This window comes from Sprattus sprattus (assembly GCF_963457725.1).
Source record: "Sprattus sprattus genome assembly, chromosome: 15".
In the NCBI taxonomy this organism is placed as follows: Eukaryota; Metazoa; Chordata; class Actinopteri; order Clupeiformes; family Clupeidae; genus Sprattus; species Sprattus sprattus.
The window spans coordinates 19499714-19643550 of NC_137913.1; the positions used below are offsets into that span (position 1 = coordinate 19499714).

A 143837-nucleotide genomic window follows, 5' to 3' on the forward strand; every position below is an offset into this window, starting at 1 on the left:
TGTCTCTGTATCTTTGCTGGAGGTTGTACTGCAGGTGAAACATGGAGATGTAGAGTGGAGTGCAGTTGGTAAAGCTTCAGGGCAATTCATAACCATTGGCACAACAGGATGCCATGAAAGGCTGGACTGGTGGTCAAAAAAGCCTGCAAGCCTGCCTGTTTCAATCTCATGCATGAGCATTATTTATGTGACTGCCGAGTGCTGTAGAGAGAGAGGCAAAGAGTCTTTGCATTTAAATTCTGAGCTGCACAGATCCATCAGACTCAAGCAGTAATAGTAAATCAATTTGGATTGGTCAGGACGAGCCCATCACGACATGACGACAAGCCTAATTAGATTAGGTAGCGCTCACAGCCATCATGTCAAACTCGCTCTCACGCAAAGCTTGTCCTTAGGCCTTTTTTAGGTCGGTTACAACTTTAAGTCATGATCACACTTCACATCAGGATAATGGTCGGTGTGGACACGCACATGTTGCACTGCATGTGCACAGAGCATCAGTAAGAGTGTAGTTTAAACCTACACATGCCAGTGTGTTCAGCCCAGATGTGTTTAAACAATACATGAACAGATGGCCACATGCCATCCAGCCGAATGCAGCTTGTGAAGGAACATGCTCATCCATGGCGCCATACCTAACCAACCTTTCCCTCTCTTGTCTGCCCCCCAGCTCCTGGGCCTGTGCGTGTTGTGTGTGGGGCTGTATGCTGAGGTGGAGCGCCAGAGGAACCGCACCCTGGAGGGCGTGTTCCTGGCCCCCGCCGTGGTGCTCATCCTGCTGGGCCTGGTGATGTTCACCGTGTCGCTGGTGGGCATGGTGGGCTCGCTCAGGGACAACAAGACTCTGTTACACATGGTGAGTAATGGCTGTTACTATCCACGGGATGGCTCTCTGCAGCAGGCAAATCATCATTAACATGCTGCACAGCCAGCGGGGGGTGGTGGTGGTGAGGGGGGGGGGGCTGTTGATAGACGTGGTCAGATGTGATCTTGATGTGGTCAGTCAGACTGAGACATTGGCTATATGAAGTGGTGGACTCAATGGTAAAATCTGAAGATTTGCAAAACCTCCAAACAATTCAAGTGCATTGAGTTTGGTTTAGAACCATGCTTGAGTGGCATGGATGCTGCATTCCCCTTGATGTTGTGAACAATAAATTGAATGGCCTCATTGATGCCAACCTTTTATTTTGAAGTGATTAACAATTGAGTTATCCTTCCATAATAGTGTAATAGTGGTTCTAAATAGATAAATACTAGATAGATAGATGGATACTTTATTGATCCCGAGGGAAATTAAGGTCATCCAGTAGCTTATACACTTAACTTAACTCACAAACATACATACATGAATCACAATAAAAACAATAAAAAATATAGCTGCAAGCAGTGATGGCGGTTTCCTCCTCCAAACATTGCAAACCAGGGAAAAATGTAGTTTTGTGACAATTTGTCACCGTAAAGAAAAATTCATGCTGCATACTTACCAATGGGATATTAAATTTCAAATGCAATACTGTGCTAGAAAGCTGTGAAATTTGGCACACTCATTAAGGACAGTCCCTTCTTTATTCACAGCAAGTTTCATGCCTCTCATTAGACCACTCTAGCGCCACCAACGGGTCACAGTTGGACTTGTGTTTACACATGCAACTTTTGAACCGTATGACTGATTTTCAAAAATGAGGTACCATTAGATTCCCTGGATCAAGACGAATTAAACACACTCTATAACGTCAATATCACTCAAATATTTGCTGACATATCACTTCACTTCCTGTTTGGCCGCTGTTCTGCTGAATTTGAGTGGCTGTACCGGACAAACGGTTATGAGGATCAAAATTCTAAATAGTAACTTTTGTGAGGCTATGTCTGAAGATCATCTCTGGTGATTTTGAAGAAGATTTGCCAAAAATTGTAGGAGGAGTAGGCTTTCAAAGGTTTTTGATAAAACCGGAAATAACGGAAAATCTATATAACCGGAAATTGACGCTATGGGGTGGGTAAAATTCGTCTTGATCCAGGGAATCCAAGGGTACCTCATTTTTGAAAATCGGTCATACGGTTCAAAAGTTGTGTGTGTTACAAAAGTCCAACTTTGACCTGTTGGTGGCGCTAGAGTGGTGTCATGAGAGCCATGAAACTTGGTGTGAATGAAGAAGGGACTGTCCTTAATGAGTGTGCCAAATTTCACAAAAAGTTACCATATGGTTCTAGGGGCTGCCATTGACTCCCATGGTACTAACATAAGAAAGCCTACAATAACAATAGGTTACCTCCTACCGGAGGAAACCTAATAAGAAAGCCTACAATAACAATAGGTTACCTCCTACCGGAGGAAACCTAACAATACACATAGGGAGAACATGTACGCTGGGGGTGGGGTGTTTACAGGTACAGATAAATATGATTAAATATGGCCCTATATATGTGCATTAATTGTGACAGTGTTGAAAGTAGTGGAGAGTAGTGCAAGGAGTGCAAAGAGTGTTCATGTGCATGTGTGGATAGGTGCATGGGGACATGTGCATAGGGGTTCAGGCTCTGGGCTCTGTTAAGCGCCTAGAGGCAATTGTATTGTTATGGCGCTATATAAATAAAATTGAATTGAATTGAATGGATAGTGCAAATAAAGTACTGTGCTTGTGTGTGTGAGGATAGTGCAAAGTGATATAAATAGTAAATTAAAAGTAAAGTCTGTCCAAGGGGCTATTATAGCCAGTAACAGGATGGGCAGTGGCATGGGATAAAGTGAGGTGAGAAGAGGAGGGCAGACAGACTCCCTAAATATCTTGATTCAAGGCAATATATGCTTGTTTTTTGTCAAGATGCCTCTTCTTACTAGGCATTTTTTATGCATTTTTATGAAACATTTCACTTGCTTCAAGCGTTTTAGTCTTAAATTATCTTAATAAGGTATAACACCTTGTTACTGAGATTTTATTACTGGTTTTGAGCAAGCTCAAACTAGCTTTATCACCACTGACAAGTACAAAACTGCTTTGTCAAAGTCAGTATTAAGACTGTACTTGTTTTTAGTCTGGCCACAGTAGTTTTAAGATATATTTGGGTTTTATATTTTTTTAAATCTTGGTAAGTCAAATTTTCCTGGTCTTTTGGCATATAATTTTGCTTATTTTTAAGTAATACATCCCCGATTTTATTACTTTTTTTCATGTTTTTGAAAGCTACATTTTTGCAGTGTAGTGCTCATTTGTCTCTCTTTTTTTTCTCTCTCTCTCTCTCTCCCCCCCCCCCCCGCAGTTCCTCTGTGTGCTCTGTGCTCTTCTGGCCCTGCAGGCCCTGGGTCTCATCATAGCTCTCATTTTCGAGACGAAGGTGACTGAATTCACACATCACCACATTCTCAGACATTTTAAGAGCATGGTTATAGCCTATGTAATGAGCCCATATACTTCAAGTGAAATCTCATCCCTCTTTCATTGCACTCTCCTGCACAGACGTCTGCCTTGTTCCACAAGACCATTCGAGAGGGCATAAAGCACTACTACGACGATCTGGACTTCAAGAACATCTTGGACTATGTGCAGCAAAAGGTAGGGGGTTGATAAGTGGTTGAATTCATTAAGTAGGAAAGGGTGACAGAATTTAAGACAGAGCCATTTACCCTGGACCATGAACCACTACGGTGTTCCCATCATTACGTGTAAACAACAGACTCTGCCAAGGCCATAACCGTCACTCACAGTGAAAGACAGAGAAATGGGCCTTTTTCTATGGCATTCAGCCATGCGTAGATTAGGTTTGCCATTGCAGAGTGTAAATGGGAGCTTTTAATTAAGTGTTCAATTTTAACATGGTTCCATCGTCCCACTCCAAGGCAATCTTCTCCTCAAATATCTGTTCCCTGGCAGAAATAGCAGCGAGATTAAAGTCAATATGCTGTCTCAGGTTGGAAAAAGAGGCAGGCTCACCTCTTTCACTATCGTTCCCCTGGATTTGAAGATGTGGATATGGTTATAAAGAGTGGCAGATAATATAACCTACCCAGAAATATGCTAATTTCTTTTGAATGGCACTTGGCCATTAAAGTTCATTTTAAAAGGGTCCAAACGGGAGGCACTGTTTGTTTTCACTAAAGATGGAAAGAGATGACCTAGTTGAAGTCTCTCCCTGTCACTCTTTCTTCCTTTCTCTCTCTCTGTAAATATATGCACTCCCATATATATTATTTTTTTCCCACATTGATTGATTCTCATTCTCTTCCACTCCCTAGTTCTCCTGCTGTGGCGGCGATGAGTATAAGGACTGGGCGGTCAACCAGTATCACTTCTGCAATGGAACAGGCCCCCTGGCATGTGGGGTTCCATACACGTGCTGTGTCCGTCACAAGGTTAGCAGTCCTGCCTCGGTCGCTTACCCTCAAGACCTTTCATCAGCATGGGGCAGACGCAAGAGCAACTGCAGCATTGATGGCACTTTCCATTGCCATGTGCAGCCATTGAAATGCATGTCTGGGGCGCGCCCCAGCTCCACAGTAAGAAGGAAGTGCTCCATGAACACAGCAAATGGATTGAATTAACCGGCTCTCCTCATCCAGAGAGAGACCCTATGCGGGGCTCTGAGTGGCTCCCACCATAGGATCATATGGGGCTAATGATTTTAGCTCTTGGTAATGGATCAGTAATGCATTGGGAGGCCAGTTCCATGCTCAGAGAGTATGAGTAAACTGTAGGTTATTGGTTTATGGAGCTCATATCAGAAGACACATGGGTGATGGTTATGGCAATATCCCCAAAGTGTACTATTGTATGAATTATACATGCAGTCCATTTACGTTCAGATGTCACTGACTCATTGTGGAGGTTTTGTCCCTTGCCAATAGATGACTGGCATCCTGATAAATTACATTAGCACCCTGATTGTTTGGCTGCTTGAAATAAGTCCCAGGCTGGAATTTAATCAGGCCATTTTGTTGTCAAATTCTATTAAGTCTCAATGGCATTTCATTAAAGAGCCAAATTGAAGTTTCTATTTAGGTTTCAGTCAACGCTGAAATCAATTACATTTTTCTCTTGGTTCAGATTTTTTTTTTTTTTTTAAATACCCTGTTATTTAAGTAGTTTTCTATGTGGTTAAGTGCAGCCGAACAGAATTGCCCCACTGAATTAATGCAGTGAATTGATGAGGGCATGGCTGAGAGGCATGGATTAGCCTGGGGTCCTTGGTGCCAGCTGCTTTACCCAGTGATATGTGGCACAGATAAAGGCAGAATCACTCGACAGGGGCTCCTAGATCTAATCGCTTCTAATACTTGGCTGTTGAAGTTTGACATCAGTGGGCAACGGTGCAGCCAAGCAGGGACTTCAAAATAATTCCAGTGGAATGAATAACCTGCCGTGATAGCCATCATCGCCGGTAGCGATTTGAGCCGAAGGCCCTCCTGCTTCTTGCCAATGCTCGGCCCATGGGAGACGCAGAAAGCCAGACTGAGTGATTGCTCTTTGATCGAAGGACTTACAAAGCCAATTGGTGTGTCATCACACCTAGGTGTGTTCATTTTGTAGTGTTTATTAAAGACCACAGGGGTACGTCCCACTCAGTACGTTTACATGATGGCATAAACCCGATTTTGACTAAAGCCCGGCTTCTCTATCCATGGGGGGTTAACTGCTTTATCTCACGGTACATGGCAGTGACAAATCCAGATCTTGGCCGCGTCAGTTCAAATCAAATGTGGAATGTTTACAAGCGGGCATCTGCTACCGTTGATTATATAGTAAATAAGTTGTGAAATGAAACAAAAACACATCACAGTTAAAGTTGTATTAGTATTGATTGATTCACATCGATATGAATGGATTACATGACTAACAAGTGGTGGAAAAGTAATATGAAAATATTTGTTCAGTGAATTAGCGCGTTCTGTCCAAAACAGTCGCAGTCAACGTTTTTCTAATGTCAACACATTGGAATAGCCAGCTTTCATCTGAAATATCACGGTATGTTGCAACAAACCTTTGATTTAAACAGGATATTCAGTAGGGAATGGGAATAGATCAGAGATAGATAGGAGCCGTCAGAATAATTTGCTTTTCTGTTGGCCATTTCTGATATGCAGCACTTGAGGGCAAAGAAAATGGTGCATGGTCTTGATCATTTACATTTCGTTTCAGTATTTCAAAGTGAATGAGATGTGGGAAGACGTCATCTCCAGTTGTTATCTAGTTTCAAAAGTTACAAGCGTGCGTTCTCCGATATACAACCAAATCCGATCGAGTTATCTGGGGGTGTAAATCCGACTTCAGTCAGACACAGCAAATCTAGATTTGTGGAGTTACATGAAATGGATCTTCGATTTAAACCCGACAACGCCAGAAATCTGGACACATGTACACAGGGACTCATGGAATAAATGAAGTTACTGTAGCACTTCCTGACAAACACTGCCTCCTGAAGGGAGCCTTTCAGGGTGCTGGTTTTTGTTATGTCTGGCCCATCATGTAATTGCTGTGCCCTCCTTTAATGCACACATGGTCTGAATGATGTCCTCCCTCTCTTTGTGCAAATCAGGTGGGAGAGGTTGTCAATACACTCTGTGGCTACAAGACTTTGAAAGACCAGGTGAGTGTTTCCGGGTTTTGAAGGGCTACTGCTGCGCACAGGGCGTCAAACTAAAAACTGCACCATGTGAACCTTACATTTGTAGTTTATGGCATAATCTCCACATCGTGGTTATCAAATGGAGCATGCTTTGGGGCTGTTTGTTTTGCCATGGAGAGTCCGAAGTGGTTCAAGTGATGGCGATAGGAGTGTCAGTGAGATCATTTATTGCACAGGAGCACAGACCGTATCCCATCTGCTGCTGGCACTTCCTGCTGTCGCTGCAGTCCTTTTGGCTCTCTGCTTTTTTTTTAACTGGCGTACAGGGAAAAAACTGACAAACAACAACCATTAACTATTAATAGTGGCATCAAGTCTGTTATCTTTGTATTTATTTAACCCTGTTATATCTTTTGCTGTGGCAAAAGTATTGCCTCATCTGAAACAACTCTTTTATCTCTTTTCTTGCATTTCATCTCTCTATCTCGGCCTTGTCATTCCTTTCATTGTTGTTCCCTTGTTTTTCCGTACAAGCGGGAGGTCCTGGACGGGGTGATTCACGTTCGTGGCTGCATCCACGCCGTCAACCTCTGGATGGGAGACAACATTGGTGCTACTATTGGGCTGTCATGTGCAGTGGGCCTGCCACAGGTAGATTTCACGCTTGTGTACACACACACACACACACACACACACACACACACACACACACACACACACACACACACACACACGTATACTGGGAGTTGGCATATTGAAATGCTATAGCAACAAGGGTGCAAAAAGGGATTTTGATAAAAGCCTATTACCCATCTTTCTCCCTCTCTCTCACACACACACACATACGCACAGAGAGGTAGATTTATTCATATTGAAATACCACAGCAAGTCGCAATTTTGACTGGCGGGCCAGAGGCATGCCGACAGGTCTATGCTGGCGTGATGGTAAAAATGGAAATGTGATTATGAAAGCCCATTATCTACCCTTCTCTACCTCTGCTATACAGGCACAGACTTCCCTCACTCCCTCACTCACTTTTTCTCTCTGTATCGCTCGCTCCCTCTTTCTCTCTCTCTCTTTTCTCTCTCTCTTTCTTTCTCTTTCTCTCTCTCTCTCTCTGTCTCTCTTTCTCTCTCTCTCTCTCACAGAAGCTTTTCAAACCCCCTAGCTGCATTTCCATTTTGATTGCTTTCCATCCGCCTTGTTTGTGTATCACTTCATTAAGACCCCCACGTCAGTAATGAGCAAGGGAAATGGGCGTTGGCGCTGGGGCACGGTGACAGAGAGCCTCCTACTGATGTGGAAGTGTTAGCCACAGATCTGACGCTGACACCTTAACTGTCAACCCAGCCCTCTCTCTCCCTCCCTCCCTCTCTCTCTCTCTCCCCCCGCACCATCATCCTCGTCATCTACAGTATGTTGTCTTCATCGTTTCATATCTGATTTCACTTTCTGTCATTAGATGCCTTATCCATAACATTACGTCTCCAGTCCAACTGCACCCCTTCCTCATTACCTTCACTTCTTATCTCTCTCTCTCTTCACACCATCCCCCATCTCTCTGCCTTTCTCTCTTCCTCATTTTTCCTGTCTGTGTCTCTGTCTACCGACACCTAGAGTACGCGGAGTGATAGATAATGACCCCCCCTCCCCTCTCTCTCACACGCACACACACGCACATACACAAAGAGAGAGAGAGAGAAGAGCACAGCCTGCTCTCGCTGTCTCTGAGACTGACTGGCGGGGTGCCCTTCCGGTGAGGAGAGAGGGCAGCAGTGTCATACACAGGTTTTGCGCAGCTCAAGACCTTCCATTTGATAATAAGAGCAATTATGGGAAGGGGAAAGGGGAGGCGGAGGGGGAGGGCTGCTCTGGAAACTTGTCATCCCTCAGACCTGAACTCCCATGCTGGGGAAGGGCAGAGCGTTAGAGGGGGTGACTGTGCCTGACTCAGTAAATCACAGTGGCAGTCCTGGCACAGCAGAGATAGGAATACCGTTGGCAGTTCACTTTTAATATATTATCGGGGTCATGCTATGGAAACATTTGGTTCATTACAGCTTCCGTCCATGAAGTTTTATTACTGCTGTTATACTGGGCAACTTGTCCCTGCCAAGCTATCTTGATTTGACTACACCTGGTTCTAGCCTTAGGATATCTGATTGTACTAACCCTGTTTTCACTAGTATAACTCTATTCTCAAAGTCACCATTTCATTCCATTGCAAAAAAATGTCAGTTTGTAGCGTTGTAGCGCCTTAGTATGGCAGTGACCGTTCTAGGTACATACGGATGGCTTGGGGAATTTATAATCTACAGTGCAGTTATGGTGTTTTAAGAGTGTTCTATGGAGCAGATTGGCAAATATGCAAATACTTTATATGAATGTTTACAAAGGTTTTTAACCTCACTTGTTTTGCCCCCAGAAAATTAAGTTAGCTTAGAAGAGGTATTGGACTAGTTCAATTCATGGTTCATGGTTAGTAAAAAAAAAAATCACTTCTTAAGTCTGGTAACTGTTGCCTTTCAGCTGCTGGGCATTCTCCTCAGCGTCGTCTTCTGGAACCTTCTGGTGGAGATGAGCGAGTCTGAGGACATGGTAGACTTCAAGTTCCTGAAGCGGGCCGGGTACAAGTACAGCGAGTTGGACCTGTCCGATGCAGGCTGTTGCATGTGCCTGCCCCGTGACGGTGGCTACCTGCCCGTGCCTGACTCCGAGCCGGACACCTGGGCTTCTGATCCCACTCCCCTACACCTAGAAGTAGACCGAGTCCTAGTTCAGGACCCTCTATCATACTCCATACCTGGACCACATCAATCAGGACCACTGATTGGTATGGATGAAGTGGACAATCGTGCATGAAGGGAAATTTAAATGAAGGGTAATATTGTAGATAGATAGGGTTGTGAATCTGTAATTTTTATTTATTTTTATTTTTTTTTGTCCTGACTTTTTAGGAGGTTGTCATGTTGCACTGTGTGGTGATGGAATTAGCAAGCGTTTGTTGCGTGTTGCTAATATCTGTACACTGCTATTTTAGATTGTTCATTTTGTATGTGCACTTTTACTGTATTGTTTTATTTGGGGGATACATTATCAGTATATCAAATTGTCAATCAAAACTGTTTAATGGTTTATTAGTATTTTCCTCAATTTTGTAATGTTTGCGATTTCTTCAGTTTTATGGGTATTCCAGATTTTTTACAGTTTACTTTTACAGAATATTCTTTGCAGTGACATGAATTAATCTAGTTGCAGTGTCTATCTTCTTCTGTTTAGGAGAAATTAGGCTTTTTTGTATCTCTCTTTTGCCTTTGTACTTCGGGGTTTTCAGTGTAGATCATTAGAAGGAAATCTCTACCAATATTATGGACCATGAGGTGGCATGTGTGCATTGACAATGGCATGGTGTATTCTGCAGAAAGCTTTCATATAGGGTCTCATACAAGCTGCTGATGTCTTGCAGCCTTAAAATATTGATACGCATTTCAGATATTGCAATTGGTTATTTTTGAACAAAAGAGTGTCAATGTTTAATTTAAGTTTTAATTGTTTAATTTAGATACCTCAGGGCTGTGTAGTAGCCCAGTCTCTAGGTTATCATTGCAGAGATCCATAGAAGATCATCATAATCTTTCAGGTTTACTACCAATCACGCCTTGTTTGTGAATTGTTTTCTTTCCGGTTTCATGGTTAATACCTATCATTACTAGTGTTGTATGCTTTGTTTCTGAATATGGTTTGACTGGGACTACTTGCTCATTTTTATCATAATGAGGATTCTTTTGCCTCCAGTTTTAAAAGATGCTCCTTTTTCTATTGTAGTTAATAATATCTGTAAACACGTTCGCAATGAATAAAGGATGAACTGCTACAAGAGCAGAGCTGTCCATCGTTTGCATCTTAAGATCCATCTCCACTTCACAGCGTCAGCCTAGCCGTGACATTACTGCCATCCTCAATAATACACATTCCAAATGATCCCCTTTCAATGTCCTTCGCTTGGAAATTACAAACTTAACTAGAGTTGTATGTTTTTTTTCTGAATATGGCTTGACTTGGACTACTCGCTCATTTGTATCATAATGAGGATTAATCAATGACACCCTTTTCGTGCGCATTATGTCACACTTATCGGCATGCTCTGGATTAATTGAAGGATTGTTGACTGCGGCTGGCTCTGGAGGCTCCCTGCTTGGAGGATGGCCAGAGATAAGTCTCGTCACTCCAGTCCAAGGACTTCACATGAGCAGCCTGTTGCAGTTGCCAAGGCTCTGTTCTGCCAGAGGCCACACTTTGCTTGTTCTCCAATGGTTCAAATGTTAATATTAGGCCTATTCCTATACAAGTCTTCTAAATTTGCAACCATCAGCTGGGCCATAATCCAAATCCATTCCACCGGTGATTATTGCGTGTCGTAGTATGATGAGACCCCAAATATATTTTGTGAATAGTGAAAACTGGGAGCAATAGGCTGGCGGAATAAGTCTAGTTCTTGCGCACCAGAACATTAATTAATAGATTCAAAGGGAGCACGCTGTCTGTGTGTCAGGTGATCATCTTCGTTGCCTTCTCTCTAATCACCTTTCTTTCCCTGTAAAAGCAATCAAGAGTCAGTGGCTGGAATAATTACAAGGGGAAGAATGAGCCGAGGATGCGGAATAACACTGTGAGTGGCACAAAGAGGCCGCATCCAAACAGTCTCGATTATGGTAATGATAACATCGGTGCCATCCAGAGTAATCACAAACTGCAGGCTTGCAGCCATTCAAGGACAATTCTCCTGCCTCTCCCTCTCTCCCACTCATCTGGTTGCATAGATGCGTTGGCACGCTGGAGAAAGTCAGGCATTAGAATTTGCATTTGATAGCCGGCAGATGGGTACACAGGTGCGGAAAAGATAGGTTCCATTGCACTAGTATAGATTTGGGGGCCAATAAAAAGGAAATGTCTGTAAAAGGGAGAAAGTGCTTTGTGCTTTGTATTCGACTGCTTTGAAGATAATAAACAGTCAACACGTATCCTCACACACTTTTCTCGATGAAAGGATTTATGAAAAACAAAATCTAAAGGTCATCATATATGCCATATCTTCTCCCTCCCTAAAGCCGTGGCATTTAAACATTGTTCAAACCTGACTCACAACCATAACTGGTTTCAGTCACTCTATGACAAGAGATCAGCCACAACTCACATAGAATTACGGCTGAAATTACGATGTGTCTTATAGACCTTGGCCGTTTTAAATTTAATTACCTGTCCACCTCTGTTTTTTTAGCTACTCTTGACCAAATCCATATCCTTCTAAAACGTTCACACTGGGTACCCTTTCCCCACGAAAGGCAGAAGCTTCAGTTAGCCTCTGATCTATCGGAAGCGGTGCAGGGACACAGGAGCTGGTTAACTTGACATCATTTAAGGCACACAGGTTGACTCTCTGAAAGTAGTAGGCACTTAAGTGCCTGTCATCAGTTGCCAGAGTTCTTGTCTGACGGATTCCAGATTTGACTCCTTTGGCACTAGCTGCTCTTACTACTCTCCTGTTAAATATTCCTCTGCATGTAAATTGATACCTGTATTGTAAAAGGCGATGGAGAAAGATGACAAAGGGGTTCAGTAGTGTCAGTGAAGAGTGAATTGAATTCAGATTTACACTATAGCAGAAGAGTATGCTTCAAACGTATCCTCAGAGATTTTTTTTTGTATTTGTGGCATGAATATGTCTTGAAAGCAATTTTCAGAATGTCAGACTGCAAGTCAGGATTTATCGCTCGTCATCTTTTGACACTGAAAATTAAAATAGAATTCCAATTTAAAAAGATGAAACAGGACTTTCCATCCAGAAACTGTTGCATATGCTGAATGTCATTTGGTAATGAACACCAGAGAGTTTTTTAGATTACCAACACTGAAAGTAAACTACTTTGCTAAGTAATTTAGGTACTTGTAAAGAGAATTCTGTGGTAGACTTCCAGGCCTTGAAGAGAGTACAGATGTGTAGCTAATGAATGGTATTGTTCCTTCACAATGGTCAATAAGGACCTCGTGTGGACGGGGGTAGAGTGACAATGCACTGCTCTGAATAATCATCACACTGATTATTCAGTGCTTCACTATCAGAGATACCAGACAGATTCAAAATTCAAGTCAAAGCCTTTGGTACTCACAGTTCAACCTATTTAAAGTTATTTATGGAGGTCTGGAACCATGGCTCAGAGTAGATGAGAGATCAAACATATGCGCTGAAAGTTTATATTGCAGTATTTATGTAGCATTTTTGTTGAGTTAAAACACCTGGGATGGCTTTTAGGCATCATATTGTAACAACCTTAGAGCGGTTTATTGCAAAGTAATTTATAAAAAGCAGATGAGATGGAAATCCCATTGCTTCCACTCTATCAAGCTTCCAAAACATGCCATGACCTTCACTCTTATGTCATTCTGTGAATTATACGTCTCAGAGTCTTCATTGAGTTGCAGATACACTTTTTATGATACTCTCTTGCCCACCCGCCAGTCTCACAATGTGCAGTATTTTTTTTATGTTTTCACCTGATGCATTTTCTGTACAAATAGCAACAGTGACCAGGCATCTTAATGTGCCATCTCCAACATTCTCTACCATTGGATTGATCTGCGTTATTTACGAATTTGTGTCTTCTGTGATGTATTGCTCTAATCACAACACAGAATCCTCTACGAAGAAGCCTCAAAATCAATGTCTCAGTTATTAAAGGCTTTTTCAAAACTTTTCCCACCTCAAATATCTTACCACTGTGATTGAAATTAACATTCAGCCAAAGCAATCCTGCTTACTGAAGGGATGCCATGGTGGGATGAAGAACGGCTTCAAGATGAGAGAAGTATTTCATTTATGAAGTACTTTTGTGTCACTTCTGTGCCCTTTTGTCATTTTTATGAGTGCCCATCAGTGACCATGTACAGTACTTCAATATCAAAGAGATGCCGATGCTCAATGCACTGGTGCCCCACAAACCCCCCACCCCCAGCGGCCTACTTACAGGAATCATTGCTATGCCGGAATCGATCCGGTCACCATACCACTGCCACAGAGATGGAAAGAGAGAGAGATAGAGAAAAAGAGGGAAAGAGGAAGAGGAGGGGGAGTCTGTCAGTGAGAGAGGTGAACAAAGCTGCCCAGTTAGCTGCCCAGTTTGCTTTTTTTTTGCTGAGCAGTTGTGAAGTGTGACCCAACTTTTCCAGAATTCCAGAAGTGGTTGTCGTTAAGGAGTTTGCCTTAATGAATCCATTCGATTAGTGGACGGTGTCTCTTCTGTCTCTTCTGACTTCAACTGAAATCAGGTAAGGCATCACCATAAGGATTTATACAGTCAGAGGTAACAGACCATTGTGGCATCAATATGATTTAGTCAGCAGCAGTAACAGACCAATTTTTTCACTGCTGATCAGTCTTGAGGGTAATGGAAGCCTGTATTTGTCAGATAAGTGCACAAAGTGTACTGTGGTAAAACTCAAGTCACTGATGTCAGAGAAAATTAGGTTCTTCTTGTGTGAAAACGGGCTTTGTTGGTTTTTAAGCTGTTTTAAATGCACGGTGAACAGATAAAACCCCTAATGCTTTTGATCAGTTGCTTGAGGAGACCAGCACAAATTATAGAACAAGGCATTATTAGTTTTGTTCCTGTTCAAAAATACCATGAATGGCAGTGAAAGGGTAGGACAATTTTTCACTCATTTATTAATTCTTCTGTCAGCACTTGCAGTTGCAGTTTTTATTCACCCATTCATTTGTGTGCTGTTGAAATCCTGGTGTCAGGCAATTGGGGATGTATATTCTTTAAATGGCATTTTGACCCTGAGGAAGGAAATAGTGGTAGAATTTACATTTTTGGTGTACAAGTCTACTGTCTAAAACCTAAAAACCTGCATCTGAATGTTGTTTCCTTTCTGCTGAATTGTTTAACAGTGACTGAAATGATTGACTTAAAGCAGTAAAGCAATCTTAACCACATTAGGCCAAGGTCACTATTGCCATGGCAACTCATCAAACAGGTTTTCCCTTTTGGGATCTGATTGGCTCTGCTGTTATGGGTGTTTATTTATGTGGATTTAGGGAGCTTTTTATGACTCTGGTCTGACATTTGTAACTCCCATGTTTTCTGTATTTCAGTATTTTTTTCTTGGAGAGGCAATCCATTTATTTGTAATAATGATGATAACACGTTTGTGCTACTTCCCATAATTGGAGTAGCTGTGATTGGCAGCTACTGACACCATATCATCACCCACTGCACGTGAGCTGTTCTATGCTCAGTTGAGTCACGTGCCCCCAAGGAGAAAAGCACAGGAAAAGACACTAAAGTGCAGTGTCTCATTCTCAGCCAGAATATTCATGTGAAATGGAGATTGTCATTATGTTTAGCTCTAATGCTTTGGGTCAAGAACATTAGTAAAAAAAATATTCAAAACAGATTTCACTTAAACTTAAATTATACATCAAACAGTATGAAATAAAATCTTCTTAATTAAATGCTTTGTTTACATTATCTGCTCTCTGCCTTCTTCTCCAGTGGCTATTCAGGCAAATTTGAAGTTTAACGACTCTATGTTGATTGAAAGTTTAATCTTAATTGCATTGAAGGGGAAAGGAATAAAAAAAAAAACGTACCGCTCTGCTGGCATTATATTACTGTCAGCAGAGGAGAATATAGAGACCAGTGAAAAGGAGCTGTCACGGAGCAGTTTGGCATTATTTCCCGAGTTGTTCATGATGTTACTTTGGGACTTGATATGATTTGCCCATTTTCTAATGGTGAATTAGTTTGGTTATGAAGTGTGTGTTGTGTGTGTGTGTGTGTGTGTGTGTGTGTGTGTGTGTGTGTGTGTGTGTGTGTGTGTGTGTGTGTGTGTGTGTGTGTGTTCGTGCATGTATGTGTGAGAGACAGTGGGGAGACAGAGAGAGATAGATAGAGAAGAAAGATGACAGATAAAAAGTGAAATGGAAGTGGAAGAGAAAATGAAAGAGAGAGCGGTAGGGAGGGAGGGAGGGAGGGAGTGGGTGAGAGAGGGATAGAGTGTTGTGTAGGTGGTGTAAACGTGAGAGGGGCTGTGTAGCAGCACCAGCCTGACTGTTTGCCGAGGCCCTGCGAGTTAAAGTGCCTTCGCTGGGCTATTGATCAGAGCTGTCAGCGCTGATGGCCTGCAGGCATGTGCCTGTCCACTGGGTGTGAAGGACACTGATGTGACAGCGCTAATTACACTGCCAGGCCGCCCATCCTGACTGGAGCCCCACACACCTCAGACTGGCCTTAATACCCTACCTACTCCCCCATGCCTTGGCTTTGCCTGCGGAGCAGAAAAATAAACTTCATGGAGGTCATTTTATCATTCAGATGTGGCCTTGCATTTTTATGAAGTTGCTTTGTATGGTTTGTAGATGGTACTCAATCAGTCAATGTAGGCCTAATGTCATGGTGTATTTATTCCTAAAGGGGATGTCCTGAAATAACTGTTCTGTGGTAACAAATAGCTTAGTAGCATGCATACAAGATCAAACAAGCATCATATCCAAATATTGAATTTAATGAAATGTCAATGAACACTCATGTTCATATGCTTGATGTGGTCAGTAGAGAGTTGGTCCCACGCCCACCCCTGCCTCCCACCCTCCACTGCATACTGGTGCCTCATTAGTGCTGTGGGCACTGCTCATGATCCCAGTTGGCTTTGCCCTACAGTGGGATATGTATCTGTATCATGTGGCACTGGTCCTCCGCTCCTCGCCTGATTGTGCATCTTTCCATTGAGCTTCTCTCAGTTTAATTATTTCACCATTGATTGGCAGCCGGCAGCAGGGCTCCTGTGCAGGTCAATGAACTCCATGTGCTTAGCTGGGCCTGTCATGAATGCAGCCTCTCCACTCTATAGGTTCATACTGTAGGGCTATTGGTGGCATAGTTCCCTAAATTTGTTACACGTTTCGTTGGGCCATGCCCTCTCTTACAGACATACATTCAGTGAGTTTTGTTGTAATGTGCTTAATATCGCATGCAATTATTCAAGATGTATTGAAGGTTAAGGCTGAGGAGGCGATATAGGTCCTTTAATTGTTATATCTGTCATACTTGTTTTTAATGCAAACATGAACACGTGAGCTCACACTGGTTGGCATTACTTTTTTGGTGTTTTGTTTTAGTTCAAGATCTTGCACTTAATTTACAAAGTTTCTTTTCTTCTACTTCTAACCCCCCCGCCCCCAAAGGATGGACGTTGAGCGGGGCATGATGGGAAGCCGCCATCGGGGACCTGAGGGATATGAGGAAGAGGAGGGTAAGAATCAAACACAGCCTTAAAAGATGATGATGACAAGGAAGAAGATGATGATGATGATGATGATGATTATGATAATGCTGATTAAATGAACATATTTTCTTTGTAATCAAGATAACTAATGGATTTTCAAGAAGTCCTTGTGGTAATTTGTTCTAATTTTGCTGTCTGTCATCTTGGACGGGTGTTTTAGTTAAAAAAAAAGATCAATTTAGATTAAGATACCCAATTCTGATAGTATTAACAGTTAAGTAGTTGTAATTGGCTGGAATGGGGATTAAGATTGATTTGTGTAATTAGGGGAAAAGAATGTTTTCAAATGGTTCTATTTTTTGCAGTTCAGTGTGCCTGTGTGTGTGTCTGTGTGTGGGTGTGTGTGTGTGAGAGAGAGAGAGAGAGAGAGACATAGTCTGTTGCTCTGTTACTATGTGCGTGCTTAGTATTGAATGTGACTTTGCAGGGGGGATGGGGAAAGGAAGTGGAGTTCAGGACATTACAGTCTTATATGCTGCCAGCTGTCCACCCCTGTACTGGATTGATAATCAGCGGCATCAGTGTGGTGTCAATGCGCCAACCGGAAACAGTGTCAAGTTCAGACCATATCTGATTGTATTGGGAGGATATAATTAGGACATTTCCTCTTGTTATATGAACTGGCTGTCAGGGCGCCACTCAGTTGCTGTGGTGTGTGAGTTCTGACATGTCTTAGAGGGGCAGGCATATGCCTGTTACCCATCATTAGTGTCTTTAGTCATTCTCCTCCTGATATCTTGATTGGTCCCCTTCAAATGTGCACCAAAAACACCAAGAGATGCACTCAGGAGCGAAGGACACAAATGGCAAAATGCTCCTTCAATTTAATAGGAGCCAGTGGTGAAAACAGTCCTATGTTGTTGCAGACTACATTTAGATCAAAATTGACCTGGTGGTAGGTAGGCTCATTGACAGTTTGCATTTGATCATATATGTTCACAGTCTGAAGTCTTTTCTCAGACCAATAGTCTAATTCTACAAATTAGATTTACATGTTTATTTTTTATTTACATTTATGTTAACATGTAACAAAGGGAATCTACAGGTCATATGCAGAGTAGAAATCCTGTTGAATTCGGGCAGTTTGGATGTGAGCTAGTTTTTAAGTGCTCTACTGCAGTCTTTTACAGTTTTTCCTGATTGCTTAAGCACGATTTTAAAAACAGGGCCCGGTTTTTCAAAACATTGCACAAAATCATGACAAACCACACACCCAATTAGCAAAACACCTCTGCAAAATAAAACACTCTTGTAAAAACTATACACTCAGTGGCGTGCACACAAAGGGCTCAGATACACATACGCGTTTTTGTAAAAACGCGACGCTAGGAAATGCATTGATTCCTATGGTACGGGGCGCTTTGCGTGAAAGCGCGCCGTACCATAGGAATCAATGTATTTCCTAGCGTCGCGTTTATGGGCTCAGATACACATATGCGTTTTTGTAAAAACGGGACGCGAGCAAATGCATTGATTCCTATGGTACAGCGCGTTTAAAGCGTGCGCCCCTTCTCCACCACGCGTTGAGTCTTTGAAGCATTTTTTAGGTGCGCTTAAAAGTTGAACTATTCTCAACTTTCCAGCGCAAGGCAGGGAAGCGCACCGCTTCTGTTTTGGCCGCCGCACTTTGCCAAGGCGTTACTGAAGCGTTTCTGCCTGAAAAAAGACGCGTATGTGTATCTGAGCCCATAGACACTAAGTGGTGCTAACGCACCAGGACTTTTGCCCTCTATCAACGAAAATGCCCTTTTGAAACTTTTTTTTATTTATTTTTTTTTTTATATTATTAACATTTTACTGAGGCCGGTTTTGAAATTATCTTTTAAAAACCTAAGCGATTAAAAACGACTGAAACAATGCCCAAAAATGAGCCACGTCCCCCTTGCACAGACCAGACTCATTTCGCGCTGGCACGCGCAGGGCACCACATGCGCTTCAGTAAACAGAAGCGTCTCCAGCATAGTAGGCACGGTCGCAGAAAGGCATCTTCTCCCGTGTTCCCACCAGCCAGGTAACATACAGATCAAGTAAAATCGTATAGTTTGCCCTCTAAGCCTAAAGTGTAGCCTAATCATTTTGTTTCGTGAATATTGGCCCCCTTCCTCCTTTCAAGTTCATTTGATAAATGTGGTCCTCTTTTTCTTTGAGCACTCCCACGACCTCACCCTTCAACTTCTGATTCCTTCCATTTTGGTTGAAGACAGGTGAACTCACCTGCTGTATTTATATAGTGCTTAAACCTGTTTGGTGTGTCTACAATTAAGCAATCATGTGTTTGCGCACTTGATGGCTGTGTTTAACCATTGGCTCAAAAGTGTGGTGATTTGACAGTCAGTGTTTTGGAATTGCAATAAAGTCACAGCTTGATATACTTCTGTGCCTAATAAATAAAAGTGTGTTTAGTGTTTTGCAAAAATTATACTAATTATAGTGGTGCAAATCTGGGCTGTCAACATTTATCACCAAGAGAAAAATAAAGCAACTTTTTCTGTTTAATCAGCCACATAAATCACACCTTCCCAATTTACATCCATTAATTAAAGATGAGTAAAGTGTCTTGCACAGTATTCCATTGAGTTAAAACTAATGTTGTAATTAAATCACAATTAGTCTCTACTTTTGCCTGCATTTCCACACCAAATTATTCTCATCTTGGTCTTCATCTTTCCAAACCTGCTCTGTTTACAAAATCTAAATAGTCACATGTCATATAGACGATCTACAGATGCACAGATTATAAACAAACTATCTGTTGAAACTACTACGTACACTGCAACTTATTGTTAAGGTTAGGGAATGGGTTTGGTTAAAGTGATGTTCAGTGAACAATAAGAAAGACTGAACTTGAATTTCAACAAACCACCTGTAAAGTCTCTGTAGATGGACCCTCCAAATAAATTGTTATCCTTAAGTCACTCACTCTTCCTCATTCTCCTCCTCTCTGTCTCCTCAGACCACCAGTCCATTTACATCGGGGTGCCCATCCCTCGGGGTTACAGACGCAAACGACGGCGAAGACGCTCCATGTCCAGCCGCGACTCCGGGGACATGGAGAGGGACAGGCAGTACGAGCACCGCCACAGACACCACGACCTGGACGACCGGGACAGGTACGACATGGAGGCCGGAAGCCTGGACCCGCCCGAGCACAGCAATCCCTCCGACATCAACAGGACCAGTGAGTGTTTCGTGCTGTTCAAGTCTGATCCCTATTTCTGTAATTTATGTCTAGTGCAGGGCAGCATTTTGTGGAACAGGGTGTAACCACAGCAAAGATAGTATAGCCATGACCCAACGCCTGGAGATGATGCATGAGGGGCTAGCTTGTGACAGCCTATTTAGCTAAGGGTAAGGGGGCTCAATATGTCCTCTGTGTTGTAGACGATAAAAACAGGGAGCCCTTAAGGGCATAATAATGTGTGTGTGGGAAAGACAGAGAATATGTGAGAGAGAAATGTATGAGAGAGAGTGTATGTTTATACTGTATGGGCCCTATCTTGCACCCAGCGCAATTGACATTGTCACCGACGCATGTATCATTCTATCTTGCACCCGGCGCACAGCGCGATTTTCCCTCCAGAGGCGCGCTTCGAAATGAACTTGCGTCGACATGGGCGGGGGCGGAACAGAGAAGGCGTTTCTCTGGCGCAAGTGGTATTTTGCAGTTTCGAAACAACGCCGTGCGCCGTGCGCCATTGACCACAAAAAAAGCTGGTCTATAAGAAAGTCTGAAGCTTGAAGTTCTTTTCAAACCTTTGCTTGGGTAGCACTGTTAAACTGAGCAGACATGCAGACTACATTTGAGTAATCTCATCACGTAACATTCGTTTTCTAAAAACAATCACATAGTATTGCATGTTTTACTGTGGTAGAAAATACGTTAGCTTAAGGCTAACGTATATGGGGAATCCTATAGAGACCGCGCTAGGTATTAGCATCAATTAATTCACGTTAATGTTTTTGTATGAGCCTGACATTTGCTCTGCAGATAGATAACAGGTTCCCTAACAGAAAGTCTGAAGCTTGAAGTTCTTTTCAAACCTTTACTTGGGAAGCACTGTAAAACTGAGTAGACATGCAGAATATTTTAGTAACCTAATCTCGTAACATTCGTTGATAGAATGCAGGCTGCGAGGCTCGCGTAAGACCTTACGTAAAAACTGACGCAAGTCTAGAAAAAGGGGCCGACGCACGCAAGACGTGAAAAGTCGCGCAAGGGTCGCGCATGGGGCTTTCGCGGCCTCTTGCGCTTGCGCTTACGCTTACGTCTCCGAGCATAAATCAGCCTTGATAACGCCTTGGCAAAGTGCGGCGGCCAAAACAGAAACGGTGCGCTTCCCTGCCTTGCGCTGGAAAGTTGAGAATAGTTCAACTTTTAAGCGCACCTAAAAACACGCTTCAAAGACGCAACGCGTGGTGAAGAAGGGGTGAACGCTTTAAACGCGCCGTACCATAGGAATCAATGCATTTGCTCGCGTCCCGTTTTTACAAAAACGCGTATGGGCTCAGATACACATACGCGTTTTTGTAAAAACGCGACGCTAGGAAATACATTGACCTATGGTACGGCGCGCTTTCACGCAAAGCGCCCCGTACCATAGGAATCAATGCATTTCCTAGCGTCGCGTTTTTACAAAAACGCGTATGTGTATCTGAGCCCTATGTGTGTTTGTGGAATGTGTTTGCATGCATGTTGGTGTGTGTCCTCAATATATATATACAGTATATGTAGCTTATAGTCTATATGCGCTCCCCTCACCTATAGCATGTGTATTGTGTGAGTGTTTGTGTCTGATAGAGAGATAGAGAGTGAAAGAGAGAGAACATAAAATAAAGAGATACTCTCTTTGTGTGTGTGTATGAGTGTGTGCATGTGTGAAATTGTGTAGTGTAATTTAATAAGGGCACTGCCATAATTCAGATAAAGCAGTGTTTGCATTAAAGAATGTATGAAGAACTGTGCTGAACAAACTGGAAAGTAATACATTTATAATTTGAGGATGAGTTGAAGGAAAGATTAAGATGAAAGCTGCGGAAGTAATTCAAACTCAAACTAGAGGATCAAGACTAATAGAAGTCATGAAAGGCTTCCCCCACTGGTGTCCTCTTTAACCTTAAGTAGATGGTGAAGAGAGAGCCGGTGACTATGAAGCACTACATTTAATTCAAAAGTATGTCATTATTTGATTGGATAAGCCTTGTGTGTGTGTGTGTGTGTGTGTGTTTGTAGGAGGTGATGGAAGTGGTCTCAAAGGTCTTACACAACATTCTGGGTCTAGTTTTAACCATATCGTATCTGCCTGACCACCCTGATGAGTTGTCAGCAAGCTCTTTGTTGTCAGTATGTGCATACAGCCGATAAAACATGTGGCATCCATTTCCTAGGTCCCAATCAATAGAGAAAATCAATGCCATTACTCCTTCATATCCAAAATATCTGTTTCAACCCATGCTGTGATCTATAGCCTCATTGCTATTAGATTAGTGGGGAAACCAATCAAATATGTTACACAGATGTATGGAGAGATATGGTCTTAAATAAGAATGTTCTTGGAGTAAGAAACACATATCATCGTATTACTATCATCTAATATTTCAGTAGTGACCCTGGGCCCAGGATGCAATTCTGTTATAGACTGCTCAGAGCGTTTCCTCGTTTGAAAATTTGGATTAACGGTTTGGTTTCTCTTTATTCCAGGCTCTTATTTTGTTTTATGTGATTGTGTGTTGTAGAGTTGGTGATGCATTATTGAAAGGTCACAGCATTCAGCATCGAATTATCCGCTAAAAACCTGGGCCCCCGAGTGCTCCTACTTGGCTGGCCTTGAAATATTGTGCTGCTCATGGCCTGTGGCTGTGTTCAGACCGATCAGTTGAACTCACACCACTCATTCGGAGGTCCTGTAAGCAGATCACAGGAGGGTGTAGAGGATTACTCGAAACAGAGATGAGGTCGAAAATGTACAACAGTCTGTTGAAAGATTCACATCCTAGTTTAAATGAAAAAAGAACCCCCCCCCCCCCCCAAAAAAAAGCGCATGCAGCGAATGCTAAACGAGTGGATAGAAAAGGATAAACAAGATCTGTTGTATTGCCTGTGCACAATCCAGATCAATTTGTTCTTTTTCCATTAACTACTTCTGAGACTAATTTTGTCTCACACAAATAATGCTGCAAATAAATTAGAGGAGGGCATTATCCCCTTCGCTACTCCGAGGTGTCTGTCTGCGTGTCGATCCTAATTCCCCGCATCCTCTCTGCTTATCCCAGTGCAGAGGAAAGTGCACTAAGGGGACAGTACCTGGGGATGGGTGATGCTCTAGTCTCTGAGTGGCATTCTGAACACGCCTGTGATCATGATGTTGAAACTCTCGAGTGTTCCTGAACCCGCAGCAGAGCCTTGAAGAGTGCTACAGCATTTCCCGCTTGGGTTTATGGGAAGGAAGAGGCAGGATGAATCGAATGAATAATAAACCACTCTCCTCTCATTTGCAATCAAAGTGCTCTAATCTAGGGCCCACAACAGACCCAGACATAATGGGTAGGTTCACGTTTAGAATGCAACAAACAGCTTGAGGCTTACCTTGTGTAAAGGTCAGACTGATGAATGTGCTGGTTGTTGCTTTTCTAGTGATGTGTGAAGTTTGGTGGTAAATCAGAAGGTATGCATAACAATGGCTTCGCCTAAGTAATCATTTCAAAATGTATTTATGGTCATTGCATTTCATTACGGGACAGCAGTTGAGAATGCCTACTATGTGCTTGTGTTCGTGTGAGCATCAGCACTGGTCAAAAAGACTTGGGACCATATATCTGTGTGCTCCTACAGTGTCTCCTGCAGCCGAACGTCTTCGGTACATTCTGGGTGATGACGATGACATGCCCAACCCGACGCTGTTCACGGAGATGGACACGCTGCAGCATGATGGAAATGAGATGGAGTGGAAGGAGTCGGCCAGGTAGTGTCTCCAACATCTACGTCATCCACTTCTTGTTCCTATGCTGCCCCGTCAAGCAGGGATTCTGAAACTCACGCACACATGGTCACCCAACTCCATAGCTGACCACCCATGCACACAGGCACACATTTACTTTTAGTTTGACTTTATTTTACTTTACAACGTTTATCAAAAAGCAGATAGCACATGTGCACACGTACATACATGCAGTGAATGCATATACAAAAACACAAGATGCATAAGGCAGTCATGCACCCATAGAAGCTTATTATGCCTATCACTGTTAGAATGCTTTACATGTACACAATCTTAGTTGTGCTTTGACCTTCTCTCTCCTTTGTACCTGGCTTCCAGGTGGGTGAAATTTGAGGAGAAGGTGGAGGATGGAGGAGAGAGGTGGAGCAAGCCCCATGTCTCCACGCTGTCACTGCACAGCCTCTTTGAGCTGCGCACCTGTCTACAAACTGGCACCGTGCTGCTTGACCTGGAAGGGTACTCCCTACCGCAGATAGTGGGTGAGTGATAGAACCAACGATGCACGTATACAACCTTCAACCCTCAGTTAGAAATAATCCCTTAATTTGCAAAACATTCAAGCATTTTCCTCAGTTTATATAATCTAGCTGTGCACATACAATTGTAGCCTATACAGAGACATGGTACTATACTTTAAATTAAAAGTTGTATTACATTTATTACAAGTATGAAAAGTTGTGTTGATTAAATCATTTTCATGAAGAATAATTTCTCCAAAGATTGCTTCCACACTTGGTTGAAGCGGAAAGCATAAGTATTTATCATTTTGTCTACTGTAATGGGTGGGTGAAGTAAAAATTATCCATTTGTTTCTCTAATGTTCACCAAATTTGTATTTATTGCTCTGTTGGATTGGAAAGGATTAGAAGTCTTTCAAATAATGTTAAGGAATAGTTACGGTAATAGGATGCATGCTTCTCTTCCAGATGACATTATTGAGAGACACATTGAGGAGGGGATGATTGGTCCAGAGCTGCGAGATAAGATTAGTTTCGTCCTGCTGAGGAAGCACAGACACCAGACCAAGAAGCCCTTCCACCGCTCCTTTGGTGCAGACGTCGGCAAATCAGGCGGCGGTAACACCGGTAGTGAGTGTTCACAACCTTTCCACCCTCTCCCGAAACACCTTGCGTCTTAAGATACCACCCGCCTGCACAGGCCATTTGGCCCATTTTCATTGTCCATTTCCTAGTGTCGTTTTGCATGGTACGGTTGAATGGAAGAATGGCGGTGCTGAGAGTGAATGTCTCTTCTCAAGCGTGACCCTCTTTGAGTTGTCTCTGTTCACTGTAGCATCGCCGTGCACATGGTTAGCCATTCACTCTCTCCACCTCAACCCCTTTCCAGACCGCAGTCCAAACCGTGCCCCGCCCGTGGGAGCAAACTTTAACCGCTCCACAGAAGACCTGCGCTCCAAACAGGCAGGCAACTATGGGCGTCTGCGTGAGTCTCCATCCTTCCCTGTTCTCTTGCTCTCTCTGCCATTGACTCAACCACCCACTCAATCCCTGGCCTTCATGAAACTCTAATAGATTTCCTTGTCCTCTTTGTCCCAAGTTATCTTTTGTGTTCGGACAATTCAGCAGTGTAATTAATAGCTGTTCGGACAATTCTTATACCAGTGTGATTGTATTGCAAGAATCTGCAATACTGAGCTAAAGGCTGCAAAACTCTGACATTGTTCATTCACCCAGTGTCTTTAGCACAATCATGCTCACTAACTTGTACTTCCACTGGTGATATTTCATTATGTTTTTGAATTGTATACATTTGTTTTATTTAGCATTTTTAACCTACTTGTTTTGTTTATAGGAGTTTGAGGTATGCCTTCATTTTGTATTACAGGTCATGCCCACAGTCGCAGTATGACTGATATTGCTGACACACCCAGCTCAGACCAGGTAAGCACTACTGGGGCAACATTATTGTCTTCATTTAATCATATTCTAGGAAAGCACTGCACCATGCAGTTGTGTAGGAAGCTGAATTTTGCCATGCCTTTTGGGGGTTTATACCATATCCTATGATATTTACACTGACAATTATTTGTATAGCTCCAGGCTTGTTTTTCTTTTTTCGATCTACAGTTGCTCTGGCAACCAGTATTGGTTTTTGGTTTAGTAAATGGTTTGTTGACAGAACATCAGCGCTTGGTTTGTTACTGGCATGCCAGTTTCCAGGGGGATTTTGTTGGCCTTTTGGGACAATATTTCGCTATATTATGGGTCTAAGGGGAAAAAAAAGATAAGGGTTTGTTTGGTGGCATTATTAATGGAGGTTATTACATTAGGCCAATGTTTTCAGTGAACAAGGGTTGTGCATCTGTGTTTTGTAGTGCTGACAGGATTTTTAAATAGTACTGCATATTTGAACACATGACTGCATATAGACAGCTATTAGTTTAAACAGTTGTATAAGCAATAGCATGATTAACAGAAAGCCTGACAACAGAATACTGATACTGCTAATGCACAAACACTTGTCACATACCCACATACATACATACACCTAAAGCTTAACATGGTATAACATCCCAGTTAAGCTACACTGTTGAAAGGAACTTGACCTCAGGTTACAAAGAGTTTATTGATGTATAGAGCTTTGCTGGTTTGCATGTTATGTATGGCCTGTATTGAGTTTGTGTGTGTACGTGTGTGTGTGTGTGTTTGTGTGTGTGTGTCTGTGTGTGTGTGTGTGTGTGCACGTGTGCCAAGGGTGAACGTGTGTGTGTGTGTGTGTGTGTGTGTGTGCTAGCTGGTGATCTGATTGGCAGGGGTCATTATTGAGCTGCCATTAGGGAAACACATCCTCGTGCCTCACTCTCACATGCAGACTCCCAGAGGACACTTGCCAGTGCATCATTAAATAGGGCCGACACCCACCCACTCGTGCACTCATGCAGTCAGTCCGTGACCAGTCTTGGGCACATATGGAAACAGGGTCGTGTTACAGTTTCAGCATTCAGATTGACTGAGATGATTTTAATAGTTTATCCCCGCTATCTTTGCCTTAATGCAATATTGTTAAATTCTCCATGTGGTCATACATCAGCTAGAGCTTTCTGCAAGGCCTTCATTATCATCAATACCGTGATTATAAGACCAGTAATGGGTATATATATTAATGTTTGATCACTGACTAATTTACCATATCATGTGAGCTGGTCATTTAAACAGGTTGCTGTTAAATGTTGGGAATGGCAAGACTACACTTTTCAACCATCAGGAGAACACACTATCACTGGCATCCGTGATGTTTTAGCATGAAACATTTTCTAAACTTGATCCCTCAGTCTCATCATACAATTAACTACTTGTTGTAGACCTCTGTGAATAAAGAGGAAAGTACACTCTGTTGTGATACTAGCAGTATGTGAAAAGACTAAACACTCCAGGCAGAATTGTATATGGGTCAGGTTAGCCATCCAATATGGTATTCACTGTGTGAATAACACAATGTAAATAATATATATATCTTTGAGATATTGCTTCCTAGAAGGAGATTTTAGAAAAGAGGATACTTAGGGCCTGATTTACTAACAGGATTGCGCCCATTTCTGGCGTAAAATAGTGGTCGTAAACATAAAACGGTATTTACTAAGGGGGCGCATTTGAGTAGAGTCGCATATTAACGCTTTGAGGGTGTGTACCTGCAAACAGGTGGGATGGTTCGGAAACGTGGGTGGTAACTTAGGCGTGAAGCGCTATTTAGTGGGAGGAGTGCGCCTAATGATGAACTGCGTGGTATTTACTAAACTGCCCGGCGAGCGCACATCTCTGATTTGCAGGCTAATTCTCCGCCTCATAAAAGCACGTCTTAACCAGGAAGCGCATTTCCACTGAGTCTGAAAACGTTGATATGGCAGCAGCAAGGCAAAGACATAGACAGAGACAGCGAACAGAAATATTTTTTTCAACTCGTATAAATATTCATTTATATGAAATTAAACGTTCCGAACGTAATTGGAGAAATTGATCGCACCCACATGCAAACAGTCCCACCTTCAATCCACAAACACGTTTACCGAAACAGAAAGCACACATATTCAATGAATGTCCAGGTCATGATGCCAACGTAGAACGTATTAATCTTGCCATGTACACATCTATATTGTTATAATAGACAGTTTATGCATTAATGCCACCAATAGCATATTATTTATAATCGTGTTCTTTTAAACATCTCGCTGTAGGTGATGGCGGGCAAAACAACAATATAACCCATTGAATCAGGTTCAGTGATTGAGCGAAGGCGAACCAATATATCTATCTCGCTATCTATTCGCTGAACCTTAGTTTTTTCTTCCTCGAATCTCCATGGTGGCAGTAACTTGCTGGCAAGTTCTCCAGTCTTTTAACGGTGCGCTAAATAATGATTGCCCAGCGCGTATCTGGCTTGATAAATATCACGAAAAATGCGGGGAATCACTGTGCGTTAATGTGCGCCTGGCAAAGGCGCAGATTAAGATGCGTTCGCAAATCAATCTTAGTAAATCAGGCTCTTTAAAGGGTGGAGTAAGCACAGTTTGTCCAGCGCAGATCTAGCTTGATAAATACCACGGAAAATGCGCAAAAACACTGTGCGTTAATATGCGAACGCAGATTAAGCAGCGCTCGCATATTAGTAAATCAGGCCCTTAGTATCTCCAGTTAGACTTTTCTATATATGGAAATAAATATATACCTTTGTCCCTTTCCTTATGCAGATGAACAACAAATTCATAAAAAAGATCCCCAGGGATGCGGAGGCATCAAATGTCCTGGTTGGAGAAGTTGACTTTTTGGACAAACCCTTTGTGGCCTTTGTGCGCTTGGCTCAGGCAACAACCCTCGGAGGACTGACTGAGGTCCCTGTCCCAACCAGGTAATGGCCCGTCTCACCATGATCTCTTCCTCATTCATGGAATAATCAGCCATATGGCATATAAACTGTGCAAAGTTGAAGTACAGACAATACATGGGTTTGGGAAAGGCCTTTTTCATGTTTCTATCATATTTCTATTCTCAACAAAGGTTCTTATTTATTCTTCTGGGACCGCAAGGAAAAGCAAAGTCCTATAATGAGATAGGAAGGGCCATCGCCACACTGATGGTGGATGATGTGAGTAGTCAGGACCAGTCCTCGTAACAGGGCATGAATGGAAAGATGGAAATTCATTAGTATACACCTTGTTTACAGTTTTTTATGTTTGCTCTTGGGTGGTTTTGAAATTTAAAAAAAAGCTTCAGTTTTGTCTGATAAGAGACTACACATAAATCACATGAGCGTATTCTTGTGCATGTAGATCTCAAGCTGTCTGCATCCGCTTTTCCATTTCTCTACAGCTCTTCAGTGATGTTGCATACAAAGCCAGGGATCGGGAAGATCTCATCGCCGGCATTGACGAGTTCTTGGATGAGGTCATTGTCTTGCCACCTGGGGAGTGGGACCCCAAGATCCGCATTGAGCCCCCCAAGAAGGTGCCCTCAGCTGACAAACGGTACAGTATGCGTGAGTCTGATTGGCAATCAGTCAGCCTGTGTAGATTGTTTTGAAGTTTCATGCCACAAGATATTTGTATGCCATGTAAACTCAGTCATCTGCGTCAGGGGTGCAACTGCCCAATGTCAGGGGGGTATGCAGCAACAATTTTGGCGCCCCCCCCCCCCCCCCCCCCCCCCCCCCCCTCACACACACACACGTTTTTTTTCTTTTCTTAAACAAATAAATAAATAAGTGTGCCAGACATCATCATGTATGGGCTTTAAATAATAAAGGTTTATTTTAAAGTATATCAGCCACTGCATGCCTACCATAATGGTGCCCTATGGTGCATACAGTATACTGTACACACACACACAAATATATATATATATATTAGTAACAATGTTAACAAATAATAAACAGTTGCAAACATTAACATTAAAATGATAACCATTGCAAAATAATGCCTTAAAACGCAAAAGTAAGTCTACAAATAAAGATCTTTTAAGGTGATGATGTGTAACAATGCTGCTACCAAAATATTCTAGAGTGCTCTTTAGTTGCTACTAAATAATAACACGCCGTGCCTTTTCCCTTGCCCATTTATCTTGTATTGCACCATGCCAACAGAGAGCCTGTATGTTTGACAGCACAGCTAACATGAACAGCTAATGGTAACCATGGTATCCAGAGTTACGTTTCCAGTTGTTATTTTGCCTTAATAAAATTGAGATGTGTCATACATGGGATTGGTACAGTAGGGTTTAACCAAAATCTAAATGTAGCTATCATCAGCCTAATTGATGAGGCTTAAACTAGCCATTTGGCTGCTACATTCCTATGTTAGCTATCGTTTGCAAGCCTCCAAGCACAAACGTAAAGTCACCTTAAAACCTACCTGTTGCCTTTCACCATCCACTTATTTAATAGCTGTTGCATCCCCTGACATGTCTTCTCTTTTTCCCTCTTTCTTTTTCTGTTTTCAGCTCCTGACAGCTTTTTTGCTTTATCCATCTTCCATCCAACCAACTCACTACTCGTAGCCTAGTTCTAACTGCTTGTATGTTGAGCGGTCAGGTGCTCACTCTCCCTCTTCTATGTCAAAATTCTATTATGGAATCTTAAGAGATGAGGCGCCTACTCTGTTTAGTCCTCTAAAATGTTATATAACATTAAGGAAATGCAGAAATGATTTAGAAACGCACAACAGCAGCTACATATAGAAAATTCCCCAAACATTTTTATTTATTTATTTTTTTACCATCGCTTTGGCGCTCCCATGGTGCGGCGCCCCTATGCGCCGCATACAGTGCATACCCACTTTTTGCGCCACTGATCTGCGTGTATGTATGTGTATGTCTGTGTGAATGTATGTGTGCTTGACTTCCTCTGTGGACAGGAAGTCGGTGTTCTCCCTGAATGAGCTTGGCCAGATGAACGGAGCAGCCGGTGGGGGAGGTGGCAAGGCCGATGACGAAGAGATGCCAATGCCACATGAACTTGGAGAGGAGCTGGCATTCACTGGCAGGTAAGGCAGAGCAGTGGAGATGTTTGTTGAGAAATTATACTGTTTGATGAGACTGGTCAAATGGCACAGTTAAACCTGGACACAAAACTAATGAAGAAACAAAGAAGAATTGTTCTGTAGTATTTTTGTCATCATCATTACATCATACCCTTTGCATATTCGTTATATTGCAATCAAAAGTACAAAATGCACCTTCAATTTTTGAGCTGGTGGACCTACAGTGGACAGAGTGTGATCTTGAGGGTGATCTTAAGGTGTTTTCACCTCCTTTTTGGAGTTTGAATGACACAACATGGCTTGGGGTTAAGCTTCTGCAGTACTAAGAACTCCAAACGGACATGATTACACCAGCTGTCTGTTTTTTCCACTTCCTCTCTGAATTTAATTTGCAGGTGCAAGAGTAGGGGGTGACTTTTCCTTGCTCATGATGCAAATCCCCAGCTTTGAGGCACTGTCACCTCAAAGCTAAGCAGTGGTTAGCCCAAATCCTGAATCACTTCCAAGCTGAACAGTAGCAACCACCAATGCTACTGATGCTAATTGCGTTTTCCTAACTAGCTCATCTCTGCCCCCTTGAACCTTACTTCCAGTTATGCACTATATTATGACTTCAGAGAGGATTTGTCTACTGATGTTGGGAGTCTACAGGTCTGCTAAACAGATAACTGACTGCCCAAGAGAACAGTGACCTGCTCATTTTGCTTCTGAGGTTTCTTTACATTTTAATAATGGCTCTGCCTGACTGGGCATCTCTACTCTTAAAGCTGTGTGCCCATTTTGTGGCAGTGCACCAGTTGCTGGGGGGGAAATGTAGCCCGTAAATGACTTCAACCTAAGATCTCTGTAGCCAGTTTAACATTCGACATAGCTTATTAGTGTTTAGCTTCACCACCTTTGAGAAGTATCCTATCATTTAGCATTGTGCTGACTGAGTGAATTCTGCTCCACAGATTCTGTGGTGGTCTGTTCCTGGACATCAAGCGTAAGGCCCCTTGGATACTCAGTGACTTCATCGATGGCTTTCACATCCAGTCCATTTCAGCTGTGCTCTTCATCTATCTGGGCTGCATCACCAACGCAATCACTTTCGGTGGGCTCCTGGGAGATGCGACTGACAACTACCAGGTACACGTTTTGGTGCCAAGGCATACTTGATGAATGACTTATCTGTATTAGGTAAGGGAAGATGCAGTTGAGACACATGGTGAGTCCTCTTCTTTTCTGTGGTTTTAATTGGTTTGTATTCTTCATTTATATAGAGTTTGTATGATTTGATGAGATTTCTGATATACTTTATGAGTTTCTAGCCTCCCCAATTGAATTGCTTTGACAAGACCCTCTGTCCGTTAGGGGGTGATGGAGAGTTTCCTGGGCACAGCCCTGGCGGGGACCGTTTTTTGCGTTTTCAGTGGCCAACCCCTCATCATCCTCAGCTCCACTGGGCCCATTCTCATCTTTGAGAAACTGCTCTTTGAATTCAGCAAGTGAGCGTCCTTCCGTCACCTCTCATGACTACAAAGAAGCACCCCCCCCCCCCCCAGCACAAACACACACAAACTCCAAAAAGATCATCATACAGAACAGATTCAAAACAGCAAACCTTCTAATTCCAAATAAAACCTTTTGGCGGATCTAAAGCATTGTCATTTTGATGTTCAAAACTCACTGAGTACTTTGTTTCACCTTTTGTCCCCCTACCAGGAGCAATGGCATAGACTACATGGAGCTGCGTCTGTGGATCGGCATTCACTCATGCTTCCAGTGCTTTCTCCTGGTGGCCACGGACGCCAGCTACATCATCAAGTACATGACCCGCTTCACCGAGGAGGGCTTCTCAAGCCTCATCTCCTTTATCTTCATCTCGGATGCCATCAAGAAGGCGGCGGGAGCCTTCAAGTACTACCCCATCAATACGGACTTCAAGCCCGACTACGTGACCCAGTACAAGTGCGAGTGCATCGCCCCAGACCCGAGTGAGTCCATTGTTGGCGCAAAGTGTAGAATTACATGTAAGGGGAGGGGGACATGGTCAATTATCGGGAGTAACATTTTCTGATTTAGAATTTTGCACAGGACTCAAACTCGCAACCTTAGGCATGTGACATGCTAGCAAGGGACATGCTAGCAAGGAGGCCAAAACCCTTGGGTGCTAGCACGTCTCTTAAGGTGTCTGGGAATGACAGAGGATGCTTAATTTGACTGTTTTAACTGATATGTTTCATGTTTGTTTCCATTGCACTGACCCAATCTGGCTGCTGTCTGATGTGAGTGAGTATTCTACACCCACTAAAGTCACTACATGTACAGTTCAAGTACTTTGAATTAAACCACACTAGTCAAACCACCAAGCTGATCCCTGACCCTTTCCTCCCCTTTGACTGTCTCTGCAGTGGCTTCACTGATGTTATCTGCTGTAGTGCCAGTGCCAGACAACACTTCTGCTCTGTTTGGGGTAAGTGGCTTATTCCTCCAGAGATGTTGCTATCCTTGAGGGACTACTATGATGAATGCCATCTGAAAGGGTTGCCTCTTTTAAACTAAATTGTACATTTTTTGTTACATGTCACTGTGTTAAGCATGTATAGTTCAGTAGGGGTCAGAGTGTACTGCGAGGTTGGATTTTTGTTTTGAAAAAGAGGGTGGTGTTGGGAGATACATACATTTTGAAAAGGATGCTCCAGTCATATCCCCTATATGTCCATGGTTGTTGTTTCTTTTCCTTTCACTTTTTATCTTTCTCTCTTTTTTTCTCTCTGTCGTCTGTCAACTATGACCTCCCTTCACCTCCCACCCCACCCCTCCGCCTCCGCCTCCGCCTCCTGTACCCTTCTCTTTCTCATCTCCTAGGTAAATATTTCAGCTCTGGACTGGACTCAGCTCAGCAAGAAGGAGTGTGTGAAATATGGAGGCGCTCTGGTGGGCAATACCTGCAAGTTTGTGCCCGACCTGGCTGTGATGTCGTTCATCCTCTTTTTTGGGACCTACTCCATGGTTGTCTCGTTGAAGAAGTTCAAGACCAGCCCTTACTTCCCAACTTGGGTGAGGGACTAATAATAAAATTATGTCCACTGTCCTCTACTTTACATTTTAATGTTTTGTATTGATATAGATTTTATTATTGTATATTTAAATATAAAATTCAAGTGAATATCTAATACTAACTAATATTTCCATAAATCCTTTTTTTGTGGCTGGCATTATATCTTTGAATGTCCAGGTTCGAAAGCTCATCAGTGACTTCTCCATCTTCATGTCAATCATGACATTTGTGGGGCTTGATATGTTGGTGGGCCTTAAGACTCCTAAACTAATTGTGCCAACGGAATTAAGGGTAAGTGTATTGGTAATCTATTTTGTTTCTTTATGATTGTGAGTGTGTGTGTGTGTGTTCTTACTGCAAAATGTCTCTATAAAGCCCACCCGTCCAGGTCGAGGTTGGATAATATTACCTTTTGGAAAGAACCCTTGGTGGGTGTATGTGGCCAGCTTTGTGCCAGCACTTCTTGTCTCCATCCTGATCTTCATGGATCAGCAAATCAGTGCTGTAATTGTCAATCGAAAGGAGAACAAACTGAAGGTACAATGACCGTTATCATTAAGACATTGTTTTTCAGTTTTTCTAAAGATGTTACATCTAGTGATTTCAGGAAAAAGATAATGTTGTAGCACCTATCTAATGCTGCATTTCCTTTATTTGATTTCCTTCCTCTGCATCTTGTAGAAAGGGTGCGGGTATCACCTGGACTTGTTTTGGGTTGGCATTCTTATGGCGGTCTGTTCCTTCCTGGGACTACCCTGGTACGTAGCTGCCACTGTCATCTCCATCGCCCACATAGACTCCCTTAAGATGGAGAGTGAGTCCAGCGCACCTGGAGAATCACCTCAGTTCCTCGGGGTGAGGTGAGTGAACCAAGAGACAGAGACAGAGACAGAGACAGAGACAGAGACAGAGACAGAGACAGAGACAGAGACAGAGACAGTGAATTTATGATGTGAAGAGGCAAACCCTAAGTTGGTTTTGTTTTCAAAATGAGTGCTTGATATAACTCTGTCTTGTTTTTCTTGAAATGCAGAGAGCAGCGAGTGACTGGGATTCTTGTGTTTGTGCTCACTGGATTGTCCATCTTCCTGGCTCCTATTCTTCAGGTGAGAGATGAATCATGCATCAGGATTTTAGGGGTCCTAGGCTTCATTCCTTTGCCTAGTCTTTAACATGGATCTTGTTCAAGGGAATCAGAATATGACGTGTCAGAATATAAGAATACTGCATATTTTATACATTTTTAATTAAATTACACATGGCACATCATTGTAAGTTGTTGAGTTTTGGTTTATTTATTTCTTTCAATACAGTTCATACCCATGCCAGTACTTTATGGAGTTTTCCTCTACATGGGTGTGGCCTCTCTCAGTGGAATCCAGGTAATGGGACATGCTCCATCCATGCAAGTGTATTTAAGTTCATGTGGTTTTTGAACACTGAAGCATGTAAATATATTCTAGGTGACCCCAAAAATAAATTGATGACCATTGAAATTTTGCATTAAAGGGGCTGTTTAATAACATGAGACGGATAGCAGTAACCTGTATTTCAAAGAATTTGTGAGGACTTCTATTTTTTCCTTTTTTTCTGTAGTGATCAAATAATTGCTTCTAATGCTTCACTGTGAAATCCGCTAATGATTCTAAAAGTCTTAAATGATTCTGCCATTCAGTACTGCAAATGAGGATATGATAACAAGCCTGTTTAGTTTTTGCCGGTGTTGACATTCCTCGGTGTTGACATTCCTCGGGGGTTTATTTCAGCGAGAATCATGATCAAATAATCAACTTTCTTCTTGTAAGTGCGGTCCGAGGGGAAGAGCAGGTGATTTGTATGCTACTGGCATCCCCGGCCTGCAATTTCAAAATGAATTCTTGTACTCCTGTCAGGCGCGGTGAGAACGAGCGCTGCTCAGTTTGGCAGTACCGCCAGGTGTTTTCTGCACCACACTCCAGCAATCACATTAAATGTCAGTGGCAAAACAATGTGATGCCAGTTTCGAGGAAAGTTCTTTTAATTAGAGATTACTCAAAAATGATGAATACGAAATGAGTCCCCCTCTAGCTACAATGAGGTTTTAAACATGGTGTCTGGATCACTGAGGGTTTGAATGCTAACTCCATTGTCGTCAGGACAGAAGCCAATAAACATGTATATATATATTTTGTCGTTCTGCAGTTCTGGGACCGGATGAAATTATACATGATGCCCTCCAAGCACCAGCCTGACTTCACCTACCTGCGCCACGTGCCTCTGAGACGGGTTCACCTCTTCACATTAGTCCAGATCATGTGCCTGGTGGTTCTCTGGGTGCTCAAGTCCACTTTTCTGGCCATCATTTTCCCTATCATGGTAAACTTAGGCAGTTTACTTCACACAATCAGGACTCTTTGATGTGTGCATGTGTGATAGGCTATTTGTTATGCGACACTCTTGCTGGTAGGTTTTGTGAAGGTGATATGTCTTGCCCAAGGATGCCAGCTGCCCTCCTTTCTTGCTGATTCAGATGCCAAATCACGGTAGCCTTGTGTGTTCACCTGTGGTCATTTAAATGCTCATCAGATATTTCTCTGAGGAAAAAAAGAAGGCCCTTTCTGCCTTGCAGGAGTTTGCTGACCTTGTATAAAGGATACAAAGGAAGGGTCTCATTTCACTAAAGAACTTCTAAAAAACTCTACCATTACTGCTGAGTGGTTTCAGCATGTAATACATTGTGCTTACGTCTGATCTAATGACAAGAACTAACGGGATGGGTGCCTTTTCTTTTTTCTTAGATTTTAGGGCTGTTGCTGGTGCGTAAGATGCTTGACATGGTGTTCTCGCAGCATGACTTAGCTTGGATGGATGATATCTTGCCTGAGAAGGAAAAGAAGAAGAAAGAGGATGAGAAGAAGCCAACGAAAGACAAGAAGAAGTCAAGAGCAGATGACAGTGAGGATGAGGTAAAGGTTTATAAGAGAGGTTTGCAGAGCCTCTGTTATCGCTCAAGCTGCACCCCAAAGCACGACAGCGCTGTTTTATTTACAACCTCTAGGGCACAGCACCAACTCCCCTCACCATCTCACTTCATATATGCACAGGCATTCACACAAACACACACGCACACACACACACACACACACACACACACACACACACACACACACACACACACACACACACTCACTCACTCACTCACTCACTCACACACACACAGAGGCATAGAGAGCTTTACACATAATGTACTACTACTGCCACCTACTGGACATTAAATTAACGTTTCATGCTTTTTGTCTCTTCAGGAGAGGTACCACCCGTACTCTAACTGCTCCCCCCCAGACTCTGACCTGGACCGCAGGTACTGTGTGCTCAAACTCCATGTTCCCTATCGTGACCTCTTGCAGGGTCCGGATGGCGGCTCAGAGTGGGCAGCACATTGCCAGCCTGGCAATTATTACAATTGAAACATTTCCCTTTTTGTGTGCTCAACTGCCAATTGAGCTCTTAATGACACTCCAGTAATAATCTGTCCTTGTAATACCACTACATTAACATCGTGGCTCTCTATCAACTTTTTGTCCTTGATTTTCTGTAACACATGAACTTACTACTTACAGTATTAGACATACATACTTACAGTATTAGACATATTTACATACATATTTACAATAGTATATTGCTTTTATAGAAACACAACACAATTGTAATTTTATTATACACAGCCCATGTGGACATTGTTTTCACGTTTACATCTAGCACTCTGTTGCCAGTTGTCTTTCCCAGTCCTTAATGTTCCCGCCATCCACTTAAAAGCAATGCAGATAGAACTTTTAAGCATCAGTAAGTTTGTCTGCAGACGTGTTACAAAAAAAAAATCATTTTAAATGTTGTTTGTCATTGTTTCTTGAAACATTTTCACACAAAAAAAGCCCAAATCTACAGGTTTCTGATTGAAAGCAGTCTATATGGTACATTTGTTAAAGATGCTCACTAAATCTCTGAATCTACCACTGATAGAGCCTGAGAAAAAATTACTCATAGATCTCACAAGACACAGCATAGAGGTCAATACACTGACCTCCTTTTCAACACGGTGGCTCATGTGATCTCACGTGGCTAGAGGGGCTCAGCCAGCCCTTAACATCTGTAGAAAACTCATGTCATGCTGCAAAAAAAATGAAATAAACAACTGTCCAAGAATTTTTTTTTATTAAGAAAGGTAATTTTGAAACCATGACTCAGGTCTGTGGGACATGCATATGCAGAAGGCACCATTGGGATTTTTGGTTGTTTCTCTTTCCTCTCTGCGGGAATTAAATCACCCTGAAAGTTTTTATCGCTGCTTTCTCATGTCTTTCCCTTCGTACAGAATATAATGTTGCGTGGCATGTTTTGTTGTGTTCATTTTGTCGTCTTCACCATCTGTTTGTGAGTGCAAAGCCCATCCTTCATTCTCTCCCTTGGTTCACTGTACCGAAACACCTCAATTCATACCGTGTAAATGTTGTCAGTTTATGTGGATGTTGCTTTCATTCTGGTAGTTAAGGACATGGCTGATGGTGTTCAGGTCTGCATTGCTTTTTAGTGGGTTTCGTTCAAAAGAAAGTATTAACTGTGGAGCTAAGAGGTTTCTCTTATGCAATCTCCTTTTAAAGATTAATTCTGTTGGGCTACTTTTACTGAGCCGACACGCATGCTGAACTGTACCTTCCTCACCCGTAAAACACAATGTATGCCAATCAGTATCAACTCCAAAGTGTCCATATGAGTAGATTGATTTATTCTCTTGTATTTTTTTTAAACATGACATCCTCTCCTTCTCCTTTAACCTCTTCTCTGGACTGCTTTGTGGTGATCGCTGTCTTCCCTGTTCTGCTCTACTGCTCTCCTCCCCTTACTTGCCCATTTCTCTCCCTCTGCCCCCCCCACCCCACCACCATGTCACTGGCTGGACCCATTGTGTTGTGTTCATATCCGGACATTGCTGCTCCTCAGCATCACGCTGCACTTGAAGATCTCCTGCCCCTCGTCGCCGGCAGGGCCCATGAGTCGCGGCATGTCCTGCCCTGTGCCCCAGGTCAAGATCGAGATGGAGTCCGACTACGAGGACACGGACACGGAGCCGCGGCACCGGGACATGAGCAGTGAGACGACGTTGTAGTGGTTCCCGCACTCTCGCCTCCAGACAGAGTTATTCAAAGTGAACAGCAAAGCCCCACCTGTGGGCACACTGTGAGATGAAACAATCTCCTCTGCTCCCACCATAGTGGTGCAGACAGGAAAATGCAAGGGGAATGGTCAAACACACTTGTCATGGACTCCCAGTTATTGTGATACTGCAGATCTCAGATGGATGTTGTGTATGGGAAATGTGTCCAAAGTCAAAACTTTGGTCCGTATTTACCATTACCAAACTTTTGTCTTCAGCAGGCAAATGCACCAGGTTTTTTTTTTTTGTCCAGTCATATACCACATAATGGCAGATTCTTGAGACATCGTTTTTAAGCAGAGGGAGCTTTAACTGTAAATGAGAGTATATTTTGTGCAAATCTATCTATATCTTTATCTCTATATGTATTTATATAATAAGCAGTATGTGAAGAACATACTTATTTTGCACTTTCCATTCAAAGAAGTTTTCCACAAAATGATAGATAGAAAAAGACCTGAGGGATTCCATACATCGGAAAATGATTGGTTTTCCCTCGAGAGTGAAACAAGTGGTGCTGTTTAAGTCTATGGATCATGTAGTTAATGTTCTTTCAAGCAAGAAATGTTCTTTTATTTCCTTTTTGGTTTCTTGCCTCTGTGTTGGTTGGAAAAGGCTGGGGGAAAAGAAACAACCAAAACAGCTTCATAACCCAAATTCAAATTCTGCTATGTTACATTATAAAATAAGTTATTGTTCCGCCATACAATAACTTATAATCTTTACTTCAGCAGACTACAATTGGTATGTAACATTACCAATATTTTTGTGTGAATGTGGGTCAATATACGATGTAATTAGCAACTGGTTATGGGTTATTAGAGAGTGAGACACTCCAAGATTGTAGGTGGAATACCTATGTCTACAACTTGAAATGTATGTGTTTCTACTATTTGATGTGACCAGAGGATATATGTTGTAGCATCTGTCACCTGTTAACAGAAATTAATAAGTTATTCCCATTGTCTTTTCAGTCAGCCCAGCCATTTTTGTATGTACATGCAATTTGTGACGTGACGCTGAAAATCTATTTTGTATACCTAGGTTGTTCATCTTATAGATCATGAAATATTATTGTTTTCTATAAGAGTACTATTGTAGCAAAGATGATAATGGAAGTTATATTTGTCTATATTATTTAAATCAAATATCTATCTTTATTACTGACAACATGGATTCTAATATTTTACACCCTGTGAATGTGCAATTAATGTACCTTAATGTACATGACACTTATTTCACGATTCTAACAACATGAAAAACCAATCACAAAATTGCTAAAGCAATAATTGTACCACCATGAGCTTTGGTGTTCCAATTCCTTAAAAATTGCTACTATGTCTTTCTGAAGACCCGTTTGGTAACAAACAAACACTCACCATAGGCGAAAGATTGTTGATAGAAAAATACTTTTACTCACAAGAGGCAAAACAAGGCGACACGACAAATCAACAAACTAACAGCATAGAATCTCCTCAGTGCAATACACACAGAGCTCTCTGGGCAGGCACGTCTGTTCTGGTGAATCCGTCGGCAAAGCCATCGCCCTCAACCAACGTGGGCCTCTTGTTGCACATGGGGCACAGTCTGTTGCGCTCCTGCGAGCTCCTCATCCAGATGATGAGGTTCCAGCGGAGGCCGGATGAGATAGGTAGTGCACCGTGCATCTGCTGCCCTCTATGGAGGAGTCCCTCGGCCACATGGTGCTCAACCTCTGCACACTCTGTCTCACTCAGCGGCACCTGGAGTATCGGCAGCGGGGTGCAACGTGGTAGAAGACACACTTAGATTGGGCCGCCTACAGCTGTTTTTTATTTTGGTTTGTTGTACAAAACAGTCTGTCACGGTGTTTCCAACACATTTACTGTATGACTGTAAATAAAAGCAATACTTTTAAATAATTTTTGGAGATTGTTGGTTTGTTATTACAAATCTGTATTATTATAAATCTGTCAAATTATATAACTGTGCTGAATATCAGTGGATTCATTACCGATGCCAATTCAAACTTCTAAACAATACACGCACCTGTCTCATGTCCCCAAAATATAAATTTCCTTCAGTGAACTTTTTTCCCAGGGATACATTGAGGGTGACCTCTGCATTGTCATAGTGGTAACTCAGGTCCAGGTCCTCATTCATTGCATATTTCACCACAAAGGCCTTGTGGCTGTCCAGGCACCTGCCTCCGCAGTCAGGATACAGCAGTGACGTCACAGGCCTCAGGTAGAGCTCTCGGAGAGGAGTGATGAAAGCCTCATCAAAGCCAAGTTCATTTAGGAGGATCTGAAATATATTTCAGAGGAGATTTCTGATTTTCATATCTGCTCGGATCAGGATAACTGGGAAATGGAAAACTGGAGCTTTACCCCATAATTGTTCATGGTGTTGGGTCTCCCTTTGGGTGCATCTGACAGTTCAAAATGCTCCAGTTCTTCTATAAGTTTGTGGCAGAAGTCTTTGGTGAATACTGGAAACCTGTAGACTCTTGGTGCTATTAATAGAAGCAACCATATATTGTGCATTGAAATGTCTTGTCACAAAACACATTACACAGATAAGATCTGAAATCATCACTTATCTAGTCTGAAGTTCAACATTTTCACTGAAATTCCAAGCAATGTACGCTCACCAGTGTCGGAGTGGATCAATTTTAATAGTCCCTCCTCGGTAGCATCGTTGCTCAAGGAGTACTGCATCATGTGAATAAATTCTGGGTCCAGATAAGCTTCCTGGAAAAGGTTTCCAATATAAAAATTCTACTGCGCTTTGCAAAACATCTCAATTAAAGCCTTTTAATACGTATTGTTTACCTGTAAGTGGTAGACGTGCGGATGGAGAGGTGTGTAGTGTTTCTTTATATGAGCTGCCCTCTCTGCTGATTTCACACTTAAGCTTTTCCGCCTTTCAATCTCGGAATGGATCTGAGGACAGACGTTTTATGAGTAACCGCAGTGTACGTATTATGTATAAACCGAACTGATGAACCGGCACCAACCTTTTCGAGGACTATATCGAACTGGGAGACTGTTGTGCAACCAAGGGTTTTCAAAATCTGGAACATAAGAAGGAATCTCAACCTTTATATTCATTATAACGCGTTTTATTTAGTGGTATCTATTCGTTTAACTTACGTGTTGGTAATCCCATTTAAACTGTTCCTCGGACACGAATTGGACGTGAAGTTTGTATTCGTCTAGGAAAATATTGTCAGTGCAAAAGCAGCTGCAAGTGTAGAATGTATCCACAGGGCACTCGCTCTTAAGCATGACTACTTGATGGTATAACGTTAATGTTAACCTCAATTAAACGTTATTCAGTGACAGTTCATGGGACAAGCGACTCCTTCAAACACAACAGCAGAAAACAAACATCATGACACCTCCTCATTTTTTGGACCGTCCGTCTCCCGGATGTGACGCACTTTGTATACGTCCTTTACATATATTCGTCCGAGAAGGAAGACTCGTGCATGAGCGTGCATGTTAGCCTTTAAATAAATACGAAAAAACGATACCCATATCCAACATTGTGGTTAGAAGGTATTTTAGTTTTATCAAACACAACATATAATATGAGCGAGATATCAGAAACAGGATAGATTTTTCAAAACATGACCTCGTCCATCAGCAAAAACTGACCGTCCTCACATTCCTGGAACTATTCTTCTACATGACTATCTTCGTGTGCTTTGACTCCTGTCACATTAGACACAATAAACATACATGCGTCCGAAATAACCTATAGTTTTACATTATGTTAAGTGTAGATTCCATACAAGTAGCTGAGGAGGAGGTGGTTGAATCAAGCTCCAACCGACTCGAGGATATTTATACATTTGTAGCGCAGGGATGTTACCCACAGTCCATGAACCCAATAAGAAAGAAAAATCTTAAACGCTACGCTCAGAAGTTCATCATTGACGGTAACCTGTTACACATTTACTTGTTTTATATCACACTGAATTCGATAATACTCATTAAGCTAGTTTTTATTCCATGGCTGTAAATGTGGAGTGTGCAAACACTTCCAGAGTAACGACTACTAAAGAAAAAGTAGTGTGTAGCGTGGGTTGGATTTGTCAACTGCCATTTAACAAGTAAGTAGATGCAGCTTTATCGACATGGTGTTACTCTTACTTTCACAGATGGACGGTTATATTATGTTGGACCCAAAAAGGAGGAGAAGCGAGAGGTGGTAATTGAATCAGAACGAAAGCGTCAGATATTTCTAGAATGTCATTTTAACGATATTGGCCACCACCTCGGGCAGAAGAAGACCGTCCATAGGATTCAGTGCAAATATTACTGGCTAGGCATAGTCAAGGACGTGGTGGATTGGGTAAATGTTCGCTGTTACTGTGACTTTAGGATGCTCTTTGTGTTAGATGCATAATTCATCTGCAATGTTCATGGTTTAAAGTTGAAGTGTTTGCCTTTCAGATAAAAGTGTGTGAAACCTGCCAGCACACAGAGAGGAATAAAAACATGACCAGAATAATTCGGCCAATTAAGGTGGATGGTCCTTGGGAAGTTATTGCAGTTGAAATATTAGGTAAATTATTAAACAAATAGTATACAAAGAAATGTGCTACAGGGTAATAGAGGTGTGAGTTGATGGATATTCTGTTCATTATTCTCTTGATATAATCAGGTCCATTTCCTGGGACCGTGCCAGCTGGGAACATGCATGTGGTTGTAATCACTGATTACTTTAGCAAGTGGGTGGAGGGTTTTCCAGTCCAAAGGACAGATTCCCTTTCTGTAGCACGATGCATCTCTACATCTATTTACAGGTATTGGTTACTCATGGAAACTGACATACATAGATCTATGCATAGCATACAAAAGTACCGTTTCTTGAAAAGAGTTAATCTTTCAGGTTTGGGTCACTGAAAACGATTTGCATCTGCCAAACAGCAGACTTTTGTGAAGAGGTATGGTGAGAGTATATATGATCATTCTTATTCAGATTTTAACACTTAACCTTTGTGTATAGCTGTGCTTACTTGTATTTTGTCTCAGTGTTTGTGCTCTGTTGTTTCAGGTCTCAAAGCACCTTTGTGAGAGGTGGAACATAGTTCAGAGGGTGTCCTCTGTAGACCAGCCCCAGAGAAATGCCCTATATGACCAGAGCAGTAGTCTCTTGAAGGATGCCATCAAGGACGTTGTGGCAGAAAAGCAGCTAGACTGGGATGATTTCATTGATCCAGTGCTGTCCTTGTTTCGAACATCAACAAACCCTACCACCAAGTTCACGCCGTACTGCTTAATGTTTAATAGGAAAGCCATTATGCCCAATGAGGTATGTTTTCGTTGCCTAACATCTTACAGTAACCAGTCCCTTATGGGTATTGTGATAATTAAGAACAAAACGTTATCTTCTTTTCCGCATTTTTTATCTAGGCAATATATAAAGGTAGTTATGGGAAATCCCCACCCAACACATTTCAAATGGCATGGCTGTTTTATTTTTTATTTCCTCTGAGCAAATAGTAACACCATTGTAGTAACTGCATGTATCTATCCATGTTTATGTCCTGTCTCCTCTTCATAGATAAACCAGATGAAACTGGAGCTGCTTGCTCATGACAGTGGGGAGACATATGGCTTAAATGAACAGGGAGTCATGAGTTTAATGAGCACCATGCAGGAGCAACATAATGCTGTCAGACAGCTGGTAAGTCTGAAGACAGTATTTAGGACCTCAGTTTTTTGTCAAATATTCAGTTGTTCCTTTCGTTCTTAGAGACTGATGACTGAAACTTGAATGAATGGGAACGCTAACACTAATTGATGGTAACTCTCTTTAGGTTTTAACCAACATGAACGCCGCTTACAAACAGGAAAAGAAGAATGCCAAGAGAAGAACAAGGAGTGTCACTTATGAGGTCACAGAGCCTCTATTTGGTAATGAGGAGTCACCTCCATGTAAGAAGCTGAAAGACAGTCTGTTCCTTTCTTTCCCAGTGGAAACAGTTTTGACTACAGAACAAAATGGCACTCATGGCAAGAAAAGAGACTTGGAATATCCGTTGCCAGGTTCTGATGTGCACTGAAGAGGACTTGAATACTTGAATACTTGAATGGGAGTTAACGATGATAACGAGTAAATGAACACATATTTGGATGGAGCAGTGATCTGCAGTGCTTCTCAATATGGAAAGGCCTTTAAGCAGTATTCCTTGGGCAGCCTGAAGAGAATACAGTGAAAAGGCTGTTCTGCCATATTGCATCTCTATAGCTAGGACATTCTTGTTATTTCAGGACCAAAGAACATTTGGTCTACTTGAAGTGTAACCTGCACTGGATAGGTAGAAGTTAGTGCAGGCTATTAGTTGGGGTGATGTCCAGGTGATGCACTAATAGTGGTGACAGAAGAACTGCTTGGTGGGTGTTGAAGTACATTGATATAGGATTGACTCCAGTCCTTATTTTTTCTGAAATGTTTTTACTGAGTAATAACGGTAAGTTTGCAATATGTCTTTAAGGATGGCTTGATGAATTCCTCAAAAAGGTTTTCGATTTTAAATTCCAATGGCTGGTACCATTTAATTCCCAATGAGTTTACACAACCGCAACAAAACCATTTGCATTAAGGTACTTTACAGTATGTTCTAGATACTGTTTTGTAATACGTAGTAAGAACTGTACTTTGTACACTGTTAAGTTATCGATGACACATTGTGCATGGCATTTGTAATCGGCTTAAAGGGTTAGTGTGTAAATCGATTCATTTATAAAATATTATGGACCTCACCTCTGTATCATCCTGTCAATATGGCGCATAGGCTTTCATGATGCCATTAATATTAGATGGTATGTAATCAGCAAGCAAACTTCTCATATTTTTCTTTTTTGAATTTCATTAAAAAAAAGGCCAAATCATTTCAGTGATCAACTCACAATGTAACATATAACTTGACAGGGAGGGGATAAATTCAAACAATTGTCAGAGAAAAGTGAGACTAGTAGTGAAGTGAACTTGACCATCCACATACAGATGGACATCTGATGAACCTTGCTACTGATTACTACTAAATACCCAAGAGCTAACTCTTGACACTGGATATTATAGTGTTTCAAAAGTTGAAAAGGAGTGATGACGATGACTGTACCAGAGTGTGTCCATTCCAGCTCATCTTCTGTCTGGTGCCTGCAGAGGAGGAGTTTGTGTGCCCAGTCATAGGCAGCCTTCTCTGAGGGTAATGAGTTGTGCATTACTTAGGGATTTTGTACAAGTCTACAGTTGACAATGAAAGAGGATATGTCTTGTGTATTGGTAGTGGTGCTAATGAACATGCAGAGTGATCTTTTCTTTGTGACTCATTTGAAATATTCTGAAGTTGAATATACAATGCCTTAGCAGTTTATGATTTGGTTGTTTTTATTGGGAAAGGGGTGCAGTAAAAGCTGTGTTAATTTCTTTCTCTTTTTGTTGGCTAGATCTGTTCTTACCTTACCTAAAAAAAAAAAATTACGATCAGGACCAGATGTAGACATACAACTAGATCAATGCAAAGTAAAAGTGACAAACTACAGCAAACTGTTAAGACATGCTTTTCATGTGAAAGGCGATGCATGGGCTGTCCTGTGCATGTGATTTTCTGGAAAGATGCCAGGATGTCTGGGCCCACAAATATTTCTTTGTCAATTTGAATGACATGCCCACACCATGCCTGTTTGAGAATTTACAAAGAGAGTGCTGTATTACCTTTAACTTCCTTTTTGATCTGTTTTTGTCTCATACAATTTTTTCAGGAACTGAAGTAATCACATTAAATGCTCATGTTTGTGCACTCTCTCTCTTTTAAGTGAGTGAGAACAGTTACATTACTGTAGACTTACATGTTAACGCTAATCCATCTGTATCTAAACTTTTTTACATCATATTACATCATATTGTTTTATTTGTTTGTTAGTTTGTTTTGTTCAGTGCAAGCATATGGTCAATGCCACTGGGATATGTACTAGATCTTTTCATCCCCTCATACACACTTTTCTTGAGCAAGTCTGGAACCACGGTTGCTGTAGTGGTTGAAACCACTGACCTTCATGAAAGTGCAATAGCTTGAGAAATACTCATTTATTGATGTAGTCTTTTTAACATAACGAATACAGCCCTAAATTAGCTTCATGAGTATTCTTTCAACCTCTAGTGCTTCACATGGCATGTTGCACAAAAGAAAGAAAGAAAAGAAAACACCAATTACCTGAGGTATTTTTTTATGTGTAGAACTTGTGACCTCTGCCGCATTTTAAACATAGGGATAGTGTTCATTACCAGAATGCTTATAACAATATGCAAATTAAAAATACTGTAAGTCCTGTATTATAGCCTTAGTTACTCTTAGTCGTTGAGGAAAGGAGAAGTGGGTCGTTGTAAATTACATCATGGACGTTTGCCCTTTCCTATGTTGCACAGTATTACAGCATGCATCGGTTAAAAAGAGACTGATGCAATAAGAATTTGGGCTCAGCTTTTCAACCAACAAAAGTGTAATATAAAAGGACCGTTCAAATGTGGTCTCTGAAAATATTATTTAGGTAGATGTGGAAGACATTTACGTTATACAATATGGCAAAAGCTTTTACTTCTGTGTCGAAGGCGCAAGTGCAGAAGGGAAAATCGGCTGTGATGCGGCAATCCCGAATTTATGGGCGGAGCTTAAATGTGTTCGACATGTTTCCGGGTTTTCCGATGCTCTGGCTTGTGGCGCTGTAGGTTCAGAAGTCTCCCGGCTTGTGATGGCATTGAGACCCTCTCCACGGAACTGTGAAGTTGAAGGACGCATGCACTCCTGGAAAACTCCGTTTTGAAAAGCTCCCTCTGTCACAGCTTTGTAATTATCACTCTGACTCTATTCGGTTATTTATTTATTTAGTTGGTAACCTGTCTTTAACCCCTCTAGGTTGCACGTAGCTTACCTACTGTACAGTCATGCTCAACCGGTATAATCGTAGTTGCTGTGATGTGTGATTAGTCATAATGCCATTGGAGACATGTCCTCAACTTTATGTATTTTCGAGAAAAAAAGGGTTCTGTTTGGACTCTGTAGATGAATGTCAAGTTCATTGTAAAATTCTAACCTATTACGCACTCTGGAATACTGGCGAGTAATTCGACTCACTTGGAAATTATTTATTTACGCAGACTGCTGCTAAAGAACTTTTTCAAAGATTTATTAAGTGCTGTTGAGTTTGAAACACAATAATGCGAGCTGCTATTGTGCTGAGTTGTAACCTATTTTTTATTGTCACTGATACTATCATCACAACAGTTCTATATGTCCAAGGCTCTCAGCCTAATATATTTGCAGATGAACTGTCTAGGTTTGACATATTCCATTCAGCCCTGGACCTATGGGGAACCCTGTTGGTCCGGGTTGTTTTGCTGCTTGGGGCCTCCATAGGTGTCCTCTTGAACCGAGTAGATGGCCCTCGTAGGGTCTCGAAACTGAGCACTCTGACCACCCTCGTCTGCCTCACCATCCTGACCTTCGCCCTGACCAAGCTTCTGATCTTCTCAGAGCAGGGAGCCCTCATGGCCAACCCTTGGATTTTGAGCTTGGTCTCTTGGAGCTGTGTGTCGGCAATAGGTACTTTGTACCTCTGGGGCTCCTTGGCGAATACCTCTAACGCTGTGAGTGATGGTAGCAGTGACGAGGAGACAAAGAGGCTGGTGAGCCCACTGGGTGATAGCAGCTCTGAGATGGAAGATGAGGAGAAGAAAACGTTTAGAGGGAAGTGCAAAGAGACCAATGGCGCAGACTCCCGTGCTACAGTGGGGCGCCTGCTCTCTTACTGCAGGAAGGATTCCCTGCTGCTGGCTGTTGCCTTCGTGTTTCTCTCGCTCTCTGCTGTTTGTAAGTGTCTAATTTGCATTTTTCACTGATGTCCATCTTGGCCTTGGTTATAGAGATTAATGTGGTGTATTGTCATGAATGTCCATATAACAACTTGGACACTATTTATCCGTATAGCAGACACTCTAAACTCTTGGTGATGTTTATAACTTGTCTGACCTGTTAACTGAAGTCCAAAGCAGTGTACACTGTAGAATCACTGAATATGTCATGCTGCACCCATTTGAATAGAACTGGTTTTGTTAAAGAATTTGTTTTCATTTAATTAAATATTGCATAACAAATCTTTCAGGTGAGGCTTTTATACCCTATTACACTGGTCAGGCCATTGATGGGATTGTTATTGACAAGAGCATGGAACACTTCACAAAGCCCTTGCTTACACTAGCATCACTGTCTTTTGTCAGGTGTGTAACGTGAACAATTATTGGAAGTAACAAATAATATAGCTTTTAGTATATACCATTGATCTGTGGGCTGATGTTGCTATCTATCATATCTTTCTCCTAGTTCTATAGCCATTGGTGTCCGTGGAGGAGTCTTCTCCATAACCTTTGCCAGATTAAACATTAGAATACGGAACCTTCTGTTTAGATCACTCATGCGTCAAGAAATTGGGTTCTTCGACTCCAACCATACAGGTGATGTCATGATAATGTCATTAACCACATAATGTTACTACCTACTTTGTTATTTTTAATGTATTGAACTACTGTCGTCTCTGCTGCTTCCTGATTATTTAGTTAAAACAGTTATAAACTGATTCATTTTATGACAAAAAAATACAATACCTAAATAAACAGTAACACATTTTTATTGTTTCATAGGACTAAAGTCCTTCATAACCGATAGTGCATACAGTTCAATCATTGTTGAGATGATGTCGTGACTTATAGCATGACTAACCATCATGATAAATCGCTTCATCATGCATAGTTTCAGCTATTTTGCACCACTATATAGCCAACAAAAATGTCTTCTTCTACAAGCATCAATAATTCATACTTTTGCACACATTCCTGAGAATCTGATGTCTGTGATGTGTGACTAGCAAACAGTAAATAGGACAGAACATGTCTCCAATTTCCCAACAGAGGAAATTGGTCCATAGAGGGCCTCATGAAGTTGTTCTATTTGCTCATTTTGTCCTTATTTTCATTTATGATTTCACTTTTGATTGGTTATTCTCCAGGTGATATCATCTCACGTCTGACATCAGACACGACACAGGTGAGTGATCTGATCTCGCAGAATGTCAACCTTTTTCTGCGAAGCTTCATCAAGGCCATTGGCTTCTTCATCTTCATGTTCACGATGTCTTGGAAACTGACGTTGGTCACCATAATGGGCTTCCCTTATATTGCTGTTGCATCAAAGGTCTATGGAGAATACTACAAGGTAAAATATATTAAAATTGTATTCATTAAGTATGTGTTCTATCAACTATCTGCGTTTGTGTGTTTTTTTTGTAATCATCTCCCATCCCCATCATTCCCATGTTATTTGTGTCTTATGTCAAAATGTAGAGCATCATTTTTTTTAATTCACCCAGACAAGAAAATCTTGTTAAGACAAGAGAGTTGATGAAAACTGCTTGTATACCTACTAGAGCAGAATACCATATCCTACTGGGCCCGCTGCTTATATGAGATACCAAGTTAATAACTAAATACATCGACATGCATCATTTGAATGATACTGTTAGACTGTTAAAATGATTTAAGTTTCACTCTGAAAATCCATTGATGTTGACAGTCTTGTCAATGTCATTGCTAGAAACTGACCAAGGAGGTGCAAACATCCCTGGCTCAGGCCAACAAGACGGCAGAGGAGACTGTGTCAGCCATGAGAACCGTCCGCAGTTTTGCCAACGAAGAGCAAGAGGCTGACTCGTACTACAGCAAGCTGATGGACATGTTCCAACTCAACAAGAAACAAGCAGTGGCCTACTCCTGTTTCATGTGGTCCAGCTGTGTATGTAATGTGCATTCAAATATAACTCCTATCACTGTTAGGCATAATAACATGTCTGCATGTACTCGGCTGTATTTAAATGAGAATAGTTTGGGAATCTCAAGGCTGAATATTTTCATCTTGTGCTTTCTGTAGATATCAGAACTGGCGTTACAGGTGGTCATTCTCTATTACGGGGGTCACCTTGTTATAACAGGACAAATGAGTGGAGGTACTCTCATCTCTTTTGTCATCTATGAGCTGGAATTGGGAGAGTGCTTGGAGGTAAGAAGCGCTCTTTGTGACGTTTCCGTTGCAACATTTAGAGCTTTTACTCTTCCTGATGCAATGTGTGAATGGGTACGGTATGCAGGTCATGTGCACATTTGTGATTTCTTAAACGCAGCTTCTGTGTTGATATGGTGTGTGTTGCAGAGTATAGCAGCCGTCTACACAGGTCTGATGCAAGGACTTGGGGCAGCTGAGAAGGTGTTTGAGTATATTGATAGGAAACCTGAGAGCGCCTCTGGTGGCAGTGACGCCCCAGACACTTTTAAAGGAGAAGTGGAGTTCATAAACGTGTCCTTTAACTACCCCACGCGACCCGACACAGAGATACTCAAGGTAGGTGTAGCTGCTCCTCTTAGCATTAGATAGGGATTGATTTATTGCCATTTTGATAGTATATACATTTATAAATGTATATTATATTAAGACATAAGCTACATTTATTTGTATGATTTTACACATATACAGACATTGTTGCAGGATGGGTTGATTTATTTGATGAAATGGACCAGTTGAGAATTGTATGATTTTGATCAAAGAGTGGAAAATTGCTTGACCTGATAATTGGTATAGTTTATATATGATGATTCTTGGCATCATGTTTCAGAATGTTTCCTTCACTATTCACCCTGGAGAGGTGACTGCGCTTGTGGGTCCATCTGGGAGTGGAAAAAGCTCTTGCGTGGGTCTCCTGGAGAATTTCTATGCTCCTAAAGAGGGCCAAGTGCTACTGGATGGCCGACCAGTGCAGGCCTATGAACACACATACCTTCACACTAAGGTATGTCCAGAATATTTGCTGGTTAACTGAACTTAACATGTTTTGATCACACATATGCAGGTTTGTAACTCCTCACATGCAGTGATTATTATTACTGCAGTAATAAAAGCAAGGATAAGTTACTATTCAAAATAAACAAACAGAAAACAGAGTTGGGAGGACACGCCCCGAATATGCTTCATGGGTCAAATGTGTATGACGGAAGAAATGTGTACTTTTTTTAAAACTTTGTGGCATTTATGACTCCTCCTGTTCAGTGTAGTGTAGTGCTTTCCCTTTCCTTCTTTAGCCTATAGAAGGCAGTATTGGGCATGTAGCAAGTTCCGAGAGTAAATGTGGTGAACTTTTGTTTTCATAGGTGGCACTTGTGGGACAGGAACCAGTACTGTTTGCTCGGTCAGTTCAGGAGAACATTACTTATGGCCTGAAAGACATTGCCATGAATCTGGTGGTTGAAGCTGCTACTAAGGCCAATGCACATGGTTTTATAGGTTGCCTCACCCAGGGTTATGAAACAGGTGAGCAATGCAGTTATATATGGAGGCAGAAGTACCATGAGATTCAACTAATTCTGAAACAGTACTATACCAAGATGTCCATTTATTGTTGTTGTGCCTCTGTTTGTTTTTTTAGTGACTTGGCAATTAAATATATATGATTATATACAGTATATAATTAGTATAAGTCTTTTGTCTCCACTGAAGAACTCTTAAAGGTTCCATCTTGGAACCTTTGTGGTCCTTTGTGGAACCCTCTGGACTGTCAACGTTACAATACATAACCCGGAATAGGTTCATGCCCATGAAATAAAACGTGATCTGTGATCTGAAACGTGATCTGTAAATCTGTGTCATTCTAACACATGCACTGCAGGTGCTAATGACTTCAGTTACGTTTAATAGTTATCTCCATGACACAAATAGGACCACTTAAATACTCCCATGTATTTTAGATGTGCTGGTGGGTGAAATAACTGGTGTTCTGTTGTGTGTCTGTGATGCAGGAGTGGGAGAGAAAGGAGCCCAGCTGTCAGGTGGACAGAAGCAGCGTGTGGCCATTGCCCGGGCTCTTATTCGGAAACCTCGTGTGCTTATACTGGATGAGGCCACTAGTGCCTTAGATGCTGAGAGTGAACATGTTGTGAGTGACACAGACTTTAATATTTAATGCTTAAACAACATTTAAATTGTTATCCAAAGTGGAATTGTTATTTGTATTCATGTATAAGTTTTGCTTAGTCACAGAGCATATAATCCAGCTAAATACTGCTGTGCATGGTGAACATCCTTAATTGTGCTTGCTATTTTTGGAAGAGGAAGACTACAGCCATTATTAGACGGATGTATCGGATTTGGATGCAGCAAAGACTTGCAGCAGAGACCTCAGTCTCTGCAGACTGCTCATACCATGACACTGCAGTTTTGTAAACCACAGTGCATACAGTAGTTGTACTTATTATGTTGTCTGTGCTTATCTTTTTTAATCTGTTATGACTGATCTCATCAATTATTGCAATAGACATATGATATTTTCTCTGTACCTCAGGTTCAGCAGGCCCTGAATGATATCATGCAAGAACACACAGTGCTTGTGATCGCCCATCGCCTGAGCACTGTGGAGAGGGCGAACAACATCATTGTGATTGACCAAGGCTGTGTAGTGGATCAGGGGACGCATACTGAACTCATGTCCCGGAGAGGACTGTATTTTAAGCTGGTCCAAAGGCAGGTCCTGGGCATAGAAACAGGATCAGAGGTGCTCAATCCTCCCAAGAACTCACAGTGGATGACCATGAACGGTAGAGCAGAGAGTGAAGAGGAAAGCAGTGATTCTGATTGTGATGCAAAGTTTTAACATATCAGTGCTGTATTTACAGCTGGTATACTGTATACTGCTATGCCTCATGAGTCCGAGGTATCCAAGAGTGTGAGAGACTATGCAAAGAAAATATATTTTGTCTGTCTGTTTCATTTTTAAATGAAAATGTTGTTATGAAAAACAATACATAAGACATATTTGACTTGGTTCCCATAATTCTGTAGTGACATGAATCATAAATCATAAATGCAAGAAGCACCATGCAATAAACATTACCAAAATAATTGTCTGTATAACAGTGGATAAAATCACTGTTTGTGTAATTGTGTAATGAAAATTCCAATTTCGACATTGTTTGCATGCTCCAAATAAAGCTTAAGCCGTACTATGTCAGATACATATTAGCAATAACTCAGGATTAGCAACTGGTACATTGCATTGCATATGTACGAAAGCCATATGATCGTGAACACCGGAAGTTATATGTAACAAACTATACTGTTAATGATACCACGGTCACAACGTGAGAATCCTTTCACAACGTCTGCACTCAAATATCTGTTACTGTATCACTTTCAGTGACGTCACGAAATCCCCACCTATCCGCAGCTTCCGGTAAATCTACCCAGTGTAGCCAGTTAGCTGCGCTATTCCCGAAGCGCAGACTGAAGTAACTGAATGCACTCGGCAAACACAGAAGGCTTACACAAACAGCTGTGACAGAAATGTCTGGGTTTGGGAACAAGTTGAGTGGATATACTATGACCCAGTTAAACGAACTACTCGAAGATGATGTCAAACTCAATAAAATTGTTGAAGATATGGAGGAGGTAAGAGGAAATTAATTTCAAGATATAAGCCGTCTTCTGAAAGTTGAGCTGTGCCCGTTCTTCAAGTGAACCATAGGCCTCGTGGGTTTTTCCCCGAGGATCTTCGGTCCCGGTACTTAACGGCTGAGAGTGAATACAATATGGAACTTAAGTGTCCGACGATACATGCAAACTTTTGTTGGCCTCATACTTCTGTAATCACGTATGCTCCCGTAACATTGACTGTTGTCGATGTTCCCTGCACTTAAGCTATTACTCTTTCTTTACTCTGCATTGTAGTTGGAATAAGTGGGGATTTAGGGAAACCTCTAATGGATAGTATTTCTTCCATTGCGACTGTAATAAGGCGATTGGCAGGGTGCCGTGCAAGGAAGTTGAGTGAATTCCCGGGGTTGGTACAGTTAAAATTGCACCAATATGTAAGCTTTACAGTTTCGTTTCAAACTTCTGGCTGTTGTTTTCGTATACGTTCACCGTCGGCATCTACTGACCTTCAGACAACGTCTTGGGGCGATTTAAGACTACGTAGGCCTATTTATTATATCGCTAATTAAAGTATAATTGTCACATTGAGTGTTCGATGTCTAGGCTATAGCAGGCATGGGTTTGGCTTCATATAGCCTATGTAACTCTCAGACAAACATTCAGTTTCTGCTTTAGCGTTAGTTGAATCCGTTCACTTTCTTTAGCCATTGCGGTTTGCGTTCACAGTTGACAACATGTGGTTCCTGTGCACGGTCGTCAGGTAGCCTACTGTTTGTGAACTATCGATTGCTATGGATTATCACGGTGGTGTTCACGACTTTTTGTTTAGATTGCTTTGACCTGTTTTGCAAGGGCACATCAAAGTGTTGGCGTGCTGCCCAGTTCTTGTAGAGCTACAGTCCATTATTTTAAGGCACCTCTTTACAGACAACTCTGCTTGAGCTGTTGTTGTCTCTAGATCAGCAGTTTTGCATCTGTCCTGGTTGCCTTTGCATTGTCTTCGAATGAATCGGGCAGATGTTAGAGCCCAGATTCCACTGTGGGAACTGTCTGGCTAGGGCATGTTTATAATTTGTTCTCAATACGCCTCACATGTGCAAAAGCCCCAAGGTGCATTTGACACATCAGTAATGTCTCCTCTCCAGCTGTTGTCAGTTACGGTAGGGCGTGGAAAACAAATGTCTCCTCTTACGCTGAAGAACCTGAATGTCTTTTGTGCATCTGACTCACAGGCGTTTCATTGTGAAATGCATTGAACCACTCACATGGCACAAAAGATTACCTCATCTCGGTCAAACGGAATGGATTCATCTACATGCTGTTTTACAGATTTACTTCTGTAAGCAGCTATTTGTGTAAAAAGTTATCTGTAATATTGGGTGATAGACACTCTGGGCTTTAGACATCTGCCAGGGTGTTTGGCTTTAGGAGAGGTATGAAAATCAGCTGAATTTCCCTGTTAACCCTCTGTTGGCTGTGTCACTAACCTTCAAAGTTCTCAGCATGCATTAAAAGCTTAGGTGGGGGATGGGATGGGATGGGCTGAGGGTGGCTTATCAAGTGACAAGTTTCATTTTTGTGAAAAGCATCAAAACATAGCGTAATTGTGTGCCACTTCCCCATCCACATGAAAGTGGAAACATGAAAGTACAATACAGCTGGCCTAGAGTACAGTACCTGCAGCGTACATACATACATACATACATACATACATACATACATACATACATATCAGAGAATACACTACAGATACCTTTATCTGTCTATTACACACAAAAAAAACTGTCTTGAACTTTAACTGGAATATTTAAAGTCTTCCCCAGAACCTCAACGACTGAGAGAATCTTCATTCTTTCCTCCTTGAACTCCTGTGGTCTCTAACTCACTATGGTTTGGCATAACTTGCTGGCAATTTTCTTGTCTATCTGTGAGAGGCTGTGCTCAGTAGGTGGAAGGTTGTTATGTAATGTTTGCTGGGAGGTTGTATGCAGACAAAAATGTGTGTTTTTGTGTGTGTTTATGAGCTTTTGGGCTTAAGTGTGATATGACCCAGTCCGTAATTGCCCTACTTGGCTCAATTATTTGGGATTCAGAAAGTTCACTGACTCTGCTTTTAAAAGCACTTAGTTGTCATATGTTGCTATTGTACTGCCAAAGGTAATTCCCAGCGGTTCACCAGGAATGTCTGTGAATGTCATATTTTAAGTTGGATACACAGTCATGGTCTAGTTGTGCCAATTTGGTATACTTTCAGTTTTAAATGGGAGAAAGAAAAGTGACTTGTCATGTGAGGTCAGATTGTCCCACCTCAGAACCAGGTGAAGGGGAGTATTACTGCTCACACTGTCCCCTTTCCCTTGAAGCACTTATAGTGCTTTGACACAGGACTGGGTTTTAAATTTGAAGCATTTTCTTGCATTCTTCATTCTTCTGTGTCTCATTAGCAGAACTTTCATCCTTCATAAGGGTTGCTCTTTTTAAAAGGCTTTTTTCTCCCACAGCCATGTGTTTTGGCAGTGCAGTGGTCTATACAATTAAGTTAACCATCGATATTCCCATCCACTGACTGTTGTTTGCTGTGGTGGGACAGGCCTCTCTCAGACCAGGATGTGCTCCTCAAGCCACTGGAAATAATTCCTCTAATTCATACGAGGCCTTCGGAGAAATCTCTAAATGTCCAGATGTCCATAGTGGTTTTCTGTTATATGTCCCATTTTGATGTTATGAATTGGCAAGCCATTTTGGTAGACTTAAAATCTAAGCTGCTAGCTGCTCTACATCTAGAAACACGGTCAAAGTATTTACCACTTAATTTGAGCTGTATTAAATTGCTCCTGTAATACCTGCTTAATTCATCCTTAGTTGACCTTTGTTCATCCCTAGTGTCATTCTATGGAAAGCCCTTTGAGCCTTGATGCATCCATTGAAAATCCATTATATTTGTGTTTTAGGTACAGGATGTCCAGCAGAGCAAGGAGATGACCCTGGCTGGCAATCGCAGCCTGGCCGAGCAGAACCTCCAGCTCCAGCCTCAGTTAGACTTCAAGAAGAATGAGCTCACAAAACGCTACCGCTGTCTCGAGGAAATCTACGAGGCCTACCAGCTACGCAAGTCTACATTAGGTGAGGTTGTGCAGCGGTGTGTCAGGAAAATCTTTCAGGGAAAACCTTCGAGCCCATACATGAGTGTTTGTGAAAAGGGCTGGGGGGCCGGTTGAGCCTTAGGTGATTTGTTTACTATTGCTCACCACAGGATATGTTCAGGGTGTGACATTGACAGTGGCTGGTTTTCCTGGTTGCCATGATTACATGCACTGTATTTACTTACCATGGGACAAGGTACATAATTAGGACACGTGGGAGTTCAGGACTGGAAAGGGAAACCAAATAGAAAGCCGTATAAAGCTTTACTATTCATTGGAATGGTACAAAAAGTTGGGTGTTACAATACCAAAATAACTTCACAAACTTACCCTTAACACATAGGTAACACATATTGGCACATACTGACACACAAACTGTAATATAGACATCGGTGCTTTATATGGTATAAGAATGTCATGGTCATTGATTCATAATATAGGCTGTCTTGGACACATGGGGATTTTTCCATGACGGTCATGTGAAAATGTTGAGTCATTGTTAGGTATGGAATGATTTACCGATAGACCTTCCACCTGGTGGCCTCTCAACAGCACACCCTGGTCTGACCAGTTCTTCCCATTTCTGCTCTGTTTAATTTCGGTGAGCTTCCGGGCATTCGTGTCCATTAGGCAAAGTACAGTAGCCCAGAGTAAAAAACAGAGAGAAGTCACCATATAGCTGAAGGATGGGAATGGGAACCAGCTGTCTGTTGGGTCACTGGTGCCCCGTACGGAAGCCTCATGTCGACGTGTCATGAATAAAAGGGGCTGTTTCTGATTGCCCTGTGGTTAGCAACAGTTGCCAGGCAGCTCACTCAAATCAGCAAGCTTACATGTCTCCTTAGGTTGTCTCCTTCAGCCTACAGAGTTAGTTAGAGGTTAATGTTTCTAGGAGTGACATAAGATTCTTTCCACGAGCTGTGCAGGTTTATCTTATCCTTTTTTTTTTGTATGCCTGCTCTCCATGACATTGAAGCATACAACAACAGAGAGTGAACCAGGTCTTTGTGGTGGGATTATCACAGTAGTCGTCTATCAAGCAGCTTTTCTGCCCTATTTCTGAGTGCAGTAATGTCTGCTGTGGTTTGCTGAGAGTGACAGAGAAGCACAGACTTCCCCGGCTCTAAGCTCTTGCGTGAGCTTTTTTTCTTCAGTCGGCAGAACTGAGCACAAATGGCAGCAAAAGCCGACTGTCATTTGTTTTGTTTGTGAGGAGGGGGGCTGAGTTGAATGTGGGTAACCCACTTTTCCCTTGTGCTGCCTGGCCCACTTCTGGATATGCAGTAAGCAGCCGTGCAGCTGGGCAGCAGAGCCGTAAGCCACCGCTTTGCGCGGGGGCCGGCCGCTTGACCCAGATGACAAAGCTTTGGTCTTCAGGGAAAAAAACGGATGGACAGGCGCTCTGTAAAGTTTAACCCTCCTTACTCCTTGCCAACACCACCACAACCACCAAAATACACACACTCACACACATACACCTCCCCCCATACACCCAGGGAAGCCTGCCATGGCAACGGAAGCTCCCTGTGTCTTCCAGAAGGGAAGCAGCTGAAGGCAGCATGGCATACTGTTGGCCCTTGTTTACACCAAGCCAACAGTGAGCTTTTGTGCTTCAGGGGGTGTGCGAGGGCGAAAACAGCCCCCGCTGGACGGGCAGAGCAGTGCCCACCCCCTTCCCCCTCCCGCCCTGCGTTGGGAACACGGCTGGCTGGGGTACATACATGAGTAAATAGCTGTCCCGTGATCAGTGGCCCAGGCTGCACTGCACGGCCGTTGGAAGGTGAAGACTGGCCCATTGTTTGGCCCAGGACAGATAACCCTGTGGTTCGGAGAGGGAGAGAGGGGCGAACCTGGTGTCCTGTTGCTCTTGTGATGGGCATTCCAGAACTGCCTCATGCTAGCTGTCGATTCATAGATCAACCCCTTTGGTGTTGTAATAGGAAACTACCAGGTGATTTTCAGAGGGGGATGGGGTTGTGAAGTGCTAGCCTTACCGTGTAGTGGAGGACACTGCTGAGTGTTGGCTGGTGCAGTGGCGCAACCAACAACCAGCCACTTCTCTGCTGTGTTTCTGTTGTATCTGAGGGGGGAAAATACTGGAATCAAATGTTATCCCTTTGTCACTATGCCAAAAGCGAGAGTATATAGGGTTACAGTTTTCACGCAGTGTGTGTGTGTGTGTGTGTGTGTGTGTGTGTGTGTGTGTGTGTGTGTGTGTGTGTGTGTGTGTGTGTGTGTGTGTGTGTGTGTGTGTGTGTGTACATCGAGTCAGACATCAGTGAAGTGCCTGGTGTCATGCCTCGGGAAAGCTGGTTAGATTAAGCTCCTTTATCAGGCACTGAGCCAGGAGAGGAACCGAAGCTGGATGAAGAGCAGCAGCAACAGCAGGAGGAGGAGGAGCAGGAAGAGAGCGAGAGACAGAGCGAGAAAGTGAAAGAGAGAGCAAGAGAAAGAGTAAGAGAGAGAGCAAGAGCAGAGGCTTTGTCCACACATGACCCTTATTCCGTCTGTCTGCTGATGTGGGGTTGTTCAAGGGTTCAGAAATGTGCATGCTGTAAGAGTCGTATTCTGGCCCCTGAACCGTAAATCTACATAGATGGTCTTAAAAGTGCAAAATGTGTTCTTTGTTTTACAAAAATGTTTCAAGGCCTATCATAATGCTATGATCCTTAATGATATGTAAATTATAACCAAACGAAAGACCCTAATCAGGCAAACAATTTGTCAAGAGTTAATGAGAATTCTGTTCTTTTGAAGATTTTTACTTTTTTTACAACAAACTACAATTTGTATCTTTTGTTTGCATTTTTAGGCGGTTCATGGAATTCTTGTCTTAACTCATACCTTAACTCGTTGTGTTGATCTCATGAGCTTGAGTGTGTGTTTACTGTTAGCTGAGAGATGGCTATCTGGTTACACACCTGACTGTGACCAACACAGTTTTTATTCCGGTGAGCATGACTTAAATGATCAGTATCAAGGCTTTCTTGAGTTCACAGGAATGTGATGAAACTTGAGAAGCCTCTAACTGATTTTCTAAATAAAAATGAAATCATCCTCAAGACCACTTGACTGTCACATAGGTGTGAGGTGAGATTTAGCTGTCTTCCATACATCCTTTACTGATGTTTAATGTAACCCGAAACCTTTATTTAATATATGCATGATATGGGTGTAAATTACAGTTTGATACACTGCTTGAGGGTTTTGCTAGTCCTGCACTAGTGCAACCGCTGCGGTTCCTGCAGTTGGCATTGTTTCTAAGCCAGCCCAGGAACAGAGAAGAGGCTTGTCTGTCTGTCTGTTTCCTCCGAGACTCAAGTCTATTTCTGTTTGCTGTGACTCATGTGATAGCGGGTCTGTCGAACACAAGAGCTGCTCAGTGCTGGCAGGGCTTTTTTATGCGCTGCGGTGTGCCAGCCTTTGCTTTCTTCCTGGATCGGGTGTCAGTCAGATCTGCAAGTGGGACGGGCAGATGGGGGTGTGGGCAGGAGAGGCTTCAAGTGATGCCCATCCCCTGCCCCCCCATGAGAGGTTCTTCTAACTAACTGTAGTGGGTCCAAACCACACTGTGAGCTTTTATTCCAAGACTATGTGATATAATGATCCACGAGTGGAGTGGGCGTGTGCTCAGGTGCATTAATTGCTTCCACATTGCTTGCATGTCATAAAATGGGGATGTGAGATGCATTCCATCCCCATCCATTTGAGGTTCTTTTTTTGTTTTGTTTGTCCTCGTTTGTCCTCATTGCTCTCTGTCTGTCTGTGTTTACAGAGCACACGTCTGGGAACAGCTCGTTGGATGTATTGCTGGCGCTGCTGCAGGCAGAAGGGGCCAAGATCGAAGAGGAAACTGAGGTAATGAACGAGCGCTTAAGTGCCATGCAGGCGCACCAAGAGACCACAGGGGTAGAGTCAGCGAAGGATGTGGCTTTGGTGTAGGCTTCAGTTTTTTTGGGTTCTTTTCCTGTTTTCAGTCCCTGTGTTACTGTGGTTTAGTTTGGTGGCTGTCAGCTAATACTATTGTGCATCTGAAGTGAGTGAACAGAGTTGTAATTGTGGCTGTCTGAATGCTAGCTAAATGTATCCCATTATTGCTTTAATTGTATACATATCTGTAGCCACTGTGAATTATATTTATATTTCTGGAAGCAAATGTATAGTTAGTATAGTGTGGAATTTTCATCTCACTGTGTATCTGTGTTTTTCATTCCTGACCCGCTCAATCTGTTATATTTTTCAGAACATGGCAGATTCCTTTTTGGATGGAAACATTTCTTTGGATGCCTTTACTGATGAGTATCAGAGCAAAAGGAAGTTGGCCCATTTGCGGCGTGTGAAAATCGACAAGCTCCACGAGCTGGTGCTGAAGGGACCGTCGCTGCCCCTGCCCCCAGTTCCATCCTCTCGCCCTCCAGAGCTACCCGCCAAGCCCTCCCCCTTGCACAAGGAGCCCAACTCCAGCAACAGCAGCTCCCCGGTGCCCCAGCCCAGACGGGCCCCTCCGCCCCCACCCCTCAGAACTCCACCTGCCCTCCCCGCTACAGCCCCTCAGCCCACCCTGGTGTTCTCCTACCCTAGCCCCTCCTACCCACCCATCCCCCCCAGAATGGGCCAGCCTGTGCCCATGTTTAATCAGGGTTACCCCCAACAAGCGTTTGCGCCCCAGTACCCGCCTACATTGCCTCAGAGGCCTCCACCTCGAGTGGCCCCGCACCCTGGCTTCATCATTCAGTGACGTGGTGCAGGGGTATTTGCTGGAAATTAAGAGGCATGCACATGTGGACACACATGCTGACGCTGTTTTCTGTTTGAGATGTGTAATATCTGCACCTCTGCGTAAATCGTTGCACATCCTGGGCTACAAACGGAGTCTGCTGACATTGGATAGCATTGACATGCAAAAGACAGACAAAAGAGAAAATCACGACACAAATTTGCACGTGCAGCTTTGTGTATTCCCTTTCCCTGTTGATTCCAATTCAACCTTGTTTTGCTTGTTTTTATTACACAAACAAAATTAGTTAGTCTCCGGGAGCGTCGTGCGGCCAGAGTTCGATTGCCTCTCCCCAGTGCTCAGCAGGACTCTTTTATTGCCTCTACCAAAAAATGGTGAATCATAAAGTTGGGCAACTGGACTTGCTCATCCTCCAGCTTGCTCATATTACAGGCAGCGTCCTTCAGATTCCGAACAGATCCTGGCTTCCATGACGAGCTCACATTGTTTTACTGTTCTATATGTGGCTGAGTATGGACTGGAGTATGTTCTCTTGCATTTCAAATCTGAACAGCTTTATCATTTGCCAGATGGTAAGACTGATGCACACAGGCAAAGACTGCACTGTTTGGGCGAGAAAGGAAAAGTCAAAGAAACATTTTTTTTGCTTCACAGGTTACATGCACAGCCACAACCTGGAGCCAAGATGTTTCTCAAAATTGATTTTTTTGTTTTGTTTTTTTTACAACTGGATTTGATTCTGCAAAATGTCTTGTAGTGTAGTGGGGAATAGTTAAGGCGAGAGATGTTCGAATGGTAAGCTAAGGTGTGCAACTAGTACTAGGCCACTTAAAAACTGGATTATTGAGGAAGGGCTCTGCTGCAGCAGGTAATCCAGCAAAAGCCTGACGAGGAGATGACGGTGTTGCTGCTTCAAATGTCTCAGGGCAGGAACACATTGAACTGTGAGTGACTGGTGTGTGTGTTTTTGTGTGTGTGTGTGATTGTGAGGGTATGTGTATGTTTTTGGGTATGTGCAAGGGAGCATATATAGGTATCTGTTTGCTTGTCTTTGCCATCTGTGTATGTACACTGAATCTTTTAACCATTAATAATTAAAATAGCATTTTATTCTAACAAATATTGTATCATCATATCTCTGGATTTTTTTTTATTTTTTTTTGGTTTGACAGTGATGGTTTATTAGCAACCACTGACCAACTTGCAGGGATGAACATCTCACTTAATAATTTATCAGTGTGTACACCCTTCATTATGGCTTTTAGTCATGTACTTGTATGGAACCTATACAGACACCACTATGCATGGTTTTGATACTGTCTGTGTAGCCTTGTAGTCATTGATGAATTCATTAAAACATAATCAAACAGGAGGGGCATACAATCACATTCATTTATAAAGTAATCCAACTTCCAAATCCACTCTGCACTGTTATTGTTTGCAAGCAACCCCTGAGTGCCTTTAGTGTGTATGTTGTTACACTTGTCACAGTACTCCAAGGACCGTCCGTCCGTCCGTCCGTCCGTCCCCCCAGCTGGTACTCAAGCAGCCTCGTCTAACACCTTCTTAGGTACATACCAGGCTCCACATGTAATCTGGCATGCGTGTGAAGCAGGCATGCAATGTCTATTTGCATTTCTTACTCTGTTGTCAGTGGTGGCAACTCAGACTGGTTTTGCTGGGTTGGGACTGAGGAGAGGTAGAGAGTTTTTTTTTTTTTCATCCTGCATATCTGTCATCTCTGACCAACTTAATGGGCTCCTTTTCACTTGTTGTGAATAAACATCTTATCAAAACTGGTATCTAAGTTTATAATAATGGGTAAAGGTATTTTTTAATGGTGCACTTTGAAAAGGGGAGGAATTTTAAGACGTGTGTGTGTGTGTTAGATACTTTGAAATGCTGTGAAACACTTGCCAACCACCCTGGACCAGCATTGACCCCCCCTCAGATATTTTGTTGGTGTGTTCCTTATTAAGGATACTGGTTTTCATTACATTACATTTTCAGCCTTCCTGGGAAAATGTCCATTCGGTTATGAAATGCAGTCTTTTTGTATGCCCCTTATGTATTACAGTACGGTGAAAGTTATATGCCGATATTGTATTGGCTATATTTTGTAGTGGTGGGTGGAATTGCTTTGGTCTGTTTTGAGAGTAATTAATAATAAAACAAATGTCATCATTTTATTTTATTTTTGTATTGTTTTTATTTTTGCACATACCGTTTGCTGGGTTGTAGTGATGAGGCCATTGGCGTAGCGGTAGTGCATAGTTATAATTTTTTAACATTTAATGTTTTCCTGAAGTCATGGAGTCAACAGTGATTCCAAATTCTGTGGACGTATACTTACACACTGTCTTGTTTGAGCCTTTTTGTGTATTTGTTAATATCTCGGCCTCCTAAATGGAAAACAAATTTATAAAAAGCACCTCAATCAAAGCAAAAAACAAGAACAATTGCCAACTTTTGTCCTTCAGACATTATGAGTCATTATTGTAGGTCTAGAAGCAAGTCGAAACATAACCTAAAGGCTATTCCCTATCATGGAACTAAAGTGCTTCTGTGTGGTTAAAATTATCATATTTTTTTCTGTTCACAGTCTAATAACAAGCCAGGCAAGGATCACATACAAATTTCCAAATGCATGCATCTCGCTGAAATCCTGCTAAATGCACATTCTTCTAACGTCATACAATTATAGAAACTGCGTGCATTGCTGGAGGTTTACTAAGTGCAACACTGACATCTACTGGTTACTTATATTAATGTATTGACAGTCGACTTTCCATAAAGACAACTTCTTTGTGTAATTCCATGGTCCATAAAACATTACTTCAAAGCACATGATCACTGTTTTGCTATAACCTGAGCTGTTTAACTCGATCTGTTATCAACATCGAATTCGGATAGTCCAAGACAGCTTGGGATATAAGCCTAGCATAAAAGTCGAGGGTTAGGTTTAAAATCTGTCTTCCAAAGCACAAGCAAAAAACCTGTCACCAACGAAATTTTCAATTAATTAAACGAATTCCACCTGTATGTTATGGAGGCTAAAATAAATGTGACCTTTGCATTGTCGCATTATCACTGCAATGCAGTAAAACATAAAATGACATAAAAATGCAAGTTTTGACAAGGACAAAGTTTGAAATAGTATTTTACAAGACAACAGAAAAATATGTCCCTAACTACGTTCTGTACGTTGTTTATACGTCAGTTAGTTTGGGGAAACAATTTCGCCATATAATAGGAAATCTGTGGTTTGAGGATTACAGTTTAATCTGAAACAACAGGCAACGAGTGTGGATGTGTTGGCCTGGGCTGGCCATATGGTTAGCAGGGAGGCGTGGATAGAGGAAAACAGTCTTGAGGGCGACGAGCAGGACATATGCCCGAGAAAAGAACCCAGTTAGAAGCTAGCAATCTAAATAACCTGTGCAGATATAGTTGGGTTAAATTAGCTAGCTTGGTAGGTAGGTAACGTTAGCCAGTTAGATGACATTCTGACTCTGAAAAGTGGAAAATCGGATTAACATTCAAGACTGCGCACCTAGCCTAATCATCTTGTCAACTGGCTGAGTTACTTCTTTCATAGAAGAAACTACCTGCTTAGTTGTTAGTTGACAGTTAAGTCGCTTCATGCATATTTACAAATCTACGTTTCTTGTTAGTTCTATTTGCATGGTTTTAAGTTTGTAGGCAACACTTTGGATGTGACGCAAGGCAGCGAACTTAATTTTACATTACCTGCAATCCTGCTGGTTGAGCTGTCAGTCTGAGATAGCGAGTCGAGTAACGTTAACGTTATTTCAGCGAGCCTCTGAGGACAGTGTCGACTCTCTTCTGGATTTAATCGATTTGGGAATTTTATTTGGTGACTACATTGACAGTTTAACCATGCCGATCAATTATACCACTTCGGAACTTTCTATTTGTATCGGTTTTGATTAGCTTGTTTTGATTATCGGTTGTTTTGATTAGCCTAAGATATTAACACTAGCTAGCTAGATATGCTAGTTGGTTTAGAAAGTGTAGTAAATGCATTGTAGTTGGAAGTGCAATTAACTGAAAAGGTTTAGTTGGTAGTGACAAACGGCGGTGGCCAGCAAGCTAGCCAACCAATAATCTATCTCTGTCTCTTTACCAGAGGTAATAACAGAAATTAGCAGTTCAGTTAGCTAGATATTGTACGTCACTGTCTAACAACTTCTCTCAACGGCTTGTTTGACTTGGTCAAACGAGTATGTCGGGGAAAGACCAAAAAGAAAAACAATCCACCACTGAGCGGCTCGTGAAAAGTAAGTTTGGTTAACATTATTATAACGTGATTGGTGCTACAGTGTTCTCAAACCTCTCAACTTCTGGGCAGTAAACTTCCTAGATAGTGATACTGTTAACTATTTAGCACTACATTTAGCAGTAGTTGCTAGTTAATACTAATGCAGAAGCTACCGGTGGTAACAGTTAACTTCATAGTAATTTTCTGACAATATTTGCCAGGCAGATAATGATGAAGTTAGCTAACGTTATGTTAGTAAAGTAGGTTGCGATCCCGTTAACTGTTCCATAACGTGAAATGTACCTAACGTTTGCTAGCGTTTTAATTGGGCTATATAGTTAGCTAACTAAGCTAATTTTGGTGTTTGTTGTTTTTAGCGGGTCATATTTACTTAAACTGCTGTCGATATTTTCAAAAAGGAGTTAACGTAGATACCCAGCAAGCAACATCACTTGTAATGTTGGTTTCTAAGACTTAACGTTAAACCTATTATCCTAGTTGTCAACTTGTTGAATCGTAAGCAGTTGTTTTGGTATTGGAATTATGAAGACACACGCCAACGGTACCGTGTTCGATCTTTGGATTGCCCCATTTGATATAGCCTATTTTAAGTAAAAGATTTAAACACAATTTGCATAATTTTAGAAGACTTTCTTTCCGTAGTGTTTTAGCTGTAAAGGTTAGATTACTAGCCATCTTGCAAACTACATGCAATATGGCAAACCGAGCTCATGCGCCCCCCTTTGCTGGACAACAATGTAGCTATTGGAGGATGGTCTTGCAGATAGGCTAATTTGTTTCCACTTTTGACTGTGCCGCCTTGCCAGCACAAGGTTTATGAGAGGTCCTCATTAAGTGACTTGATACTTTGCCACCAACTATAACTTCCAAACAAATCTAAGACCATTTTTGTTTGTTTTTCTAACCATAGAGCTGTTCATGTTTTCAGTTAAAACGAAATATGTTGTTGAGGGAATGGGAAAAAGGACCTTATGCAGTTCTCTGCAGACTCGAACAATAGTCATGCCGCCTCTAGTCATTTCTGATGGCTGTTGTTTTGGAGCTTGGCTGTGACATCAGCTTCTTTGGGAGGCGTGTGACCCTTGGCCATGGACCAGCAGAGCAGAGATTGAGGGCACTCAGTAGTTCTGTGCTCTCTTTTTCCTTTCTGTCCATGCTTCTGATTGCGTTCTCTTTTTGCCAGTAATATTTATGTAGCCTAATGTAAAATAGCCCACACATAGCACGAGAAATCCTTTCTTTCCCTCATTTTAAATGTGTGACTATTGTGAAATTACATCAAAGGCCACATTAAACAGTTCCAGTGAGCACATGTGTTCAGAGTGATAGTAATGTGGTGGTGGCTGCCCGCATTCAGTTTTTTCATTCCGAAAACTAACCTTAGCCTTAGCTTGCAGCTCTCACACCTGGATGTTTCTTCAGAATTGTCCATGTCCCTGTGCAATAGACTACAACATTCTTGTTATGAAAGGCCACTCTTGCTGTGGACCTGAATAGAGGGTTTGTGGTTGATAGATACGATATTCATCATTTTTATACCGGACTGAAAGACATGGCATTCAGGCAGAGGCGGAAAATGAAACGAATTGAGAGCAAATGGGATTGGCCACCTTGTCCATAGCTGTGTAAGAATAATGTTTTAAGATATCTTCCAATCTCGAATATTTCTTACAGCTTGTTTGAGTCATATGGATTAGGAAAATAGAGGTTTAGGAGTACAGAGAGTAAATTAAGTTAGGTACTTTCTGTTGTGCCAATGCACAGCTGTTTTTGACTTTTGTTGGTGGAACTGTGAGTGTTAGGCCAGAGATATCAAACTGTAGTGCATTCCAAAGGAGCTTATTAAAAACTATTAACAATGTTTTTTGTGTAAATGTCTTTCTCTCCATCCCTATTGCTGTTACACTCATCCCTTTTTTTCGTCAGGAGTCATTTAAATATTATTAACATTTCTGCAGAGAACTTATGTAGCCAACAATGAATATAATAATTACTGTCAATTCATAACTGTTGTCAAAGTAATTCACAAGATTTCAGCATGCAGCGTGCAAAATGCAGCATTTTCAGTACATATTTAAGGTGCCCTCTCCAACCTCCCTCCCAAGAGTAGTGGTGTGGCACTCTCAATTACATTCTCCATGGTTTTCCTTGGATCATGCTTTGGACTTTTGTCAGAATACCCAAATCTAATTTATTATATCAAGCTGGGATTCCATCTAACTCATTCGCATATTTTATATTTGCGTATTTATGAAAATTTGGGTAAAGGATATGTGAGTGTGTGTGCGTTTCCATCCACTATGCGAATTACAAATTGGTTGTCAGGGCAACTTCAACAGAAGCACGTGATAAAATCTCAACAAATGTGATTTGATGTGAATAAAAACCCACTTCCATCAACCTTAGTAGTATTATACCATATGTGAATTGGGAGTTAATCCACTCCCTCTGGCAAATGTATTCGTTATTAGAGGATTTAGAAGATTTTGGGCACATTTTAAGGGTTTTCGCTCAGGACTTCCTATTTCAATTGTCAAAATTCACATTAAAAAGTTTTATCATCATTCACAATCATTGACCTTGATTAAGCAGAAAATTGCAGCTGCTTATTGTCTTAATGACCTTGTTGCCATTTTCATTGTTGTGATGTCTGTATTGAATGACCTTAAAAGCATAGACTATTAGCTGTCAGAACTAAGTTGGCTAAAATAGGCTTATCATTTCATAGGCGAGATAAACCTAAACTCTGAGGTGTCCAATGTAGAGATGGATAGTTGGACAGATGTGCTTTTTATGTAACAAAGCAGCTCAACATGTTTGAGGGTGGGTGAGTGGTTGCTGTTGCAGCATGTGGCCTTGGTTCCCATGCCTCTAGTGAGTAGTGAATACCCACGTGTTCGACTGGAATGCTAAATTCAATGCAATAAGAATGATTGTGTCCAAAATGCACACGTGGCATTTGCTGTAATTTGAAATGAGTGCTCACAGATTTTTACCACGATTAGCATTAGTAATGTAGGATTTTTGAAAAGGGTTATTATGCCTACACAAGCCTTCTTTTGTCTGTAGAGCAGGTTATAGATTTACAAAACATTCAAATGTCGGTGTGCAACTCAGCAATTCCAGTCATTACTCACATAGTTTATGAGGCAATTAGCAGAAATGTGCATTCTTAGTGTTAGACATCTTTACACATAAACAAGTTAGGATATATTCAATTTTGTTCAATTTTATATATGCCTATAAAGTGCCAATACTATTTAAAAATTGTCTCAAGGTGCTCTATAGAGCCCAGAACCTGAACCTCCTAGAACAAGCAGTAAGGCGATGTTGACGATGTTGAAGGAAAAACTCCCTTTTAACAGGAAGAAACCTTGCAGAACCTTGCTCATGGAGAGACTGAAGAGGGGAGGAGGGATGGGAGGAGAGGAAGAGCAAGCAGATATAATACATGCATCAGGATAAGCATACATGCAGCAATTCATACATGATTACATGGTACATACAAGATGGTAGCCTACACTCTTGATGCAAGATTGATTGTGGGTAAAATTTGAGAGCCAGCATTCAAAGGATTGGTTGTAGAACAGCTTAGTGTGTACAGTGTGTTCATAATGACAGCATGCAATTGTAATGGTTATGACAACACATTGAGGGTTCCTATTAATAGAATGCAGCAAAGAAATGGCTAGTAAGGCTGGCAATACAAATATGTGTGTGATGCATTGTAGGCAAGGAGTAGTGGAACTTTCAACACGATTGTTAGGTGTAAATGAGCAGCAGGAAGCAGGAGTCAGCAACACCTCGCAGTTGAGAGTCTAAAGTGAGAGGGGAAGAGTGAATGGAATGAGATAAGTCTAAAAAGACTCTTATATGTATCCAAACATAGTTATAATGGTTGGAGAACAATGGCCACGGGCATCAGTGTTGGAGGCAAAAGTCCTACTATAGGGAGAGAGAAGACAGACTATTAGTACAAAATATAAATACAATGTCTTACAGTAGCCAGACTGTAGAGAGATGGCAGAGAAATGAGGAAGGATAAGTTGTATGGCATGATACATGAGAGGTCCTCGGCAGCCTAGGCCTATGGCAGCATAACTAAGGGATGGTGCATACTGGAGCTGACTTTACCAACTATGACTGGCAGGCCAGTCGCAGAGAGGCAACAGCAAAGGCAGCAAAGGGGACATACGTGGGATGCTGTTCCGAGAAATGTCCAAATCAAAAGAGAAAATGGCTGCAGTGATTCAGTCTTGAGTTATTATGAACTCATATTTGAGGACTCCATAAGTTTAAACGTTTTGGCCTGAGCCATTGTTTAAAATAATGCATTGCACAGTCCATGACGAGGAAATCATGGTTTTGCCATTTGTGTCTAATTTCACTGTCTCCACATTGGAAATAGCCTGGTCCTTAAACAAGAGCGCAGCCCATCATTCCTTATGCTTACAGCAGTGTATTGTACAGTAAATGGTACTATTGCCTCGTCATTGCTGTACCTGATAGAATTTTGTGTGTAACAGAACATTTAAGCTCTATAGAATGTTATATAGAATGTTATAAAACAATTGGCTTCTATCGCGTTATTTTGCTGTTTCTGATTGGACGAGAGACCTTCCATGCTATAGATTATCCGTCAACATACCAACAGGGACTTTTCACTGCTAATAATAAATCACTCCGCGATTAAATATTTTATAGCGCATTGATGATCACCGTTGATTCAAAATTCTTATAATTTCAAACCAAGACGTTGACAATGGAACTATTTTTTTGTTGCGGAGAAACAATGGCGAAATAAACAATTTTTAATCAATAACTTCGTTTTGAAATGTTAATTTCTTGACTGTAGAATTGTTTTATAAAAGCAATAGAGCACTTGTGGGAGTGGGGTAGGTAAGGGATAAGCCCACGTGTGTTGTTGCCTACGCCACTCGGCCTCCGGCCTCGGTGGCTACGGCCGAACACCACCCGTGGGATTATCCCTTACCTACCCCACTCCCACTAGTGCTATATCGCTTAACTATATAGAATATAAACACATTTGTGAAGGGGGCATTCAACAACCCAGTCCCTGTAAGGTAGACTAGAGGGTCCACTATGAACATGCTAGCTGCAGATCAGGAGTAATTTCAGATTTGGTGCAGCCCATATGGACATTCACAGTTGAGCCTATGGTACCAATGGTAAGAAGGATGTAGGACAAGAAGGATGTATGACTGCTTTTGGCATTCTACTGGATTGGGCATTGGTCTTGCGCACAGTTATCGAAGCACACCTACATGTCAAGGTTTGGGAGTACCTTTACCAACCGTTGTCATCTACTGTCTCGGACAGGGCCAGGATCTTATTTGCAGCGAGGTGAGGCCCTTAAATAAACAGACCCTGAACCTGGAATCCCCAGCTAATAGAGGCTTTGTCTAATCTCTTCTTAGCACTCGTACCCAGCTTACAGGCCCTTTCCCAGCCTACCTCGTGAACCCAGGAGTGCTTAGCGTTTATTTATACCACAGTTGTCAGAGCACGATGGCTAGTTCTGATGACAGAGTGGCCACATTGGAGCAGTGTGGGTGCAACCCCTTCCCCCCCAGACCACACAGGTAGTGTGATGAATGGGTGCACTGCTGGACATGTGGACTATCAATATTCTATACAGTGGTTGATACTGCGGTTGTACTTGCAGATTTAGCATACCACAAATCAGATTATCTTTAACATCCTTCAACTTTCACTGAAGATGTTGTTTCCTGACCACACTGTTCCATAAACACCCAGTGAGAAAATCTCCCTGGGATGAACTTTAAAAATGCATTATGGTCACCGTCACTGATGTAGTCTACCAAATGTTGCCAGTCTAGTGCCAGTCCACAAGGATACTGAGAGGTACAAAGGTCTTTTAAGCTACCAAATATTGTATCCTTTCCATAATCACCTCAGTGTTAACCATTTTGTAAAAGTACAATAATGCACCGCTACATCATGGTTGCAGAGTCTGTCATATGCAGCACCAATTTCTCTATGAAAATTATGTTCAGGAAAGAGCAATTTCTACAAAAACGCTTGTTCAATTTCCTGGGTGTAACATACCTAAGTGAAGCATGCAGGGGAATTCTGGGTTTCTGATCTGGAGAAGGTAACTCCTTCTGTTAAAGACCTTTCATAGTTCAAACTGTGGGTAGCTCACTCAATACAGAGCAACTCATTTCGTGAAGAACAGTGGTTTTGGAAACCCTTGTAGGCAATCATAGTAGATCTGACAAAGGCTTAATACTATTACTCCATTTCAGATGTTAATAATTTGGTTTCCAGTGTGTATTTTAAGACCTTTGGGACTCTAAGCCCCAGTCTCGCCATAGTTATTTGACATGCAGGGTGTGCCCCTGTGGATAGATCTTCTTGTGTGCTGGACTTTGGCCCAAACTCTGCCAGCAGTGGGCACTCCCACAAGGCTGTGATCTGGCTTGGAGCACGCAAGGAAATGTTTGGAATTTTCATGGTTGGGATGGCTCTTATCATTGGGAAAATCTCTGGAATATTTTTGAAGAGCATTTGGGAATATTTAATGCACAACAGTCTTCCCATAACAATTCTAAAAGAGTGTCTAGGCATATTGTTTTACTGACATGTTGAGTTTCCCTTGAATTGAAGCAGACATGCATCTTTACCCTTCTATTAATTTAGTTTGGTGACTGAGCATGCTCATCTATACCTCTCTGTTTTGGTGATTGGGTGTTTGCATGTAGATGTAAAGATGGACATGACAATGTTTCAGGAGTGTACCTATGATTGGCATATGTGATCATGGGCACAATTGGTGTCCACTGTTAGTAATGAATGCTTATTAAACAATATCATAATCTGATGGCGATTTCTCTCATGAAACTTAAACTATGGTCACAGTTGTCTGGGTTTCATAGGGATTTTTATGAAGGCGGTGTGCGCATGGCCAAACATGTGGGCTGCGATCTGCATCTGATCGGCTGGGGTTGTGCCCGGCGGCAAGCGTCTAGCTTTATCCTCAGCCCTTATGAAGGCGGTGTGCGCAACAGAGCGTCAGAATGTGTCCTTGATGCTGTGCTGGAAATGAGAGAGCCGGAGCGGATATAGCCCCAGAGGATGCGCCTGGCCAAACATGTGGGCTGCGATCTGCATCTGATCAGCTGGGGTTGTGCCCGGCGGCAAGCGTCTAGCTTTATCCTCAGCCCGACGCTGGCATGCAAATGAGCCCAGAGAAGCTGGCCGCCTTTGTGATGGCCTGGTGTATTCAGTCGGTAGGGGGGGGGGGGGGGGGGGGTTCGACTTTGGCGTTTCATTTTATTTATTTCTAATTTTGATTTTTTTTAGCTGTCTTTGAAACAAGTTAATAGCCTCTGTCAGGCAGTCTGTCCTTTCAGTCTCGGTTTTAGACCAAGAGGACAATGGCTGTTAGAGGCTTCAGACGGACTCATTAGAAAGTTTATCCTAGTTGTGATGATTAAAGGACTTTTCACCCTCATTTGACTTTTAGTTGAGAGTTAGAAGCCTATTCTCAGTGGTGTCTGACTGCCGTGATATGTCTGCTGTCTTCCTAGCATAATAATGTATCACATGGAGTAAAATTCAATAGTTTGGACGTTATTGGATTATTTTTGTTGGATTGGAATCTGTGCTGCTGTGCTGTGCTGCTCCACACCCTTGGAGTCTTGCACCTGGACTTGAGATTTGAACCCACTACAGCACTACAGCCGAGTACCTCTCGAATTATTTCTTTAGGTCCATGTCATTGTAATGACCCTGTGAGTGATGCATTGGGGGATGCATACTCCCGTTCAGCTTTGTCTTGAGAAGATTTTTAAAGGTTAGATTACTAGGCAGTTCAGCACAGGTGAGGGATTACTGCATGGTGGCTTTGAAACCCTTCCTCACCTTGTCAGCACTGCAGTAGGCTAATGTAAATATATAATCATAAAGCCAGTAGAAATCAGGAAAAATCAGTTAGTCGAATACATTTGCCTGGTTGATTATTGCTGTTGGCTTTCAACTCATGAAATGAATCCTGATGATGGAAGTCATTGATGATTACTTATTGAATATAGCCTAAATTGTGTTTTATCTGAACTGAAACAGTCAGATAAACACCACTATTGTTCATTCATCGTCTTTTTTATTTGCACTGACCATGTTGTGTGTCCAGAATGAACAGAACAGTAAATTGCAATTGCAATTATAGAATAAAATGTCACCATTCACTAACAGTTAGCGTTTCTGCCCCTACCCAGCGGTGCCGCTCCCTCCTCACCAGCGGCTCACATTGAAGGACCTGTATGTGGACGGCAAGCCCAATCCAGAGGTCCTGAGGAGCCACCTGGTGAAAGAGGGCCGCTTGGAGGAGGAGGTGGCCCTGCGCATCATCAGCGATGGCGCCAACATCCTGCGACAGGAGAAGTGCATGCTGGAGGTGGACGCACCCATCACAGGTATTCACCTGCCCTTACCTAGCCCGTAGCAGCTCAGCTTAGTGTTACACCAAGCCTCTAGCTTTCATTCTCAGCATTAGCTAGCTCATCCACAGAGTGTTAATGTATGTCAGGTGTGTGTTGCAAGCGAAGGTGGCTAGCTGTCTCAAGAATCCAAAGCTCCATTATCATTGGCTGCTCACTGATCCATAAATAGGTGGATGGATAGTCTTAAGGGAAATACAAGACACAGCAGAGACATTACAAAAATAAAACAGCTCAGAGCTCAAACTACATGAGAGGCCTAGTTCATCAAGGAGGATAATAGTTTAAAAAAAAATCCTTACCTGACATACGATGATTCAGTATCTCTCACAGATCTGAAATATACTTGTGGTGGTAGCGGGCAGAAAGGGCCGGCATTACAGATCTACTGTCAACGACTTGATTCAACCTTTTCTTTTACAAATGTAGCTGTTTGCAGATTCGTCAACTCTTGATATAACCCAGGGAAGATGCCTATTTAATGTCAAACTTGTCTTTGTAAGTATAAATGATCGCATAACACATTAGTCTGGCTACAGGGTCTGTTATGAATAAAATGAAAAAAAATAATAAAAAGACAAAAAAGAATCAAAACAACAACTGCGCAAACACTCAAGGGGTTCAAACGGACAACGCAGAGCAGACTTTAGCCTCCTGTCTCATACCATTGTGCCATCATCAGGTGTGAACGACATGATTACGGGACATGCACTCATACTAAATTGCTTACACAAAAATGATTCACTACATTTGATGAAGAACAAATATGTGTAAACAATATTTAGATTCATTGAATATTTCAATTATTTCACATAATACATTTCTAAGATCCACCCCCCTCTATCGTAGCCTGGTGACACCAGCCTACGTATTTCCGCCTGAATTGATTTCAAGCTCATACTCAGTCTGGCCCAACCCCGTTGACAATCGTCTCCAGGACTCAAAATCCTGTAGGACCAATCAACGAACAGTTCAGAGCTGTGACGCAAAACTCGCCTTGGAGGAAAAGACACGAAAAGCTATCGGAAAAGTTGTCTCAACTCTCGAGAACATCAGAAAATTAAAAGGAGAACAAGAGTATTTTCTTGTAAGTTTTATGATTGGAAAGGACGTCGTAGCTCTTCTCCCAACTGGCTTTGGGAAGAGTTTAATCTACCGAATGCTTACTAAACGTTGCTGATTGGTTAAGGGAACTCCAATGATTTTAAACCTCAAGCTAAGCACCCGCTCATCTCGGAAACGAAAATGCATAGCGTTTTGCCAGACTGAAAGATGGAATGAAATGGAGTCAGTCACAGGCTGGTAATGGCCAGGCTACCTCTATCGACCCACATTGGAAGAAAAAATATGAGAACACTCTTTCTTTAGTGTGTACAAAGATGGCACTGTGGAACTGTGCTGCTTCCTGACCTGCATCTCCCTCTATCACACTGGGTCTTGCTACGGTTCCTAGCACACTGGGTCTTGCTGCTGTTCATACCACACTGGGCCTTAGGCTACTGCTGCTGCAACTCCCTCAGCAATCTCAGTACTTGTGCCAGGAGCTTCACTGACCGACAGGTATTGAGAACAAGCTTGAATCCAGTTTGGTCACAGCATTCCGTCTCACTGCAATAGTAATTTATATGCCAAATTAACTGAGACATGGAATTATTGAGGCACATTTATTTACTGACATTTCACGCTCTATGTTAGCATTGGCAAGTTGCCTGTGGTGCTGTGCGTCTCTCTCTTCCTCATTTTCACGCCGTATTCTATAAAAATATTTTTCATATCTGCTTGCTAAATGCATGATTACTAGTCTAAGCTAAGGTCAAGTTAGACTGTCTAACAGCCATAGGCCGAAGAGAAAACAAATTATGATCTTTCTTATATTTAGCCAGGACACTGAGTCACCCAAGTCTCTGCTGGTCAGCAATGTTTAAATTCAAAAATATATTATTTACTTATTCTCATCAATAAATCCTGGTTTATAGTAGGTACATTAATGTAGGGCAGAGAATGTGTCAGATTTTGGGTATTGGATTCATTTGAGCCACGCTTGACTGTAAGTATCTAGAGTATATCCTTCAATTACTTCCTGACTGTGATGTTATATTGATGTAGCCTCTTTAGTTTCTGGAAAGATTTTTTTTGTCATTTCCCAAAGCTGAATCACATGTACCTACTCTATTACGCGCACTACAGGCCAACATTTAAATGTCAGTTTTCACAGTTGGCAGTGGACAGCATGGCAGTAACAGTGTTTACACAGTGCTTCTCTCTCTGCCGTGCTCCATGCCACCTGTGTTAACATGCGTTGACAGACGGCTGTTCCTGCAGGTGCTCAGGCAGCTGTCAGCCACTGCTGTCACACCTCTGGAATGATGGCATGGCACAGGGGCTGATGGGACTTTCTTGGAGTGCACCACTACTCTCTAAGTGGACTAGTTGTACGCAGAGGGGTTTTAGGGACTGACCCTAAAACTGACTATGTAGCATATGTTGATTCTCAAGATAGGTCCTCATCTGGCACAGAACTGTTCCTGAGTCAGTTACTGCCTGGTTAGTAAGGAGCTGTGTGTGAATGCAGCTTCAGAAACTGAAAAAGCAAACATGTATAAAATCACGTCATCGCATGTCACAAAAGTTTCTTACACACCTCTTCTTACACACCTCTTCTTTGTTTCTAGTATGCGGTGATGTCCACGGCCAGTTTTTCGACCTCATGAAGCTCTTTGAAGTGGGCGGCTCGCCCGACAACACGCGCTATCTCTTCCTGGGAGACTACGTAGACCGGGGCTACTTCAGCATCGAGGTGAGTGCTTCAAGGGTCTCCCTCTCTTTTTTTTTAAATCTCAGAACCGTCTTGGCTTCATGTACTGGTCCTTTTGTTTTTGCCGCCACTGGGGTGGTCAGGGTACAGTCTCTGTGATGTGCAGAGGTTAATGGATGTGCAAGTGCATGCAGTAGCAAAGGGTGACATGGAGTGGGGAGTGGGGAGTGTTGAGTGAATCCCACCAAATTGACCCAGGGATGGTGTTATCAGCACTCTGGATTCATTGTGCCTGACTCACCTGTTAAAGCAGACGCTTTGGAGATGAGCTGGAGATGTGCTGCAGTGGCTACAGCACAGGCTCTGGGACGACGCTAGGCCCCTAGGGGAGCTCTGCTACCGGAGTGTGTGGACCTATGTGTTCTATTGTTGCATTGCTTCTTTCTTTCTTTTATTCCACATACTTCTATCCTGCATTTTTTTTCTGCTTTGCATGCAAGCCTTCACCTGCCCCTCTCTTTCTTGGTCTTTCTTAGTCACTTCCAACCTCCTAGCGTCACTTTCATTGAGTTCCTCAGCACTGTGCAGTTCTGCTCTGATGAGATAGCTGTGTAAACGAAAGGGACAAAATGGATATATGCAGCCCTCGCGACCTTCACCTTCCTCTGGGGTGTGGCTTTACGGCTTCATCGACCACCCACCTTCACGCCAGGAGTCAGAATGGTCTTTGAAGATACAGGCCGAGAGAGAGCACACACACGTTTGTGAAAGGTCACGCGTGAAAGCGGGGGGGGGGGACAGGGTCGTGGGGGATCGTGGAGGATCGTGGTGGACATGATTCAGGTGATCTGACACTGACACCAGCCTGCCAGGCGTGTGTGTGTGTGTGTGTGTGTGTGTGTGTGTGTGTGTGTGTGTGTGTGTGTGTGTGTGTGTGTGTGTGTGTGTGTGTGTGTGTGTGTGTGTGTGTGTGTGTGTGTGTGTGTGTGTGCGCTATGATGTGCATCCCGGTGCACAAGGAGGCACTTGTTCGCTCTGCTTGGGTTTGACTTTTGTGAGACCTGCATTTTATTACCATATGTGCTGTGCCAGTTGTGATGTTATGTTAAAAATGGCATGGGGTAAATGGTGGAAAAATCCTCAAGATGCACTGCCCGTACAAAAGAGGAAAAACGTTTGACCAGAACTGTACATAAATCCAAAGGGACATGGGACATAGTCCACACAAAGAGGGGCATGGGAGTATTTGTAGCACATGTTATGCCAACTGCACTGACACACTGTCAAAAGCTGTCCTTATCTGCCGGCCTGTATGATGTCAGGGTAGTTAGCCTGTCATGCTGTGTTCAGTCATTGTATTAACCCCCCTCATATAATGTTAAATGCTTGATGGATCTTAATGCGGTTGCATTTTGTGGCAGAAGCAAAGAATTGCAGTTATTTTCCCTCTTGGGCTGAACACACGCACCCTTTCCAGAGCATTTTGATGCCATGAGAATGAGCTAGGCATAAGTTGCCTGCCACGTCTGTGGATTTGTCCTCGCCTTTGATCCACAAGAGCATCCCTCTCCTTCTTCCCTCCCCCCTCCCTGTCCTCCATAGGTTGTATCTCCGCTCGTCGAACACAAAAGCATGGCCTGGCCTTTTGTGTGCCACCCACGCTCAAGGTTTCATGTAATTAGAAAGAGGTAGAGAGAAGATCTGCTCTTCCTCTCCTCCCCAACCTCTCCCTCCTTCCTCCATCCCTTCCACACGCTGTGTTTCCTCCACCTCCGTACTTCTCCACCCTCCCTCTCTCCCTCCCTCCCTCCTTTCTTTAAGCCTCATCAGCCTTCGCTCAGGAAGACTGGCGTTGCCGCCCGCCACCGCTGCCATTGCCTGCAATTTTCAACTCATTATACTTCCAGCGTAGGCTTGAGGCTTTCTGAACATGTCTGTCTCCCCCACCCCAACCGTTCTCCGCCTCCCCTTCCTTCCTTGTCTTTTTTTATTTTTTATTTTGCATGTCATTTTCAAAGCACACCTGTCGTCCTTGGTTACCTTGGCGCCGCTCTTCTCGGCACTTAGCACGCCGCCTGGCCTCCCGCATTTTGGTAAAGAGGAGAGAGATGGATGGCGGAGAGAAGCATGAGAGTGACACCAGTGCTCCGTACAGTCCACTTGTCTCTCTCCTTTCTCTTCTCCTTGGATGTTTTCTGCACTACCAAAACATGCTTGAAATACTCGTGTTTGCCCTTGCACAATATCATTTGTGTTGATGTTGATGTGCCATGACTTATGAATTGCAAGGGGAATTGTTTGGGCTGGAATAAAATAATCTTTGTTTTGTTTTTCTTTTGTATTCCTTGGGAGGATAATATAGTGTAGGGTTTTCAACAAGGAGCTGTACTGAAACATTATGTACCCATACATAGAAAGCACATCATAGATTATTTAGTTTTTTTCCTGAATTTAAATATTTTCACACATTGGAGTTTTGAAGTCTGACACACTGCCGAAAAGATTCAGAATTAGAATTAGATTCAGATTGTCAAAGATTCACAGATAACCACGTACCTCCCTGTTGCCGTTCTGTTCCTTTTCATCAGAACAGTAATTTAATCTGTACTTTTGTGCCATCTGACATATTCTCTCTCTCTCTCCCCCATCTTGCCTGCAGTGTGTGCTATACCTCTGGTCGCTCAAAATCAACCACCCCAATACCCTCTTCATGCTCAGGGGCAACCATGAGTGCCGGCACCTCACAGAGTACTTCACCTTCAAACAGGAATGTAAGTGCTGGACACACACAGAAAACACACACAGAAAACTCACACAGAAACACTTCAGTTTACACTGCATTGTGCCAGTTCATCAAGAGGGGTCGAGGGTAACAGATTCACATGCGTGTTCAGCTGGGCTATGCCTTTGTCCTTTGTGTGTGTGTGTGTGTGTGTGTGTGAATGAGTGCATGAGTGTGTGTGTGTGTGTGTGTGTGTGTGTGTGTGTGTGTGTGTGTGTGTTCTCACACCCGCACTAGGTGTAACTGCAGGAAAGTAAAAATTGTAGCCTTGTATTGAGGTGATCTGGGTTGAGCAAGTCAACTACAACCCCTCCCCCCCACCCCCAGTAAAGTACTGCTGGATTTCTGTCATAATAGGTAGTATGTGCATCTGGAGACGACTTAATCAATAGAGTTGGAAAGACGATGGAGTAGTTGTGCAAGCATTCTGTGTCTGTTCCATATCTGTTCAGAGCTGCAACATTCTTCCATTCATGTTTGGATCTGTAATTCTTCCTCTGTGATAAGATCCAAAAAGTATTAAAATGTGTGTGTGTGTGTGTGTGTTTGTGTGTGTGTGTGTCTGTGTGTCTGTGTGTGTGTGTTTGTGTGGATGTGTGGATGTGTGTGTGGCATGAAGGGGGATTCGTGCCTGTTCCACTCTAAACTGATTATCCATAGCTCTGTTTTACATTTGTCTGAGTGCAACGAGGTCTGTTTGTCATTTAAGGGACGTTCAGTGACAGAGGTGGAACGGCTGTGTCAACCTGCTCTTGTCTTGCATCCACAAAGACAGCTTGCCACGTCTGTTTGCACTAAACACTAGGCTTGTGTTGCTTTTGTGTCAATATGTCCTTCTCTGGCCACCTTGTTGTGCACAAAGCTCATGGTTGCTCGTGTAGTTGTTTATGGTTCGAGCTGAATGAATTTGAATTAGTATGAATATGAAAAAGACCTCCTCTATTCTGTGGTCTGATTCTACAGACTGGGTTGCAATTCTAACAGAAGGGGTTGGAAAGATTTCCATATGGATGGATGGGGTAGTCATAGTATTAGCATGACTCGTCTGAACTGCCAGAAGGACAAAGCCTTCATGCTGTCAGCTATAAAATGCGTTCCCAAATATTTGAAAGCATCTTAAAGCAGCACAAGTGCAGATTATTTTCAGTGTGGAGAGCGGGCTGCTCTGACACATCCTCACCGGAAGCGTCTCGTATCCACACACAAATCACCACTGTCACTGTCGGATCTGACCATGCACCCGGAGCCATTTAAAGAACCCTTTCCACCTCCACCAAGATGGTAGGAAGCGGTTTAACACATAACGCCTTCTTACGGCACTGAGCCATTTGACCCATCTGTCGGGTGAGGCGGGTGCCTCGATGCTTACAGCTCGCCCTGAGCTCATGTGACCTAACAATAGCTTCTTTTTGACTGATGACATCTCAGGCTCGGGGCTTAAGGCTCCATCCGATGGTGGGCTGCTGCGGAGATGACCAGGAAGCCTCCCTAAGAGCGTGCGGCTGATCTAATCAAGGAAGTGTGGATGTGTGTTGTTGTAGACACACAGTCGTGAGGTTTCATTTTGATGCCTGTCCCATTTTGGGGACAAAACACATCTGTCGTTCCAACTAGCTGCCCAGTTCATTCACTTTGTTGTTTTGTGGTCTAGAAACAAAACAGCAAAAATATAAGAAGGGTTTTAAAACCTCCTCACTGCCTCTTGAATTGAATTAGAAAGCCATGTATGTATAAAATCTGAAAATGCTGAAAGAGCGCGTGCTGTTCATTTTGGCTATGCGCATAACTGATGAGTTATGAGAGAGCTTTTAAAGCCCGATCTGGATAATGAGGAGCGCACCCCGCGCTGAGACCTCGCTGCGCTACCGGCGGCTGAATGCACCACTAAGAAGCCTAATGAAGAGCATTCATCAGGCTCATTTGAATTCAACTGCACAGGCCTCCCATGTTTTCGCTTTGGCTTTTTGTGCCTCTACTTACCATATTGGACAAATGGCAATTAAATCTTCACATTGCAGACCTTCTTTTGAGTTCAGCTCTGTGGGTGTGGGTGCATTTTTGAAACAGCATTTGCTGGAAATAATATTTTCCCTTCAAGCGGCATCCAAACTGCCTCAGATGTAAGAGTTGCTGCTCTGAAAATAAACCTGGCAGCGGCCTGCAGGAAAAGCCTGGCGCGGCCGGGTTAATTCATGTGTAAAGCTGCAGACAGGAGTGCAGAGGGTCTGCCTTCTCCACACAGGCCTCCTGGAAACAGCAGGAACTGAAGAAACTCCAGGCACACCGAGGAGTTGTCGTGTGTGTGTGTGTGTGTGTGTGTGTGTGTGTGTGTGTGTGTGTGTGTGTGTGTGTGTGTGTGTGTGTGTGTGTGTGTGTGTACTAGATCAATCAGCTTTGGCTATCCGCTCAGCCAAACCTTTAAAGTCACTTTAAAGTGATACCATTTTTATCATTTTACTCAACAGACCACTAAACTGAAAATAGATGCAAGAATGCCCTTGTCCTTGATTGAATTGCTTGCATCTAGCTTCCCTTACCAAATGTTTACAGTTAGCCACAGATGGTAAACATTTATTCCCTCAGATCCTGTATACCAACATGCCACTGTTTTGTCCTTTTCATCTGCAGGTAAAATCAAGTATTCAGAGCGAGTGTATGATGCCTGCATGGAAGCATTTGACTGTCTGCCTCTGGCTGCTCTTCTTAACCAGCAGTTCCTGTGCGTCCACGGCGGCCTCTCCCCAGAAATCAACTGCTTAGACGACATTAGAAAAGTAAGTGCCCATCTCAAAATCAGTGTCTGAATCCTGCAGACCCTCTGCAATTTACATTAGCTCATATGATACTGGTTCATTATGGTTAGCATCAGGGGTCTGTCCTGGAAATCCAAGATGCCGACATAATGTGCACAGTCATTCCACTAGCAGTTTGTTGTAAAGCATTAGGCACTGGATGTATCTAAATGAGAAAGGCACTCTGTGGAGTTAGCATTGTGAACACGCGCCCCTCCGTCCTCTGCTCCTTCACAGCTAGACAGATTTAAGGAGCCTCCGGCGTTTGGGCCCATGTGTGACCTCATCTGGGCGGACCCGGGCGAGGACTACGGCAGCGAGAAGACCGCGGAGCACTTCAACCACAACTCGGTGCGAGGCTGCTCCTACTTCTTCAGGTAACTACACCTGCCCTCCGCTCTCTTGCGAGGACCTTGTGTGTATGTCATCCCCACGCGGCCACGCCCTTGTCAGCTCAAGGAGACTCAAGTTCTCCCTGGCACGCTTGCCTTCCATGCTTTTCCCTACTTCTTTCTGTTGCATTGATATGACGTTATTGTTGTTGTTTTTAAACTGCTTGTCTAACTGGATGCTTGGCAGGTTTGCTAAGTAGACTGAAAATATCGCTATGACAGTTGTGATGATGATGAAGAAGTAGACCTTTACTGTTATGTTGTATTCTGTCTCTCAGTCCCATCCATAACCCGTTTGTACTTTTACCTTGCAGCTATGCGGCAGTCTGCGATTTCTTGACAAACAATAATTTGTTGTCAGTAATAAGAGCGCACGAAGCACAGGATGCAGGGTAATACACACACACACACACACACACATACAACTTAAGGAGTGGACAGAAATGGACACAGCTTTGCTTTTTGGTCCATTCCTGCCTAATCCCTTATCTGAAGAATCTAGAATATGACCATTTTTCTGCTTTATATCCCATTCCTCAGGTATAGGATGTACAGGAAAAGCCAGACGACAGGTTTTCCATCACTAATCACAATATTCTCCGCACCAAACTACCTAGACGTCTACAACAATAAAGGTCAGCCTGGGCAGTGTCTAGTGGCTAAGGTGGACAAGGCCAGATCCAACCCAGTCTCAGGCTTCTATCTATGATGAATAATGAAAGGTAGTTCTCCACATTATCTCATAATCTCTCTCTCTCTTTCTCTCTCTTTCTCTCTCTTTCTCTCTCTCTCTCTCCCTCCCTCTGGCCACAGCTGCTGTATTGAAATATGAGAATAACGTGATGAACATCCGACAGTTCAACTGCTCTCCTCACCCGTACTGGCTGCCCAACTTCATGGATGTCTTCACGTGGTCTCTGCCTTTCGTCGGAGAGAAAGGTGGGAGAAGCCTTGGCCAAGTGTTATATCCATAATCTTGTTAGTATTACGCAATCAGAATCACGTTAATAATCCTAGAAAAGCATTCTAGCTGTTAAGATCATCTATTTTTATGGTAGTGAAAGTGACAGAACATTGATAATATTCTAAAAGGGCACATAGTGTCACCTAATAAAACAAAAGGCAGAAGGTTGTAAGAAAAGTTTGCACATAGAGGAGAAAAAAACTATAGCTTTCAGATTGTGTGTGTGTGTGTGTGTGTGTGTGTGTGTGTGTGTGTGTGTGTGTGTGTGTGTGTGTGTGTGTGTGTGTGTGTGTGTGTGTGTGTGTGTGTGTGTGTGTGTGTGTGTGTGTGTGTGTGTGTGTGTGTGTGTGTGTGTGTGTGTGAGTGAGTGAGTGTACATTTACTGGGACAGTTTCACTAGTGTTTGTCCCTGCCCCCACAGTAACGGAGATGCTGGTGAATGTTTTGAACATCTGCTCCGATGATGAGCTCATGACTGAGGGAGATGAACATGACCTCCTTGAAGGTGAGCCTCACCTCCGCCTACACACTCTCTGTGTATCTCTGTGTAGAGAGATACACACACAGATGTGCACACGTTAACATGTTCCTTCCCACTCTATACACACTTTATACAGTCTCTAACACAATTCACCTTTCTTTTTAAACACAACTATCCTCCCACTTGCGCACATATTCTCTCTCGTACAGATTCTTTGCATCCCAACATGGTCCCTTCTGACCTTACACACACACACACACACACACACACACACACACACACACACACACACAAACGAAATCTGTAATCTATTGGCTAAGGTTCCTTTCAGCTCTTAAAGCTCTGCCCTTTGATTTTATTTCATTTGTTTTTGTATTCCCTCTCTGAACAACAGCACAGAGTTCTCATTATTTTATCTTTTGATCGTCTATACGCATGTCGGTAGTCTTTCTAGGTCATCTCAGTCCAACCCTCTCTTTTCAAACCTGCCTTCTTTGCTAAGCGACACACCCACACACACACACACACCAATTCAAACACATGACTGCACAGCAGCAGTCACGCCTCGCGCCATCCCCCTGCCAGAGTGTTGAGTCAGACGGCTCAGCACCAGTCTGTGGCACCACAGGCTCTATGAAGACAGACGGCTCACTGAAGTCTCACATCAACATGCATATGATGATCTTCCACGTCATGTCCGATGAGAGCGACCCGTTGAAATCCCGCACTACACGATGAGCCTCACACAGTGGGCATGACTGAAAGTGCCACAAAGGTTGTTAGAATCAGATGGCAACTGAGCACTTCTGAAACGTGTTCCCTTCCAGCACCTTTAAGTCGTTCTGATATCTTTCATTGAATGACTCTTTCAGTGTAGTGTGCTGAGCTTTCAAGCAGGTTTAATCCTTCTGATGGCAATGTTATCATAATGTGTGCAACTTGTACGACATAATGTGTGCCTAATTGTACGTTTGTTTCCTCAAGTGGTGCGCAAGGATGTGGTGATCCGGAACAAGATCCGTGCCATCGGGAAGATGGCCAGGGTATTCTCTGTTCTAAGGTTTGTGCCCACCTCTCTGCACATCCCATTAAGTGTCTCTAACTCTCATTTTCTCTCTCTCTTTCTCTCTGTCTATCTCTCTCTCTCCCTCTATTTCTGTTTTTCTCTATCTCTCTCTCTCCCTCTATCTCTGTTTTTCTCTGTCTCTCTTTGTCTCTTGCTGGTGTGGACAATGATTCACTGCACTGGAAGAAAGGCCAGGGTAAATGAACCAGACAGAGGCTGGGAAACCCATTTTCAGTGTTGTTTCTCTGTGCGTGTGTGTGTTTGTGAAATCAGTTCACTGCACCAGCGAGCCCTGTTTGAAAACACACACAGTTGTGTAGGGATCAATGAGCTGGCTGGCCAGATGGGTGTTGCGCTGCTGTTGGCGCGTGATCATATTAGACATTGTTCCAGATCAGTGGGGCTGTGGGGGGGGGGGGTGTAGGGAAGGCTTTTGTATTTCTCTCCTTTGTTACCAGGGGGAAAATGATTAAAATGTTGCACCTGCAAACACTCAAATGAAAATAAAAATGCATGTTATATTTCTCCTCTGAATGTGATTTTATAATGAGTCTACTCATTTATAATGAGTATTGTGTGTGTGTGTGTGTGTGTGTGTGTGTGTGTGTGTGTGTGTGTGTGTGTGTGTGTGTTGTGTTCTTTAGGGAGGAGAGCGAGAGTGTGTTGACACTCAAGGGCCTGACACCCACTGGTACCCTACCTCTTGGAGTGTTGTCAGGTGGCAAGCAGACCCTGCAACATGGTAAGTCTGTCCTCAGACCAAACACTCACAGCAGCCCTTGTTGGCTGCAACTCTCCCTCCCACCACTCTATTCTCCATATTCCGTGACTAGAGCCCACCAGACAGAAGCAGAAGCAGACGGAATGTTCCCCAGATGTCTTCCCATTGCCTCACCGTCTGCTTCTTTTTTTCCTCTCTCTTTTTTTTTCCTCCAAAAAATGTCCCCGATGCGTTACCCCAACCTCCGAGCATCTCCTCCTCTCTCTGGCCAGTGCCTGAGACGCACAGGAGCGAGACGGAGCAGATGTTTCAGTGAGTGGCTGCTTTAATTCCACACTTACAGTGCAGCTCAGACCCACGTCCTCACAGCAGCAGTCCCCCTCCACTTTTCAGTGCTGCCTCAGAACATGTGGAGCATGCTTCATTACCTGGGATTAGGAATGGGGAATGTGTCAGATGTCGGATAGGGGATGGATGCACTCTACTGCCATGAGCATATCAATACATCTGAAGATACTTATCTAAAGATTCATAAAACTTCTACGCTGAGTGTTGTGTCTGACCTATTTAGGGGAAGGTTAGAGGAGTTTCTTTAGTTGTGCTGGGTTTTGAGTTGACCCAGTGGCACTCTGCTCTGCTTGATCTGAGGGTGTTTTTTCCCCCCCATATCTTGAATTGAGCCAAAATGGCTGTAACCCTGCAGAGAGAAAAATTAAGTGCTTCTGCCATAATATTTATTTTAATGCTTATCAATTATTCATCCATCATTGCCATTTTGCAGGCAGACACAATTTCCAACCAAGCCAAATGAGGTTAACTACCATCAGTGTTACATAGGTCCTAGGACGAAGTGAAGTGGTAATGAAAAGAAAATGACTGATAACCACAACATTACGGGTTTGTGGCTCTTTACATAATGATACTTGGAAAAGGCAAAAGCAAAATAACATTGTTTTCATTCCAATGACCAGAGTTGCTCCCCTCTTTATGTTCTCTGAGGTGTGTGTGTGTGTGTGTGTGGGTGCCCTGTCTGTCTTCTCAGTGGGCCATCCACTGTGGGCAGGCCTCTACTGGGCTATCCAGGTGTCAGAGGTAAAGGTCAGTGCTGTGGCTACTGGCTGGAGCTGAGGAAGGCTGCAGCCTCTCAGGCCAGGTGAAGCAACAACAGTAGCAGCTTGAGGGAGCGGTTACAACACCACTGGCTGACCTTTTAAAGAATGCCACATGCGTACGAGAGAGACAGGTAGAGGGGACTCCAAGCCGCCTTGGCACTGCACACGAGCCTCTCCCTGTTTCCTGTTTTTTTTCCGATCAGAATCAGCCCTGGTGTTTCTACAAGGGCCAGTTTTATCTGTCTGTCTCTGTTCACCAGTCAGTCTGTCTTGATACATTTCTGTCTGTCTGCTTCTATTTGTCACTTGCTGTCTTTTCCTCCGTCTGTCTGCTGGTTTGAAAGCCTGTTAGTTGACTTTGTCAGTGGAGAGTTCGAGGCGTGGGCTGGGGTGGGCTGGGTTATTTCTGGCTGTGCGTGGTCGCTTGCCCTGTGCTCACACAGCTGAAGTGACATTTAAATGGACACTCACATCCATCAGCCGCACAGGGAAGACCACTCTCCCAATGATCACCCAACAACATCACAAACCCCACGAGGCCTTTGTTTGTCTAACCCCAGGTTTTGGACCTGTGCCTTCAGTTTGGATCAGTGCCTTTCACTAATTTCACTAATATTGTTACTAATGCTTGTGTCACATCATTTAGCTGCATCATTTTAGTATATCTTTGCTTATGAAAGCATTGTCCTTTAACCAAATTCTCCAGAGAGGGCACCGTCAGCATCCTGAGTGTCTGCATCTCTTGGGGATCAGAATGTAATCTTCAGATGGTGTCTAAAACCTGTTTTTGTCATCATAACCTTTTTTTTTCTCTTAGATCAGAGCAACTCTGCCATAGTGATCTTTCCAGCATAATAACATTACATTCTTTGGCTGTATTCTTTGTGGGCCGTGGGATGTGTTTCTGGGTACAAATGAGATTTGGTGGTATTGGTGAGAGTGGTTGAGTTTGCATGGATAACCTAACCTTTCTCCATCCGCTCTGATCACCCTTCCACAGCCACCCTAGAAGCCAAGGAGGGGAAAGGTATGCATTTGCTCCATGGAGAGCCCACCCCCTCTACCCCCCCTTTTGGTGTTGTTTGTCGTGCTTACCCCCTTCTGTGTGTGGGTCACACAACCCTCACTACCACACTACCCTCACTGTGCAGTGGTGTTGTGTTGTGTTTCTTCACTGTGATTCTGTCCATTTCCTTTGTGCCTAGTTACATTATTAAGTGATTATACCATGGAAACTGGATGTTCTTGCACCATCAGTGGATAGGGCTGAAAATCTTTTTTGTTTTTGTTCTTTCGTTTTGAGTACTTCAGGCCAGTAGTCACTGATGCACATAAGCTCAGACATTTATTGGCCTGAGGGGGGACTTGACCAGGAAAGAAACCGCAGGGAATTTGGTTGACGGCGACTCAACCAAATAAGGCCTGTTGTTGCACCTGCCCGGCAGTCACAAGCATCTGCGGTTTGCCCTAAGAACTCCCGAGTTGGCTGGTGGTACCTGTGACTTCCTTCCTCCTTCCTTCTCTCCTCCCCCCTACCATCCCTCCCTTCTTCCTTTTTGTTCCTCCCCCACGGTTGGGGTTGTAAGCAGAGCTGGATAATACCCCGGCTGTGTGCTGATAGGCTTGGGTCTCAGGACTTCCCTCTCCCAGGGGATATTTTCAGACACCTAATCTCGTTACGTTGCAAGACTCCTGTCTGTCCCCTCAACCGCCTTGCGGAACACCTCGATCCCTACCACCGCCGCCACAGTGGGTGAGCTGTTTTGTAAACACTCAGATGCCTGAGAGAGAGTGGACGGGAATGGCAGAGTGGAGGTGGGGGAAGGGACCCCTAGTGAGCATGCTCACAACATCTCAGCTCAGAGTACCCAGCTAATACAAGCCCTCCAGGTTCCTGATGCTCCAGTTTCTAAATGTGGCAATTTATTTATTTTAGTGCTGTCAGTTTAACACGTTATTAACGGCGTTAACGCGAACCCATTTTGACGCTGTTAATTTTTTTTATCGCGCGATTAACGGGATGTAGAAAAAAAAAAAAAAAAAACTTTTATTTTAATTTTTTTAGATTAACGTTATTTTGCCCTCCCAAACTTTGTAGTAGGCTAACGTCAGGTTTGAGTGAATGATGAGCGCGATACAGCGAAATGGATGATAAAAAGCTTCTGAATAGAACGTTTACCTTTAAAAGTTGTGTTGTGCAAAAGAAGCGAGCTTCACTGTTGTCTGAAAATGTCAACAGGCAGCTGGCAGCAAAAAATATGAAGCCATGGTTTAACTGCACTATAGGCTGAGTCCATGTTTATCTTAAATGTGCACTTTATAATTTTATTTTGTACTGGCCTGTTTGGCAATGTTGTTTTTCAATAAAATAAAACATTGCTTAAAACAAGCCAATCCACTTTCCCATGTTGATAACAGCATTAAAATAAAATAAAAATGATGGAAAAAAAGTAATTGAAGGGGCATTTAGAATAGATAAAATTTGCGATCGCGATTCATTTTGATTAATTTAATCGCGAATACATTTGAGTTAACTATGACAAAAATGCGATTAATCGCGATTAAATATTTTAATCGTTTGACAGCACTAATTTATTTATCTTCAGTTTTTGAAGAAGAAGTTCAATAGTTACATTTTTTTTTTTTTTTTTTGTCGAAGAAACCCAAATTAGGGTATATTGTTTTGTCTGTGTTGGATGGCTGATGCTCAGTCTTGTAGCTGTGCAAGAATGTCCTTTTCTATGTGTGCTTGTGTTTTGTATGCGTCTTATGGCAGTGGTTTCCACAGTCATGGTTTTGTTGCGTTGCGTGTTTGTGTTCGGTGTTGACCTCTTTCTTTAAAAGTGACTGTACTTTTAGGTCAAGTGTTTGATGTCATCCCTGACAGTGATTCATTACATAACAACCTGTTAACTTATAAACCTTGTAAATTATACTTGAACATATATATTTTCATAAACGTACGTAAAACCGCAATCTTGGGTTCTTAAGTAGACCTAACACGCCATTCACCCATTACAATAGCAACTCTTACAGTATTTATTCGTAAGATGGTTTTGATCTAAATGTTCCAGTATTATTTTGAGGTCCTTATGGTCTTGTTAATATGGCATTTCCTGTTTTACATTGCTCCTGAATGTGAACTTCCTGGATACGGTTTTCATTCATTCTGATGTTTTTGCTTTTGCTGCCCTTGCTCTGGTAAGCTTTATCCTAGTTTATTAAGGGGATCATGTATTTTGCATATGCATGGAGCCCATTGTGTTTGTGTTGAGGTATTGTGACATATTCCATCAGTCGAACTGTTTGTAAAATTCAGTTTTACAATTTGGTTGGCAAACGTTAAATAAGGGGGTTGCCATACAGGTGAATTTGATAACAGAAATAGACCATACTCATTTTCATCATTGATGGTGTCATTAATTTACACAGTTTGGATGTCCTTCATTTGTGGTGTATGACTTGTTTGATCATCTTCGTTAATTGAATTGGTATAGCATGGCTTCACTTTTTTCAAACAGTCCTTAATACTCCCCCCCCCCTCTCCCTGGCCCTCTTCCTCCCTATCTTCTGGCAGCCATTCAAGGTTTCTCTCCCACGAGAAAGATCCGAAACTTTGAGGAGGCACGGGGCCTGGACAGGGTAAATGAGAGGATGCCACCCCGGAAGGACGGCCAGCAGCCACCTGACCCAAACGCTGCGAAGGTTGGAACCGATGCCGAAAAGAATGGCACAGATGGAAAGGCATAGGGCCTGCCCGGTGGCCCTCCTGCTCCAAACACAACCAGGCACTCACCAGTGTTCACTTTCTTTCTTTCTTTCTTTTTCTCTCTCTCCCACTGTACATCTCTGTCTTTCCAGTCTTTGTTTCTATTTTTTTTTCTGGAGTGCTCTACCTGCTCTTCTTTTGTTTTTGTTTTTCTCTTTGTGTCTGTTTTTTTTCTCTGTCTCTCAATCTGTCACACTCCGTCTCTCCTCTTCTCTCGATTCTGTGGTTTTAGCAGAGACTGTCCTCCTGCCAGCCTGTCCCATCAGGCCGTCAGAAGTTGGGAGGAGAAAGTGGATCTGTAAGCTCGAGAGAAACAGATCCCTTTCAACCGAGATTTTAAAGAAAAAAAAAGGAGGAAAGGTTTTTTATTTATTAAATTAACTGTATTAGATGTATGTATGTATTAGAGACAGTTTACTCTTTGGAGAAGGGGAAAAAACGGCCAGGTATACAGAGCATTTATCAACACCACAAACAGTTGTGCTCATTTGTACTCTTTGTCAAGGACCGCAATCCAATCTCCAGTCTCTCTTCTCCTCTCCAAATGGCATCCAAGAACACTAAAAGGGAACACACTAAAAGGGATGTCTTAATCTGAAAAAAAAAAAAACCATAAGGGATCTTAATCATGCCATTGCAGAAAAGTGTTTGTTTTGTTTTTTACTTTGGAAAAGAGTAACAGATGTTACTGTACTTGCTTTGTTATTTTGGACAATGATTGAATCAGTAAAATAGAAAAGAAAAATGGTAGTTGTAGCTGGTTGGGGATTCAATGTCTTATTCCCACATTTAAAAAATATAAGCATTTATATATGGGTGTATTTTGGGTGTATATATACAGCAAATATATAAATATATTTTTGGCCCCTCACACAAATAAGCTTTCAGTTTAATTAATCAATTGGAGTCAGATTATGTGGTATTTTTTTTTTTTTTTTTTTGGTTTTCTTGCTCCTCTTAAATTGAAATGTATGACTATCGGCACCAGGTGTTTGGTGTCCTAACTACTTGACCAAAGTCTGTTAGAGGGGGGATGTGGTTAATGTAATTCCCCCAAAGACTAAGCTGCCAGACCTGTAGGTGCTGACTACACTCCTCTGTTAGCAGAGGAACACAAGGCAGAAGCCCAGTGGCTGATGGAGGAAATGTTTATACCCTACTTGGGTAGTGCAAGAATCGTGTGGATTGACAGTACATGGGACGGGATCAAACCAAATGGGCAGTGGGGGGGTGAGGTGGAGGTGGAGTTGGGGTTGGGGGGTGGAGGGGTGGTGGCTTCAATGACAAACTGGGATCTGCTACATTATTCCAGGTATAGGACTGGTAGGGACTGCAATTTATGATGGACTGCAAGTGTGGTTCTGAAATATCCGTTGATTTTTTGTTATTTTCTTAAAACCATGATATTCAGCCATTCCGTTTGGTAGTAGTAATACTACGTCCAGATCTTAATCTTTGGATTAATGAATGTGTGAAGACAACATTTGTCTCCACCTGCTGTTGGTTCTCTGTAAAATCACCATGTAAGGCAGGGTTTTGTGGGCATTGTTGAGGGAGGTACTCCTTTCACAAAGAAGGTTCAAAATCACCACCTTATTGCATTGTTAGCATGGGGCTCATAATTAGCAGTGGTGTAGTCCAGGGTATACGCAGGTATACGGAGTATACCAACTTATTTTTCAGTCAGCATTGCGTATACCCACTTCTCAAAACAGGGAGTTTATCCTGTGCTGTATGGGCTGCTTAAAAAAATTGCTAAATTAAGAGAATAGCCACTTCTCCAGGGACCACTACACCACTGCTAATAAGAAATTATAGTGGCTTCCATTGTGCATAATGCTGTGTTTCAACTGTTTGTAGAAATGTTTTGTTAAAATGGCTTAACAATAGCTTTAATTTTTTAACTACCTGATCCAATACCGTATCAATTTCCAAATATATACTGACTGAATCTCACAAACTGACTGAGACCACTCACCTGTTGCAACTAAAACTATTGAAGAAAAAACTTGACAGGATTTCAGTATTTTGCAAACCACCCTCCAGTCATCACTTCAATTTCACATACTCTAAGGAAATGTATTCACAGGAGGGCCACTGCATTTAGGCACATACACAACCCATCTGTGTAGCACAGGCCTACATGTCCTCCCTAGAGAGAGTACTGATGCCGACCCTCCCTTTAGTCTGTGCACGCCTCAGAGCCTATCTGAGCTCTTGGTCCAGGGCAGGAGGATGTGCAAATGGGGTCACGTATTTGCATCTTTATTTTACTTTGTTTCTCTGTTCTTTTTTTTTTTTGTAAGTGTGTTCATATTAAAGGGTCTACAGAACATGAGAATGCAGTGGTTGCTTTATCAGTCTTACTTTTTTTTCCCTCGCGCCAAGAGTGTGAGCAGACAAACAACAGTGTGAGTGGTAGCGTTTGGTGAGGTGTAAAGCCCGGCTAGGGCAGAGTCACTGACCAAGGTCAGGTTCTTAACATATCTCACAGAATGTACAGAAATATACTTTATTACTAAGAGTCTTTTAATAGGTGTGTTAAAAATGAAAAAGGGGTCGATCCTTATGTCGAGTACCTGTATTGCGAGGCAACTGTTAAATCTTGATTTTATGTAGGTGTAAATTGAGAAATAAAAATGGAATACGGAAGTCTTTACATGCTGCTGCTTTTGTCTCTTTCTGTGCCATGAGTAGTCTCTGTTCTAGGACTAGTTTCTTTGCTATAAGTAGTCTCTGGTTAACAATATTTTGGCCATGATGGGTTTGGGTGGAATGTGGAATGTCCCTGTATGTAACTGATAGACAGCTCAGCCTGTGGTTGGTAACTTTTTTTAGGGAAATTGATTTTAGGCAAAAGCTCTTATTCAACAAGAATGTGTGTAATAGGGCCTGAATGCAGACCATATCTTTATTATAAGAAAAAATGACTGTGGACCTAACTGAAAGGTTGGCTATTAAGGAGAATAGAGGAAGTATTTTAATGTGTTTTATTAATATTTTTTATATTTTATAATTCATCTATATACAACATTACATAGCAATGAAATGGTAACAGCTGGTAAGTCTACAATATGTTTTGAAAGTGTGTAGTATTTAAGAATGACAAATGTATAGATAACTTTACTGAGGAAATGTGAAATCTCTGTACAATTAAAAAGTATATGAAATATTCCTTTAAAATCTTATCAGTCTGCAAATTCAAGTAACCATTTAAAGGAAAATACCTGCTATACTGAGGTTCAATTTGGCATTTCAACCCATTCACACACACATACAGACATGCACACTCAAACATGACAATGAAAACAGTTTATATACATATGGCTGTAGAAAAACTATGCCTCACTATTATCGAGTGGACATTGAACATTGCACTTGCTGGCTCTTCACAAACCATCACTACTTGTGTATAGTGCACAGATTGGCATTAACCAAACCTTTCAGGTTAGACACAAGTTGTAAATTCAGTGTGTTGTAGGTGTCAATGAACTCCTCTTCACCTGCATTTATCTATTGGTACCGTAGATCGAACTCATACTCGAGGAGGCGGGGGCCGCAGGGCCTGTCAGAGGAGGAAATTGTGTTGCCATTATGGAGGTTGTGACAAATAATGCTCTGTAACAGCATTAATATGATCCATTATTACCTTATATAGGCCAATCAAGTTCTGACCGATGTACACTGTACCTTTTGTAAATACATTCATTTTTCACATGCATTTATTCCAATGCCTTTATTCCAAGGCCTTGACTCAGTGCTCAAAGAAAAACATGATTAAAAGTAACGCCCAAGACTAGGCTGAAATCAACAGTAGAGCACATGATGATGTCTTGTCCAGCCAACGAACAGCATTAATACGACCCATGTTTACATTATATAGGCCAATCAAGTTCTGACCGATGTACATTGTACCTTTTGTAAATACATTCATTTTTCATATGCCTTTATTCCAATGCCTTTATTCCGAAGGCCTTGACTCAGTGCTCTACCTTTCTATCAAAGTTTCCTAGTATCTGTCAGGGTACTTTACAAGAGTTGACAAGTTGGAGGTCTAAGATATCTAAGGAATTCTCTGTAAATCAAAGTAAAGACATAGGGCAAACATTGTAATCAATGGTAAGCGGTTCTGTTTTGTTTTTTAGACAAAGGTTTTTTTAGTTACCTGCCGTGCAGCCATGAAGCTAGTCTGCAGAGGTCTGCCTCGCCCACCGGCAGAGGGAGGCGGTGGTGGTGGAGCTCTAGGCCGTTGTGTCTGACAAACAAACACAGTCAAGACTCTCAGTTTGAACTCATACATAACGGTTAAACAGTGATTATTGCTACAGGGATTGGGGCTCCTTACTGTTTCTGGGTTTTGCCTGTGTGTCTTCAGTTGCTGACGGCCAAAGACAGGATTACTCACAGGCTGACTTTTCTGGGTTGGGAGCCTGGTGGAGTGATGATAGGAGATAGCAAAGTTAATAACGGCAAACATAGCTTTTTGTGACTGTTAGTGAGTGTGTGTGTTGCGCTTGAGTGTATGTACTGCGTGTATGTGTGTGTAAATTGTGGTCTGATTCCTCTCACCCAGTCATACGTGAAGTGCTCTGTCTGCGCTTCAGCAGAAAAACGCTGGCCCCAATCACAACAATCAGACCCAAAAGGGAGAGAGTTACTGCGATGGCTATCACACTCCCTGGAAAAAGTAAGAGACAACAAGCTCTTGAGTTGTTAGCTTTGGAGACATCCTACAACATTACATATACAGTGGGGAAAATAAGTATTTGAACCCCTGCCGACTTTGCAAGTTTGGCTACTTGCAAAGAAATGTGTGATGTAGAATTGTAATGGTAGGTCTATTTTAACAGTGAGAAACAGAATATCAACAAAAAAATCCAGAAAACTGCATTTTATAAGATTTATGACTTTATTTGCATTTGATGCAAAAAATAAGTATTTGAACCCCCAAGCAAACAGCAAGAATTCTGGCTCCCAATGGCCAGTTACGTGCCCAAAAAGCACACAGATTAGTCCTCATTAGGTCTAACAAGGTGTACCTGATCTCAACTGGTGACCTGTATAAAAGAAACCTGTCCAAAGAATCATACTTCACACCTTCAACCTCACCACCATGGGCAAGACCAAAGAGCTGTCCAAGGACGTCAGAGATAAGATTGTAGACCTGCACAAGGCTGGAATGGGCTACAAAACCACCGGCAAGCAGCTTGGTGAGAAGCAGATAACTATTGGTGTGATTATTCATAAATGGAAGCAACACCAAACAACTGTCACCCGCTCTAGGTCTGGGGCTCCATGCAAGATATCCCCTTGCGCGGAATCAGTGACCATTCGAAAGGTGCAGAATAACCCCAGAACTGCACAGGGGGAGCTTGTGAATGATCTCAAGGCAGCTGGGACCAGAGTCACCAAGAAAACCATTGGCAACACACCACGCCGTAATTTTTTGAAGTACTGCAGCACTTGCAAGGTCCCCCTGCTCAAGGAAGCGCATGCACAGGGCCATCTGAAGTTTACCATTGCACACTTGAATTATTCTAGGGAGGATTGGGAAACAGAATGTGGTCAGATGATACCAAAATCAAGCTTTTTGGCATCAACTCGACTTGCCGTGTTTGACGGGGGGGGGATGCTGAATATGACCCCAAGAGTACATCATACCCACCATCAAGCATGGAGGTGGAAACATTATGCTTTGGGGCTGTTTCTCTGCCAAGGGTACAGGACGCCTCCACCACATCAAGGGGACTATGGATGGGGCCATGTAACGTGGAATATTGGGCTTGAACCTCATTCCCTCATTCCCTCCCATTGAAAACACAACCTTAAAGATTTGAGAGGATCTGGAAAGAGGAGTGGACCAAAATCCCTCCTGAGATGTTTGTAAACCTGGTGACCAACTACAAGAAACGTCTGACGTCTGTGCTTGCCAATAAGGGTTATTCCACCAAGTACTAAGTCCTTTTTGTCAGTCAGTTTTGGGGGTTCAAATACTTATTTTTTTGCATCAAATGCAAATAAAGTCATAAATGTTATAAAATGCATTTTCTGGATTTTTTTGTTGATATTCTGTTTCTCACTGTTAATATACACCTACCATTACAATTATAGATCACACATTTCTTTGCAAGTGGCCAAACTTGTGAAATCGCAAGGGGTTCAAATACTTATTTTCCCCACTGTAGAATACCATCCTGGAACAGATTTGTGGTATGGACTTTACAGTGAGTACCACGGGACTAGGAAAGGTGCCCATTTTGTGTTTCCCGTTACAGTGCGATTTACATAACCAGCATTTACCATTGGAGAGCTGCCAGCTTGGATCCTGTGTGTCACAGTGTGGTTGAAGCCATCCAGGCTCACACTGACACTCAGATCTGTGATTACACACCTGGAGGAGAACACAGTGTGTAAACAAACAGTCATGTTGGAGTGGGACGAATAATGCAGTAATGCAATTAAATAATAATTTGCAGTATAAAACAAGTTCAGTGGAAATCAAAAGGAAGACATGGTTGTGGCAGCTGAATATGATGCACGCCTATATCGGATATGGTATAATGTCTGTACTGTAATCATTCATTTGGTTATTACTATTAGCACAATCAAAAGCAGGCAGCATTCCTGCATAGTAATGGCTCTTGTGAAAACAAGATTTCATATGTTATCAGTATGAGTAAATAATAAAGATTTTGGTAATTGGTTCTTACCCCACGTCCTTGGCACTTGGCTGAGCAGTTGGTTGCTCTGTAGGCTGTTTCAAGGTCCACACACTCATTCTGACTACACACCTGTGAAAAAATACACACAACAGAGGTGAGACAGGATATCAGCACGAACACACTTCCCTCTTTTTGAAGTCCCTACACAGGTCCCGAAGAGGATACTAAGACAGAACTAAAATACAGCTGAGCTGGACAGCTCCCTTAACATATGTATTTACTGTAAAAGGTAGATGCTGTATTCATTATTAGTTGAGAATTACAAAAAAAAAAAAAAGTTTAAAATGAGTATTTATCTGTATTTTCCTCAATCAAACCCAAAAATATTTATCTATTTGTTTGCATCTTGCCTGCTTTTGTCTGATCACAACAAAACATAGACACATGAAAAATGTTTTCCCCCAAATCAACATAAATCGACTGCATAGAAATACTGAGGACCTTTGTCATAGGCCATGCCTTTAGAAGCAAATATACCCTTTTTGCCTCACCATTCCCTCTCCACACTTAGTGCCTGTATCCACCTGTCCATGGTCATTTTCATAGTCCCCGTAGAATGTGGCTTTACAGCCATTGAATTCCACCAGGCGACCGTAATTAGGACTCGCATTACCGTTTTCACAGTAAAGCTTTCCGCACATCACATCCCTGTAACAGTCATGAAGGTTTCATTTTCAGGCAGGTTATGGACAAACGAGAGCATGGCATTAGATATTTAGGAATGAAAAGATGATCTTTAGAAGGACTTACGGTCTCTGGCATGGCAGATACTGATCTGAGCTTGGTCTCTTGCAGAAACCATAGTATATGCCCCGGGTGTTCTGGTCATAGCAGTATTGGCGAGCCACTTTTGCAGCTAAACAAAAGATCATCCACAGTCAATTCACATTTTTTTTCAGAAAAAAAATAGCAGAGGACAAATCAGCACCAGATGGATGTTTCACTCACTTGCTCCCCACATTCGGACACACTGGTCCTCCTTCTGTGGACACTGGCCGTTGTAGCAGTAGCTTTTCCCATTTTGACATGGGAGGCCGTTAACTACAAAGACATCCTCTGGACACTCGGGAGATTTCCCGGTGCAGTACTCTGCCAGATCACAGTCATCGCGCTTGGTTCTGCACTCTCTGGCGGGGGACATGATCTGAGAAAGAGGTGTTTGAAAAGAAAATTAAAGACACTGATAAAACATCAAATAAGTGTTTGAGGTAATAGGTAAGTGATCAGTACAGATTTGTCTATGTATTTTTGAACAGATGTCCACTAGAGGGCTATCAAACATGAGAAAATGCGGTGTCCATTGGGTCAGATGCTGATAACATGACACTGTTGCTTTTTGACTAGGACTGAAAGATTGGCATTGCTTGTATTTCCTTCTATCATAGATTATCTCTTGAAACATACATGTCCACTGCTAGCTAGTGTAGTCCTAGTGTACTGAGACCCACCACAAAAACACAATGCACTTTGGATAAGAGTAAAGAGTAAGTGCCATTGATACCCACTGAGAATACAGAGTAAAGTAGGCACATTTACTGTGCAGGAGATATGAGCTAAAAAAAACTTGTCACACTGACTCACACATGTACCAGGAAAGGAAACATAAAAATGTAACATAATACTACATTTGTTATCAAACCCTCAGTGTGGTTTCTTACCTTGCAGTTCTCACAGCACTCTCCTGCAGCACACTGAGCCCCATCGACAAGTCTACACGTGGTGGCGTTGCAACATGGGTTGTTGCATTCCTACGCAAAACAAATGAGAAGAAAACAGCTGGTATGTTGACATAGAGCATGTCTGAACACAATCATTTCCCATGTTTTTTTTAGGAAACAATCACATTCTCATATGAAGTTGTCTCAGCTGGCCATGGTCTCTGTATTTCAAGTAAGTATAAGTAATGTATGTTAAGTAACTAAAGTGTTTTAGTCATACACAGGAAAAAATGTTAAATTCCTTGTGCTGTTGATTGGGGATTTCAGACAGTGATCAAACCTCTCACCTGCCAATACAACTGATATATCTTAAGCATTACTGAGAGAACTCCTCACAACAACCATGACAATGACCAAATGCCATTCCAATCAGGTTCATCCGCTAAATTTAGCCCCATTTGCTTGTGGCTCTAAGTACGCCCTCTTCTGCCACACTAATCCCTGGTAGATTAAGGTGGCTCCAAGTATGGCCTTTTCAGATATACCCATACCCGCTGATGCAGGCTCAAGGAAAATCCAGAAAAACTTGCAAAGTGTGTCAAAGTATGCCAGCAGGCCGACATACAGATCATCTTGCAACAACAGGCTTGTTTATGTAATACAGGTTAATTCACATGTAATCTGAAACCACTGCCTTGCTTTTTCAGCACCTTCAGACAACTCCTTTAAAGCAGACCTGTTATGCTTTCCCAGTTGTTCCAATTCCTTTATTTGTTGTGTATATATATAAAGCTTTATGTACATGTAAACGGTCTGCAAAGTTGGAATTCCAACCTCGTAACACAGTCCTTAGTGCATTATTGATTTTTGAAGTATGCAAATCTATTCTTGTAGACCACCCAAATATTATGAACATTGAAAATTAGCATAAGAGGTCCTCTTTAAAACAGAAGTGAAGAAGCCTTTAATGTCTATCTCCACTGGTCTTGTGTATACTTGACAACCTCATTCCCTGGTGTGTACTTCCTTTAAAATGCTTCCTCAATTGCATTTTCAAATGGAATTGTTAACTCAGTAAAGTAAAGTAAAGTAATGCTTCATATACAGTTTTAGTTTATGTGTCTGCTGTTAGAATTTATTCTTTTCTTGTTTAGTTAGCCCTCAGCAGTGATTTTTGTCTGCTTGGAACTTGCGATAAAGCTACCAAACTTGTTTGAGCTTGTCAAAGTTATTTCTCACAGAAGAGGGAAAGGATTTTTCACTTCAGTTCGAACCTCCAATCAGTGTCATAACATGTCAAACAGTAAATAATGAAATAAGGGAACACAATTCGATTTTCCTCTTTCTCCACTCTCTATGGGTGATCTTTAAAGCACAGATTTTCTTACCTCCGGTGTGCCACAGTCACACTGCTCTCCTTGCTCCAGAAAACCATTTTGGCAAACCGGTGGGGCCACAAGCACCATGTAGTCTGGCTTGTTCAGCACACACTCCGGGTTGCGGTTGTTCAGAAAATCCCCATAGCCGTTGCTGCTGCAGCTGCTAAATTTCCTCGGGATGTTGTAGCTACAAGGACATTAAAAGTTACTGTCCATGCACAAGCTACATCCACAAATCTTTCAAAGATGCTTGGCGCTAATATTTGAGTATGGTTTAGGGTGTTTATCGTTATGGGTATAATGCCATATTCACCTTAGGGCTGCTGCCATTATGCAGCTGTTGTCTGGACAGACACAGGAACTTGTGTCATGGCTCATACCCAAGTTGTGGCCCATTTCGTGTGATAATGTAGCTGCTACTGCAATAGACCTGTCGTTATGATCCTTTGAGAGATAAGAAGAACAAGAAAGAAGAAGAAGACAAAAGAGAGTTAATAGACTGGAAAGCTTCTCCTTTTTTGAGTTTTACTTCTCAGTTTTAAGGGGATCTGTTTGATACTGTCATCTGAACAAACCAACATGTTGAAGAAAACAGTCCTCCATATTTAGCTCTTTTTTCTTGATTCATTTCTACTCTGTCTATCCCCTGTACTCTCTAGGAATATAGGACATTCTACTGAAAGTTTGTATCTATTATATACCTGGACAACCCCAGTAGAGTGTTCCGAGCACAACGTTCCAATGAATGCCAGTCCCACTGTCGATCCATCAAAGTCAATACCTCTGGAGAAAGGAATGTCATAACAAACACACATGGTTAATCATTATCTCTGCTTACCTATCTCACGCTCAGCTCCTCAGAATCATTAAGGCATCAGCCAGGCTGTTGTGAAGCTTACGTAATCAAGTGGGCATTATCATGGCATGCATTATCATCATCAGACAGGGTGTCATGAAGCTTACGTAATCAAGTGGGCATTATCATGGCATGCATTATCATCATCAGACAGGGTGTCATGAAGCTTACGTAATCAAGTGGGCATTATCATGGCATGCATTATCATCATCAGACAGGGTGTCATGAAGCTTACGTAATCAAGTGGGCATTATCATGGCGCTTTCTCTTCCTCAGATCAGAGTTCCTCCACTTGGTGAAACTGTCCAAGGTGGCCCCTGCCGGCGAGGTCACTGATATCTTGTCACTGTCAGTCCAAATCTCCAAGCCAGTCAGAGCAATGAAGGTGTTAAGAGGTTTATACACCTGTGTAAGAGATAAAAAGAACTATAAAAAAGGATAATGATTGATGGATAATGGATAATGACGGATGATATGAAGTCAGAGAAAAAATGAGTGACTGAATTGGTAACTAAATGAATAAGAGAATAAAATGGATGAAATTAACAAATTTCCCTACAGGTATAATGTCTCAAAAGGATGTCATGGGACATTTTGAAGGGATGTTAACTGTAATCTTGACAGCATGCTCATTAGTTATTGTGGCTAATCTGGCACTCACCGCATTAACAAAGTTGATGATCTCAAATATCCTCTTCCTCACTGCTGAAAAGTCTTTTTTCATGCGAATATACTTTAAGAGGAAAACAAGTAGTTAGTCATACCACTGAGTATGTTGCGCCTTATGGTGCTGAACCCTGTAGGAAAAAGTTTTGGAAAGTGCACCTAGTTTGCGCCTCTCACCTCTCTGTTGTCTGCTACAAGATAGAGTTCAATGTATTTTTGCTGCTGGAGTAAAGATGGCCCCTACAAAACAGACAGAGTCAGTGTGTGAAAAACGGCCTCTGAATTAGTTTTCATAAGTGATTACAGCATTGAAAGTGCCTCACAGCTGCTCGTGATCGGGATCTACTGGTCCTCAAGGGATATTCAGGGTCCCAGCTGGTATTGGTGACTCCACACGTCATTGGTTTGTCGTGAACGTCCTCAAACTTTAGAACTGCATGGTCTCCATCTTTGTCCTCCGACATGGGCTCAATCAAGAACCTCTGTTCTGCTGTCCTGACATATCCCCTATGGAAGCAACAGCCATTGCAGTAAGGAAACAACCGTTTCTTGAAAAATCCCCAATATGATATGGGATACTCAGAGCTAGGCTAATAGTTAACACTGCTCAGACATACCTGAGGCCATCACAGGTGCTAAGGCTAACCATGGATTCACTGTCATTGACAACACTTCCTCGATAGTAGCAGTGGTCCTGTTAGGGAAGGGACAGAGGAAACAAAGTCTGAATACTTTCTTTAGAAAACATGCACCCAGTCAATCATTCAGTGGCCATTTGTATTTACCAGGTCCTCAGGAGAGTAGGTGACTGGTGTACCATCTTCACTGTAGTAAGTCTCACTGTATTCCTTTGTCAGAATATCTCTGCAGACCAGAGGGAAATGATCAGCATTAATCAAAACCTCCTTGTGAAAAAGTTCCCCTGCACCTGTGGACGGGTCCAATTGGGACTGATTGGGCCAAATTAGCCAAATTAGGAGGTCCTTATTAAAAGGTGCACCTCATTGTTGAGGGTAAGACAGACTGTACAGGCTGCAAGAAAGCTGAGGCAGGTACATAGACAAAACCAGTGGAGAGTACAAAGTTGTACCTTGCCTATTTTAAAGCTTTAGTCTGTTCAGTGTATGTGTCCATTTTTTGGGGTTGTGATTACGCTGGTTTTTGTTTTGTATCAATGTGTTTCGGGTTCAAGTCCCTTGTTTTGTATCTATGTTTTTTGGGTTTGAGTCCCTGTTGTTTTGTAAATAAATAAATAGCTATTTTTATAAGCCACTGTCTCCTGCGCTGAGTGTGTTCCTGCCTGCCTGCAACCACGTTCCAGAAGCCTACATCACACATCGTGAGATGGCCGGCTCGGACCATTCTCACACTCCTTTAAAGAGGAAGTTTCACAGAAACTAATAACAGTATCAGCCAGTACTTCTAAAGAAAGATGTTGCACAACCTGCTCAACATGATAACATATAAAACCTACTACTCAGACAACAGAGTGTCCAGTCGGAGGCATCTTCAGCTCCGCTGCAATGGGGACCTTTACAAGAGGTCACTGCAATAGTCATCTACAATGATTCCTGTCTGTTCCAGGAAATGAGACTCCTCCTCTGAGTGGCAATGCACAATGCGCATTTTACATTTAATTTGCAGATTAATAGCAGTATCTTGCCTTAAAGTTACATTTTTGTATTACATTTTTTTTCAACTAGTATACTAGTTTTATATAGATTGATAGATGGATAGATATATATCATTGAGTGTGTTTTTGTAAGTTATGTGTTGAATTAAGAATTCATAGAATTAAGAATGAATTCTGCTCCCACCTACTTAAATGCTCTTGTAAGGGTAAATGTTACCCCCAAGGATGCTGCGCTCGTCTAAAAAGCGTCGTTTAGCACTACTATCTGTGCAAGTACGGCAATCTAAACTATTCTCATTCGTAGTTCCACGTTGGTGGAAGGAGCTGCCTAGCACTACCAGAACAGGGGCGTCCCTCTCTACCTTTTAGAAGCTCTTGAAGACCTATCTCTTCAGAAAGCACCTGCTTTCCTAACTTGCACTTCCTCTCTCTTCCTCTTCCTTTTTCTACCTCTCCTTATCATTCCTGTAATGCTATCTCCTCTAACTAGTACTTAACTCGTACTTACAGTAGTTACATTTCTGCACTTTTTATATCTGTTAGTGTTTATTGTTACACTAGGTCTTTATTGCTCGTGTATGTCACTTTGGATTAAAGCGTCTGCTAAATGACTAAATGTAAATGTAAATATCATAGCAATTGCTGCTGCAACACTGACATTTAACTTTGGGGATGTTTGAAAGTGGGCAGGCCCAAAGTCACCCACAAGATGTGGGTTTTGTAAACTAAACTAAAGGAAGTTCACATGACATTTCAGAATTATTCAGACTGTTCCGGGAATCACAAATGGAAGAATTGCGCAATCAAACTCACTGATTCCGCTCCAGGTTCAGCTCGATGTCTCTTCCTCGTATCGTCATCCCATACTTCAGGACCTCAGGCCTAGAGGACTGAACATTCACCACACACATCGCATTATGCAATTATTCTACTGACAAACCCACATTAGCCTTTGGCATCAAAAAACCTACATTAATGAGCTGGAGTACTTTCACCATGCAATCATCTCAGATGTTGCAATAATCTGGAGGGTATTGATCATTGGCAAAGACGTGCCAGACCATTTGAGCAGGGGTGCTCATACCTGTGCTCACAATCCTAGTGTACTGAACCATGTGAAGGACTCAGTGCACTGACTAAGAGTTAAGTGTTTGATTATTTTTGACAGGTGCAACAGTCTTAGTTTATTATCATGGTCGATACCAGACACGGTTGCAGTAGATGGTGACTCACTTCCACGTCTCTCTTGTTCAGACTGTGAATTCTGATTGGCCGGACCACGTCATACACCTTCACGCCATCAAGCTCAGGACGGTGGCAAACTGTGAAATGAGAGCAGACATGCTGGCGTCAATGGGGGGGGTCATTGCACGACCTATCTGCACATACAACTTTTATTAACCATTAATGCTGTAAATGAATGTTGCTTCCTTGTGTCCCTCCCTGTCTTTGGAATTGTTCTTACTTTAAAGGCCATACACTGGAAATCTCATTAACTTCCAACCCTTTTCAGATCAGTCGGTCTGTAAATAATCCATGGACTATTAAAGTTCGGGCCCCAGATTTAAGGAGCGCGCTTTAGAGACACAGGAGAATATTTAAGGGGTAAACAGAGGCCATTTCCATGTCTAATGTGTATCCCTGCTTTGCAGCACACATGCTGATGTATGTGCCGACTGTTGTGGAGAATTCTAAGAGTTCTCAAGAAACTTCTCAAGGCAAATAGGTATGAATATACTGAACAGTTTAATTCAGAGGAGATAACAACTGCTGAGCTGGTCCATGGAGCATCTCAAAGACTCTAAGCATATTGCAAGAGCCATCAAGTAGAAAACCTAACCAACAAGTCCACGTGCCCACTTTTATATCGATCAAATCACCCTTTGCTCTGGTTTCATTCGCGTCTTATTTGCGTCATTGGACTCATCCGCACCGAGATGGAAAACAACAGGTACCTTATTTGCGTCATTGGACTCGACCACACCGAGATGGAGAGCAATGGGTTTAACTATCTTAACAATGTTACATATTAAACAGTTTGCTTTGTCTACGTCAACAGAATAAACCACCTCGAGATACATGGTGCAGTCTCCTGTGATACCAGGTGTCTCATGGGTTTTCAGACATGGGTTCTTGACATTGTCTGCCTTGTGGCTTTTTGCAGAGGCGTCTGTCACTTTGCCCCGACCCCCCTTTGTCCCTAACGCGCCTAGGTAGTCTTTGCAGAGGCGGCATGTTTGCCACGTGATTTATCATAACTGCTATATGCGCACTTGGGTTTATAAGAAAAGGCCTGTCTGCCATATGATTTATCCGAGAAAGGGCCCTTCTGCCTTATTGCAGTCTTCTCATCTAATTGCTACCTCTATTTGTTGAGATGTCCATGTTCCAGTACCAGCAATACACACATTATTCAATAAAACAGTCATAAGTAGATACAAATACGACAAGACCTATGCTTTCCACATGTGTTTAGCATCTCCAGTGTTAAAAGGCTACCAACGGGCAATGCACATGTATAAAGTCTGTATAAAAAATCTGTGACGCCTAAAAAGTTTGAGCAGCAAGAGACTCTCTGTAGAATAAATTGATTCAGATTCTCTGTCAATGTAAGTGGAAGGGTGTGGCATGAACCAAATACATAACACCTGACAGAAGACTATACTAACTAAGCACTGGAAGGGTTTTGCAGGTGTCAACAGGAAAAGCTAGCAGATTCACTAAACATACTCTAACCACCATATTGTCCATTTTGCGTCTTTCTGAGCTGAAATTACTATGCGTTATGTCTATGCCGTGCCTCCCTCTTCCATGAGCTTTTGCAGTCCGTTCCAATCACTTAAAAAAAAAAAATGTATTTCAACATTTGGAGTGACTCTCTTCAGCTACGCCATGCCATGTTGGACAGTTTTCAAACCACAATGAATGAAATGAACAATGGCTGGCAGCAGGAGGCCAAACTAATCATGTTCCCCGTAAATATGCCCTTCGGTGAAAATCATTTCAATCTTGAAATCTATCTGTGGGACAGGTATGTGCATTGTGCAGTTGGGTTCAACCCCTTACAGAAGGTCCAGGTCTCCACCTCTTTTCATTTACCTGTTGCAACATGCTTTGACTAGACCAATTTCAGTACAACATCAGAACAATGAGGTAGGGGTCCATCAGATCCATATCTATACTGACCACTGGAGCTTCCTTATGGCACTCTGCACCTGAGGTCTAAAAGGACCACCACCTACAAGGCACCTGATGTGCATGCTTTGAAGCAGTTTGATTAGCAAATATGTTATCCTTGTTTTAGTTTTATTTATATCATTTTTACTCAGAATGACTCAACATATGGACATTTTGTGATTTGCTGTGTGGTTCTTCAGCCACAGTCTGTGAGGAAAGCACAGTTGCCCCATAAGGGATTAGACTTGTTTTGCATTACTAAAAAAGGATTTCTGTCCGATTATGACAGAGCTGAATGTCCGTGGTTAGTCAGAAGATTTTCTCTGGGTGCACTGACGCACATCCCCTCTCTGTTACATTTCATGTGACTCTCCACAGGTAAGCTATGGGATGAGGCATTCTTATGGTGATAGAATCCACCATTATTGCTTCATCTGGTTAAAGATTGCTGTAGAAATTGTTGTGACATCGGCAACAGGTCAACATCAACACTATGCTAAATTAAAAAAACTAAATCCTCCAACGGAAGCTACACCATGTCACAGGCTGCTCAGCTGTGTACACTCCAAATGAAATACTCAACGGAAAGATATGTTGTACTGGATAAGCTAACAACTAATAATGTATGAACAGAACAACAATGGAATAATATATTGACAACACTATCACAGTAACAAGATTATCACTATAATTCTTCTGGTGTCATGTTCTACTTTGACAGTTAAAAAACAAATGTTGCCTGCTGACCTCCAACAAGCCCTAATAATACTTATACGTAGCAGTGAAGTACATCTGCCAACAAAACAAGAGATAACACTTTTACTTAAAATTCCCTTGCTATTTTTTTGTCTGTGATTTCCTGAAACGGGACGGTAATGTTAGACCAGATTTTTGTTATGTTGATCATATGTGTGTCATCGTAGACAATTATGACAAAGCAGAATGTTTGCAGTCAGCAACATGACTATAGTCAGGTGACACACACACCTATGTTTCATGCGATACTATGGGGAGTGTGAATATTTTGGTGCAAAGTCCACCTTCATTCATATAATCTCTAAAGATGATCACAATAGAAATAAAGTAAACATTAACAAAATGTTCAATTCAAACTTCAAAATGCCAAAATACTATGATTATGCCATACTTAATTATTAAGGGGATACTACTTTTAGGGTATCTGCTCTATGTGTACACTCTAAGTTATATATCAAGACAGAAAGTTATGTTAAGTTAAGTAGGGGATAATCTTTAACTAGTATTTTGTGAAACACAGCAACATTTGTGAAGCACAGCAACATTTCTTTTTTTTAGTTTGTCATTTTCAGAATATCAATAATTTTTCAAAATGTTCTATAGTCTCATAGTCTTTTATAGAGCACTGACAGTTGAGAAAATGATACCAATCTCAAGGTATCCCTATTTATGTAAAAACAAGAAGCAGAAAAACCGATGCAACAGCTTATCACAAACATTTATCTTACTTTCATTGCAGGCCCGCTAGCAGACAAGAGTGTCTGTTTAAGTGGAAAAGTAACGCTCCTCCTGTCAGTTTAAGTGTTAAATGTACAGCCGTGTGGGAACATGGCAGTCTGGAGTTGAGTTTTGCAGTCATTGTGATGTAGAGGTGAGCGTATCCAATGACTTACCTGAGGGATCAAGTGAAGCAGCCAGTGCAAAGATCCAAAACAGGAGAGGTTTTCTTGTCATTGTCAGCCGGCAGTCAAGCTACTGAAACTGGAGAGATAGTCCCAGGCATTTATGGTCTACCTGCATGCTTGTGTGTGTGTGTGTGGGTGTGTGCTTGTGTGTGTGCTGTTCATAGGCCACACCTTTCAAGAGGTCCTGCCTGACACGCTCGCTTCCTGGTTGCCGCTGCACAGCCTATACACCCTGGTCTGCATGTACAGGCCACACGGAGAGGGAAAGAATGCAAGAGACACACTGACCACTGAGCTGACCGCTGGATATGGGGAACTTCTGTAAATGCAGACCCTTTCCTGTTACATAGAGTATTACATCACATTGTCACAAGTCACAACGAGTCACAACTTTGTGAAGTAATTTGACTGGCAGATGTAATTTCCTGGACTACAGAAACACACGTACACATGCTATGTCTGTTGCCACTTTGAGCAAGACAAAAATAATCACATTTTGACAAGCTATGTTAGAGGATTCTTTTAAATGGTATGAATAATTATAGATTACTAATTAGTAATAATTATCCTTTCAGCAAACCAAACTGAAAATGTATTTTACTTCACATTTATAACATAATATTTTGTTTACTCTGACAGTAATTATATTTTCATCATCTTACCACCAAACTGCTTGATTGTGTCCTTCACTTCTTTTCAGATACACTTGTGTGAAGAAATCCCAAAGTCAGCAATTGAGTTCTTCACAGTGGACAAAACGCTAGTTGTTCATCCATCAGTATTATTGGTCCATCAAAAAATAGAAAAGTCGAGGTGACGATGAAGTCACTTCCTCTCCTTCACTTCATCTGACCCAGCACCGTCACATCGGCCAACCCATCCATGCACCACACTACGAGACACAAAAATGACACTATCAAAAATTCACTATCAAAGCCAGAAGCAGCTTCCCACTCCCGGATCTCCCTCTTTTTTCCTTCCTTATACTGCGCTCTAATGGGCTCCCACTGTGTGCATTCTTGGCCCCTGTCCCAAACCCTAAAGTCCTATGTCAAAGAACAACAAGGGCAGTTATTGGGCCGCCGTCTCCTGAATCATCAAACACTGGCATTGTGCTGCACAGCGCAGATCCAGAAAGCGTTCTGTGTTTGTCCTTGGCATTTTCTGTCCTGGTTTGGCCTTCATTCTCCGCTCTATCCTTCCCTGACCCACATCATACAATGTCTCAGTCTCCTCTGTAACAGGGGCTGATGAGTTGATCAGTGCACTGTGACTAACCATGCAAGAAACATGAAATTGCTTCGTAAGGTATTGCTATTTTGGGAATGTTGTGGGTAATGTGCTCTAGTGCGTCTCCCATGTGCATGAAATGATTCATGTGAAAATGGGAACATAACTGGAAATCATCATAAGATATCAGAGGATTCGTGAATGGAAGCAGAGTCGGCCGGACTCCTGTGTGATAATGTGAGAATATAGAAAGATAAGAAATATGGTAAGGCATTTTGCTCGACAATCTTTGTGAATGCATATGGTTAATGGTGGTACATGCAGTACTAAAACAAAAATTTGAAGTTGACAAACTTTGTGTGTCAGATGTCAATCTTCAGATGTCCCGTCTGATAAAGCCAATGTCACATGCCAAAATGAAGTTGATCATTCTGCTGGTCTGCTAAAAAAGGAAAACTGTAAACTGGACTTTTGCTTACTGCAAATATTCTGTGAGCAGACACTGATGGCCTCCCCTGACCCTATGCAGCTTGTGATATAGGCTTCTGTAACACTGGAGAAAAAGGCCTTTGTTCCAGGCCCACAAGCGCTTCCACAAAGCAAAGGCAACTGCAGATGACCTCTGTTCAACTGACTTCACAGTAACCTCATGATGTGTGTCCTTGAACACCAAAAGCGCCTGTGAAAGCTGTATGTCGCTGTGAGTGTTTGATTGCCATAGACAGGGAAAAACATTATTTGCTATTGTGTGTGGAGTTAGATTTGGAACTGTCCCGGTCTTGCCAAAAAATGAAAAAGTTGAATGCTCTGGGTATACAGAGTAAAATAAGAAGTGGCAGGGTACTTTTTGTTAGGGTCGAGGTTTTTTTGTGGTTCATGGTTTCATTACCCTAAATTATACTTCCTAGGACTGAGCTACATAAGTGTCATAAGTTTCACAATAATCAGTCATCTGTCAGTAACTCACAAACCTCCAAGTCATGGACCCCAGGGGTCGTTTGAGGGAAGTCTCTCAGTAAGGCTTAAGGTGTATCTTGAGGTGTGCCTGTTGTTGCCTCCAGGGCTGGACCTATACATTTGCCGCCCTAGGCAAGCTTCACTCCTGGCGCCCCCCCACCCGTAAAAAAAAACTATAAACTTCTTAATAGTTCTTAAGTAAAGTACTGCACCTTTATTCATTGCAAGAAGAGTGCAAAGTGCACACTACAGAATCAAAACAAATAATACTTAGTTAACAACTTAGTTAACAAGCCTGATGACAGTTTCGACTGATGACAGTTTCAACTGGATGGCAATAACAAGGACCGTCACTGGCTAGGGTTCCATGGCAATGTTCCGAAAGCCCATTATTCCGACAGCCCGCTGTTCCAAAATTGTGAGCACAGCAAAGTGTACCACTATAGCACACATGCACATCCCAATGAATTGAACACACAATCATAAACATATAAATGCATTAATTTCACAAGCATGAACTTTAATTCCGAATATTATTATACACACATGGCATTTGCATCGCGATGATACAAATACTTGTATGATAACCAACGCATGCATGCCTTGTCAGTGCTTGTAATGTCCTGCGACAATCTGCCGGTGATTTCCTTCGCACGAATGGTTCCCCATATTCAAAACCAGAGTAGGCTAAATTAACAAATATTGCCTCGGAAAAGCGATATGCATGAAGCCCGGTGCGCGTCTCCGCTCCGCTGCGCAAATTAAATGATGTGTGTGTTTTGTGCAACCAGAACTAGTTTCTAAAGTATGCCAGGGGGACTTTTTTTTTCCGGAATATTGAGATTTCGGAATATTGGGCTTTCGGAACACTGACACTGCGGTCCAAAGCTAAGAGAGCCCTCTTGACTCCTCCTCTTGACTCCTCGATGCCCCGACTCCTCGATGCCCAGTCAGTGACGAGAGATCAAGAGACCGTTAATTTTCAAAATTCGGGACACTCTAATCAGAGAGGATGTGGCATCATCACGCTGTGTGTACGTATCTGCTCGCACTAGCGCGCTCTGTCAGACTGCAGTATGTGGTGCCGTCACTCTGTGCGTTAGCAAGCACGTTGTTAGCAAGCACGTTGTTAGCAAGCGAGCAATCATAATAAGCTACTGACATCGACATGGCTAACGTATACCTCCCTAACGAATTCAGACAATTCTTTGTTAATCAATCACGGCATAATTGCCCCCGCTAGTCAAGCGAAAAGTGTCCGATTAAAAGTGCACCAACGGGCTATTCCCGGGTGGTGAAATAGCCCATTGTACAGTCCCAGGTGGGGGGATAGCCAGCTGCTTAGCATAACTGCCATTTAGAACCAATGGTAATGCTACCAAGCTAGGCTAGCTAGGTATGCTAACTCGGTATACATCGTGAATAACCACCAACATACTCATGTCACTGGCTTTAATTTGAGAATGGCATGTTATTAGTACATTTAATATCAGTACAGTTGTTTAATTACTGCTGATATGTACATTTACGGTCTGTAGCCTTGTGGTCTTCTGACTCTGCTATCATAGCCACCGTAGCCATTATGTCCGCCATTGTTTTCTAAATAAAACGAAAAGCTCTGGTTGGGAATGGCGCACAGAGTTATGGGTAATAATGCCGCCATTAGGGCATCAAGGAAGCTCAGACCCTCTCTTGAAAAACGACCGTTATGTGACGTATTTCAAGGAGTCGGACAAAAGCGGAACTGAAGGTTTAAGAGCAATGGGACACTCCTTGCTCTCTTGATAAGAAGGAAGGGAGGAAGGAAGGAGGCATTTTAAGACCTTTGGAATGGGGGGTGAGTCGTCCCCACTGGCTAGCTAGCATAAGCTAACTAGCAAGATTACATACAATCCATTCGCTAAAGTTGACAATACAATAGGGGAGAGTGGGGTGATTTGTGCCAGCGGGGAAGTTGTGCCACCCCTTATTTCTAGGGAACCATAGAATAAATGGGTCAAGTGACCACACATTTTTGAAGAGTCAGGCATTTAACTAACCCTGCAAAGAAGAGAGCCTCTTTGCATGAGAGATAAGCATATTTAAGTTTAAGTCACAATAATCAGTCATCTGTCAGTAACTCACAAACCTCCAAGTCACGGACCCCAGGGGTCGTTTGAGGGAAGTCTCTCAGTAAGGCTTAAGGTGTACCTTGAGGTTTGCCTGTTGTTGCCTCCAGGGCTGGACCTAGCACAATTGCCGCCCTAGGCAAGCTTCACTCCTGGGGCCCCCCCACCCGTAAAAAAAATATAAACTTCTTAACAGTTCTTAAGTAAAGTACTGCACCTTTATTCATTGCAAGAACAAGAGTGCAAAGTGCACACTACAGAATCAAAACAAATAATACTTAGTTAACAAGCCTGATGACAGTTTCGACTGATGACAGTTTCAACTGGATGGCAATAACAAGGAACGTCATTGGCTAGCTAGCATAAGCTAACTAGCAAGATTACATACAATCCATTCGCTAAAGTTGACAATACAATAGCCTACTTGGATTTTCACCAGTTTTCCTCACTTGTTGACAAGTTGCCGTGTTTGTCTTCCTAAATGGGTGTGCTATGCAACAAGTAAGATATGTGTAGTGTTGTTGCACTACCTATTGGCTTTGTCTGTGCGCCCCTGGTGTAATTGATGACTGGCTGGCCCTCTATATTTTAATCATGTCTTTTTTGTATAATGTATTATACATAATAAATGGACATATTTTTTTTTTATATAACGGCCTCTGTAAAATCCCGGGACAGGGAGTAGAAAGACTTTCAATGATAAGGTACATCTTTTCTTCTTAACTCCACTAAAGTGCCCAGGGCAATTCTGGCATTCATGAAAGTTTTCTTATCTGGGATTCAATCTTGACTAAGAACAGGATTTAAGGATTTACCTTTCTCCTTGGCACGTTTATCTTCTACTTCCTTTCTTTTCTTTTTGAATTCTTGAATGACCTCTGAGGGGCACCCTATAGGCATCCGCCTATGTCGCCTGTAGGAGGGACCGGCCCTGGTTGTCTCTGATATTGACATGTGGCCTGACCCATCGTGAGTATGAAGGTGGGTTGAGACTTCTAGAGGTGTCACCCCAGTGAAATGCTGACAGAGCTGTCTTTGTTGTTGTTGTTGTTAAAGAGGACCGATTATGCTTCTTTTTAAATATTCATGATTGTATTTTGTCTGAAGCGCTCTGCTGAAGTTCTTGTGTCCTGGGTTAAGTGCCCCCCCCCCCCCCCCCCCCCAATGTGCTCTGATGTGGATTTCGTATGTCACATCCCTAAGGAACCAATCCCGTCAATCCCATGGGGCTTTCCATATCATTAGCATAAGGCTATGTCGAAATGAGAGCTATCAGAGAAGAATCCAGGTGCAGGTAATTTGCATATTCATAGCAAATACATAATAGGTTGTCCAAGCCATTTTAAGGCCATGGAGGGATTATATAAATATGTCATTTTGAGGAACGGAGGTTCGTTTTGGGGGGTTTTAATCAATGCCAGGAGAGGTACTTTACATAATTAATAAGCGGACATATAAAAAAAAAACAAGGCTGACTTTAGTCAGTTTATTGTGGCACAACGACACACACGTGCATATAGGTGGCAACACAGGACACACATACACAGGCCGAGGTCGCCGTGAATCTGTCTTCTGCATTTTCCCGTCCCGAACTGTCCATCCTCCAGGGCCCCAGGAGCAGTTGGCAGCCTTTGGCGCCCGGGAACCAAGTCAAGTGAACCGTCTGCCTTGGTCAGGGACGGACAGGAGAATGTTCTTTGCATGTTTTTCTGTTGGTGTTTTTAGCGGAGGAAACCCCTTGTGAATACGAGGAGAACATGCAAAGTCCACACAGAAAGGCCCGGGGAGATAGCCCACCTGAGCACTGAAGGTCTGGGGAGAACCTCCCCCCAGTGCCAACAGCGCCCCATGCAGGAAACAAACCCAGGACCTTCTTGCTTTGAGGCAGCAGTGCAAGCACCTGAGCCACCTATATTTGGTGGTTTTCTCTATTTTCATGTCTGTGATGGATATAAATGCTGAAAAACATTAATACAACCTTGAAGACAAAGACATGTATGGCTAAGGGCACACATCAGCTTTTTCAGATGACATACTTTCTGCATTTGTGCAGTAGTAGTGCTATATAAATAACATCTGATGTAGGTGTCTTACTTTTTACTGAGGAAATGAACTTAGTATGCTATAAATATCAAAATGTACTTTATTGTCATAGATATGTGTTAGACAACAAAATAAACTCAAAACTAAATATGTAAAGCTCTTTTTTATGTGCCACTGTATTGATTGGAATATCCTTTTTGGGCCCAAACGCAGCATTTCACCAAGATATTTTACTAATGAATCGCACATCATTTGCCACAACACAGAAGAAGGTAAGAACCATTGAAAATAAATATAAGCTTTTCTTACCCGTAGTTGAACACTCTCTCACTGTTAACAGTTTTTACAAACAAATATCTTGCAGAATTTTACACTTTTTGACCAATCCCCTTTGCAATATAGCGTGGGCCTGCTGGGCGAAAATGTGAACTAGGTCAGTTCGTTGCCCTGAAGAAAAATGGTGGAGGCCGTTTGGTTGTGGTTTGATGTGTGCATATACAGCAGGTCAAATAAGTATTGAACACGTCACCATTTTTCTCAGTCAATATATTTCCAAAGGTGCTATTGACATGACATGTTTACCAGATGTTGAGAACAACCTAAGTAATCCATATATTCAAAGAAACCAAAACAAATAAGTTCAGAAATTAAGTTACAGTATGTGTACAATAAGATATCTGAAAGAGGAGTGAAAAGAGGAGTTGTCCAAGAGCCAAGGACCACTTGTTTTCTGGAAGCTGCATATACTGGTACACAGGTCCAGCCATTGTGGTTTTCTTGGCATTGTTTTAGTGCCATCTATAGGAAGTTTATTGAAACTACACTAGCAAGTAAGTGGAATGTTTATGGCATGGGTGGAATTTCCTCAGTTTCACAATGTTAAGCGACGCATGTCAGTGACGCATGGAACCCCTCGTCATGAACCATCACTCCATCACTCCTACATCCTATCAGATGAAGTGAGTCCTACTGTTTTTATCCACTTTTAACTTTATAATTGGGTATATCCACCTTTTGCAGCAATTACGGCATAGAGTATATTTCTTGAGAACTTCAACACTAATGTTATCCCATGCCTTCTGTAAGTCAAGCCAAAGGCTTTCCTTTGAATGTACAATAGATCTGTCCAGTTTATTTACAAACTCGCCCCAAATTTGCTTGATGGGTTTAAGGTCCAGACTTTGAGAGGGCCGGCCAATCACTTTCAAGCAGATTCCTTCTGTCTAAGGTAGTTCCGGCAATAGTTAGAAGAATGTTAAGGGTCATTGTCCTCTTGGAAAACAAATCCAGGCCCAATAAGACGACTCCCACAAGGGTACTCAGTGCCTCCCCAGAATGTTGCAGTATACTTTCTTTTCCATGATGCTATCAATTTCGCCAAAGTCACCTGTTCCTGAGGCTTAAATGACACCCCACACCATAATACTACCCCCTCCTTGTTTAACTGTTGGCAAGAGACACTAATTTTTATATCTCTCCCCCTCACTTCGTCGAACATACACTCTTCGCTTGTAGCCAAACTATTCAAACCTGGACTCATCAGTCCACAACACTTTATACCAATCTTTCTTTGTCCAATTATTTTGTTCTTTTGCAAATTTCAGGCATTTCACTCTGTTTTTTTCTTTCAGTAATGGTTTACTTGCTGCTATTCTAAGTCCTTCTTCTCCCAGTTTCAGATGCACAGTTCTTGAAGACACTGTTGCGCCATAAGTCATTGAGGTGTTGATCTCGTCACACAGTTCTCGTGAAGTCCTTCTTTGGTCCTTAAGACTGAGAATTTTGAGACGCTTCACTGTCTGAAAGTTTCTTTTTTCAACCTCTCCCCTTTCGGTTCTGGTGTCATGGCGGTCTAAAGAGTACTTAACTGTGCTTGGACTGCATCTCAAGTCCTTATATGCGGCGGTAACTCCAGCCAGCCAGGAGCGGTTTTAGTAAATTGGAGGCCCTGGTCAAAGAACAAAAAATAAATCGTTTTAATGTTATGTGGAACTGACATTTTCTGAATGTTTTCAACTGAAACTTCCAAATTTGTACAGGTCCTGTTTTAACCATTTCAATTCTCTCTCTATCTGTTAATATGTCACGCCATAATAATGGGTCTTCACTAATCACTGTATCACCACCATTGATGTTACTCATATTGTTGACATCACTGCTGTCGTTATCAGCCAGCTGTGCTTGAGCTGTGTTCATGGCAGTATCATGCGCGTCGTCAGTGCGGGTGTTTCAGTGTCTCGGATATGGGCAGCTGTGGTACATGATGGCTCACCGTTTGTAGAAGCAAAGCAGGCAGAGCTAGTTGTTGCTACTACAAGCTGTGTGTCTGCTGCTGCTAGCAATAGCTAAACTTGGTTTAGCAGCACTTGAAACATTATCAGATGAACTCGACTCATTATCAGATATTTCTTCCACTTCCACGGACGAATTCCTTGATTGGAAATTGTGTGTTACCTTAGGTAATTTCTCCCTGAACTTCTCATCCTGCCCTTTCCTCTTTCTTTTCTCACTGCCACTTAAAAATCGTAACACGCTTAACTTTGCAACCACACACGTCACCGCACAAAAAATTGTCATTGACAGAAAAGTCACGTGAAATTGTTGGAATAATTGCTGGAATAATTTGTTCCATGATGGAATTAAGATACATTTGTAGGCTGATACTGAAAATAAAATAATCGTTTTTCATGCTTATCATGAATTGTCATTATTTTTGCAATGAAAAGTGATTTATTTTAATTAGCAAAAAAAAATCGGAAATACGACGAGCCCCCCCCCCCCCCCCTCCCCCCCCCCCCCCCCCCCCCCCCCCCCCCCCTGGTGGCCGAGGCCATGGGCAACTGCTCGGTTTGCCCGTTCGTCCGCGCCGCCCCTGCAGCAGCAGCCAGCATCAAAAAGGGCCTTTATTCGAACCCGTTGCTCACTCGTTAGCTCCTTCTTCACCTTAGCCATGTTCAAAGAGCAACATGTGCTTCAATACTACTTCTAGAGGCTTTGGATCTATACCAATTGGTGGTGTGGCCTCAGTGACAAAACCCTGATGTTTTTTTTTAAAGTTGAAAGTTTCGTTCACCTGAGGAGACCGCTGGAGTTCTGAGCATCAAGTAGTAAGTCGTCTCCTGTTTTAATGTCACGACAAATTCACAATGGTTTGATACAAGTAATGACAACTTGACTGCAGTTAGATAATTTTTCGCAGATAATTAGCATCAGTTTTTTATGAGTGTTTGTAGCCAACTCAGTTTTAGGCTACAGCCTGCCTTTTCACTATAGCTTTGACTCCGAACTTAATAAATTCGATTAGGCCTATTCAAAATATATATAGCGTATAATTCGAACGACTATTAGGCAAACCTTAATATTCAATGATGTTATCGGCATTATGTTTTGTAAATGTGTTTGCTTGAACATTATATTCAGATTCCGGGGCTTCTTCACGCCTGGTGAAGTTGTGAATCGTGAACTCATTAGGCATACTATCATGTTATAAATATCCTGGCCATGGATGCATTAATCATTGCATATGTCTTTCAATGATGTCAGATAAAAAAAAAATTTGTATACTGGTGCTCTATCTGCAGCCAAGAGAACTCCTGTGCCCATCAAGGTGTGCAGGATGTGACAATTGGCACATAGGCAGTAAGGGGCATCAGGCCAAACAGCAGGCACTGAAGTCAACCAGCACAGTCAAAAACTTTGACTTGCCATTGACGGCAGAGATGAGTGTACAAATGGTCAAGGTACATTTAAATGCATAAGGTTGATTAAAATGTTCAAGAATACCATTTCCCCAATTAATACATCCAATTCTATGACTATGGCGAGTGGAATGGGGGCGGGGTGGGGCGTGGTCGGGGATATGTCACTCTTGACTGGCTTCAAAACTTGAGAGCCCTGTAATGATTAGGGGAGAGTGGGGTGATTTGTTCCAGCGGGGAAGTTGTGCCACCCCCTATTTTTAGGGAACCATAGAAAAAATTGGTCAAGTGACCACACATTTTTTAAAAGTCAGCCATTTAAGAAAAGAGCCTTTTTGCATGAGAGATAAGCACATTTAAGTTCAAAAGACATTTTTTTGCCTTCCAAAGTAAAATTTCTATGATCACGGTTTTTTGATTGTTGCGTCTGAACTGTTAAAGACCAGTTTGAAAACATTTCACACATGTTTTAGTGCTTTGGTAAGCTATATGAGTCTATATAGCTAGCATCATTTTAGCTCACAACAGCTGTATGATGCATTTTTTCCAAAAAGGTGGGATTGGGGTGATTTGTGCCAAAGGGCCTGGGGTTAAGTTGTGCAGTGATCTGTATAGAGAATTGCATTCAATTTGGTCTTCATTTGAATTTAATTTGGTTCTGAAAATGAGTTCATGTACATTTCCTTGAAATACAATTGACTCAACCCAACTTTGTTCTGATGTGTTCAGGAAGCCCTAGTGCTTGTTTAAGAAAATTGACCTTTGATGTGCTCATGTGGCGCAAAAGGCTTGAAGAAAATCGGCCTTTGATGTTGTAAAATAACTTTAAATAAACCTTAAATGAGTAATTTTGCATTGAATTTGTCTAGCTTTTATATAGCATCACAGTTTCTGATATGCAAATATACTGTTTGACTTCAATAATCAATGGCACAATTTACCCCAATGTATTCTCTTTAATGGCACAACTTACACCGCACCGGGGGCAAGTTGTGCCACAAGACAACTTTTTCAGAAAGCTATATTTCTTAAATACTATATTTCAGATCCAAAGCGATTGTTCCCAAAGATGCACCACATCCTGAAATATGTACATATTTTAGTTGGAAGCATTACTGTCATGGCCTCGCTTAAAAGTCACTTTAAGTAAAAACAGGCACAACTCACCCCACTCTCCCCTACACCAGTAATTTGGTTCATGTACATTTCCTTGAAATACAATTGACTCAACCCAACTTTGTTCTGATGTGTTCAGGAAGCCCTAGTGCTTGTTTAAGAAAATTGACCTTTGATGTGCTCATGTGGCGCAAAAGGCTTGAAGAAAATCGGCCTTTGATGTTGTAAAATAACTTTAAATAAACCTTAAATGAGTAATTTTGCATTGAATTTGTCTAGCTTTTATATAGCATCACAGTTTCTGATATGCAAATATACTGTTTGACTTCAATAATCAATGGCACAATTTACCCCAATGTATTCTCTTTAATGGCACAACTTACACCGCACCGGGGGCAAGTTGTGCCACAAGACAACTTTTTCAGAAAGCTATATTTCTTAAATACTATATTTCAGATCCAAAGCGATTGTTCCCAAAGATGCACCACATCCTGAAATATGTACATATTTTAGTTGGAAGCATTACTGTCATGGCCTCGCTTAAAAGTCACTTTAAGTAAAAACAGGCACAACTCACCCCACTCTCCCCTACACCAGTAATTTGGCTACTTCTGTGAAGGAACATGATTGTGTGACATTGACAGTGAAATAGGCCTAGCTTGTTTTTTGTAAGGAAATTGACCTAAAGCTCCTTATGATGGCTCTATTCTATGGTTTATAGAGCACTATGATGACTTTGTAGATATTTCATTTGTTTTAAGGGTATTTGAATGACCAATTCAACAAAAACAACTGAAACCTCTTAAATATGCCAAGTGTACTAATAATTTTGGCCACCACTGTATGTGTATGTGTACATTACTGTATATACTTATATATTTATATACAGTATGTATTTCATGTATATAACATACAGATGTACAGATCCAGCCCATTGGTTCAGCGATAGTGCAATGGTTTTCTGGTGATCGTTTTAGTGCCTTCTACAAGGTAACTATTGAAACAGCACTGTATTCTTTCTCTCACCCCGCTTCACATCATGACCACATTATATTCTGCTACCGATCACTGTCCATTATCCCTTCCATGTTGTATTGGTTGTTTGGTGGGATAGTGAAGGTATGCTTGCAATATGCCCAGACTTATCTGGACCTGATTTCAGTTTCAGTAAATGGCAAACACGAAATGAACCTAATATGAACCTAATATCATTGTTTGGCCCCCCTTTTTATCACTGTGAAATCTGCAAATGAGGTGTCTATTTTACAATATAATGTGCTAATAAGTGTCTCATTTTTGAATACTCATATGTGTTGCATAATATTTGTAAAAGTGTTAACAGAGATAGTAGATAACGGAGTTAATACCAAACTGAGATGGATGTTCTGTCCATTCTGTCTTACACTTTGTGCTTTCTTCTTAGTTCCTTGGAAAACAGTGTGTTACAAGGTTGAAGTGCATCCAAGGTTATTGTAGCCTTGATTTTTTCATTGTTCCTTAGCTTTTTCTTTGGAAATACGTGGGAAGCGAAGGTACTCATTGGGAGCATTGACAACATCCTTGATAAAAATGAAGTCACTATTCGGTCTGCTTCAGTGGTCTGGTGTCTGCTGGAGTATTTATAATTGTATTATGTCTGTAACAATACACAATCAGTTTATAGTCTGTGTTATTCACCAATTTTGATTGACTGGTTCATTGATTTTGATGTTGAAATACTTTGTGAAAATTGGGTTACACTGTTTCTGAGCGTGGGTAACATATTAACAACGCAGACACTCAGTGAACTTGAATGTTCTTAGTGAATGTTCTTACTGTTCTTACTAGATGTTCTTACTAAAAAGCACTCACTTAGCTCATTTACAGACACAACCATGTCTGTAAGGGACAAGGGCAGTCTTATTGTGCATGGGCATCCTAAAGGTCTTCATTCACTCTGGCCTGCTCCTCATGGGAGATACACCATTAAACAGAACCTGTCAATGATATGGTGCAGTGACCTTCTCAGAATAAGTTCAATGTGGAATAGGTAAAAGAGAAAGGAGGAAACTGCTAGGTCTAACTACTGGAAAGTGGCATCACAGGGATGTCCATCACAAAAGATGGCTAAACAAAATAAACGAGATAAATTAATACACAAAGACTGTCTTGTCAAAATATGCCACAACACAGAGTTTCACAAACTCCTCACTGCCCCCAACGATTGGCCTCAAAGAAGCTATGAAGCTGAATGTTATTATACAATAAAAAGTTATTGCATTTTCAACACAGGACTGTTTAAATCCTATTTTAATATAAAGTATTCTTCAGGACTTCATTCAGTATTTAGCAACAAAAAGATTTGTTAAGATTTGCCTGACTGTGTGCCATTAGTCAAGTCTTCCCACTAGAGGGCGATCTCTACCACGGACTGTGCAGCTTATGTCAGCTGATCAGTAGAGATTTGGGCTCTCAATACGGTCTGACAGCTAGCTTTCCTGTTTCTGTTCGCGTGACAATATGAGTGGATTGATCGCACAAGAGTAGCTCAATATTTTCAGCTTTCCACTTGATACATAACCAGGAGACCTCATTCTCCCAGTGCTTAGTCTGACCTTGATGCAAACAGCAAATCTCCACATGAACGAATGGCTTGCAGTGATGTTCAGACTATGCCTTATTTGTGCCTCAGCATCCCTTTGTTCGCTGTCACTGTACATACTACACAGCCACTTAAATTCAGATGAAAATAGAACAAAATGTGCAATTTGAATACAAAAACATTTATTTTTGTTATTTAATTTGAATATATTTTACCATTGATACATGAACCCACATAACACACTCATTGTCCCTAATGAATAGAATTGAGAGAGCATTGTGAAATTTCTTTTCCACATGACAGAATGCCACATAAAATAAAATGCTTTCTGTGATGCTGTGTGCATTCACTGTCAGCATAATCTGCACACACATGCTCTCCCCCTCTCCCTCTCACTCTCTCACGTGCACGTGAGACTGTCACTGTTGCCAAGATGAGTATTCAAATCCGAGCCTTTGGCAATGGGAGGCTTTGCATATGCAGAGATTGTCAGTTTGATGTCTGCAGCGCTGAATACTCGCAATTGCGATTCTCAGTTTATCGTTTGCACTTGCAGAATGAGATGAGATTAAAAGGGTTCTATCAAAAAAAAGGGCATCACAACATTCTGCCTAGGCATAGGCTTCAATTTCTTTGATCTGTATGTATTGAATTTATATTGATGCGCCATTGCATCACATGTTTATGGAGTTTGTTCCATTCTACTTTGTCAAGTGGTGCTTTATGAAACGTGTTCCACATAATGTTTGTATAATCCTAGGGAGGCTCACTGCAGAGTTGCAGTATACATTTGCAATTTTGCGAGAGGTGAGAACTGCTCATTTCATGCCTATTGAAGATTGAATCCGAGCGGAAACTAGGTGGTGATTGGGGTCCTGGGGGTACCTGGGTGGGAGCTAGGAGAGTTAGTGGAGCTGTGGGGCTGTGAGAGGCAGCATTGGGAAAATGGCAGATTTGCCTCTGCTGCTGGGCTGATATTAGGGCCCTGACCTGCTTTCCCCATTGTCTGCGTGCTGATGAGTATCCAAGGCCTTTGTGGCAAGTTAAGTCATCCGCAAGATTGAATTCTGCCTCAGCCCGACTGGTTTGAACCGGTCATGAGGCAGACCAGTGTGTGTGTGCGTTAGTGTGAGTGTTAGAGTGTGAGAGTTGCTGTGTGTGTATGTGTGTGTGTGTGTGTGTGTATGCATGTGTGCGCCGCGGGGGTCAGTGCACAGTGCTTCTGCCAAATGGCCAAATTAAATGCAATTATACTTACCTTGGCTAATTACTATTTTCAGCCTGTGTGCTGTCACCCCAAGCTTGTGCTGTGATTATCTCATAATGCAGCAGCACTTGACTTGGTCTGTATCTTTTGTTTGAAGTCTGTTTTATGAGATTGTTTCCAACATCAGCTATCTTCATCAGTCTGTAATTTTTGATGGTACACACATAAAGCAAATGACGCACTCTAGTCTGTGTTACAATTAAACTTGTTTCATCATGTCTGACAGACTCAAAAGCGATGAAAAACACCAGTTTATGGCACAGTGTGACTTACTTTGATCGGATATAGCACAAGCACTCAGCTTTCCAGGCACCAGTGGAACCTTCTAGCTGTGAGTCAATATAGCTGGCTCTGCCCCAGCTATGACCCGTTCTCTCACCTCCTGCCCGGCGGACAGTGACTGCACGGTGGTGGTGAGTGACATGGCATGCTTCAGCCACCCCATCACGCACATGAACACGCACATGCACACGCACACACACACACACACACACACACACACACACACACACACACACACACACACACACACACACACACACACACACACACACACAACTACCACACTACCTGGCCAGTCTTTTCTAGCAGTTATCTGTCATTAAGTAACAGCGCAGAGCAGTAGCGTGGCAGGGACACACTGAGGCGAGACTTGACCCCTGGTCCTGGGAGGAGGGGGAGGGGGGGTTGGCGCTAGTCCCATCCTTCCTTAACCATGTTCTCCTGCCAGGACGAACAATGGTGCTGCCTGCTCCGGAGCCGTCCCCGAGCTGGAACCCTTCCAACAGCAGCAGTGCTCCTGTCAAGGCCAGGCCCCACAAAGAGCCCGGGGAGGAGGACAGGGGGGCCTTGGCAGACTAACAGTACTGCTCATTAAGTAATTACATAGAACTCACATAAGGTCCTCATAGTAAGGATTCAACCAGCCTCCACTAGTTTGCTGATGCAGCGTTTGTTGGCTGCTGTAGACAGTCGGGGCAGGGATCCTCTGACAACGTCTCAGACACAAGGTTATTACGCAATGAGCGAGAAGAGACGATGAGACGCATCTCACATGTGAGTGTGAGGATAGTCTCACCTCGCAAGCCGGTGTGAGAATCTCACCTGAGCTCCTGGGGCTCTGATTGGCTGACGTGATGTGAAGTCACGAGCTACTCATCCTATTGACTAATACCTTGTTTGTTTGTTGGAGAGTTGCTGTACCATGACACTGCCACCTTAAAGAAGAGCTGATGACACACCAGGGCTTTCCTTGCTCTGTACCCTGCGGTTTGTACTTGTTTATGTGGGGGTGTTTGCGTGCCATTAACCGCTATGTTATTGTCACAGGGAGAGTGGGACATAGAGGTAAACAAAGTTGCAACATCATGAAGACGCACGCCAGTAACCTGATAGTAGGAGGACATGCATTTTTACGTTTGAAGAAACAAACAAAGAAATAAACAAAAACAGGAACACAGCAAAGAGCACCACAATCATCGGTTTATCTGACTCAATGCCAGTGGTAACAATATTACCTTTCTTCAACCATTGGTCCATTTTTACACCGTAACATTAACACCTATTGTAGTGTGTAGCTCTTTAAGAGCACGTTAGGAATTTATCTAAAACTACAAAATGTAGCTCAAAATTCTTTCAGTCCAAACAGCACCACTTACAATAACCTTCTTTCCTTTTACCGTAGCAGTTCAGCACACACTGACACACCCTAGCAGTGCTCTGCTTTTTCCCCACAAAAAAGTAAGGCGACAGAATTGAGACATTACAGTGTAAAGCAATGAAGGTTAGAGAAGGCACATAAAGTGGTGTTCTGGAATGCGACTCCAAGGCCACCCAGGCTGTGCCGTATGACAGGGCTGTTCAGTGGCGATCGCTTGAGGCCATGGGGGGGGGGGGGCAGGGGGGGGCAGCCCTTTGCTCTGATTAGAGAGCGCTGTGATGTGGAGACAGACGCAACGCGCTCCTCCCTGCCGAGGCTGATTTAGTGAGCGCCATGGCCCCCAAAGGGCTGTGATCTCGGCAAGCCACGGCCGGTTTGAGCCGGTTCTCTCTGACACTGTAACACTGCCTGCCTGCCGGCCTGGGTGCTCCTTGTGGGAACAGTACTGATGAGTCATTTAATCTGCATGCTAGGGCCGCTCCTCTCTACCCCCCCATCTCATCACCACCACTCCCCCCGAGGGTGAATCAGGGGAAACGCGAGCTCTCGCTTCCCTGTGCGTGCCAAGAGGCCGCTTAGGAGGCAAACACACTATTGTTGACCAAGCACCCAGACTGCTACCCTAGCCATCTGCTGGGTTATGCAAAGTTCTCGTCAGAAATAAGGGATTATGTTATTGTATTTTTGTGATTGTCCAGAGATATCTCACAGTAACAGCCAATGGCCTATTTCTGTAATACCCACTTAATTACACAGATGACTGTTCTCTTTGATCCAGGTGCGATTGAAATAAGCATCAATATGTTATTGCATTATAAAATACAATGTGAATTATGTCTGATCTGACTATATTTGTATTGCTTTTCTCTAGTAAAAATTCATTTGATGTTTAAGCAAAAAGTCAAAAAATCACGAAACAGTGAAAAAAACATGAAACAGTGTTTTTCATCCCAACTACAATCTTTTATACCCAGAGTCCATTCCAGCTGTTTCTCCAGCACCCTCCACTGTTTCTTGTTCCATGTTATTATTTCTGTTGCTGATAAGCTAGTGATGACTACTTGGAGACAGGAATTGTCGAGGCATGTATGGTATTTCAGTCATGTTCCAAGAGAACTTGGCTCGCTTTTTGGTGGCATGATTGCAGTTTTTAGAAGGAAAGCCCATGCCGGTGCCGGTCCGAATTACACCATAACACCAAGGGGGGTGGGGGTCTGGTATTTTCTTGTTGCGTAAGCGGCCCAAAAGCAAGTCCAGGAACTGACTAATCATGAATAGCGCTTACTGCTAGCCATACTGATTCCTGTAATGTGGAAGATCCAGAACAGGTGCTGTACAGAGATGGAGGTCAGCACTCTCATAAAACACGTAACTGGCCTTTAGCTTCTAATGCCTCCAGCAGTGGGGATGCATTTTAATTGGCTCATAAATTAACCTGTTGTGTTGCTAAACTGTTGTTTTCTGGAAGGCAAATCTACCTTTGCTTCCCACACTCTGTGAGTGAACGCTGTAAAATGAACCATACAGCTAAGGAAATTAATAAATATGCTGAGGCGCACTTGACTGTGCGTCATTCAACATACAACAAATGTTAAGAAACTCCGGAGTAGTCATTTCCTCCCTCTATCTCTGTCTGTAACTCATTAACACCCATCCACTTCTGAAGAACTAGGTTGCACAATGTAACCATGTATCAACATGTATACTTACCTGGCCAAATTGAAAACATTTCTTAAAAGGCTTTTAAAACTGAAATTTTAAGCTTTCCTTTGGAAGAGTTATGCATTGGCTTTGCACTTCACAAAAATAGCCACAACAAGCAGAGTCAATTTAAGTAACATAATCATTTTGATCCATTTCTGTCCAGGGGAGTGGTCTGGAAACTAAAAGAGTTATTTTGACCAGTTTCATTTTTGAGTTTCATTTTTGTTCCCAGTTAGGGGGGGAAAAAAACCTAATGTTACACTTTATCGGGTCACTTTAGAACTAAGCCATCAGTCTTCCCCATTGGAAATCTACTGCAGCTTTATGACCTCGTAATCAATCCCTTCATTCGCTGTTATCAGCTGTGAACACACTGCTTGCAGACAGGCACTTTATGTAACTGTTCTCGACTTATCTATGATAACCCAGAGATAGCGCTCTTTTGCCAATAATCAAATTAATATTTCATTGACCGCTTCAGCATAGAGGTTGATTTTAGAATTGCTCACAACAAGCTTGCTGTAATTCAGCAGATGAGGTCAGATGCACTGGGGACCAGAAAAAATGTGGTCACTTCCTAGAACTTCAAGCCTCAAAGCACAGGGGTGGCACATTGAGGCTACACACATGGTCACAACACATGTTCACAACAGGGTGAGTATGGGGGCAGGGAGGACAAAACGGGCAGAAAATTAAATAGTTTTATTTAGAGACATCTCGATCCCCTGCTTATTTCGCAGTGACATGTTGCTATGGTGATAATGGGAAAGCCACACATGGCTGCACATAGTCACCTTCTTATCTTACTCCATTTTCCACCAGATGGATACGTTTCACTCCAGCACACCATAGAACTATTTTGTACTGCTTGCATGCTAGATAGATATTGGAATCCTGCTGATATATTTTACAATGCGCTGAGAGGCAACCTGACATCTTCGAGCTGAGGGACTTCAGCAGCTGGCTCCAGAAGTCTGCGTGGGGAGAGAGTATTGTCTCCGCTGGTCCGACTGTTGGGAGTCACCTTTGACCCCTGACTAAATTTAGTGCCGCCATTGTTATGATTAATAAAGGACACTTGGCTTGTGTTGCTGGACAGGGTTGGGTTGAACGACTCGAGCGAGCACTTCCTTTTCCCCTCCCACAAGATCTCATTGTCCCGTTCGTCTTTGCGCTTGAACTCTTGAGTACTTTAAGGTCATAAATATGCTTTCTTCTCCCCCTGACACTGTTTCCGCACCTTGCCCAGATCTTCCCTGGCTCCAGTCATAAATGCCATGCCAGTCTAGGACCCGACAGTATCCGGTGCCGAGACAGTGTTCAGACAGCCGGGAGAGATAAAAAAAAGGCTGACTGGATACTGCACTGTGTCAATCAATGATGGCCAACAACTTGCATTCCACATGTCTGTTTATCTGGCACATCTTTCATCATAAATGTTACTCTGTAGATCTAAGAACATGTCAAACATTTTTTCCTTGCCTTTTTGCATTCAAACCCCCAATGATTAGGATTGCGCTGGTCCTGGACAATAAAGCCTGGAGCCTTGTAAACAACATAAGTCAGTTAAAAGTACTTGGCTTTGGGATGTACAGTATGTGTTTGTAACCTGAGTGTGAGTTGTTATTATTTTCCCCAGTAAACATGTGGGGCCATGGCTAAAAGTAGAGCAACTTACTGGCAATTCTATATATATATAGATAGCCCTTACTGTTTCAAACGAAGAAAAAATTGTTGTTTGTGAGTGACTAATGATGGGCAAGCTAACTTACAGATGGGGCCTGTTGATAACAGACACAGGAGTCTCTGTGAGGACAGTGTAAACAAAACGAAACACATAGTTGTGCAATTCTTTATCCAATATTGTGCTTTTCACTTCATGCAGTAGGATATGATTTGTTTCCAAAACTAGCAATGTGAACCAATGGCTTCAAGCTAAATGTATGTTACTACTTAGTTTTTAAAGTCATTAAATAAAAAAGTAAATTTGGGAAAAGCCAACATGTGCATTTCCAATGTTGTGCCAGTTGTGTAAAATGTCACTGACAGTAACAACTTCAGTGTGGTCTATTATGAAATTCACACTTGGATGCTATTGCCTACATGCATGGCTATTTCTAAAAGAAGTGGATTAAATTGCTTATTTCAGTACCAGATACTGATATCGTAACATAGGGAAAATATCTGGGTTGATCACAGTCCAAACCAAGTAATTTTTTTGTGTGTAATGATTTACACGTAGGCCTACCTTACCTAGCCTGCACAACAATGTTCGCCCTCCATTTTTACCATTCTAGATTCTCAGGACGTTTACAGCTTGTTTCATATTTCTCAGTAATGGCAAGCAGAAGACGCAGTCGCTTGCTTTCAACCTTCAGCTGGGCTAGAGTACCTCATTGTCGTAGCACGTTAGCTTTGCTGGTTGTCTCTGTGGGTGTGTAGTAGCCTACGACTGGTGACGTCACCAGTGTAAGTGGGTCTTGACAGCCGGGAAGCCTCCGGCAACCCTTTAAATAGCTCTGGCAGGGACAGAGGCGCTCCACACACTCACAGAGCACACACTCACAGAGCACAAAGGCAGCAGGCAACCCAGCCCAACTCAACTGAGCGAGTTGGAGACCAAGCCTCAGCTCTGCGAACTGACAAGAAACGCGAAAACAACAAAACGCAAGGATGTCCTCTTATGTGACTTCGGAGTGTCACCGCGTCTGCCCGTCCTCTCACGGGAATCGGTTTGACACAGCGCACCGCAAAAAGGCCGTGGCTAACATCTTTGACAACGTCAACCAAGACGCTGTGATGAGGCTGTTCCAGAAAACAGGAGACATGAAGGCGGAGGAGCGGGTGAGGAGTATCTTCTCCTACGCGCAGGACCCCCAGGAAACGGCCAAAGCCTTGATGGCCCTGAAACAGCGCAAGAAGGACAAGTTTCTGCGGATCGCAGGAATGGTTCGCAACCTGCTGAAACTTCGCTGACTGTTCTATATCGACTCTTGACGAGTGGTTTCGACTCAGTATATACGTTTGTCAGCACGCTGACACCTGGCAAAGAGGATGTTCAAGACCAGATGACAAACGACACGGAGATAAGCTAAGAGGTCCTGGCTAAATTGTTAAAAGAACAATGGATTACGGAGATGGCATCCACTGATGCAGCTTGCCTGGAGGGATGCGTAGTGAACTGCTCGATGCACGGAGTGGTGCAGCACAGCGATGGAGTTGCGCTCCAGAAAATTCTTGGGGCTTTACCCAAGCACAAGTCAAAGAGACTCTTGCAATGATGTCTCAATGATGAACTGCATTTTAAAAATGCGTCCTTTATCTGCACCTGGAAGGTGTTAATGGTTACTAAAAGTAGTGACTGAGTGATGAGAGACTGGTGCTGAAGATATTGCCTCAAAATGTTGCCTGTATTTTTGCAAACATATGCCTTGTCTCTGTACCAGTTTTTACATTGTGATACCTGCTGTTCTCTCTTTACAAGTGGCCACTAATTTATTTGTCAAACACCAGCCCATGCATTTTCTAAAAGTAATTTTTCAATTTCTATAATAAATTATGAACTCAAGAAATATTTCTCTCCACTCTGTTTTTTCACACACACTACATAATACACTACATAATATGGATATTTATACTAAGTTAATTTTAGACTATAATGTCCAAATCTATGGATAAATATGCAATGACAATTGTGGCAGGATTAAGATTAGAAAAGGTTATGAAAGAAATTATTCTCAGAAAAAAACTAAACAATTATGGGTCAATAATTATGTAGAACATCTGCTATTTTACCACAGGGTTTATCAACAGTCTTGTATAATACCTTACTGTAGCTATTCCTCAATGTTTACATTATATCCAAAGTAAGACAGGAACATTCATTCTCAAATCCCTGAGTCAACATTATTTGCATGTAAACAAAACAGTGACATACAACAACCTGAGAAACTGGGTCTATTTTGAAAAACACAGCAGTTGACCTACTGATGGGGACCACATTGAAATACTACAACTAATTGAAGGAGGATTATTCCAACACAATTCACTTTCATCCGATACTTCACAGTCTCATAGATGACGGTGATAATCTTTGATCATGTAATCAAGATTAATACAGGAACAAAACACAGATTAATAATGAATAACAAATGGAATTACTTGGGGGCGTGTAATCTAGTACTATTTCTCTAAAGAGCTCCTGGATAAACTCCATGTGCAGGCTTTGTTTTCTTCTCCATCCTTTGCTGAAATAAGGGCATTTCAAGGGGGATATTATGTTACCCGCCACTTGATGTGGTTAGCCTTCGCTGAGTTTCTCCCCCACTGGGGCGGCTTACAAAACCAGCGCAAACCAGTTTTAGTGGGGGAAGCTAGATATCAGCCGGAGCCCGGTGTGTTTGTCTAGGTGCACTCCATCACCCTGACCACACAGATAAGAGCTGCTTTAAGTGGCATTAGCAGGGCTTTCCCGGGTGTTCATCCTGTCGGGGAGGGCGCTTTGCCTTTGCTCTATGATAGAAAATCCTCTCTAGTGCAATGAACTGTCAATATGAGTACCTTATTGTTCTGATGCTAGGCTACGTTGCACAGTGAGTAAAGGTGTTTCATCATACAGTTAGTATTTGGTGTGTTTTTTCTTCTTCACATGGGCGGGATTAGCTGTCAAGGCTAAGATCAGTGGATGTCAGTTAATCCCATTCGCTTTGATAGCCGGTTGAAACTGGTTTCAGAAGCACGTTGATGCGTCATCCGACATCTGACTGCCTGGATACCGCATGTGTTCAAGCGCCACAGACACCACAGGGAAATGCCCATAGCCTGAGGGCGGGGGTTTCGCTCAGGTAAATGTTCACCTGAAGCAGAGGAAAGTCACTCCCAAGCACTAAAACAAACCTTGTCCTTTTGCACGCATACGTGTATATACACAGACACACGCACAAGACCTGATCAAAGGCTACAAAAATGGTGTGCTGTTGAAACACTTTCTATCCAGATAAACCAATATAACTCTTATCCACAACTATCTGTAATGTCTAGGGTTGTCATTGTGTTAGATACTTCGCCACTTTTAGTGTTTCACCACATGCTTCAGTCAATTATATTTAAACTGCGGCCCTCTTTTGTTTTGGCTTTGTTTTATCTTGCCAGCTACAGCATGTATTGTGTTCTTTTCCTTAAAAGGCAGTCTTATTGTTTGGACAGGCTGAGCCGGATACTAAAGCCACTGCTGCCGGCGGTCCTCTTTGTCATGTAACAAGATGCTTAACGTGAGGCTGTCCTCTCCAACCCTCTTCCTGTCTTTCTCAGAGGGCTGTTGCCGGGCACTTTGATGTCAACAGACAACGTGGCAGCAGCAAAAGCTTCTCTGGGCTCGGTGTTTGAGCGATCGCCATGGTGATAGAGATTGGGAGAGCGAGAGCCTAACTGTTTCCGCTGAGACTGCCCTGACTCCAGTTCAAACCGGTCCAGAGGCTGAAAAAAAGGTGAAGAAGAGGAAGTGAGAATGCGACAGTACGCTGTGTAGATCTGCGTCAGCTTTTGTCCAAGCCTGATGAGAGAAGCCACACTCGGTCCATGTGACTCAGTGTTGATAAAACACTTCTCCTCTCCTGGAGACCACCTTTTACATAATACAACATTTGTGTTAACAGTCTGTTACGAGCTCTAAATTTAGAGAGCTCTGCCTCTGAGAAACTTCAAAGCCCAGTGATAAATCATGGAAAGACAAGACAACATTTATAAACTCCATACAAGCGTTGGAGTTATCCAAACGGTTGACCTCCCAAAAGATCTATTCCTGTTTTGCTGTGATGCCAAGGAGACAGCTTACATTGAAAAAATACCACGACATGTTATGCAGACCTGAGATAATGGGCTGTAGATTAGTGAGGCACTAGAAGTTTCTTCTTTCAAGGATTTCTGCTGAGTGTCATGGCCTATTTCAGGATTTCTGAGAAACTGTGTGGTGAAAAAAGTGTAGTTACTGGAACCTTTAAGCTCTTAATGGTTTGCCAGATATGTGGAAATATTGGATTGTTTTCAATTAACTAATTCAAAAATGAGAACAGTGCCGTGTGCTTCAAAGTGCATTTTCTCTGGTAAGCGTATTGCATAAATGAAATTAAAGTGCAATCCAGATGTGGTTTTGATGACTCCTACAGACTGGAAGAACACAAACACTTTACTAGACCCCACACTTACTCAAACATCCCGATTTTATTGTGGGCTGCATGGCCTGCCCGGGATACTTCAATCCTAAAGCTGCCTTTGGTTTCCCCTTATCCCTTTCACATGTCGCATGCAGCTGGCCAACACAGAGTCACCAACACCCCCTAAAAGGTCATCATAACAGAAAATGTGGACTCCATACAGGAAGAGCGGGAATGCCAGCGATGCAGGCGTTCTGTTGGCCACTCCATGTGCCTCGGATCGAGTGCTTTTCCTTCTGTGAAGTTTCGGTGTGTGACTCATGTCACTGTTCCCCCAGGACCCCTCTTCGGAATGCTTTTTAGCTATGTGAGCCCCTACAACGAAGCAAGGAAACGGACAACAATCCACGCCGTCTGCGAGCTGCAGAAGAATGTCTAAAAACACTGTGCACATTTTTGCCAGGTTAGTCACTAGCATGTGCCATGTGCCACCAGTCAAGGAGGAGGACAATGGCTCGACGGAGGGGCCCACTTGTTGTTTTGCAGTCAATGCTGGCATTGTCAGTGTTGAATGAGTTGCGTGTAGGCCTCACGCTAAACTCGCAGTCTGCTGCGTCAGTGGCTTGTTCTGGAGCTGACCCCTGACACCCCGCCATCACCCAAAGGAGGTTCGTGGCGGCCTGTTGACGCAATATTCACATCCTAAGAAAAATATTTGAACAGCACACTGGTCCAGTTCTTCTTCCTGTACTCACAATTGTGCCACAGGTGTTGATTTGACAAATTAATTATCCATGAATCCAGCCTATCCCAGCTGGGTGGAAAGTATGACAATATCGTACAGTGTGAGTTAACGCTCAGTTTTTTTCTTGAAAGACAACAAATACATGTAGCCTGTCTGAATTTGTTCATCGATTGTTCTTCTGATTATATTTCCTTGTAAGTGATAATGCCTTATTAACTGTCTACAACTGCATCACCCTGGGGGTACATTGACCCATGGTTACCTCCTTGCTGGCCTCCTCCTCTATTCTTTCAACAGTAAACCTGTGAATCCCCAACAGAGGAGTCATGTTCAGGTCTTGTCCGGGACGGGGACTCCATTGTTCTGGCAGTAGTGTCTGCCCTGGGCGGTATAGGGAAGTGTCTTCCTGTGCGTATTGAGTTGGGGGGGGGGGGGGGGGGGGGGTTGGCGGGGGGTCTGCCCCCGGGGGCTTGGTGGCCGGCGTGGTCTGCAGACAGTCTGTCTCGCTGCAGTTCCACCACTCGGCCTTGCCATTGTTCTCCCCTGCTCTGCTTTGTCCTGTCCCCACCCCTCACCCTGGTTCGCTCGCCAGCCCCCCTCACTCACCAAGGCTGGCCTCTGCAGGTGCAGCTTAGAAGCGCTCAGGAGGAAGCCAAGGACCAGCACAATGGGCGAGTAAAGACCTATTTATATATCGATTTCTCTGTTTATTTATCCTTTCCAGTGTATATTTTTGGTGTTGAATTGGTGGTTGTGTAAATGCTGATTTTGTAACAATTACCCACACTGGTTATTCCAAGGATGGAGAAAGTCCCCTTATGAGGTGTGAGGGGAATGATCTCATAGTTCCATTGGATGTTCTCACTTTGAGTGAGGTATTACAGTTCATCTTCTGCCTGCTGTGGGAACCTTTTTGGGGAACCAACACAGGACACTTGAGTGTGACTTTGAGACTGTGTCCACCAGTTCTCATTATTTAATTCCACAGTTGCCTCTGTACAGAGGAGCAGTCTGATGAACATGACCTGCATGCACCTTATTCAGTGTTACCTGTTGTGCGCCATAGAGCTTGAGGAAATGGGTCAATGGGCCACTTCAAAGTCCAGACATCAGACATCTATGCAATTTCAAGTAGATGCGCAGACAAGTGCTTTACACATTAATGCCTGAGATTTCTACCTATTCATACACTGATGGCAGAGGCAAGTACCTAAGTTGCCAAACTGCGCATCGGAAGCGGTAAGGGGTTCAGTGTCTTGCTCAAGGACAGCTCGACATTTGCGGAGGTTTGAACGAGCAACCTTGCGATTACTAAACGACTCCTCAACCTCCTGAACCACTGTCACAAGTAAGAATCTAGGTTAATTGCATTGAAACCCAGATAAGTCAGTTGGTGCTTGAAGACTCTGGACACCCTCTGATAAACCTTGTAACTGTAAATGAATTCAACCACAACAATCAGGTTACATAATCCTTCGCCCTCTGGAGTTCAGACATTGACGGTAAAAGCTACCACGTGGCTGATGAGGGCAGGTAAAAAAAATACCAAGATCAGCAACTCTTCGTTGAACTGCTGAACCTTGTTAAACCTGTTATACGCTATGTGTCTAAGCATACACAGTCTGCTGTGAATGTCTGGGTGCAGGAAATTATGCAAAGGACTGCACAACTGGCTGAGTGACTTTTACTCATAACACCTAGAGCAAAACAAGTAAAGTTATGATGCAGAGAAGGCAGAATGAAAATGGGACAAGGAAGAGGAAGAAGAGGCAGTCACATTATAAGGGGAAATCTCCCATCTTCTGCAGCACGCCACTTTTACTTTAATAGTTACAAATGCATGGTAGCTCATTCTAGCCAGCTACTACCAACAGTAGCGCATAAAATCTCCCAAATAAAGTGTAAAATAAATAAATTAAAGTCTCCAATATTCAACACATTATATTTAGAATGACATTAATTGTTTATAAACATAAACATACTGTTCTGCATATCATAACATGTCAATGTGTGCAGTAGAACAGAACCATTAAATCGTATTAACTGCGTACACTGTGCTGTGAATGAACTAGTGAGCATTATCCGCAGAAATTTGGCCACAGACGCCTGGTGGGATTAATCAAGAGATCATTAGAAATAGCCCGGTAGTTCCCAAAGCGCAGCAGGATAAACCATCGCCACCATCGCCACCCTCTCCCCCATCTCCCCACCCTTCCCCAATTCAGCCAACAGCTCACAGGAACTTTATTAAGAAAAGGAAACTGATAAGCCGCTATTACTGCTGATGTTGATCCATATCAGGGCCTTGCAAGCGCCAGGCAGCAGGCCAGTGAATGAGCGGAAGTGAAGCCAGCCAGGCTTTTGTCACCTTATTCCTTTTACCACTACACACAGTACAGGACTTTGCCTTCTCTGGGGTGAGGAGAGGCGGGTTGTGTTGACAAGTTCAAGGGTAATCCCCAGGCTGTAGTTTCATACTGCAGGTCTTTAGACAGGACAATTGTCACTATGGTGAAAAATTAAACCGATCATTTTTCACCTGCTGGATTGATTTTTTTTTCAGTACTGTTGAAGGGATGTGAACCTCACAATAAAAGTGCCTTAAGCCTTGACAAAAATCAGATGGGCCTACAGATTATGAGAACATTGCAAGCCTTGAGCTGGATCCCAAAAAACATTCCTGTTTGCGTCTGGCTTTCATCTGAGCTGCTGGGTGATGACTATTTCCCCTTCCACACCCCCTCTGTCCCTCTCTTTTTCAACAGTGGAAACACCGGGGGAGGATGATGGTGGTGGCTTGAGTCACTCGACCCATAAATCTCATTCTTCATTCACTCCCACCTATGAATGCGTACATGGAGAGGGTTGCAGGGGAATGATGGCTCTTCTGGCGAGCGGTCTGAGGGCACATGATGCGAGTATGACCAGTGCGATGGGGGAGATTATGATGGGGCAGGGATGGGGAGGTGGACCAAGAGGACACGGCTCCTACGATGAGAACGGCTCATCCACAGCAGTCGCCTTTGGTGTTTGATGTTCAGTGCAGAGTGTAAGACCCTCTTATAATCTAGGCTGAGGAATTAGAGGGGAAGAAAATGTTCTAGGCAGTTAATGACCCCCGCCCACTACCTGACGCTAACCCTTCATGAAACATCAACTCCAGCCAATGATGATCGTGTTCATTTTTAGTTTTCACGATAAGCTGTTTTTATTTTATTCCTACAGACATATCAATATCTCAGACAACCATTTCATATCTCAACAGTAAACAGACTTCAAATATTTGGAAGCAGTTTTGGAGTATTTTTAAACCATGAGATACACACGGCCTCACATTACCATAGTTAGTGCTGAGCTGTGTTGTGACGGTAAGAACAAGGGAGAGAGTTTTCTCATATCCGTCTTTTATCTAGGCACTTGAGAATCACAATAACAGTCTGTGTCGAGTAGTGAAGCGGGAAAAAGATCCCAAACCTCAGCTGGGAATGCAGAATAATGCTTACTACTGGAAACTGTACAATAGCAGACGGGCGTAGGATGACTGCCCGTCTCACGATTGTCATAATAAGCCCCCTATGTTTGATAAATATTGTCATCAGAGTTTCAAAACTAACATCACAAGTATAAACAGTAGCCACTACCAACCCCCTGTACACACACAACTTCCCCGGAGCTGTTCACAGACATCTGGTGGTGTTTTTCTGGGCCTTGACTGAGTCAGAAAAAAAAAACCCTATGCTATGCTGAACATGGGGCTTTGGGTTGGCAGAACCGGTTTCAAACCGGTTCGGCTTAAAACTTAACAGGTCAAGTCAGCGTGAGGGAGCGAAAGCGGCGAAGAGCACGCCAGCTTAACGTTGCGGTCTGGCATGTAAAGCCCTTAAGCAGCTCAACGGCCAGCCAGGCCCTGCGGTCAAACTCGCAGCCAGAGAGGAGCCTTCCAGCATCCATCCACGGTCAACCCTAGCCACTAGCACCGGTACCTGCTGCTGTTTACGCCGGGAGACGTCTCTTCCTCACTCAGTGTCTCTTTGTCTGATGCAACCCCCTTGTTCCTCTAGCAGTTGGGAAATTGGGATTAAAAGGGAGAGGGATCCCATTGGCTTCCACGCCCTGGCCATCAGATCCCGGCATAGTGTCATTGGTTATTAGTCAAATCTCCCAGTGAGTGACAGTGAGAGAGAACACACCACTGGTTTCTCCCTTTAGCCCTCTGAGTAAGGGATCCGGTGCAAACCAGTTCTACCCAGCAAGGCCTGTCTGCAATGTTTCCCTTTTCAGAACGGGGAAAGCAAACACAGGGAGAGTACCAGTCGTTCCAGTCGGGCGAGGTGTAGCTTATCACACACAGATATGTTTATTTGTTTTCCGAGGAAGGGTTGGTTATGTCATAGAGGTGTGTGTGTGTACACCTACACACTTTTTTATCACCTTCCAAAGTTTAGTGACCCCTCTCAGCATTACATTTTTTTGCTGCAGAAGGCAAAGGTCACAGTTGCTGAAATGTCCCTGGGCCACTGCAGCCGAGTGAGATACACAGCTAGAAAGTCAGGATTGACCAAATATAGAAACGGCTGTCTGGGGTTATCTGGATATCTATATTTATTATTATTAATAATAATAATTATAATAATAATAATAAACTTGATTTATATACATGATATCTATATTTATGCTTTTTAATAAAAGCACTTGAAATGGGGACTTTTCGTTTTAAAGTAGCTACTCTTCTCTCCTCTCCTCTCCTATCCTCTTTTAACCTCTGCTTAACTGTAGTAGGACGCTACACGTGCCTTGTGTTTGTACGACTTTAATCCTGTCCGAGTGTGACAGAGTAGTATCTGTCGCCTATTGGCTCACGGCGTCCGCGGTGGTGTGCCAGCCACTTTGTGTGTTGTGTTGTACTGAGCACGTGTTCGTGCCTGTGTGCATGTGTGCATGTGTGTGTTTGTATGTGTGTGTGTGTTGTACTGAGCCAGGTGTGTGCGTGTGTGTGTGTGTGCATGTGTGTGTGTGTGTCTGTGTGTGTGTGTGTGTGTGTGTTTGTGTGTGTGTGTGTGTTGTATTGACATCATCCATGAGGTGCAATGTAGTGGACGCAGATACCACTTGTTTATGTGTTTTCTCCCAGTGCCCTGACTGGCGGCTCCACTTAGTCTGATTCGCTGACTCAGTGCTCAACTCCACTCTCTGCTCCCGGCACAAACACGCTCTGCTGCTAACCCCTTGCCGCCCACACGCAAGCGCAACGCAGACAGCAAAACACGACACCTTGCCTTTAATCACACCACTGTGGAGGGTTGTGACTGAGGGTTGTGACTTTAGCCCCTTTGCATTTGACAGAGGCCCAAGTGTCTGATTCTGCTTAAAATAGGAGAAGTGAATGTTGACGTCCTCATGTTTCACTTTATGGATTTGTCTTGTCTGACTCCTGGTACGGCACACTCTGTTCCTGTCTCACCACATCCATGTTCATGACGTGCATGTGAACGTCTACTTCCATGTATATAAACCATATACTTCAAGAATACCAAAGAAAAGGTATGAAATAAAACAATAGTCGGTCAGACCAGGCCTTCTGCTGTAATGTTTTAAATTGTAGAAACATTAATAACTGCAGAATTAGGGAAGAGTATACTATACTGAATTTAGTATTGACTGTTGACAATTCAAGTTTTATTATCCCATATTTGAGCGTACGATTTGTAGAACAGAATCCACAGACACTTCAATGGTATAAACCTTAAACAGGGAAGTGGGTAGATTTGATAAATCGCCTCTGAGTTGGCACTCCTGGCTCCTGGCTGACTTTGTGCTCTCAGGTCAGATGGACCCGTTCCAGGCCTTCACTTGTGGGAGTGAGTAGTCGGTAAGCTTATTTGCCCTTTGCCACGGTTCGGCAGAGTGGTGTGCATTCGGTGACAGGATGCTCTGACTCTAATGTGTTTATCAGTGGCATTACTGTGTGGCAATAGGTCATCTCCTGTGAGGTTGCTAAACAAATACATAAAACAACATAACACAGCTTGGGCACAATCCACTGTCCTGTGATCATGGTCAGCAAATGCAGCTTTATCCCTAATGATCTGGTTGTCCTAGTGTAAATTATGGAGCAACGGTAATTAATAGATCCTGTTTGTAAAGCTTTTATTAGACTGCAACTGAGCAGAAAATAGTAATAATTCAGCACTTTTGAAGTACTAAAGTAATAATGATTATACAATAATAAACAGAATTATAAATGAAAATGAAACAATTTTTTTTTATATCATTAGGTTTCATTTTGGTTTTGTAGTAATTGCCAACAAATACTTATAGACTTACTATACAATAGTGATGTAGCAACCGCGATCATGAAAACAACTTTGGTTATATTTGTCCATGTCTGGCAAATGTAAATAATGCATTATGTCTCAATCAGTGACAGTATGCAGAATGGTAGTTGGTCATTTGTAGGTCGTTTAATAATACCTTCAGAATTGCATCACAACAGAAAATGCTGATGAATATTTGTTAAAAGCTGCAAACCGTATTCCATACACTGCATACAAGTCAAAAGGCTTTAAACGCCACATACAACAGGCATTGTATGTCAGAGTATACAGTAAGCAAGGGTGATTTATATCCCCGGGTTGGTAAAGGATTGAGTAAAGTGCGGCTTGTGCCAGCAATTTTCAGAAAACATCTGTGCTGATGTTTTGAATTTCAAACTCGACACGCCATCTTGTGGTCAATGTGTACAATTCAGCAACATCTGAAAAAAGCAGGGAATTTACATCAAAAATGATTCATAATTCAAATGAAACAACACATTATACATGTTCTGTATTCTTTGGATATTCAGTCCTCCTCATCATCTGCTTGTCCTGCTCTTTCCGTAAAGAGGCCAAGACAAAAGAGATAAAAGAAAATCAATGTCAGACATTGAAATAGAAATAAACACATAGAAAACCGCATTGCTGTTGGAGACATGGAAAATGATGAAACATTCAAACGTGGTGTGAATTCATCTATTCTGAAAAAGATCTGCCACTTTTCTTCTGGGATATGCAACTGTGTGATAGTTTGCTGCATGTCTCACACATTATATTTGATTTTCACAGCAGCTGTTGTAAATTGCCATCGGATCTTTAGATTTCCCTGAGCGCAAGCTCCTGTCAGGGCTCCAGTTCAGATGCAGAATTGCCTTGTGCTGTTGGTATGAGTGCTTTTCTTTGAAATGATTATATAATGCTCCACATTTTTCAATATCTGTCACTGGTTATGGCTGCGATGTAGGAATGGCGTGAGAAGGGAACTGACTAATGGTTGCAAACTTTTCTGGAGAACATGCATCTGTTACACTGGGATAAATGCACAAACACTATGCCTACAAGCAAACAAAACAAAGTACTCTGCATAAACTACCATTCATACTAAAATCTCAATTCACTGTGAGTCTAATTAGACAACAGCACCCTCTAGTGAGAAGGAAGATAGAGTGAGATACTGCATGAAAATGGGTTCACCATCAGCTTTTTACTGGAGAGATGGACAGACACGTAAACCCATGTTTTTCATACCACTTCAATACTCATGGCTTCAAAACAGCACTGTTTATTTTCTCATACCCTTGAGGTCATAACATCTATCTATTTACACCCTGAGTGCCTGTGGATCATTTCCCCATTATGTCTCTAATCTTTACATTTTCAACTTCATGATACATCTCAAGCAGGCATTGCAATTCCATCAGAGATGATATGTTCGGCCACAGTGAATGGAGGGAAAACAGTAGGGGGGAGTGGTTCAGCAAGGTCAGCCCTGATGTGGGCTATTACATTTATTTGGAGAGTTGTCCTCAAATTACTGCGGCAAAGCCAGAGACAGGGCCTGCCCTGTAGGAGTCTCGTTAAGCCAATGGGAGAGGCAAATCTGCGGCTCAGCTAAAGCTGTCTTTATGGAGATGAGGAGGGTCGGAAGATTCAAACGTGAGCCGAGGGAGAGAGACTTACAGCTCGCAGCCCTTCTGTAGTAGTGCAGCTCTTGCAGGGGGGGGAAAATGACTGAAGCTGTATGATGCACATAGTACTTTAGGACAGGAGAAAATACAGAAAATGCCTTTTGAACGTCTTTTTCCAAATAGCTTGCTAGTTTTATTGTGCAGTGTTATGGTGTACAGGCTGAAGGTGGTTTTAAGAAGGGTGGCACAGTGTAATAAAACATCAATGACCCAGCACAAAATGTTTTGAAGAGTCTCACAGGTCAGCGTGGAGAGTAGAAAGTAATTATTGCCGTGGAAAAACGAGGGCACTAGGGCGACACCTTTGATCGCCTGGCCTGTAATGGTAAAGCGATGGAGGTGGCCTAATATATCACCGGAAACCGGTTTCGCTTGGCTCTACCAGAGCGAGTGGCCGTTTCGAAGCAGTGCCCGACCCGACTCATGCATCACGCGCAGCAATTGTAAATAAAGGCTTGCCGCGTCCTCTGCTTTGACCTCACTTTTCTTTGGACTACCCGAGCTACTGTGTCTACCAAACCCCCTACACGCACACACACACACACACACACACACACACATGCCTCCCCTCCCCCGGCCCTCTGTCTGAACCCATTAAGCTGAGCGCCGGCTGTAGCCTTTAGCCAGGGGACCACATAACCACACATCATCCTGCAGGACCCAAAGGTCATCTAG

The 143837-nt window shown here is 42.5% G+C and overlaps 9 protein-coding genes across 10 annotated transcripts in view; 7 read left to right on the plus strand and 2 right to left on the minus strand.

Annotated features, from left to right (window-relative positions):
- LOC308375860 (tetraspanin-15) overlaps positions 1-9427 on the plus strand; it is a gene marked incomplete at its 3' end in the record, with an annotated part of 12199 nt that extends 2772 nt beyond the window's left edge. Inside the window, exons 2-8 of the mRNA XM_080852055.1 lie at positions 671-856; positions 3265-3339; positions 3462-3557; positions 4238-4354; positions 6535-6585; positions 7099-7215; positions 9095-9427. Coding sequence (XP_080708181.1) covers positions 671-856; positions 3265-3339; positions 3462-3557; positions 4238-4354; positions 6535-6585; positions 7099-7215; positions 9095-9427 — 975 coding nt within the window. The remainder of the gene's footprint in view (positions 1-670; positions 857-3264; positions 3340-3461; positions 3558-4237; positions 4355-6534; positions 6586-7098; positions 7216-9094) is intronic.
- Positions 9428-16809: 7382 nt separating this feature from the next.
- slc4a5a (solute carrier family 4 member 5a) lies at positions 16810-39078 on the plus strand (the record flags this gene model as incomplete). The annotated part of the gene is made up of 25 exons (XM_080852943.1): positions 16810-16876; positions 19863-20087; positions 23739-23868; positions 24223-24383; positions 24831-24992; positions 25252-25347; positions 25750-25805; positions 28610-28767; positions 28917-29004; positions 29229-29383; positions 30767-30895; positions 31846-32020; positions 32246-32379; positions 32597-32868; positions 33313-33347; positions 33743-33934; positions 34113-34226; positions 34311-34472; positions 34617-34795; positions 34969-35041; positions 35249-35317; positions 36117-36290; positions 36713-36880; positions 37220-37275; positions 38913-39078. The coding sequence occupies 25 exons, from the start codon at positions 16810-16812 to the stop codon at positions 39076-39078; spliced, it is 3396 nt and encodes a 1131-aa protein (XP_080709069.1).
- A 1440-nt stretch (positions 39079-40518) lies between these two features.
- On the minus strand, positions 40519-42513 carry ogfod2 (2-oxoglutarate and iron-dependent oxygenase domain containing 2). 2 transcript variants are annotated; one of them, XM_080852219.1, is made up of 7 exons: positions 42261-42513; positions 42125-42181; positions 41940-42050; positions 41759-41858; positions 41496-41563; positions 41155-41412; positions 40519-40868 (listed from the first exon to the last, which is right to left on the minus strand). In XM_080852219.1, the coding sequence occupies exons 1-7, from the start codon at positions 42393-42395 to the stop codon at positions 40602-40604; spliced, it is 996 nt and encodes a 331-aa protein (XP_080708345.1). In that variant the 5' UTR covers positions 42396-42513; the 3' UTR covers positions 40519-40601. The 2 variants fall into 2 exon arrangements, with proteins under 2 accessions (XP_080708345.1, XP_080708344.1); XM_080852218.1 differs by having other exon boundaries at positions 41496-41620.
- A 369-nt stretch (positions 42514-42882) lies between these two features.
- On the plus strand, positions 42883-45606 carry LOC308376326 (gypsy retrotransposon integrase-like protein 1; the record flags this gene model as incomplete). The annotated part of the gene is made up of 8 exons (XM_080852621.1): positions 42883-43051; positions 43274-43467; positions 43569-43680; positions 43780-43921; positions 44008-44062; positions 44173-44430; positions 44683-44805; positions 44939-45606. 8 exons carry the CDS (start codon positions 42883-42885, stop codon positions 45182-45184), a joined length of 1299 nt encoding a protein of 432 aa, XP_080708747.1. The 3' UTR covers positions 45185-45606.
- A 2733-nt stretch (positions 45607-48339) lies between these two features.
- On the plus strand, positions 48340-54050 carry abcb9 (ATP-binding cassette, sub-family B (MDR/TAP), member 9; the record flags this gene model as incomplete). Its single annotated transcript, XM_080852114.1, has 11 exons — positions 48340-48991; positions 49284-49398; positions 49502-49632; positions 50184-50389; positions 50768-50965; positions 51101-51229; positions 51380-51568; positions 51840-52013; positions 52372-52531; positions 53017-53153; positions 53559-54050. The coding sequence occupies 11 exons, from the start codon at positions 48340-48342 to the stop codon at positions 53865-53867; spliced, it is 2400 nt and encodes a 799-aa protein (XP_080708240.1). The 3' UTR covers positions 53868-54050.
- A 464-nt stretch (positions 54051-54514) lies between these two features.
- Positions 54515-64716, plus strand: vps37ba (VPS37B subunit of ESCRT-I a). Its single transcript, XM_080852249.1, has 4 exons — positions 54515-54661; positions 57598-57769; positions 61565-61647; positions 62033-64716. Exons 1-4 carry the CDS (start codon positions 54557-54559, stop codon positions 62525-62527), a joined length of 855 nt encoding a protein of 284 aa, XP_080708375.1. The 5' UTR covers positions 54515-54556; the 3' UTR covers positions 62528-64716.
- Positions 64717-66686: 1970 nt separating this feature from the next.
- ppp3cca (protein phosphatase 3, catalytic subunit, gamma isozyme, a) lies at positions 66687-93202 on the plus strand. The gene is made up of 13 exons (XM_080853182.1): positions 66687-66828; positions 75092-75289; positions 77986-78110; positions 80728-80839; positions 83479-83624; positions 83880-84019; positions 84349-84426; positions 84575-84669; positions 84848-84973; positions 85420-85503; positions 86464-86539; positions 87190-87287; positions 91956-93202. The coding sequence occupies exons 1-13, from the start codon at positions 66774-66776 to the stop codon at positions 92126-92128; spliced, it is 1506 nt and encodes a 501-aa protein (XP_080709308.1). The 5' UTR covers positions 66687-66773; the 3' UTR covers positions 92129-93202.
- A 2480-nt stretch (positions 93203-95682) lies between these two features.
- Positions 95683-109948, minus strand: adam28 (ADAM metallopeptidase domain 28; the record flags this gene model as incomplete). Its single annotated transcript, XM_080852446.1, has 22 exons — positions 95683-95712; positions 96313-96402; positions 96493-96577; positions 96717-96825; positions 98448-98538; positions 98858-98938; positions 99361-99517; positions 99620-99725; positions 99818-100013; positions 100528-100617; positions 101916-102093; positions 102220-102350; positions 102608-102689; positions 102998-103167; positions 103424-103495; positions 103606-103668; positions 103752-103935; positions 104046-104122; positions 104214-104292; positions 105875-105951; positions 106295-106383; positions 109888-109948. 22 exons carry the CDS (start codon positions 109946-109948, stop codon positions 95683-95685), a joined length of 2298 nt encoding a protein of 765 aa, XP_080708572.1.
- A 20871-nt stretch (positions 109949-130819) lies between these two features.
- tcima (transcriptional and immune response regulator a) lies at positions 130820-131827 on the plus strand. The gene has a single exon (XM_080853007.1). The coding sequence runs from the start codon at positions 130937-130939 to the stop codon at positions 131237-131239; it is 303 nt and encodes a 100-aa protein (XP_080709133.1). The 5' UTR covers positions 130820-130936; the 3' UTR covers positions 131240-131827.
- The last annotated feature ends 12010 nt before the right edge of the window (positions 131828-143837 follow it).

Bases quoted from the DNA above. Each gene is read 5' to 3' on its own strand.
- ogfod2 (XM_080852218.1), bottom strand. From the start codon at position 42,395: ATGCTTAAGAGCGAGTGCCCTGTGGATACATTCTACACTTGCAGCTGC. The intron at 41,859-41,939 runs GTAAACAATACG...AACCTTTTCCAG, and splicing joins CGCACGTCTACCACTTACAG to GAAGCTTATCTGGACCCAGA. The intron at 41,413-41,495 runs GTAAAGCTCCAG...AATATATTTCAG, and splicing joins ACACCATGAACAATTATGGG to ATCCTCCTAAATGAACTTGG.
- vps37ba (XM_080852249.1), top strand. From the start codon at position 54,557: ATGTCTGGGTTTGGGAACAAGTTGAGTGGATATACTATGACCCAGTTA. The intron at 57,770-61,564 runs GTGAGGTTGTGC...CTGTGTTTACAG, and splicing joins GCTACGCAAGTCTACATTAG to AGCACACGTCTGGGAACAGC. The intron at 61,648-62,032 runs GTAATGAACGAG...TATATTTTTCAG, and splicing joins AGATCGAAGAGGAAACTGAG to AACATGGCAGATTCCTTTTT.
- ppp3cca (XM_080853182.1), top strand. From the start codon at position 66,774: ATGTCGGGGAAAGACCAAAAAGAAAAACAATCCACCACTGAGCGGCTC. The intron at 84,670-84,847 runs GTCAGCCTGGGC...CTCTGGCCACAG, and splicing joins AGACGTCTACAACAATAAAG to CTGCTGTATTGAAATATGAG. The intron at 84,974-85,419 runs GTGGGAGAAGCC...CTGCCCCCACAG, and splicing joins GCCTTTCGTCGGAGAGAAAG to TAACGGAGATGCTGGTGAAT.
- tcima (XM_080853007.1), top strand. From the start codon at position 130,937: ATGTCCTCTTATGTGACTTCGGAGTGTCACCGCGTCTGCCCGTCCTCT.